Genomic DNA, 102,611 nt, shown 5'->3' on the forward strand with positions numbered 1-102,611 from the left:
CTTCCTAATAAATAAGTTCCATAGAGGGTCAAATTGACTGCTTTAGCTGATTGTCCAAGCCAAATAAATGTGACATCATTGGTCATCTAAATTTGTTCTTAAAAATCTGATTGGATAGTGAATTTGGGGGGAATGATTTCTTACTGTTATTAAGTGGGGGGCGGGGGGAAGTAACCATTCTAGCCCATTTCAAACACCCTTGGCCACCTGTCAAAAAACGGTAGGGAAAAATATGGAAACGTTGGGCCAGCATACTTTTCTAGGTAGGGTCAAATAGGAAATATTATAGGTTTTGAAGATTATATAGTCCTTGTCATATATGTAACACTACATTGTTGCACAAAAAAAGTCATTCAGGATACATATGAGCTTAGTTGTGTTCCAACAAAATTTTAATTCCAAAAATAGTGGGCTACATTTGACCCACAGGATATAGTGTATCAACTCCTGATATAAAGCATGTAAAATGTCAAGTATTCAATAAACATTGAACCCATTAGTCATGTTTGAGTGTAGTATGCAACAGTATATCCTATTGGATGAAAATTGTGATTTCCCTCCTAATGGTAACTGTTTTATCAGGTTTTTCACTGCTGCGACTGAAGACCTGACCAGATCAACTATATAGGAGGAAAAGTTTATTTGGGGGCTCAGGTTTTCTAAGGTCTCAATTCAGACAGTCAGCTCCATTCCTCCTGGCTTGAGGTGAAGCAGGACGTCATGGAAGAAGACAGTGGTGGAGGGAAGCATCTCAAATGATAATCAGAAAGTAGAGAGAGACTCCACTCACCAGATACAAAATATTTACCCCAAAGGCATACCCGAAATGACCCACCTCTTCCAACTACACTCTGCCTGCCTTCAGAAACCACTCAGTGAATTCAGTTAGGGGATTAATTCACTGGTTAAGGCTCATAACCCAATCATTTCTTCTCTAAACCTTCTTTCATTATCTCACACATGAGTGTTCGAGGGACACCTCACATCCAAACTATGACAAGCAACGAATATATAAAAATAACAAATTTGTTAAGATATTTGGTGAATTCAAATAATACTTAAGCAAAATTAAAAAGCAATTTAAATATGGTTTGGTAATGTGATAAATTTTCAAAAGATGGCTTCTGAACAACTCCAGTCATTCCTGTATATACATTTCCCCTTGCTTTGTAATTGCCAGTAGAATATGGTAAAAAGTGATTTTGGACCAATTACAGATGTAGGCATTAAGAGGCCTAGCAGGTTCTACTTTCTTCTCTTGGAAACCAGTTACTATGTAAGAAATCCAGTTAATATGGAGCAAAGCCAATCAGATTCCACCTGTTAACAGATACCCACCAGAATGACAAGTTTGTGAATCATAGATTTTCAGGGCACAACCCATATTCCTACCTGAATGAAGCAATATGAATGACCTTGTCCAACACCATAGTCTAAAGGGAAGCAAGGTGATACAACTTTCATTTTGAGAAGATAACCTAATACATCCCAGACCACTTAACCCTAGTAAATTCATTGAGCAGTGCCCTGGATTTTCATAAAGTTTATTTCTCATTATCTGAATTACATATACTCTTTCCAAAATGTTTTTGGTTTTCTGTTGTTGTTAACAAACTTAATAATTTAAAACAACCATTTTATTGTTCACGATTCTGTGTTTTCAAAATCCAAGCAGGGCTCAACTAGATTTTTTCCCTCTTAGTACTGATAACTGGGTCTCATCATCAAATTGCAACCAGATTGCAGCTGAGGCTGAAATATCAATGATGACTTTACTCATGTCTGATGGCTTGGTGGGATCAATCAGGAGTCAAGGACCACTCCTACCCTATCCATGTGAGTCTACATATGGCCAGCATGAGTTGCTTTTCATGGCAGCTGCATCCCAAAAGTGAATACCCCAAGCAGATGAAAAAGAAGCTGCAGATCTAATGATGATACAGAAGATTACATATTTTTGGTAGCTTGTTACTTTTTATTGCTGAGTATGAATATAATCTGTTTATCCTTCCTTTATCCTGTTGATAACACATTAGGTTTTTAGGTTGCTTGCAGGTTTTTTTTTTTTTTTTTTTTTGGTGTGTGTGTGTGTGTGTGTGTGTGTGTGCGCGCGTGCGCGCAAGTGCGTGCCGCATGTGCATGCACTTTGTTTTGATTTTTTTAATGAATTTTTTTCTTATCTTTTTTCCCTCTACTAGGGATTGGACCTAGGGGTGCCAGGCCACTAAGCTATATCCCCAGTCTTTATTTTTTTGAGACAGGGTCTTGCTAAGTTGCTGAGGGCCTAAGACTAATCTCAAACTTGTGATCTTCCTGCCCAACCTCCTGAATAACTGGCATTACAGGTGTGAGCCACTATACCTGACTGCAGTTTTTAGTTATTGTAAATAGGGCTACTATTCATAATTACATTCTTAGAAAATCATTTTATGAAGATAATAGTTTCAATTTTCTTATCTAGGAATGGAATTGCTCATCATGAAGTTAAACAAATATATTTAACTTTATAAGAAAATACAAAATCTATCTTCAAAGTTCTTGTACTAGTATTGTACACAAAGTATTTTCACACCATGTGTCTTCATACATGTACTTAGGGTAATGATGTCTATCTCATTCCACCATCATTCCTACCCTTACTCCCTCCTTCCCCCTCCCTCCCCTTTGTCCTATCAAAAGTTCCTCCATTCCTTCTATGCTCCCCCCATCATCATTATGAGTCAGCATCCTCATCTCAAAGGAAACATTTGGTCTTCGGTTTTGGGGGATTGGCCAACTTCACTTAGCATTATATTCTCCAACTCCATCCATTTACTTGCAAATGCCATGATTTTATTCTTTTTTAATGCTGAGTAATGTTCCGTTGTGTGTATATACCAAAGATTCCCTATCCATTCATCTACTGAAGGGCATTATCAGTTTTTAAGAGTCTCTGCTGAAAATAACCAGTAACCAACTAGAGATGCCCTAAGGAATACATGCTTTCATTGCCACACAGGGAGAAGTTTGGAGTTAGGCATGCCTGAGGTGGCTCAGCAGTCACCTGGGACATAGGCTCTTCCTACCTTTGAGTTCTCCTATCCTTCACTGTTTGCTTACTCTGTTATGAGAGTCTGCAATGCCCCACGCAAAAGCTCATGTGTTGAAAGCATGGTTTCCAGGGCAGCAAAGGCAGAGCTTATAGGAAATGATTGGATCATATGGGCTATAACCTCATCAATTATTAATCCATTAATAATTTGAACTGGACAACTGGGAGCTAAGTGTAGGCAGGGTAGAGTGTGGCTGAAGGAGGTAGATCACTGGAGGGATGACCTTAGGGATTATATCTATCCCTGGCCTCTTCCTCCTTTTCTGTCTGCTTCCCAGCTGTTTTGAACTGAGCAACTTTTCTCCTTCTTTTGCCATGATGTTTCTGCAATGGACTTGTCCAACCAAAAACTGATACTTTTTGAACTGTGACTCAAAATAAATCTTTCCTCATCTAAGTTGTTCTTGTCAGGTATTTTTGATCACAGTGACAAACAGGTGACTAATACCCTCCTTACCTTTTCCCTGACAGCCACAAAACCTCTTGGCTTCTTGCACCATTATAGGAAAGAAGGGTGGGGGTTTTCTGGGCTTTTCTTCTCAGGTACAAAATACTTTCCTATAAATGATCCCAACACCATCACCTCCTCATACCGAATGCTAGTGTGCTACTTCTTAGGTCCTGTTGTCTGAAGTCAGGTCATACATGCATGGCCCAACATCAGATATTTTCACCTTTGTTGTGGAAGACAGGTTCTTCCAGCAAATAAGAAAGAATGGAATGTCTGCTGGGTAGGCAACACCCAGTGCCTATTTAGGTGTCATACACACTGAAGAAAGGCCATAAATTAAAATGGATCAGTATTTATTAAACTCTTCATCTGACCTAAATATAGTTTAGGTCACTATGTGTACTGCTTAATTAGTACCAAATTTACAAGTATAGACACTGAGGCACAGAGATTTTAATCACTTATCTAAGGCCATTCATCAGGTAAGAGGCAGAGTTGGGATTTCAAACCAGGTAATCCATTTTCAAATCCAATCACTTAACCATTGAACCACTGCTTCTATACAGTTACTGCAATACAGGATTAGTAGGTGAATGCCAATAGAAGCTTATGTAATTGGAAACAGACATAGTAAAAATTTTAATATATTCTTAGGCTCTGGAATTTTAATATTTTGACTTCAGTCCCCTCTCTGATAAACACAATGTGTGACTCATTGCTATAATCTGTTATACTAACTCATCCAAGAGAAGCTAAGGCATGAATGTTATAGAATGACATTTAGGATAAATTATGACACTAAAATTTTTTTTTATTCTTAGCTGAAAAAGACAAAATGGTCCTTGTAATTTTACTTTAAAAAATGTGTTAGTTGCTCATGACTGTTGCTTTTAAAACACTCAATATTTTTATAATATGAATTTTGGATTTTAGCTAAAATGTTTCACCTACTGTGCCTTTTTTGGTTTTTAAACATTGTAATTTTAATAACCACCAATAGCATTAAAGAATTCATTTATTTTGATTTTTTCCTAGTTATATAACTTAAGAATCCCTACTCAAAAAACTTCCTGTTATTTTCTAATAGGGAAAAAATAAAAACAGCTATGTCATAAAAGAAATGTGCTAATAGTTTTCTTTCTTTTTTTTTTCATAAGTTGTTCCCTGTCCCTTTTGAGAAATAGAAAAAGAGAAGAAAGTACTCATATGGTATACACAAAAATAATTCCTGAATAATAAGAGAAAGATCAGAAACAGTCTCTCTAAACAGGACCTTAACTGGAATTTGCAAACAACCTGAAGCCCAAATTCCTGAAATAATCACAGTGGGAGTTTACTCAAGAAAACTGGGACCAAAGTGGGGTGTTTGAACTCTGTAGGATATGGGAAGAACTCTGGGACCTTGCCTATGCCCAGCTAACTAAAGGGAAAACAGCAAATTTAGAGACTCAAACTTACATATTACAAAACGAATAGTAGAGGAATGATTCAATTGTGAATTCAGAGGAAGAGAGAGGAGCTGGAGGGCTTTAAAGAACTCAGAGGGACTAAGCCAGAATAGTCTTCTAAAACTCTTTTTCAAGAGTTCTTCTTGGAGAGAACACTTAACAAATGTCTGTGGTAGGGTATCCCCTCTATTCCCCCTCCTGTCTGGTTTTTGATTAGTGTCCAGGATTCAGATGATAGTAGCACTGACCCTCTCTGAGGCCAAGTGGAGATTTTGTTGTTGTTTAGTTATTTGGTTTTGCTCTTCAAAGTAAGGAAAAGGGGGAAAGGGCAAGAAATAGAGATCCCTCAAGACAGAGGCCAAGGCAAATTGGAGTCCAAAGGAGTTCACATTAATGGAGAATTATTTTTTAAATGTTGATGTTTTCAGTAACTGTTAAATGTTATTTTTTTCTGTGACATAGATACCTCTTTATTCTCTACTATGAACTCCTCAATAAAGTCTGAATTGCTCATAAAAACATGCACATGTTTCTTTGGAAAACACAAAACACTACACTTCTGGCAATGTAGTGAAGCAGAGAGGCAACCGGTGTGGATGTAGGAAGCAGGAGTTTTGAGAAGTCAAATTTCCAGGTAGTTGCAGAAATCTAGGAGGTGGCTTGGTCTTGCCATGGAATCAACATCTATAACAGCTAATTATAACTGTGTCTCTGAGAAGCAGGAAGCCCCCAGCTGACAATACTAATAGATAAATTAATAATAATAACCATACCTACCATTTATGGAGCCTTTGTGAATGAAGCATGGAGAAGCACATCCTTATTTTGTGAGTTTAAATGTGGACTGCATTTTATGTCATTTGTCTATGACTATAGATCTCCAATTATTTTCATGTTATCATGTCTCATTGTATCTCTTCTGTTGTCAGCACTACATTAGGCACTTTGGGGCAAGCAAGGAAGATGACTTCATTCCTTCCCTTAATCTGCCTACAAGCCGAAGGGGTTTTTATTTCACCCACGTAACAAAAATATTCCATGGAGAGGAGAAAGAAATTCCTAGAAAGCTGGAGAAAGACAAAAAAAGACAAGGAGACTGGGATCAAAACTGTGATCTGAACTCTGTCCACCTCCACAGTGTCACTCACGTTCCAGCAGTAACCCCTACCCTGCCCAGCTTCTACCCTTGGCTTCCTCCTACCCATTTCATCCCAGCATCCAGAGTGGTCCTTACAAAGTAACATCTGAAAGTCAAATTGTCTCACTCCTCAAAACCACCATTGTTTCCCCATGAGCTGCAAGTCCCATGTGGTATCTGTGTTAGAGTCACCTGCAGGCCACAGCATCCTCCAGGACCAGGGACCTCCCCGCCTCCTCCCTCACTTTGCTCTTCCAGTGCTCACTGCACTCCAACACCAGCCAGCCTCAGGATTCCCTGCCGACCCTCTCTCTGCCTGCCTAGTTTTCTCTCAAAGTTGCATGATTCCTTTCCTCACTCTTTATTGTATCTACCACGCCTTCCTGGACCACCTGCTACAAAATAGCAAAGCCCAGGTTCCACCCTTTCATTGATTCCCCCAACTTGATTTATTCTCCACAATACTTTCCATAGATATTGTATTTGTTGGTTGTCTCCCCTCTCTAGAATGTAATTTCCATCAGGACAGGGCCATAGCATTAGTTGGTTTTGCTCACTCATACAGTGCTTAGAACAGTATCTGGCATCTGAGAGGAGCACAGTTTTGTTTTTAACAGCTTTCTTGTGATATTATTGACAACTTACTATTTTTGAGTAAGTGAATGAATGAATGAATGAATGAAAAGAGAGAGAAGTAAAAGTAAAGGGAGTCCCCTGACTAAGGCACATCACTACATCACTGAGAATTACTTAAGTGAGGCTACATGTTGGAGATTGTGGAGGAAGTATAAGAGGTAAGAAAAAGACAAATGTGCCCATTACAACAATCTTATCTTGGCTCACATTGAGGGAATGAGGCAAGAAGACAGACCTCCCATAAGCAAACAAGATAAGGTCCTTGGAGAAGAGAAAGAGGGAATGAGACTATGCCATCCTAGAAGGAGACATGGGGCCTGGCAAGTACACTGTCACTGCCCCTGACAGCTTCAACCACAACAGCTCTTCCTTGGCTACCCTAATCCTACCCCTATGATGGCCAACCACCAGACATACCCTTACCTGAAGCACTTCCTCTCCCAAACAGACATGACAAATCACAAGTTTGGACCTGTCCTCTTAATTATGCAAGTAAGGGGGTTAAATTTATGTACTTCCAATTGGCTTATTAAGCTGGGAGCTTGAAGAGCTTGATTGGTCCATGCTGGCACCCTACACCTCATCAATCACCTATGCTGGGACATCAGATATGCCTTTAAAAGCCCCTAGACAAATGCGCAACCTACTAGAAGAAAATGTAGGCCCAACACTCCAACATGTCACCTTAGGAGCTGACTTCCTCAATGAGACTCCTAAAGTGCAAGAAGTAAAATCAAAATCCAATAAATGGGATGACATCAAACTAAAAAATTTCTTCACAGTGAAGAAAACAATCAAGAGCATAAAGAGAGAGCCTACAGAATGGGAGAAAAATCTTTGCCACCCTCAGATAAGGCGTTAATTTCCAGGGTATACAAAGAACTCAAAAAGCTTAACACCAAAAACAAAACAAAAACAAAATCCAAACAAATAACCCAATCAATAAATGGGCAAAGGAACTAAACAGATACATTTCAAAAGAATAAATACAAATGGTCAACAAGTATATGAAAAAATGTTCAACATCTCTAGCAATCAGAGAAATGGAAATTAAAATTGCACTGAGATTTCACCTCACTCCAACTAGAATGGCAGTGATCAAGAATAAATGTTATCAACAATAAATGCTGGTGAGGATGTGGGGAAAACTGTACACTTATACATTGTTGGTGGGACTGCAAATTAGTGCAACCACTCTGGAAAGCCGTATGAGAGTCCTCAAAAAACCAGGAATGGAATCACCATTTGACCCAGTTATCCCACTCCTCAGTATATATCCAAAGGATTTTAAAAATCAGCATACTACAATGACACAGCCACATCAATATTTTTGGCAGCTCAATTCACATTAGCTAAGCTATAGAATCAACCTAGATGCCCATCAACAGATGAATGGATAAAGAATTGTGGTATATAAACACAATGGAATATACTCAGCCATAAAGAAGAATGACTTTATGGCATTCACTGGCAAATGGAGGAATGTGGAGACTACCATGCTAAATGAAATAAGCCAATCCCCCCAAATCAAAGATAAAATGTTCTCTCTGATATGTGGATACTAACCAGAACAAGGGGTGAGGAGGGGAAATGTAGATGTTTACTGGATTAAACAAAGATAAATGAAGGGAAAAGAGTAGAAATAGGAATAGGAAAGCCAATGGAATGAATCTGATGTCATTTTCCTGTGTACATATATGAATACACCACAGTAAATCTCAACATTGTGTACATCCACAAGACTTGGATCCTAGGGGCTGAGATTGTGGCTCAGCGGTGGAACGCTGTCCCGGGTTCGATCCTCAGCACCACACAAAAATAAAGGCATTGTGTTGTGTCCATCTACACCTAAAAAATAAATATTTTAAAAAAACAGACTAGGATCCTAATTAGAATAAGATACATCCAATGCTTGTATAAATATATCAAAATACATTCTACTGCATGTGTAACTAAAAAGAACAAATAAAAATGAAAACAACAACAACAAGACAACAGCTACCGGTTGGCACACCTCTCTTGGGACCCATCCCTCTTTGGGAGCCCTGTTTTCCTTCTATTACTCTAATAAATTCTGTTACTTTGCTCTCACTCTTAGGTGTATGGATTTCATTCTTCAAATTTTCGAACCCACTCATCTATGCTCAGTTTTACAACATCATGTTTAATAAGAAAGTAAGTGGATTCAAGTTGAGGCAGGACTTTAGTGATAGAGGACTGTTTTAATATTAAAGAGTTTTAAGAATCTAAAAACCTACATATCTGTGTTTAGTTTTTTTTTTTAACCTGGTACTTTGTATTTCTTTACAAAGAATAAATAATAGTGTCACCATAAATATGTATAATTAATGCAATGTTTTTATCTTGAGAAAACATTTTCTTCAGAAGTACTTTCCCATAGAAGATAAAAATCTGTTTAAAGACTGCATAGTCTTCCTTCTTTGAGTATAGGGTTGTAATTAGGACAATTGGCTTTGCAGATTCCCTGGGAACTCTTCTGATACAAAGACTACTCCAAGTGTCGCCCAAGGACCTTAGCCACATTAGTGCATTTCCAATATATAGTGCATATATTGGCTGCACAAGTTGAGGGTATGTTATTGATGTTTATCATAATAAGTCATTGATTCTTATGGGTGATCCTCACTGATTAAAGATATTATTGATTGAACTGAAATTAACAATTCCCTCTTAATTCATCTTTAGGTGATAGTCATAAAATAAAATGAGATTTCATCAACCATAAATTAATATACATTTATATTGGAAATTTATGGAAACAGTAAATATGCAGAGTATTGATCTTGCCTTGATCGACAGAGTCAGAATCTGCATTTGAACAGGTGATGATTCTTAAATATAATAACATTTGAAAATCATCACTCCAAATTGTGTTTGCTGTACTTTATAAGGGAGTTTCATGTGCATGGGTTCCGTTTGCTGAGGATTTTGTTTGGAGATTCATAGCCTCAGATTCCTGCACCCCAAGAACAGAAGAGGGAGCCCTAATATCCCAGTTGGCAGATCTTTCAACTGGTTGATTTCCTGCTCATGGGATTGGCTGGGTGAAATGAAGTATTAAGAACAGTAGAGGACAGAAAACAAAGTACCTGGTGGGGTTGGGGGCAGCAGAAGAGGTGGTAAAGCCCTGGGGTCTTGGAGAGGTACAGAGACCAGAGTCATAGCAGAAAGAAAACAGAAATGAGACTGGGAAAGACAGTCAAGATCTGGTGCTGTTTCTGTGTACTTGCTCTTGGAGTCTCCTTATTTTTCATCTTTTTAAAATTTCCCCTACATTTATGCTTTCTCTTTTTATCTTCTCTGAAAAATAATGATGGTTGTAGTGATAATATCCTACATTCATATGATGTTCTATTCTATGGATGTGTTTATAGGAGGCAAATTAATTTTCTGCCTGCTTTGCAAATGAGGAATATTTCATGCACTTTCTCCCCCTTTTTTATTGGGTTGACATATAATATCAGTTCTCATGTGCCATTCATTTTGGCAGATTTAGGTGTGTGGGTGCACAAATTAATCTACCAAGTTACTGCAATAGTGAATTAGGTGAGGAATGCAGGGGAAAATAATACCATTACGTATATTAAGCTCCTTATTTTAGAGATGATGAAAACAAGCCTCAAAAAAAGTGATGGGACCAGGGTCCTGTAGAAAATGAGTACAAGAAATATCTCCTGCCCTGAACACTACATGGTATACTATAGTGCTATGCACAGAATGAATTTTAAAGAATCCATGAGTTAGACCTTAGCCTCATATCCAAGATGGACCTCATTTAAATGGTCCTCAAAAAAGATAACTGCTTTTGCTTTTCTTTAAAATAATTTTCTGAGATAAAATACACAGATGTGCTTTGAAAACTGAAAAGCACAATCAAAAGCACAATCATTATTTCTAATAATGTCGGGAGCTTCCAAGATTTTATCCCTGGGAAGGTTTTCACAGGGTCCAAGTTCAGTGTTTTGTTCAGTTTGGGAATCCTTTCTCCTCAGGCCTCCAAGCAGTTATCTCTGGGAGCCACTAGGTTTACTGGCTCAATTCTGCGTTTATGTGTCATTGCATCTCACTTTTGTTCTCAATCCCCATGCATTGACATAGTGGTGACTCAAGAGACCAAATGGTCCCAAGCCTTCTGTGGTTATCTACTTCACTCCTTTGCTTTAAAATTGAGTATGAATTTGAAGAAAATGGGATATGAGATGGATGAAATCTGGGCAGACCCATCTGGGTCCTCAGCAGACTCTTATAAAATTCTGTTTAGATTTTAAGATTCTTACAACATGTTTCACTTCTATTTTGATTTATTTCATAAATATTGCATAAACTAAGGTGGGCCATACAGATACTCTCTTCTTCTAAATGGGATTCTTGAACCAAAATCCCAAGAGGAAGCAAAACTTTCTTTGACTCCTTAAGATGCCAAATCTCCTTACGTCTCTGACACCCATCTGATGCTTTATTCATTTTGCCTGTGGCTCTGTATCAGCAGACTCCATGAAGCCTTCCAAGACCAGGCTGAACTGTGTGTTCACACAATGCACAAAGATGTGCTTTCAATTCTTCAGTTACTGAAATTGAATAACGTTTTTTTTTCTTGAAAGTAGATTAAAGCAGAACAGATTCCTAGAGTTTATATAACATTGAAATAAACCCTTGAAAATTGTATTCACATTTTTTTCACTTAGGTATATTTTATTTCTCTTTTATCATATAAACATAGACTAGCAAATATTTTTTGCATGAAAGAATAAATTGTATGAGGAGAGAACACATGCTCAGGAATGACTTTTAATCATTTAGTCAAGTCAGTTTTCTCCAGCTTTTTAGTTTTGTCTCCTATAGGGTCAGCCCAGCAACAGGAGAGAGCAATAAGAAGAGATCTTCTGTCCTGGTTTTTGACCTGGTTGCTGACAGCAGAGTAGATTCCAAAGGGTGGGTCAGAACTGAGGTGATGGGAAAGACTTTCAGAAGTGAATGTAATTGTCAAGACGTGATCAGAAAATGAATCAGTGACTGGGAATTTTGCAAGGAACAGATGGCAAAAGTGGAGTTCAGTAAAGTGGCCAGACTAGATGGAGATTGGGTCCAGAACCAAGGAGTCAAAATGCAGGTAGACATGAGTGGAGGCCATGCCTACACTCTCAGCCCAGGTTAAGCAAAGTCCAGGTGTGCCTGTTCAGGCTTTAACCCAGGCAAAGTCAGACAAGATGCTCACTTTTGGTGGTCTTTATAAAGCTATATGCATTTTCCAGCCAATATCCCCCACACTCACACTCTGAAGGAACCATTTTAACTGTTGACAAAAAACAAGTTAAACAAGAGAAAGTGCTGAATGACTGTCTTCAATTGTCCCTTCCTCCAGTGAAATATTTAGGCAAGTGTGTATGGTGACAAGAAGCTCTTCCCTGATGGTGAGTGAAAAATATTCTTACAGTGTGTTTATGAGTATAATTTTTGAACATACTGCTTTACAACCGGGAATACTTTTGTGTTAAAAGACAAGAGATTGGCATAAGAACATAAACTGCCAAGGAAAGTTGAAATGAAGTGCTTGCTCTGCTCTGCATGAGTCACAGTTACAGGCACACCTTTAGAGTTTCCACACCATCCAGTGGGAAGAAAAACCCTTGCTGGGAATCAGCTTTGGAAGACAAGGCAGCTGAGCTGATCTTTGAGCTGCTGGGTGAGCAAGTTTGACAGCCACATGGTGACCAGAGACATTCCATTCTCCAACACACCCAGAGGGAACAGCAAGACCCAAGACAGTCAGGACAGCTTGAGCATTTTCACACTAATCCAGAAATCCTTTGTAATCTGGCTTTTATTTATTTCTGCTGACTCCATTCATTCATTCAAGAAATATTGAGAGTTGACCCAAGTAGATGCTGGGGAAGGAGTGCACAAAACAGACACGGCCCTTCTCTCATACTGCCTATAGCAGGGAGCTGACAACTGATTACACAATATAAATGTGACGTGGCCACAATGATGTACTTCAAAGGAGAGATGCCAGATGCTCTGAAAGTATGATAATAGGGAGATTTGACCTAATTAGGGGGCTCAAATTATCGTTATTAATTTGATATATTATTATTTTGTTATTGATTTGACCTTATTATTATTAAAATAAGAATGATAGCTAATATTCACATGTCACTTACTATATGCTAGATACCATTATAAGCAATTGAATATATTAACTAATACTGATCTCAATAAACCTATGAAGGAGATATTTTTATTTCTCCATTTTACAGAACCTGTTAAATCCCATCCTCATCTATAAAATGGAGATTGTATCTTCATAAAATGAGGATTAGAGACAACAAGCAAAGTACCTGCACTATAAATTATGGTTAAATTCTATCTGTATTATGCTTACCAGGTCAAAAGACAGGAGACTAAACCCTTCATTCAGAAGACTCCAATTTTTAGAAAAGGAAGAATGGCATTTATCTGAAGATGGGCAGGAGAGCAGGAAAGTGGCAGTGTGAAATCCACATTGACAGCAGTGGCAGATCCTCCCCATCTGCTATAGTTCCCTCCCCATCAACCTTCAGAGCGGGGATCACAGGAGAGAAGAGTGTACAGGGACCAAAGGTCTCAAGATTTGCTCACTGTGGACCCCTCATCTAGTGACTAAGCTTTTCCCTTGGTTTTAGATAGTTTTTCTATAGTTGTTGTTGTGTATAGTGTTTTCATACACAAAGAGAATAGAGAAAGAGGGTTCGCAGGATAACTGGGTAACTGCAAGAGAACATGATATCGTGAAAATAAGGGGATTGGGAGTCAGTTTTAGCACTTGGATAAAAGTCCCAACCTTGAACATGTTTTTAGATTTTCTGAAACTTAGTTTTGTCACCTATAAACTAGATGTAGTTAAAACTCATCACTCAGGAAGCGTTAGTAACTTCCCCCATTGGCTCATTGTTAGAATCTTTCTGAGACTCAGTGTCTTTATTTGAAAAAATGGGAATAAAAAATTGAACCTACATCAGGGAATTGACATTTAAATGGATCAAGGTGTAAACTCCAAAGCATTATATAATTATCAGGTATTATTAATCTGTCATAAAATATTTGTGAAACCTATATACTAAATCCTATAAATGGATATTAGAGAAATAGTTTGAGGCAGGAGAGAATCTCTGGGACAGAAATCCATTCTTCTCCCTGGTCCAGAGAGAAAAGGCAGCAAAGCCAGGTGAAAGGCCTTGTGGCACTCACAGCATCCAAGTTCCTGCCACTTGGCTTTCCTGGATGATATCTGACACCCTAACCCAGCCATCAGCTAAGAGCTTGCACAGACTGCCTGACCCAGGGCTCTAGGGACAGGACTGCAGGGTGGATTTCTAAATCCTCAAAATAAGTAAGCAAGGAAATCTTCACAAGAAACAAACAAACAAAAAAGACCTGAATGCACGGTGGAAATATTGTGCTGATTAATAGTGGAGTCTGTCAAGGACAAAGGAAAGAAAATCACTAGAGGTTTCTGTTTCTACTTTGAGTTGATTGATCAATCTGAATACACTGATTTCTGGCCCATCAATGCAGGCCACCTGCTTTAAAGCTTCTTTTATCTTATTCCCTCTTCCTTCTGAGAAGATATAAAACGAATAAGGGTTGGAAAGTTTCTTGTCCAAGTTCAATTCAGGAGGAAGCTCAGCCACAGAACAGGCAAGCGTGGCATTGCCTCAGAGAAAAAGAGCTTGTGGAGACAGGTCCCTGAGAGATCCAGCCCAAATTTTTCAAACAAGGAACCTCCTTCATGATACATCATACATCCTAAGACTTTCAAGTACAGGAAGAAAGGATCTGCTTCACCATTGACCACCTGATACAATGCACCCAGCAGGGCCCTTGTGAGTAAAGCGGTGAGATCTTTCTCTACGATATGACCCACAGGGACAAAGCAGGTTCTGTCGGCAGCCTGAAGTTTGTGACTTTTCTGGTTGCCCTAAGTCCAGTACTTCTACTCCTGGGGGCCAGAGTGCAGCTTCAAGACAACGGGTATGATGGAATACTTATTGCAATTAATCCTCAGGTACCTGAGAATCAGAACCTCATCACAAACATTAAGGTGAGTGGCAATTAACAAATCGATATCATGACCACATTAGATCAGAACTGTAGCCTTCTTTAAAGAACTAACAACCCTACCAGGTTTGTATTTGAGCCATAGAGAGGGCAAGATTATTTCTTCTCCTTCTCCTTCTCCTCCCCTTCCCCCTCCCCGCCTCCTCCTTCTTCTTCTTCACAACCAGAATGCCTTTATTTTATTTTTATGTGGTACTGAGGATCCCACCTAGTGCCTCACACATGCTAGGCAAGTGCTCTGCCACTGAGATACAGCCCCAATCTGAGAGGGCAACATTTCTTAAAGATAGCAGGCACACGCACGCACGCACGCGCACACACACACACACACACACAAATAATGATTAGGGCCAAGGCAGTGTGTTCTCCTACTTCTGTGTAGTCTCAGCTCACAGTGGTTTTTTTTGGTTACCGCAAAGTTTGTTTGCTTTTTCTACTTGACTGGTTTTGGGATAGCACCTTTAAAAAGTAACAACCCATTATGGCAAAAGAGACAGGATACTTGACTGATGAGTCAGCATGATCATTCTTATTAAAATCATCTTGTTGGGTACTATCCTGATGATGATAATTCTCAAATAGAAAGGGTGAGAGTGCGTACGGTGCAAGAGCAAAAAAATTCTCTCTTTTCACCTGAGTGTTGTAAAGCAATTGCCTATTTTCACTTGAATATGGCGAGGGAGGATCATTACTTAAAAGCCCTTTTTGGAATTGCTCGAGTGAAAATAATATCATCATAGGTGTGGTCTCAAACATGCCCACAGGTGTGGCATGAGAAGTTTTGTTCAGTAAAAGCTTAAAACCCTTTCAAAAAATTAGTAGAATCACAAGGACAAGTCCAGACCTGCACTCTGATCTCTTCAAGATAACCATTGAAATTTTTATTTTTTTTCTTTTGCTCCTATGCTTTCATGAACTCCTTCAGAAAGCCAAAATATAAAGGTGTTATGAGTGATAAAAATAAGTTTGTCTTTTGTTTTATTATAGGAAATGATAACTGAAGCTTCTTTTTACCTATTCAATGCTACAAAGAGAAGAGTATTTTTCAGAAATATACAGATTTTAATACCTGCCACATGGAACGCTAATAATTATAGCAAGGTAAAACAAGAATCATATGAAAAGGTAAGCATTCAGGATTTCACTAAATGAGCTTAACTCAATTTGAATGAAAAAAAGAAACAATACCAAAATAAACTGTGTTGTTGATGTTGTGCATTAATATTAATATTATTGGGCAGAGTTTTATTGACAAAATATATGAACTGTACCCCATAAATATTATGATCATTATGTGTCAATTAAAAATAAAAAATCTTTATTAAAAATATGAAAATAAAATAAGTGAGTATAAATCATGGAGTGGAAAAATAAGTAAAATGCCATTGCCCAAGTACGTTTTTAGAGCTTATTAAATAGCTTATAGGATCCTTGCTGAAATTTAAAAAAAGATATATATATATATATATATACACACACACACACATTTAATTGTAGATGGACACAATATCTTTATTTTATTCATTTATTTTTATGTGGAGCTGAGGGTCAAACCAGTGATTCACATGTGAGGGGCAAGTGCTCTACCGCTGAGCCACAACCCCAGCCCTTGCTGAAATTTTTGATTGAGGACCAATAGTCAGTTTTATCCTGAGGATGAGCAGTGAAGGGAGAAATTCCAAGGATGACTGTCTTTATTCACCATCTTGTCAGAGGCAGTAACACACAGGTACAGACAGGAACACAAGCCACCCACGCATATAAAAATATGACTGCCTTCTCATGCCATGGTGTATTAGCAGAATTTCACTTTAGCCCAAGGCCAAGATGCTGGTTTAGGGAAGTGAGGAAATATGAAGGCAGGACAGAAGTTTATGAATAAGGCAAAGAATGGCTACTGTTTTGGTTTTGATGTGAGACAAAATGCAAGAAGGTTTTTTTTTGGTCTGAGACAAAATGCAAGAAGGTTCAGAGGAGAATGACTGGGTTGTAAGAGTCTTAACCCAATCAGTGAATCCGTATTTGCCAAGTGGAGACTGCTCTTCATGTGAGCCACTTCCCTCTGCCACACTCTTCTGCCATGATGTTCTGCCTCACCTAGAGCCCCAAGGAATAGAGCGGGCCTTCTGTGGACTAAGGCCTCTGAAACCGTGAGCCCTCAAATAAACTTGTCCTCCTCTACGGTTGTTCTGGTTAGGTCTTTGAGTCACAGAAGTGAAAAAGCTTACTAAAACAGCTATCTGTTCTTTTCCAGCTAAAAATGAATTACCCTTGAAGATCTCTCATGAACTAGAGATCAGGGTGCTTTCCCACAGGGATGCCCAGCACATATTGGTGTGTACAGTATAAATAAAGGTTAAATCAGTTTGGTGAGTGACTATGAACAAGAGCCCATCACAGCTGCCAGGAGGGCCCAGAGCAGAGACACTGAGAAGAGCTTAACTCAGGGCATCAGTAATGGAGTAGGCTCGAGATTTGTTGCAGTCCAATCAGGATGGCAGAGACATATGGCACAGCTTCCCCTTTTCCTTATTTTTGTTATTTGGTATGAAATTTCTTAAGGTAATTTTAATTCTTAGCTCACATTTGAAGTTACTCTCAGAAACTGAATGGCATAGCAATGTAAATAGGTACCCTCGTGTCCTGAAGAAGTTAAAGAGGTTCTTACAAGCATTTGATTTCTGACCAGATGAAAGCATTTGATAATATTTCATGTGGGAACAGGGTAAGTAAGTAAGGGAACTGGGACAGACTGGGGAGAAAGTACCAAGAATTTACATGTAGTATTTATTTATCATGCAGCCTGAAATTGGTTGCTGTTATTACAGATTAGGAAACTAATTAGGAAGGTAAGCTGTCTGTCTCAAGTCAAACACCCAATAAATTAGAGCCACAATTTAAATGGGTGTTTGACTTCAAAACCTGTGCTGTTTGCATTAAGCTATGTAGTCTCTATGTGATTGATGGAGATTGCATTAAGCAATTTGGTCTTCAGTAGGACTGAGAAGTACTGGAGACACCCAGCATCAAAACCAGGTTGCCAAAGATAGAACCCCTGATCACCATGATGGGGAGAGAAACAAATAAGTAAAGCATATGTAACAATATGACTAAACAGAAAGACCAGCAAACAGAATAGAAATCGAATGCTATTCATATATCTTTTGGGTGCCATTTCCTTTAACTTCATCATGTCAATTAAGCAAGCACAGAGTGAATGATAATATGAACAGGACCTTGCTAGGCACTGTAAAGGACACAAAGACAAGCAAGGTAGCTCTTGTCTTTGTGAATCTACAGTATGGTGCAGGTAGGAATAAGGGGGCAAGAGAAAAGGTTAGGAAGAGTAGATAAGATCTGAATTACAATAGTCTATAAGGCCTAATGTAACCCCAAACAGCCTCTGAGTATCACCCATTCCATGCAAAGGAGTCTTTTTTTTTTGGTTTTGGTCAAAATTTCAGGCCTAAGAGTGAGGTGTTGTCCAAATGAGGACTATGCAATGGCACAACCTCGTTAGCAGTTTTGGTAGGTGTTGTTTTTCAAAGCTGTTGGCTTTTTAAAATATAAATGTTAATTATTGTAAAAGTGATTCATTACATCAGAAAAAAATGAACAAGGTGGAAAAATGGAAAATAAAAATGAAAATATCTTCTTCCTCTCCTCAGTGGCAAGTGCATACGTACATGCACATAAACACACACCCACGCATAGCATATGTAGTGATAATTATATATTTAGGGTCTTATTAGAACTATTATTGCAAAATAAACTTCTTTCTTCCCCTTTTTTAACTTGACAACATACTTAATTTCTAAGGGCAAGTTTGGGACAATATGTTATCTTTCTTTCTAAAACAAGAGAAACAAAGTGATATATAAATTGATGCTCTCTTGATGGTTATGTGAATAGGTATTTACTTTCAGACTTTGAATGCTGTGTTTTAGCAATTGTAATTGAAATGGTCAGGACTTAAGAAGAAATATAATTTCACTAGAATGACTGATTTCCTAATCAAATTGGTTATGGGAATGAAAGGACAAGGTGAAAAAGTACAGATCCTACTGCCTTTCCTAATAAAATAATCCACAAAAAGTTGTTTGTAAAAAGCTGTATCTCTTTACAGCACAGTTCTGAATGATATGTAAATGCTCTTAAAATCTCCTTAAATATTTTATTACATTTTATAGTGATATAATATCAGACTTTTTACAGTGTTGACTTTCAAGCATATTTTAATCCTCTAGATTAAATATCCCTACCATTCTCTAAATGGGAAGATCAAAAGGAGGTAATGAAGCTCCATGGAAATTTCCTAAGCTTTAAAATTAGAAGTTTTTGCAAGGGCCAAATGATTTAGTTGATATTTAATTGTGAATGCATTCTAAGTTCCATCTATAAAGCATTTCTTTTCTTCCTTTTTTATTTAATCTGCTCTTAAATCAGGGTATAATTACATACAGTAAAATGCACAAATCTAAGGTGTACAGTTAAGAGTGCTTTAACATACATTTATGCCAACAATATCACAGTCAAAATATAGAGTACCACAACACATTTCTTATAATTTAGGCAGATGTCATAGTGGCTGATTGGAATGGGGTACAAGGAGATGACCCATACACTCTGCAATACAGAGGATGTGGAAAAGAAGGAAGATACATTCATTTCACACCGAACTTCCTACTGAATGATGACTTAACAGCTGGCTATGGATCCCGAGGTAGGTGTGGCTAATCAGAAAATAACCACTGTACTTTAGTATTCACAAGATTTTGTGTTGGGTGCTCAAAAGGACTCAGAAAACCTGAAACCTATCAAGGACTTAGAGTTTGGGTGGGGCGATAGGTCACATGCCCATGCAAAGATGAGGAACTAAGAAAGCCAGGAAGAGTTAAGCACTAGGTTAGTGAAGTGCTCTCAGAATTTAATAAAGTTTGAGACCAAGGTAGTCCAAACAGGTCTCACAAAAGAGAAAGGCTTTAAAGTGTCATCTTTTGATTAATGAAGGAGAGGGAGAGAATAGCAGGAAGAGTGTGAATAAAGCTGTAGTTGTGAGGAACCTAGGCATGTTTGAGAGATGTATAGAAGGAGACCCCACGGATGGCACAGAGATTGGTATGGGAGAAAATACTGAAATGTACATGGAGCCAGGTGATGTGACAGCCCCAAATGTTCACATGAGCAACTCACCACTGAAGGTTCATAAGCACAGGAGCGACACAGTGTTTTCAGAAGATTAGTTGGGCTGTATGGATAACCTGACAAACTCAAATCAATGGGGGAGGACCTGGTTATCAAGAAAATAACTAGCAGATGTCCAGGTAAAAGGCCATAAGGCTTGAGGAAGAGTGAATGTGGTGAGAGGGGAAGGACAGGAGAGACAGTAACTAGAACACGAGGACTTCCTATGTGCCAGGTGCCCTGCTGTTTGCTTTTTAAATATTTTCTTATTTAATTCTAACAACTCCAAGTTATAAAAAAAATATTCCAGAATTTCAAAAGAGAAATAGAGGTCGGAACTGATACAGAGTGAAAAGCAAGAGGTATGTCCAGGAGGCAGTAAGGAACAAGGACAGCGCCAATTTCTTAGAAATAGAGGGACCAATTGAAAGGAGAAACCCGTAAGTGTGGATTTAGGCAAGATGATGGTGAGGAGTCCCAGCCAGTCCTGCTGGGAAGTTAGGCCTGTGGTCAAATGTGGATTGGAACTTGGGAGAGAAGTCAAGGTTACAGGCCACAGACTGGAGGACAGTGGGTGAGATTTGAGAAATTAGTGAGAACAGGTCAGTCAGTCAAGGGCTAAACTTCCAACCTTAACTTTTTGTTTGTAACTTACAGTAGTGCCTTTTAATGTTTTTTTTTTTGTTTGTTTTTACCCTATTCAAATTTAAATAGATTTTGTTATTCTCTGTATAGTTAGCAGGGAGTTAAATGACATATTCTAAAAAATATACTTTGTAAAACTTTATCAAAACTGTAAGGGTTTTACCCAGACCAGCCATGAGCAAACAGAACCAGGTGTCTTAAGTGTGGCCTGCCAAGCTTGGATCCTGTCCCGCCTTAAGGAGCAAGTCAGGTAGAGGGAAGGGCCCACCATAGAGACCAAGGCTCTGCACATCTAGATACAGAGATGCAACATAATACCTCTCAGAGGAGCGTGCCTTCTAGAGACAGACAAAGCACTGAAAACACAGTGTGTTACTGGCTTCCTATGAGTTATGCACAGTGTACAAAAGAAGAGATGAGATTAGAGAATCCAGCTTCAGCTCCCAGATAAAAATGCTGACCACAGTGACAAAGAAATGAACAGTCCTACATAGGTTTTTCTTAAAAAGGGAGACCTGACAGCTGAAGAAATCATGAAAATGAAAGCAGAAATAAAGGCTGTAAAAACAGATGAAGAACCAGCTCCAGCTGATGGTAGAATCAGGTATTGAAAACCAGTCAAGCATCCCTCAGATGAAAAAATATTCATGTTTAATAAAAATAAGTAAAAAGAAGACAAATGAAGACAGAGTAAATAAGCAGGACTCAATTTAAAAAAAACAACAACTCACAAAAGCAAATCAAAAACAACTCCTTTTTTTTTTTTGACAATGAAGAGGAAAATGAGTTAAATGTAAGCTTCTTTGAAAGCATATGAAGTATTTTTAACAGAATTTTTTCCTGTGTCTTTCAAAATGATATTTTTCCTGTCATACTACAAATTCATTATAGAAAATTTAGAAAATAGAGAAAAAATAATAAAATAAAATCTATGACTATCCATCAAGACTCCTCTGCCTGGAAATGCCAACTTTGTGAATATTAACATTTGACTACTTGCCATATGTGTACATATAAATTATATTTTTAAACAAGCAAAAAAATTTATAAATATTCTTTTCTTCCTCGGGCAACCACAAGATGCAGATTACCTCTGCACTGCTATGTATCTTTAGCACTCCCAAATTCCATGAGTAGGAACACACCTTCCCTAACTCTCAGCTGGGGCCATTTTCCTCCTTCCCTCTGTCTCCAGATCCAAAATTGCACAACATGCCACAATCTGAGCCAACTCAGCAAGTACTTTCTGAGTTCCCAGAACTTACAGTGATTCAAAAAATAAAAATGTGTGTTTTGGGAGTGGAGTTCACCTGGACAATTTCTGGGAGAAAGAAGTAAGTTCTGATCTGAAGGAAATGTGACTCAGAAAGGTAAAGTTATAAAGGATTTGATGCTGAAGATGGGGCTTCCATGAACTGAGTTGGAAATAAACACAAAAAATGGAAAATATGAATAAAATAAAAGAGAAAGGGACATTAAAGCTGCAAAGAGGATTGTGTTCTCTTGTTTTTTGTTCCCTACTTCCTCCCTGGCTCCTAGGTTTCAGTCATTGCTCTAGATAAGAGAATTACCTGCAAGGAAAAAAGCAGGCACTCTTGAATAGCACAGACTAGAGATTAGGAAGTTTGTTTGCTTGCCAGAATATACTTCTCCTCTTTCCCCAAACCCCAAATTTATAGGTCTCCATAAAGCTAAATAGAAACCTGTTAGATAGCTTCATTGAGAAAATGAGAGGATATGGGATTCACCATTAGCTTCTTGAAGATCTACAATAAGTAAATCACTGGTTTGCATTTACAGGACAAATATATTTCCATTCTGCCTTTTTTTATGATGGTTGGAGGTGGGGTAGGAAGAGATGGGAGGGGAGGGGAGGAGAGGACTTAGATAGAGGTATAGAATTGAGGGATATAACATATTCACTCATTAGTAAGGCCCATGGCTCAGATTTTTGGGAGCTCAAAGGTAAAAGTTCTGTCTTCCACAGGTAGAGTGTTTGTCCATGAATGGGCCCATCTCCGTTGGGGTGTGTTTGATGAATATAATAATGACAAACCTTTCTATATAAATGGACAAAATCAAATTAAAGTTACAAGGTTAGTACTTTTTCTCATGTTTAAAATTTATTATTTGACTCTAAAATTAATGAAATCTTCACTATGAAGAAATAATAAATGTTATTATTTCATTTTTATTTTATTCTGATTTTAACATTATGTGATATAAAAAATTAAAAATAAGAATAAAATTAAGTTTATACTGGCAACTAAAAATTAACAAGGAAGAGATCCTTCCATTTTTTGTTTTCAAATCTTTTTGCACTTTAATAAAAACAGGTAAATGTTTATGTGGTTCATATGTCAAAACAACATAAAAAGTTAAACTTTTAGCAGTCTCACTCCCAACACTATCTTCATTGTTTTTCCTCACATCCACTCTAAGTAACCATGTTGATTAGTTTCTTATTTCTTTTCAGTATTTCTTCAGGAAAATTCAAATAAATATGAGTCTATATTTTTTCCTCACCCCGTTTTAAATAATTTCATTGTGTGGATATACCATAATTTATTCAACCAGTTCCCTCCTGTTGGACACATAAATTATCTCTATTTTTGGTTATTCCCAATAACAATGCAGGTATTATCCATATGCCATTTCTCCTGCATGCAGGCTAATCTGTCTGTTGAATTCCTCTCAGAAATACTGGGTCTGAGGGTACCCTCAACTATGATGCTCACTGAATCCTCTCCTCCAAGTGGCAATGTTTTTCACTCCCATCAGCAAGACTTGAGGTTGTTTATTGAGGAAGGAATCCTTTGAAGTATCATCATTACATCCTCATTCTCTTCTTTCTCTGATGTCCAGTGGACCCAAACCCAAAGTAGCACTGCCACAGCTATTGCTCTTCATGCCCCTCTTTGAGTCTCCTAAAATTCCTCTAGGTTTCCTAGTAACTTTTGCTTTGACTCTAATTGGCTAAAACCTTTGATAATACAGAACACTTTCATCAAGACTCATGTTTTAAAATAAAGTGAAGTGCATTTCTAAATTGATGTGCTTTCTTAGTAGAGCAGTTTTAAAATGTTTATGTGTATCCGGCAAGCTCTAATCCTTGAAACAATTTATCATATAAGCTAGTCAAGAAGTAACATAAGTACTTCTACAAAAGAACCAATTCCCAGTTTTTTTTTTCATTTTCAGATGTTCATCTGACATCACAGGCATTTTTGTGTGTGAAAAAGGCCCTTGCCCCCAAGAAAACTGCATTATTAGTAAGCTTTTCAAAGAAGGATGTGTGTTTATCTACAACAGCACTCAAAATGCAACTGCATCAATAATGTTTATGCAAAGTTTATCTTCTGTAAGTATGTCCTTGAAATGACAAACTCCTATAAGCTTCCATCTCTTCCCAAGATAGTACTTAAAAACTGAGGCCTTGCAAAATGATCACCAAATAAAGATTTCTTTATAAATGTGATAATTTGCTTCCCAGGAAAGTAAGTTAACAAGGGGACCCTGGAGACCACAAAATAAATGCTTATATGGTGGTGCTCCTGTATGCTTTTTTTTTTTTTTGGTCCTAAGGATATTGAACCCAGGAGTGCTTTACCACTAAGCCACATCCATAGTCTTTTATTTTATGCCTTGAGACAAGGTCTTGCTAAGTTGCTTGGCAGTGGAATCAACCTTCGTGACCCGATGTACTATCCAACTTCACACAGATCTGAAAGTCAGTCTGGGGGTCATCTCTCCATGGGGCTGGGAACACTGTGGACACATAGCTTTGTGGAATTTTCTCTATATTTCTGTGGCTGACTAATGCCTCTTGTATTTAAACATTTCTTGCTTTCCTTTTAGTTAACTTTTTCCCCTCAGCTTGGTTCTAGTCAAGGTAAGGAGTCATTTGTAACTAAGATGATTTTTCATATTTCTTGTCTTATCCATTATGTTTTAAATTTATAGCTTTAATGTTGAAGCCAACATAATTTTAGGTATTTGCTCCCTATTCTTTGTGACTTTGTTGTATACTCTTTGTAATCCTTTGAAGGGCTTACTCAAAAATATCCGGTGAAAAATGTTCCACAATCTCCTAATCATAGTCATGAAATATAGGGAAAAGACCGAAATGAACAAAACAGATTCTGCTCCTGACACCCATCCTACTCAGCTTTCTCTTGTATAAATTAGAGATAGAACTACTAGGGTCTATAAAGTTCCTTTTAGCTCTAAGCTCCCATGGCTCTGTTAGCAGGAAGTATTTGTCTACTCATAGGAATATAACCACTGGGAATAGATGGTAAAATATTACTTTGCAATGCAAACCATACATTTAAGTGGGATTTTGACATTGGTTTATTACTAATAAATGAATTAAAACTATATTTCTTGGTAGAGTCCTTGACTAGCATGCACAAGGTCCAATCTCTAGCACCACCAAAAAAAAAATTCTAAAAGGGAGGTGTGTGTCAGGAAGTATATTTAAGGTTTTCCCCTTATCCTATTCTTACAGGATCAATATTTGCACAAGATCAATATATGCTGATTCACAAATAAAGGTGCAGTTGTCATTTAATATGATTCCAATGGATAGGCTGGTCAAGATAATATCTCCTAGGGTGTTTCCTTAACATAATATCATGCTAAAATAGGGAGGGAGATTGTTTTATTTTTCTAAGACTGAGCTATACATACTGTCTGCTCTCTGTTATCTAAGTGCAAATAAGCTTTAAGAGTACCCAGTACCACAAGGGTGCTAGTGTATCAAACAAAGGGTACCACAGTTGATTTGTAAGCTTGATGTCATTTTTTAAAGGAAGAAGTCTCTGACTGAGGTACTTCTGATTCCCTCTCCTTCAGCTTACCCTTTATTTCACCTGGAGTTGCTGGAAAATGAGAAGTGTGTTGGGTCTGGGAGGAGGTTTACTCTCTGATGGACTCTTCTTTTTCCAGGTAGTTGAATTCTGTAATGCAAGTACTCACAACCAAGAAGCTCCAAACCTACAGAACCAAATTTGCAGCCTCAGAAGTGCGTGGGATGTGATGGCAGACTCTGCTGACTTCAAAGGCAGCCTTCCCTGGAAGGGTTCTGAGCTTCCACCTCCTCCCACTTTCACTGTTACACAGGCCGGTGACAAGGTGGTCTGTTTAGTGCTGGATGTGTCCAGCAAGATGGCAGAGGTAACATTTTGAATTAAAATGTGGTAAAGCATCATTTTTTTTCTATTAGTCTTTAATCCTTTATATTTTCAGGGGTAAGGATCAGCATGGGGGAGTCTTAAGGTTTGGAACAGTCAAAGGCATTTTCTTGGGGATGAGAGGAATGAATTCAGAATGTGGGCCCCAGAAAGGAAGGATAAGACAAATATGATGCACAGATAGTTCCTAACCTGCATTTTTGCTACTAATTGTGACTTTTCCCACCAAGACCCTTTTCTAAAACTCTGACATGCAACAAATAGCATCTGTCTGGTCACATTCTACTCACTGGTGAACATCCCTGGTGGAAGTAGTTGACCAAACTTGCAGCAGGCACAAATACCTACTGTGTGTGTGTGTGTGTGTTTTCCATGCCAGTGTGTACAGAACTTCTAGTTCAGTCATCTGACAATCTAGTAGCTCCTTGAAACCCACTCTGGAAAACTCTCTCTCTCAGAGTGGTTCAAGGCATAGTTTCTGGAATTAGGCAGGTGTGTTTTAAGTCTTGGCTCTTCCACTTACTGTTTGTGTAATGAAGAATAAGATGACCTCTCTGAAGCAAAATTTTCTCATCTGTAAAACAGATAATAACACCTGCTTTCAGGAGAGTCAACTATTAAGTTTTTAGGAAACTTAAAATCCAGTTGTTACAAACAGCTATTATTAAAAATTGAACTATGGGGATAGGGGTGTAGCTCAGTGGTAGAGCACATGCTTAGCATGTGCTAACCTGAGTTCAGTCCCCAGCACCACACACACACACACACACACACACACACACACACACAGAGAGATTTAAACTATGTAAACTTATGATTAAATAAAATACATTGAAATAACTAAATGCTCAAAACTCATAATTTTCTAATTTTCTTCTACTATTTGTTATTTTTATCTATGGTCAGGATTGGCAAACTATTTCATGGGCCAAGTCTGACCCACCATGTATTTGTACATAGCTCACAAGTTAAGAGTAATTTTAGACTTAAATAGTTAAGAAAAAATCAAGAGAATAATGTTTTATGGCACCTAAAAGTTACATGAAATTCAAATATCAGTGTCCATAAGTTGAGTTTGGAACATAGCAATTCATTTGTTATATATTTCCTATGCCCCTTTATTGCTGCAATAGCAGATTGAAGTACTTGTAACAGAGAATTAATGGCCCACAAAGCCTAAATTATTTACTATCTGGCCCTTTACCAAAAAAAAAAAAAAAAAAAGAGTCTCTTGATCCCTTATCTTTCCATATGGGTTTGCTGCTTTGCTCCTAAACATCTTTTCTCCTTTCTGCATTCAGTGATATCACTTTGATAACCTGATATCAGCCAGGGTAGGAATATGTATTCCATAGAAATTGGTAACTGCTACAAGTCAGAGCTCATTTTTTTTAGCCAGAAAGCCAGTTATTAAATATTTACCAGCATGTCACCATCCATTTTAATAAGTTTTTGAGGGGGAACAAATGAGACAATAAATATAAAATTTTTGGCTCATAATCAATAACTGTTAGTGTCATTTTTATTATAGTACTTGTCAAGGAGAGAATTTCTCCTGTCTTTATTCCTAGGATCAACAGTCAGAGAATGTTTGCCTCTGAAGTATTAGGAAATCCACTTCAGCAATCAGCATCTGGATAATGTGGACATGCTGCCTGCCTTCAGTTGAACAGGGCATGATTTTCCCCAAATATGGTCTCTGTGTAATTTATATTGGCTCCCTGACCCTGTTGAGCAAGAATGAATGAAGAGGAAGGGAAAGATAATTGTATTTGAGAGAAGACCTAAAATAAGCAGAAAAGAAATGAGCCCAAAGTAACAAGCTCATTGAACATTCATTCATCAAGTACTCACACAGTGCTGGCCTGGGCGGTGGGCACAGAGATGTCAAGAATAGGGTATCTGCCTTAAAACATAATACAAAGAGATACATGACACACACATGTGAATAAACATGTGTGATAGGTCTCCACTGAGGTGTGAGTCACTGTGGAGTAGCGACCAGGTCTCATCTGGGGCTGTGGAAGGGGGTGCTAGAGAAGGGCTTCACTGACAAGGTGCACCTGGAGTTGAATCTTGCATGATGAGTGGCATCTGGCTAGGTTGGATGAGATGAGGGAAGAAAAGGGAGGGTATTCCTGGAAAGGAAAGTGTGCGTGCAGGGGCCAAGAGGTAACATTAGAAGGAAGGCATTGATGGGTCTGGTTATAACTAACATTGAACTGACATGACCTGTTCAAGGACATGGGGGTTGGGAAGAAGAATGGTAAGAGACAGTTCCAGGTTTCTGGCTTATTAGTTGGGAACAGAGGTCAAGATTAGGAATGAATTAACAGTATGTAGAGTTAGAGACATATATTGGGGCATTAAGATATGTGTGGGACTAAAATGTGTGAAAAGGGGTCTGGGTATTAGAGGAACTGTTTGGATTGAAGGAAAAGATCACCATCATCCCTGATGAAGTCGTCAATGAAGCTCAGCTTGCTGCTCCTTTCTCTTTCCTTCAAAACAAGTGACTGCTGTGAATCAATCAGTAGCATCACCTGTACAAACCTGGCCACTGATATCACTTTATACTGTCATAAGTATCTCAGTTGATCCTCACAGCAATTCTAATGTACTAATCAGAAAAGATACTATTAACCTCACAATATGGATGAAGTGTCCAGCCTAAGAGGGCCACCATAAAAGAGGGTAGCAACATAGAGGTAGACATCGGGTCCCTTGATTGTTACTCCTCTCCACCACAGGGTCTCTTTGCAATGTTGCCTCTTACCTGCACTGAATTTTAAAAGAAGTGGTTACAAATCTAGACTCAATTTGTTCTGAGATGTAGAGAAATAGTGAAGATATGTGTTCTTATTATAAAGAGCTAGCTTGTTCCAAACCATCCCTCCTTCCCCGAAAACGTGCATTTTGAACCTGCAATTAATAGAACAATATTCTAGTAGTATGTCACTCTTTAAAACTCAAAAAACTATAATGCAACATCTTTAAAGAATTAGTCGAGACATTTGCTAATTGAATTACTTGGTTCATACTTTTGTCTACAAATCAGACATTGTCATCTGTTTTTTTTTTTTTTTTTCCTTTTTGGGATGTAGGCTGACAGACTCCTCCGACTACAACAAGCAGCTGAATTTTACTTGATGCAGATTGTTGAAATTCATTCTTTTGTGGGCATTGTGAGTTTCGATGGTAAAGGAGAGATCCGAGCCCAGCTACATCAAATTAACAGTGATGATGACCGAAAGCTGCTGGTTTCGTATCTGCCTACCACTGTGTCAGCTGAAGCAGAAACCAGTATCTGCTCAGGGCTTAAAAAAGGATTTGAGGTACAGTAGAGTATCCTAAGCTCCATCACCATTATTATTCTTTCCTTCATTTTGTTTCTGAGGTTCTTTCTAATTAGGGGTAATCTATTACCATGTGGTTACTACAGCCTCAGCTATGGGAGAGCAATGATGGATTATCCGTAAAATCCCAGGACAATGTCTTGTTCATCTTGAAAAGTACTCAGCATGTAATGGTTGCTTGGTAAATGCTTATTGAAGGAAAGAACAAAGAAATGAATACCATGGCCAAGAATGAGAGACAATATCTGAGCACCTTTAAAACTGTTCCTATTTATTCTGAGTCTGTCCCAGCTGTAGCCAGAGTTACCCTTGGTTTTTCTAGTCAAAATGAGTAGGTTTCTGACATTCAGGAATGTCAGAGTCTTTCTAAAAGAGTATCTGAGCTGCAGCCATGTGTCAAGCATCTGGTAGCAAGCAAAACCTCAGGCTGCCTATAGCCAAGTTATGTCTCCACTTAGACTGTCCACTGATGTCTCATGATTAAAAAATACTTAGAGGCTGAGGGTAGAGCACATGCTTTGTATGTATGAAGTTCTGGATTTAATCCCCAGTGCCAAAACCACCACCACCAATTGATGCCTTGGTTTCATCCCCAAGAGACTGATTTCATTGTTCTGGGGGGGTGATCTGATCATTAAAAATTTTTAAATCTCTTTATGTAATTCTCATATGTAGCCATGGTTGAGAAACACTGCTCTAAGTGCTTGCTGGGTCTCAGAGGCAAGGTTCTCATTCAGTGACAAAGCCCATATCCTCTATGGTGGACACTGTTCTTAGCTATGGACACATCGTGGTGCTGGAACAGGAAAAGTGCCTGCCCACAAGCAACTTGGCAGTGGCACATGGGGTGACGAGTGCTGTGCCTGGGTGAGGTGAGGACTGAGTGGGGATGGCACAGAGTGTGAAGATTCATGGAAGACCTCCAAAAGGCATGTGTCCCACTGTTAAGGAATTTGAACTGAGAGTGAATTCTCCTGCTAAATAAGACAGTTTGAACTTTATTTCCTTTGAAATGACTGATATTCTATGTTCAGGTGGTTGAAAAACTGAATGGCAAAACCTATGGCTCTGTGATGATATTAGTGACTAGTGGAGGTGACGAGCACATTGGCAACTGCTTGCTCACAGTGCTCAGCAGTGGGTCAACCGTCCACTCCATTGTCCTGGGCTCCTCTGCGGTGGGAAACCTGGAGGAATTATCCCAAGTGACTGGTAATACATTTCTAAAAACTTATCTGTTAGAGTGTGTCTTTTAAACTCGAATTTTCAAAACATAATCATGAAACTCACATTATTTGGCTTAATTGAAAAAATAGAAAATGTTTTCTTAAAAGTACACAACAAACCATTGATAAAATTTTGTTGATTTTGTTTTTATATTTTCTTTAGAATGTCCAAATTAAAGGTGTCCAATAAAAATATATTTGCATAATTTCTTTGTTAAACCAGCCTAAGGATGTATAATCATGGAGCTAAAAAACATGTTCAAGACTAACTACACTAACATCCATAATAGGGATGTGTACAGTATTGTGAGTTACATATCCTTTTAATTCTGATGAAGCACTGATAAACTTATCTCATATTCCTTATATTTGATAAAAAATGAGTATTCTGATTTTACTATTGAAAATTAGGACTTATTGAATTATTTTTGAAAGTGATGTTTTCAGAACATAAATATAAATATATAGCAATATAGATAGCAATTAACCTAAGTTATCTAGTAATTGCCATGATCCCAAACTATTCAATAAGTTCTGACATCAAGGGAAGAATCCTAGATCTGGACAATAGAGATGTTAACAGAGCAGATAAAACTAACCCCTACAGCCACTTACTGTGAAGCTAGCTATACAAGATATCATACAGTATATCAAGCTCAGCTCCAGCCCCCCTGAAACTGATACTCCAATAAAAAGAAAGTTTGTTGGGAAAGGCCTACCTTTTTTGTTGTTGTTGTTTTATTTTATCCTATATAATTAATTTCCCAATTTCTATTTCAGGAGGTTTAAAGTTTTACGTTCCGGATAAATCAAACTCTAATAGCATGATTGATGCTTTCAGTAGAATTTCCTCTGGAACTGGAGACCTTTTTCAACAGAGTATTCAGGTCAGCATTTCTTTATGTGGGGGATGGAAAGGGAAACAGATGAATTGTACCAACTGTTCTATTCACTTCATTGGAGTATGTAACCATCTGTGTGTAGAAGGCTTTTACGGAGCTTCTTGGTGTTGCAAGAGCCAGGTGATGCCTGTACTTCTCTAGGAGCCATTTTCTGTAATTACTACTTCTGTTTTTCAAGGTCTGTGAGAAAGCTTACTTCTTTGTGACTCAAAATGCAAGTGGGGGTGGGAGAGTGGGTTGGTGTAAGGCCCAAAAGAAATATAGGAAACTGTATTTAGTTTCAGTTCCCTGATAACTTTCCACCGACCAGATGATATTTTACTTTTGCTTCTTTACTAATTAAGCCATTTTTAAAAGGATTAATATTTTCTAATTATTTTAAATATCCTGGACATAACTGAATAGTGTTTTGAACAGAATTTCATCTTCAGTTTCCTTCCAGATGGTGAGTGAATCTGCTAAGTTAATAACTTGATGTAAACAATGAACTCAGTACATTGTTAGGAAATATTTAACATGAAGGTGATATGTACACAGAAAAGGCAATAACCACCTTATTAGAAGTAAAAAAAAATGCCCAAGACATATTGTAATCAAATTCTCTAAGGTTAAAGATAAAGAGATGATTCATAAAATAGCAAGTGAAGAGAAACAAATAACACATAAGGTGCCCCAATTTGTCTGACAATAGACTTAGCAGAAACCTAATAGGTCAAAGAGTGGCATGAGATGTCACAATATTGAAGATAAAAACTTTAAACCCAAAGTCCTCTACCCAGCTTTAGAAATGAAGTTACAAAATAAAGATATTCCCAAGCAATAGCTGAAAGAGTATATGTCCACCAGACCTGTCATAGGAAATGCTAAATAGAGTTCTTCAAACTGGAAGATAGAGATGTTCGTGAGTAAGAGGAAAACATCAGAAGGTTGACTATACAGATGTATTTAGAATCCTCTAATATTGTAAACATGGAACACAAACCATTCCTATCTGTAGTATGAGGGCTAAAATATAAAATAACTTATAATAGGCACATTAATAAAATAAGAGATAGGCAATAGAGAAAGATGTAAAATTGAATATCAAAAATCCAAATTGTGGAAAGGAATGGAGTGAAAGTGCAGAGTTTCATTAGTCTGTTTTTTCTTACTTTTATGTTTATTTTCTTATCTTTATAACTGTGTTATTTTCTCTCATTTTAAAATAGCTTATTATTAAAAAATGTATTTCGTAAGCTTCATGGTAATTATAAAGCAAAAATCTGTAACAGACAAACCAAAGGTAATAAGCAAGGAATCAGAACACACTAGTAAACCACTTAACCTCAAAGGAAGACTATAAGGGAGGAAAAAAAAGAAAAGTAGTAAAAGTAGAAAACAAGTTACAAAATGTGGTAGTAAGACTTTACCTATTAATAATTACATTAAAAGGATTAAATTCTCCAATTAAAAGGCATAGAGTGATTAAATAGATTTTTTAAAAAAGACACAGCTATATGTTGCTCACAGAAAACTTATTTCACCTCTAAGGAAACACATAGACAGAATGAACAGACAGAATAAGATATCCCATGCAAACTGAATGCAAAAGAAAGTGAGACTATCTATACTCACATCACATCAAAGAGATCTTTAAATCAAAAGCAGTAAAAAATAGATAAGGAATATCATAAAAGGATCAACTCAGCAAGAGTAAGTAACAATCCTTACTGTGTTCACACCTAATATCAGAGCACCCAAATAAAAGCAAATATTAAAAGACCCCAAATGAGAGACAGATCCCAATACAAGACTAGTAGCGAATTTAAGACCATATGATCAATCCAGACAGAAGATCAACAAGGAAATAGCAGAGTTAAACTTCACCCTAGATCAAACAGGCCTAATAGACATCTGAAGGGCTTTCCACAGAACAATTGCAGAAGGCACATTCTTCGCAACAGCATATGCCACATTCAGGATATGATGGGCCACAGAACAAGTCTCAACAAATTTTTAAAAAAGTTTAATCACATTGAGTATATTTTCTAATTATAGTGCAATAAAATAGAAGTCAATATAAAGAAAAGCTTTGGAAATTATTCATATAGAAGGAAATTAAACAACTTACTCTGGGACAACCAATCGATCAAGTAAAAAAAAATCAAGAAATTTAAAAATTTCTTGAAACAAATGAAAATGGAAATATAATATACCAAAACCTATGTGATACAGCAAAAGCAATGCTAAGAAGGAAGCTTAAAGCAATAAATTTATATCAAGAAGCAGAAAGTTCTCAAATCAACCACCAATTAATGTATCTCAAGAAACTAGGAAAACAAGAACAAATCAAAACTCAAATTAGTAGAAGGAAAGAAATAATGTAATAAAGACCAGAGACAGGAAGGAGAGAAGGCCAGAAAGAGAAAAGAAATAAATAATAAAGATCATAGCAGAAATAAATGCAATGGAGACTAAAAAAAAATACAAAAGATTAAGGAAATAAAGAGCTGTTCTTCAAAAAGGAAAAGCAAAAGAGAAATAGCCTTAGCTAGACTAATAAAAATTGAGGGAAGACTTAAATAAATAAAATCAAAAATAAAAAGGGAGACATGGCAGCTGACACCAAACAAATACACAGATTCATCAGAGATTATTGTGAACAACTATCAACAGATCTGATAACCTAAGAGAAATGGACACTTTTCTAGACACATACCAAGATTAAATCACGATAGTAAATGACATAAGCCAGGCACAGAAAGATAAGTAGCACATGATCTCACTCATAGGTGGAATATAAAAAAGCTGATCTCATAGAAGATGAGGGTGGAATGGTGGTTACCAGAGGCCATAGAGAGTAGGGGAGAGGGAGACATGGGAAGAGGTTGATTGTTGGGTAGTAAATTTTCGTTAGGAGTAAGAGGTTCTGGTGTGCTAGTGCATAGCAGGGTAACTATAGACATTGACAGTGTATGGTATATTTCAAAGGACTAGAAGAAAGGATTTTGAGTGTTTTCACCCTAAAGAAATGATAAATTCAGAGATAAAATGTTTTACCTGAGTTAAAAATTACAGTGTATACTTATATCAACATATCACATGGTGCTCCATAAATAAGTGCAATTTTTATGTTTTTATCAGTTAAAATACATTTAAATTTAAAAAGATAAAGTAAAAATGTGAGTTATAAATGACATATATGTTATAGATAGATTAGACTATAATCGATTCTCTTGCCAATTCCCCATAATCTTTATACCCTGTTATTTCCTCTTTAACATGGTATAAAACCAACTGTCAAAAAACCATGAAAACCAAATTTAATATAAAATAGTCTTCATATGGTCTCAAATTAGTCTTAGCATTCCCAGCATTGGCTGCTGCTCCCTATTGTTTGCATATCATTAGTTCTCCTAGGGCAGAAGCCACCTCCAAAGTCCCTTCAGCAGCCCAGGGCCCAGTAGAGAGTACAGCATAGCCATTGGCAGCCCACAAACACTTGTTAAATTGATCCATGATACCTTTGCTGCCATTCGCTAATATGATTTTTCCAGGTTTGAGCTATTTTACAGTATTCTAATGTTTTTAATAAATGTAATTTAAAAATTATTTACAGACTTGTTTCTATTGCGAATACCCAGTGATTAGATGCAGAGGCTCTGGTGGTGCCAACCCACATGAGTTTTATCCTATTCCACGTTTTTGCTGTTGTGACATTGGGCAAATTACTTCTCATCTGTAAAAATGTGAACAGCATTGTCTCAGAAGGTTTCCATAAAGAACAGATGATACAATATACATGAAGTATTTAGCACAGTGCCAGGCACATATATGTACAGTACATGTTATACACATGTGAAAAACATGCACAGAAGCACACACTCATGTGCAGACAGTTTATTACAAGTGACAACATTTATAACAACATTTAGCCAATTGACTTTCAATTGAATCACATTATTTAATGCAGCATGTAAACCTAAATTTATTTCTTATTAAAATCTATAAAAGTACCTGGATATGTTATCTAAAAATTAAAACAATTTAAGTACATTCACAAACAAAAATTTTTAAAAGTTTGTTATTCTAATTGCTGATTTGAGGCCAATGTTCATTCTGATGAGAGATGATATGAGAACAACTAAATCATTCTTGATAAAGAATAATGATGGTTGGTTCCACGGTTTAGCTATTGTGAATTGTGCTGCTATAAACATTGATATGGCTGTGTCCCTGTAGTATGCTGTTTTTAAGTCCTTTGGATATAGGAGGAGGAGAGGAATAGCTAGATGCCCTTGAATAGATGAATGGATAAAAAAATGTAGTGTATATATATAATGGAATATTATTCAGCAATAAAAGAGAATAAAATCATGGCATTTGCAGGTAAATGGATGCAGTTAGAGAAAATAATGCTAAGTGAAGTTAGCCAATCCCAAAAATCCAAATGTCAAATGTTTTCCTTGATAAAAGGAGGCTGATTTATAGTGGGATAGGAAGTGGGAGCATGGGAGGAATAGACAAACTCTAGATAGGGCAGAGGAGTTGGAGGGAAAGGGAGGGGAATAGGGTTATTAATGATGGTGGAATGTGATGATCATTATTATCCAAAGTACATATATGAAGACACAAACTGGTGTGAATATACTTTGTATACAACCAGAGATATGAAAAATTGTGCTCTATATGTGTAATAAGAATTGTAATGCATTCTTCTGTCATATATATAAAAAAGAATAATGAAAGGATACTTGCATTAACAACAACAAAATATTTTAGCACCACTTATATAATATTTTGTTTTGGAAAAGCATTTTTATATGAAAATTTTATATGTCAAAATTAAATGTTTTTATTCTTGCAAATTTGTTTTTGTTTGTCAAAAAAGTCAAGAAAAAGGAGAAATTCTCATTTATACACTAGAAACTTTCATATATATATTCTTTTTAACAGCTTGAAAGCATGGGTGAAAATGTTAGCCCTTATCATCAATTGAAAAACACTGTGACTGTGGATAACAGGGTGGGCAATGACACTATCTTCCTAGTCATGTGGCAGACCAGTGGTCCCCCTGAGATTGTATTACTTGATCCTACTGGAAGAAAATACTACATGAATAATTTTATCATCAATGAGGCTTTTCGGACAGCCAGCCTTTTGATCCCGGGAACTGCCAAGGTAGGTGTTAAGGTATTATTTATAACAATACTCATTTATAACAACATTTAGCCAATTGAATCACATTATTAAATTTAGTGTGTAAATGAGATTTTATTTTGATATATCAAAACTTTAAATTTTATGAAAAATTTTTGTAGATGTTAAAAACTTAAGAGGAGCAACTAAAATATATTTAGAACTTCACATGAAAACTTCTAACTCGAACAGTGGAAATTAGTATTTCTACTAGTAGTACAAATAATTTTTTTCTAGTTTACATCCTTCTTTATGTAATCCATATGGACATACTTTTCTATATGCTTAGGAAAAATTCTCTACTTAAAACTTATAACATGAACAATGCAATACACATGCTTTTGAGTACCTGCTTGGTCTTGTAGGTGATTTACAATAAGATGCCATGAAAGGAGTAAGTAACAAGGCACTATCAGAGCATACAGAAGGGTGGGAAGGAGAAATGGTTTCTGGAAGTGAGGACTTTAAAATGGAAATATGGGGAATAAAGGGGCCACAAGGTAGGTGCAGTACTACGAACAGCAATGTTATTTTTCTCTGAGCCTCTCTATGTGCTGTACCTACCTTGTGTTCAATATAGATGAACTACAATAGCACATTGCCTGGGAATGTAGGTAAAGGAGGAAGTAGGGAATGAAGAGCCACATCAGCAAGAGCTTTGCAGAATAAAGGGGCTTAAATCCTGGTGGTGAAGGGGAACCACTGAAAGTTTTAAGCAGGGCAGTGGTTTGATTAGATCAGCTCTTGTACTGCCTGAACTCAGTGCCTTATCACACACTATCCCTGCCTCCATCGCTGTTGGCAATCTCTTAACTGGCCTTGACTCTAACTGGCATCCCTCCAATTCTTCACCTCCTTCAGAATGATCCTTCTGAAACGCAAATCTGATCAACCTTTCTTGACCTTCCTCTCAATTACTTTATGCTCTGATCCTATGGAACTTTTCTGCAGCTCATTGTATTCTTTTCACATCTGTGCACAAGGGCAAACACTATTCCTTTTTCTTGCTCCATTTGCCCAACCCCTTAGTCTGGATTAGGTGCCCTGTATCAAAACACCATAGAAATATTTTTGATGTGGAGATTCCTGACATTCATCTGTTACTAATGTTATGATTCCAAAACAAGAATAGATAGGTCATCTTAATGCTCAAATGAGGCTTCACTAGAAAATGGCAAAGCACATGAATTCCAACAAAGAAGACTGTGCAGGTGATGGCATCTAAACTCCCCACCCTTAAGATCTTAGATGTATGCTTTAAAATTGTTAATTTTTCCCCCTCACATTTTATGAAACAAAAACCCTTTGTTTGCAGCCTGGGCACTGGATATACACCCTGAACAATACACACCATTCTCCTCAGGCCCTGAAAGTGACAGTGGCCTCCCGTGCCTCCAGCTCCACTGTGCCCCCAGCCACTGTGGAAGCCTTTGTGGAAAGAGATAGCGCCTATTTTCCTCATCCCGTGATAATTTATGCAAATGTAAAAAGAGGGTTTTACCCCATTCTTAATGCCACGGTTACAGCGATGGTTGAGCCAGAGATTGGAGATCCTGTCCTGCTGAAACTTTCCGACGACGGAGCAGGTAATGAGGAATGTCGTGGTGCTCTACATGTTCATGAGACTTGCCACGTATGGTGAAGTTGCATTGACATAAGCCTACTTAAATTTCTTTAATTCAATTATTTTTATTTTTCCATCTCAAATTCTCATAGAATCACTGATACACTAAATAGCTGCAGGCTAATTTGAGAAAATAGTCTCTATGAGGCTCTTCAGAGTGACTGTATCTTGACTGTAAAAAGATGGGAGGAAGCCACTGAACTCCTTGGTCTTGGCTTCCACATGGCCAGTGACATCGGACACTCTTGCTTCATAAGGTCACTCATGAACAAAATCGTGCATCCTTACGATGTGCCCGTATTTCTCTCAGAGTGAACAGTTTTACTGGTTCACTGAAATAATTAGACAGGACAGCTAAAAAATAGCAAATGAAAACTCAAGAAGGGATATGCAGTGACAGTTAAGCCATATTTTCCCTTTGGACCCAGTTGTGAGAAAAAATTGGAAACTGAATTGTGACTCATGAGATGGCCCTAGACTATTCTTTGGCCAGGCGGCTGAGTTGACAAGAGGACACAGCACATCTTTGACAATGCCTTTGATGTGTGTGACTTGGTCCCAAAGAAGACCAGGCCAGCAGGTTAGTGGAATCAAAATAGAGATTTCCCCACCACTGGCAATACTAAGTAAAATAAGAAATGCTAATTCAAAGCTCTTATTCTGCATAAATGGAATTCAGAGCCCCATGTTATACAGTATGGATAGCAGAGCATCTGACCAGGCAGACAGCAGCACTTGGACTCTTTCTGACTGAATTTTTAAAACTATTTTGTTGTTCCTCATTTCTTGTTTCCCATTCTGTTCTTTTCCTAAACTAAATTCTCAGGATGATAATAGACCCTGAAGTCTATATTGGTAGTCCCAAATATTTAATGTGCTAATAAAATCACATACCTCTGCTCTGTTATTTTAAGTTGATGTTTTTCAAGATTCTTTGTTTTGGCAGCCCTTTTGTAGTGCAGCTAGCTTACCACAGCAATCATGTATGACATTTATGAACAAAGTTCATTCAGAGGACTGTACTTCAGTTTCATCTCAGGGGGATACTAAGAAGTTTTCTTGTTTGCCTGTTGGAATGGAGACAAATGAACATCTCATGTTCTGATTGCTTATGCAGGGCCCGAGCTTTCATTTTGTAGTGTACAGTCCAAATATGCACTGTACAGAATGTTTCTCCCTTGCTCCAGTCTGTGAACTGGCCTGGAGAATAGATCCTGTTCTCTTAGGGAAAATCACCTGATTCAATTCAATAGGCTTTTATATTTATTCCCTGAATCATTTCATTTGTTTGAAAAATGCTACTTAGACATTAAAGTGTAAATTTAGTCTGCATCCCAACACTCAACACACATGTGCATAGTTGTCTAATACTTTCTGTAATGGAAGAAGTATTTATCTGCAAAGTAAAATTAATGAAAAACAATAAAATTGTACTTACAAAATGATTTATAATTTAACAGTGTACTTTCTCATGCATACTCTCAGGTAACTATCACAGCAACCCTGTATGATAGGTTATCCCATTTTATAGAAATAAAAGTGAGATATTAAGCTTCAAAGCTACTAAGTGGCAGATCCACATCTTAAAGCCAACTTTCTAAACTCTCAAGCCAATGGTCTTTCCCCATTTCTTTCTGCCTCAGAGCTGGCAGTGCTGACTGCGTGATGGAGATATTTTTCTTTGAATTTCTCAACAATGTTAAACCATCTTATTAGTCATTAAATCACTAAATACTATACTCTTATTTATTTCTAATAGAAAAAAATTGTTAATAAATACTATACTCTTATTTATTTCCAATAGAAAAAAATTTGCTAAATCTACCTTGATAATAAGATGTTTAGCATTTATTTTACTTAAATATGCTTTGCTTTTCTCATGTTAAGGAGCCTACTTCTGCAGTAGGGAAGAGGAAGATTCTACTTTATCAATGGTATAGTGCTGGGACTCAGGGCTGGGAGTATGGTGTGAGAACTGAATTGACAACTGGGTAGGAGAAGCTGCTTGTCCAAAGAGGCCACCTGCACTTGAATGGTGAATGTGACTTGTACTTGGCCTAAGATGGTGGTCTACCTGCTATTCTGGGGTCTAGGTCTTCCTGCCATTCATAGACTTGGCTCTGAATTGAACTGCTCTCTGAGGATCAGTGCAAAAGGAAGGGAGTCTAGCACTGGCAAAGCTATCAGCACGTCCCCTGAATCATGGCACTGTGGACAGAACCAAAGCTGCCAAACTCCAGGTTATCAGTCCTCTTAGAATCTAGAATAATTCCATGTACTCTCTAATGAGGAAATTAAACAATTTCATATAATTTTATCAACAACCAAAGTTCTTCTGTTTTTGTTTTTGTTTTCTTCCCCCCAACAGAGATTCTTTTTTTTCTAAGATTTATTTCTTTTTTTTTAAATTTTTATTGTTGGTTGTTCAAAACATTACATAGTTCTTGACATATCATGTTTCACACTTTGATTCAAGTGGGATATGAACTCCCATTTTTACCCCGTATACAGATTGCAGAATCACATCGGTTACACATCCACTGATTTACATACTGCCATACTAGACATTCTTAATCAAACAGCTTCAGGTCATTCACAAACTCTTGAAAATTGTATGAAAATGTGTATATGTGAATACATATTTATTTCTTAGAGGCAGAATATATATTATTTCAAAAGAGTTTATGACCATAAATAAGCTTAAAAATACGCTTGGTTTCTAGGGAAAACTAGTATCATTTTCAATGATAGGAATGAAAGCTTTAAAGATGATTTTTAAGTGTTTTATTAAAACTGTAGTAGGTAAAACTCACTCACCTTTAGAAAATAATTTTTTCAGAGGCTAAGGAATAACAGGAAGAAATTATTGGACCATTAGTCTTTAGTTACCTCATAAAATAAAAAATAGCAATAATCATGATAACAGACACTAAAATGAAAAGAATAAGAGGAGAAATGTTATTTTAGTAGCATTAAATATTAGCAATCAACTATGATGACAAGTATTGACATTGAATCTTTGTCTATGCAGGTGCTGATGTTATAAAAAATGATGGAATATACTCGAGGTATTTTTTCTCCTTTGCTGTAAATGGTAGATATAGCTTGAAAGTGCATGTCAATCATTCTCCCAGCGTAAGCGCCATAGCCCACTCTGTCCCAGGAAGTCATGCTATGTACGTACCAGGTTACATAGCAAATGGTAAGAATGATTAGTACTGTTAATTTGAATAATTTCATTTCATGTACATATCTTTGATGAGTGGGTGTGTACTGGGTGGAGCAAAGAGGAAGGATGAGAAAGGAAAGAGTTGTGAAAGAGATGGAATTTCAAAATTCTTTATAATTATATCAATATAGTGTGTTGACTGTCTCCTCAATACTCAGTGAGTCATGGTAGTGGATATTCAGATAATAGGTCATTCCTATAGACCACTCCTATCTTTATTTTAGTAATCACTGACCTCTTTCTTGTGGCAATTTCACCAGAATTACTAAGAGATAAAGAGACATGGGAGTTCTAAGTTCTGGCTCCTATATTTCCCCTGGAGAGGATTAAAAAAGAGAAACAAGAAAAGTTTCTAGCAGCTGAAAGAAGGAAGCAAACAGACCAAATAATCTATACAGGAAATGAGTTTCTGAATAAGTACAAGCTCAGAGGTTACAGACAACAGAGTGATTCCTAAAGGGGTTCTGATTTTCTGCTGGATAAAAGTGTCAAATAAATAGAAGATGCATATTAAAAAAATTAACACCATTATTTTTAGTCCCTGATGGGTAGCAATAGTTAAAATGTAACAAATAAAAATATATGATGCTGTAGTCTCTCTAAAAACAATTTCAAAATCAATTTTATAAGTATTACTTATGTACTTCAACAGTTATAATTAATCATCTGGACCATTCCACTCTACGATTCTATAACATTTTTTTTAAAGAGACAGAGAGAGAGAGAATTTTTTTATTGGTTGTTCAAAACATTACAAAGCTCTTGACATATCATATTTCATACATTAGATTCAAGTGGGTTATGAACTCCCATTTTTACCCCAAATACAGATTGCAGAATCACATTGGTTACACATCCACAATTTTACACAATGCCCTATTAGTTAACTGTTGTATTCTGCTACCTTTCCTATCCCCTACTATCCCCCCTCCCCTCCCCTCCCATCTTCTCTCTCTACCCCATCTACTGTAATTCATTTCTCTCCTTGTTTTTTTTCCCATTCCCCTAACAACCTCTTATATGTAATTTTGTATAACAATGAGGGTCTCCTTCCATTTCCATGCAATTTCCCTTTTCTCTCCCTTTCCCTCCCACCTCATGTCCCTGTTTAATGTTAATCTTTTCCTCCTGCTCTTCCTCCCTGCTCTGTTCTTAGTTGCTCTCATTATATCAAAGAAGACATTTGGCATTTGTTTTTAGGGATTGGCTAGCTTCACTTAGCATAATCTGCTCTAATGCCATCCATTTCCCTGCAAACTCCATGATTTTGTCAGTTTTTAGTGCTGCGTAATACTCCATTGTGTATAAATGCCACATTTTTTTATCCATTCATCTATTGAAGGGCATCCACAGTCTAGCTATTGTGAGTTGTGCTGCTATGAACATCGATGTGGCAGTATCCCTGTAGTATGCTCTTTTAAGGTCTTCAGGGAATAGTCCGAGAAGGGCAATAGCTGGGTCAAATGGTGGTTCCATTCCCAGCTTTCCCAGGAATCTCCATACTGCTTTCCAAATTGGCCGCACCAATTTGCAGTCCCACCAGCAATGTACAAGAGTACCCTTTTCCCCATATCCTCACCAGCACTTGTTGTTGTTTGACTTCATAATGGCTGCCAATCTTACTGGAGTGAAATGGTATCTTAGGGTGGTTTTGATTTGCATTTCTGACTGCTAGAGATGGTGAGCATTTTTTCATGTACTTGTTGATTGATTGTATGTCCTCCTCTGAGAAGTGTCTGTTCAGGTCTTTGGCCCTTTTGTTGATTGGGTTATTTATTATCTTATTGTTTAATTTTTTGAGTTCTTTGTATACTCTGGATATTAGGGCTCTATCTGAAGTGTGAGAAGTAAAAATTTGTTCCCAGGATGTAGGCTCCCTATTTACTTCTCTTATTGTTTCTTTGCTGATAAAAAAACTTTTTAGTTTGAGAAAGTCCCATTTGTTGATTCTAGTTATTAACTCTTGTGCTATGGGCGTCCTGTTAAGGAATTTGGAGCCCGACCCAACCATATGTAGATCGGAGCCAACTTTTTCTTCTATCAGGTGCAGAGTCTCTGATTTGATATCAAGCTCTTTGATCCATTTTGAGTTAACTTTTGTGCATGGTGAGAGAAAGGGATTCAGTTTCATTTTGTTGCATATGAATTTCTGGTTTTCCCAGCACCATTTGTTGAAGATGCTATCCTTCCTCCATTGCATGCTTTTAGCTCCATTATCAAATATAAGAAAGTTGTAATTTTGTGGATTGGTCTCTGTGTCCTCTATTCTGTATCATTGGGTCCACCCGCCTGTTTTGGTACCAATACCATGCTGTTTTTGTTACTATTGCTCTGTAGTATAGTTCGAAATCTGGTATCGCTATACCGCCTGACTCACACTTCCTGCTTAGAATTGCTTTTGTTATTCTGGGTCTTTTGTTTTTCCATATGAATTCCATAATTGCTTTATCTATTTCTACAAGAAATGTCCTTGGGATTTTGATTGGCATTGCATTAAACCTATAGAGAACTTTGGGTAATATTGCCATTTTGATGATGTTAGTTCTTCCTATCCATGAACAGGGTATATTTTTCCATCTTCTAAGGTCTTCTTCTATTTCAAGAGAGAGAATTTTTTAATATTTATTTTTAGTTTTCGGTGGACACAACATCTTTATTTTATTTTATTTTTATGTGGTGCTGAGGATTGAACCCAGCTCCCCGCGCATGCCAGGCGAGTGCGCTACCACTTGAGCCACATCCCCAGCCCGATTCTATAACTTTTTTGTTCTGTATGTGCTTCTCATTAGAAACTAATCAAGGTGCTGCAATGGATTTGCATCTCTTTTTTTTTTTGGTGTATTCCCTCCTACATAATTCATTCTCACCTATACTTCAAATATTTTGGGTTATTTCAAAATCATTGTAAGTGAATTTGCAAGGTAACACAGTTTTCTTGCATAGGTATGATATCATATCTAGATATAATAGTTTGTTTCTAAATAGGTATTCCCTTTGTTAATTTATACATAATAGTTTTGAAGGCCTACTAGATGATTGATTGGCTTAGAAACTTGAGATACCAAATTGAAGAGATGATTCTTATCAAGGAGTTTTTAGGCAACTGACTGGTCTATGTATCTCTTTAAAACCCAGGAGTTTAAAGGATACAAATATCAGTATCTAGTGTACAGCGAGATTAGACGTGCTCAACTATGGCTTTCTGTGTACTTCATATATTCCTTAAGAATGCAAAAAAAAAGAAAACGGATTCCCTTGCCATGCCTATTTATGAATAGCATTCACTTTCTCAGCTCTTCTTGGGTGATGACCTTGAACACACACTTCTCTGGCAAATGGGAGCTGCTCTGTTTTCACACCATCAAAAGTCCAGACAGAGCAGCACCTGCCCCCTTCCTTTTCTCTTCCAAGGCCACTGTCTCTGCTGGATCCACTCTGGATTCCAGCCAAGGGCCTTGAGAACCTCTCTCTCACATGATCACTTGCTGCTATGCTCTCTGAGCAGTATTTGAGTATGTTTTATTACCTCCCATAAAAAATTAAGTTATACATCACCTCCCAGCTATTGTCCACTCCTCTACTCCCTGTCTTCCCATCCCTTGAAATTAATCAAAACCTGCTGACTGAACTTTCTCACCTCCTGTTCACTACTCTGCCTGCCACAATGTGGCTTCCACTCAAATCACTCCACTGGAATTGCTCTGACCCTATTTGCCCATGGCCACCCTGCTGCCAAGTCCAAAGGTCACATCTCAGTCTTCATCTTCCCTGATTATCAGCAGTGTCTGGTAGCAGACTGAGCTCTTCCTTGTTATTTCCTGGTTTCCATGATGCCATAGTCTCCTGGTTACCTCTTATCCTCTGGAATTTTTTGTCAGCCTCTTTTCCAGCTCCTCCTTTTCTAAAGGTGCTTAGTCTTGATTTTTTTTTTTTAATCTACTGTCTGGAGCCATAGTGCTAAACTGTGACTTTGAGCAAGTTGCCTAGCTTCTGAGAGTCTTAGTTTTATTATATATACATATATAAATAAATAAATAAATATATATATATATATATATATATATGTAAAAATGGGGGTGATAACTGTATTCTCCTTGTAGTTTTCCTAAGAAAATTAAACATTTGACATCCATAAAGTACTTAGCTTGGCACATAGTAGGTACTAAATATATACTACTTATCATTATATTTAAAATTATCATTAGGTAATCTCTTTAATCCATATGGCTTTAATAATATCTACATATCATATCCTCCAAATTCATAACTTGAAAATTAATAAATCTAACCAAACCCCTTTTTCGGCTTGAAATTCATAGATGACGGACTCTTTCATATTTTTACAAGAATTGTAAAACTTGTTTCTTAATTTTTGGTCTCTTTTTCCTGGGAGCTATTTTTTTAAACCATCATTGTCTCCTTCACTATTCCATATACAAATCTATCATCAACTTTTGTTGACTTTGTCTCCAAAATACATCTTGAACTGCCCTTTCTTGCCTCCTTTCACTGTTCTCGCCCTTCCCAAGCTGCCATCTCCTCTTATCTGAACTATAGATGGCTCTCTGAGTGGCCCCCTTGCTAGCTATACTTTACTTCAGTCTCTACAAAGCAGCCAGAGGCTAAAAGGTCCTGCATGAACTTCTCTCCTGACTCACCTCAGACTATTCTTTCCCCTCTTTTTATTTTGTTTTCTTTTATTGACTGATTGATTCAAGTGCTGAGGATGGAATCCAGGGATTCACATAATACTAAATAAGAACTCTACCACTGAACTGGACCCCAGCCCTTTTCCTTTCTTTAATTTAATTTTCCTACCTTGTAGAGCTCTTGCATATCTCAGAATTTTCACCCAAGCTCTTCCCTTTACCTAGGATTGATTTTTTTTAAACCTCTGCTCTTTCCAGGCCTGATCTCTCAACCTTTAGGAAAACTTTAAATGTCGCTTTCTTGATACTATTCTAAATTGTGGACTCAGAGCTCTGCCTTTTGCCTTCTTCACTCATCACAATTTGTAAATGTATGTGTGCTAATATGATTAACAAAACTGAAAATTCCACGCAGTATTCTTTTTTTGTCACTGATTACTGGCACAGCATCTGCCCTCAATAAATACTTAAGGAGTGAATAAATGAATGCATTAATGAATTATTGGATGCATAGACTCAGTTATTCTAAAGATGTGGTTGAAAAGGTTTTAAAAAGCCTCTTAATAACCTGTTAAGAACAAACTGTTCAGGAGATTTTTAATTTGTCTTTTTTGGTGATTCTTTTGTATCTTAGGTAATATTCAGATGAATGCTCCAAGAAAATCAGTGCGCAGAAGTGAGGAGGAGCCAAAGTGGGGCTTTAGCCGAGTTAGCTCAGGGGGCTCCTTTTCAGTGGTGGGAGTTCCAACTGGCCCCCATCCTGATGTGTTTCCACCTTGCAAAATTGTTGACTTGAAAGCTGTAAAAATGGAAGAGGAAGTGACCCTGTCTTGGACAGCACCTGGAGAAGACTTCGATCAGGGGCAGGGTACGTTTGCTGGTTTCATTATCTATTTTTCTACAGGATGGTATTTCTAATTACTGTGTCAAAGATTAGTTGGGTGAAAATAGCTTTAGGGTTTAGAGATTAAAAAGCTACAGAAAGTTGCCTTAGAAAGTCTGCTGCTCTAGAAGTGAAGAAGCAGCCCTGGTAGACTCACTGGCACTAATCACACAGAAATCTCCACTGGGGACGTAAACACACACATGAAGGTGGCCAATTCAGCAAAACTGTGTTCTGCACTACAGAGCACATGCTTCCCAAAACTGGAAGTAACTAGTTTTCTGAAAATTCTCCAATGAATATTTATTCATGTGTTTATAAGTCAGATTTAGGGGACCATTTCCTATGACTCATGCAAACCCTGATGCATTTTCCTCTCCCACTTCTGGCCATCATTTCTGTTACAGAAGTTAAAAGCAGTTCCCAGATTGGGGTCTTTCTTGCCCATGTTTGGATGTACCTTGATGGAGTCCCTTCCACTTTCCATTTCTAAGGCCAGGGCTAACTTCCAGGCCTCCCCCCACTATATCTTTTTCCTATTTTTTTTTTAATCTGACAGTCATAACACCATTTATTGAGAAATATTTGCCACCCCATAATTAATTAGAATTTCACCTTTATCATATGTTAAATTCCTAAATATATTTGACCTACTTTAGAATATAAGTTTATTCACATACTAGTGTCAGTGTTTGAGTTCTTGAGGCATTGGTGTAGTTCTTCTGCACCACTATCTTTCAAACTTTGTATGACCATTTTTATCATTTATTTTCCATATAAGCTTTACCATAAGCTTCACTAGTTAAAGCAAGAATCAGAGACACTGTTAATAAAATCACATAAAATTTCCATAACAGCTCAGGGAAAAATAACATCTTTATTATGTTACATCTTGCTTTCAAAAAAAAAAAAACACAAGTCCTCATGCCCAGGTTTTAGTGTGGGTTTTTATGTAATGTTTTAAAATTTTGCTCTTATTCTTAATTCTTTTTATGTTGATTCCTAGACATTTTGACTTTTCCATTGCTATTCTCATTAGTCATTTTTAATAAACTAGAAAACTTCTCAAAGTGACTTAACACCTCCATTTATTCTTTTAATTTCAGCTACAAGCTATGAAATAAGAATGAGTAACAACCTACAGAGTATTCAAGATGACTTTAACAATGCCATTTTAGTAAATATGTCAAAGCTAAAACCTCAGCAAGCTGGCACCAGGGAGATGTTTACATTCTTACCCCAACTTTTCTTAAGTGGACTTGAACCTGATGGAGAAACACAAGAAAGCCACAGAATTTATGTGGCTATGAGAGCAATGGATAAGAACTCCTTAAAGTCTGCTGTATCTAATGTTGCCCAGGTATCTCTGTTTATTTCTCCAAACTCTGCTCCTGTACTAGGAAGAGATTCTCTTATAATGAAAGGAGTTTTAATAGCAATAAGTTTAATAGGAATCATTTGCCTCATTATAGTTACAGCACATTATACTTTGAATAGGAAAAAGAGAGCAGACAAGAAAGAGAATGAAACAAAATTACTATGAACAAATACACAGAATACCTTCCTTTTTTGATAAAAGGCCCATGGCACTTGCATTTTGCAAATATATAACCTCAAAATAAAGTTAACATAAAACTGTATTAAAATGCATTGAGTTTTTGTATAATAGAGATATTGTTTTTACATAGTTATTACACATATTTTTGTAATAGTCATTTTGAGGGGTGAATTAGAAAATGCTTAGGCTTTAGTTATGGGAAAATAACATTAGTTATTTTTCAAGGTAGTGTCTTTAAAGGCAAAGGCAAGGGCAAAGTTGAATGAGAGTTAAGAAAAGATGGTTTTATTGAAGTGAAAAAAAATTTTCAAGTAGAGAAACAGGAGTTAGGCCTGGATTATGCAGTGTAACTGTCTGTATAAGGCACTTGTTTAGTTACTTTGATTAATCTTTCATTTTTCTTATCTGCGCAGAGCAGGTTGCTTGTTCATGACTGACAATCAATCTACATTTTATATATATGAAGCCACTATTATCAAGTTCTGTATCTCTTGCCATATGGTTAAAAACAATACAGATCAAATCCTACCACTAATGCTCAAAGAAATCTTTTTTCCACTGTAACTTTAAAAGGTGGTTTTTATCCTTATCTCTTCCTACTGGTTTTCTAACAAAGGTCTATTGAATTTATTGTTTATAAGTTTCTATTCCCATCAAAGCAGATTTCCAAGTTATTGCCTTGGGAACAATTGAATAAAAATGGCTATCCCTCTCATAGGATTTAAGTAAGGAATGAAAGACATTATTTTAATACATATATAGACCATACGTATACTTTTATTCTATTTCAACCTAAGAAGAGGTCAGGGGGAAGAGATTGACCTTTGGAAATGACTATCATATTCTATCCTGTGGCTAAATAAGAGTCTAGAATCCTTTCTCCATCTAGGGCAGGGAAAAAGTGCAGCACAGACCACAATGAAATAAAAATTACTTTTCATCTGACTTTACCTTCCTCTAGTTTTTAAAACAGTATTGACCAAAGAGCTTAAAATTTTATTGAATAAATATGAATAATAATGTAGAAGAGGTCTTGGTTTTATAACTAGGACCAATTAAGAATGAAAATTAGATCAGTTTGGGGTGGTAAGGAAGGAAATGTGGTGAGTTGGGACAGGAAGAGAACACCTCAGGAGAGACTCAGCAGGGATGGAGAAAAAGCAACCATCAAATCTCTCTGCCCAGGCAGCCCTGGCCTATTACCTTCTGAGTCTCATAGTGCCTAAGTCTTCAAGGAAGGAGCCTCAAGACTCTTGCAGTTCCTAGCTTTGGCAGTAAGCCCCTCCTCCCTCTATTGCTACTATACCCACGAGTATGGAATTTGCTTTTCTATGATTTTAAACAGGGCTAGTAAAATACACAGCCAGGTCTGTGGTGGGTTTCAAGTCCTCAGACATTTTTTTTTTATTTTACAGACAGAAAGGTAAAGAGTTAAAAAAGTTTTGTGCTGGTGAATGGCAGAGCTATACAAGGTAGAGCCAGTTTCCTGGACTTTTCCCTTGCTGTGCTTATTTAAGAAGGTATAGGAAAGATGCCAGGGTTAGGCCTTAAAATTCTTAACTATTTTAAGATCAATTAACAGGGAAGAGAACATTGCTTTAAAGTAACTTGGTTTGTCTGCTTTTCTTTTGAAAAAAGAAAAATGAACAAACATAACAGGATAGAAAGTGTGATTTCATGAAGTGGGTCAATGTAGAAAAATGCCGATTTAGAGATCCCAGCAATCAATAGGACAGAGTCATTGTAAAGGCCCTGTTGATCTTGAATAAATAATAATAATAATAATAATAATAATAATAATAATAATAAAATAGAGACAGAGAAGAATTGAGCCAAAGAGAATGAAGAACTGTGAACTGAAAGGGGAGACTGTAACAATACCATGCTTTCAGCAATGGACAAATCATCCAGGGAGAAAATCAGCAAAGAAACAACAAATTTAAACTTCTCCACAGCACATGGAACATCCTCAAGAACAAATCATATGTTAGTCCAAAAAGCAAGTCTTAACTAATTTGATAAGATTGAAAACATCAAGGATCTTTTTTGACCAAAATGGCAGAAAGCTAGAAATCAATAATAAAAGAAACTTCAGGAACCTTACAAATAGATGAAAACTAAACAATATTCTCTTAAATAGCCAACAAATATATGAAAAAAATTAAAAGGAAAATTTAAAAGTTTTTGAGACAAATGCAAATGTAAACATAACCTACTGAAACCCATGTAATATAGTAATATCAGCTCTAAGAAGAAATGAACTGCACTAAATGAATATCTAAAAAGAAGAAAGATCACAAATAAACCTCTGAATGTTGCACCTCAAGGAATTAGAAAAAACAAAAGCAACTCAACTCAAAAGGAAGGAAATTATAAAGTTCAGAGTAGAAACAAATGAAATAAAGCCTACAAAAACAAAAGATCAACAAAATGTAAGAGTTTTTGAAAAAAAATCAGCAAATCTTTAGCTGCACTAAGAAAAAAAATCAAAGATGTAAAAGAATACATGACAATAGTATATTAGTCCATTTTGTGCTACTAAGATGAAAGAGAATTCCTGATGCTTGGTAACTTTATTTTAAAAAATGAGGTTTATTTTGGCTGACAGTTCTGATCTAAGATTAAAGACTCACATCTTGTGACAGCCTTATTGCTGGCAGAGTCCCAAAGGAACACAGGGCATAATGTGGAAAGAAATAAGGATCAGGTGTATTTGTGTGTGTATTTCTGCTGGTCTCTCTTCCTCTTCTTATAAAGCCATCAGTATTCAATCATGAGGGCTCCATCCTGATGATCTTATCTAATTCTGTTAATCATTTCTGAAAGGCATCACCTTTAAAGACCATAATCAGATTAAGTGTCCACTTTCTTAACTCCTCACAATGGAGATAAATTTCAACACATGATCTCTTGTGAGACACAAACCACATCCAAACCACTTAAAATACACAGAATTTTTCTGATGCTACAGAAATACAAAGGATCATAGGAGAGTATTATGAACAAGTTGGATAATCCAGAAAAAAAGTCCCTGGGCATATACAACTTACCAAGATTGACCTATGAAGAAACAGGAAATCTGAACATAATATAATGAATAAGGAAAATAATAAGTAATTGAAACTCTCTTATCAAAGTTCAAAACCTGATGACTTCACTGCTGAATTTTACCCAAATACATCAAGAACTATTGACAATTCTTCTCAAACTGTTTCCAAAAATTAAAGAGAAAGGAATACCTCCAAACTCATTCTATGAGGTCAACATTTCCCTGATCCATAAACTAGACAAGAACACAAGAAAAAAAGAAAACTACAGATCAACATCTTTGATAAATATAGGTGGAAAATTCCTCAATAAAATATTAATAAACTGGCCAGTAGCACAGTAGCACATTCCTGTAAGCCCAGCAGCTTAGGAGGCTGAGACAGGAGGCTCACGAGTTCAGAGCCAGCCTCAGCAATAGTGGGGTGCTAAGCAACTCAGTGAAACCCTGTTCTAAATAAAATACAAAATAGGGCTGGGGATGTGACTCAGTAATTGAGTGCCCCTGAGTTCAATCCCTGGTACCAAAAAAAAAAAATTAATAAACTGAATTCAACAGCACATAGAAAAAGATAATTCGCCATGATCAATTAATATTCATCATAGGAATGCAAGTATGGCTCAACATACACAAATTGATAAATGTGATACATTACATTAACAGAATGAAGGACAAAAACATGATAATTCTGATAGATGCAGAAAAAGCGCTTGACAAAATTCAACATCACTTCATGATTAAAATATCTCTCAACAAATTAGACCTAGAAGGAATGTACTTTAACATAATAAAGGCCATATGTGATGATTCCACAGCTAATATCATGCTGAACAAATAAAAAGTAAAATCTTTTACTCTAATCTCTGGAAGAGAAGATGTGAGGGGAGGGGAGGGGGGATAGTAGGGGATAGGAAAGGTAGCAGAATACAACAGTTACTAATAGGGCATTATGTAAAATTGTGGATGTGTAACCGATGTGATTCTGCAATCTGCATTTGGGGTAAAAATTGGGAGTTCATGACCCACTTCAATCTAATGTATGAAATATGATATGTCAAGAGCTTTGTAATGTTGTGAACAACCAATAAAAAAATAAATAAACTGAAAAAAAAACAAAGAGGATATATATGAAGTTGGGTGGATGCCGCATTATGTGTTAAGATCTAAATACAGGAAATAGAGGCATAGGGAAGTCAGATGAGTAGTGGCTTTGTAAGGAAGGAGAGTGTAACTTCTGTATATCACAGGAAGTTGAAAAAGCATGGATCAGGCAAAAGTAGAGAAAATAAAACATGAAAGTTAGGGCCACAGATCACAGAGTACATGATGATAGAGAAGCACTCAAGGACACAGACACATATGCGTGGTGGTAAGGAGATATCTCACCCTCACGGATCAAATGAAATGGCTCTTCCATAAATCCCGTCTTCCCTTAGATTGGATAGCTCTTATCAGCAAGATGGTTCTTGGGATGGGTGGAGAGGGACCCAGATGGCAACCAATTTTATTTCCCTCTCCCTCCCATCTACAAGCTGCTGAATCTTATCATAGAATTATAGATATTTAAGTAAGATGCAATAAATAAAATCAATGTTAATTTAAAAAGCTTACTTATTTTTCTTTACTAATAGACATTTGGGCAATTCAATTTCTTGCTAATATAAAGTAAGCTTTATGGGATACTTTGTATTATAATCTTATAAACTTGTGTAAATTTGTCCCTTGTACAGTAATCTTATGCACCTCGTAGTCTATAGGGTAAATTTCTAGGAATGTTAAAGCTACACTCTTTTAATGTTTTTTTTTTTTCCTTTTCATATCAGGGATTGAAGCCAGGGGAATTAACCACTGAGCCACATCCCCAGTCCCCCCCACCTTTTTTTTAGAGAGAGAGAGAGAGAGAGAGAGAGAGAAAGAGAGAGAGAGAGAATTTTTTAATATTTATTTTTTAGTTTTTGATGGACACTACATCTTTATTTTTATGTGGTGCTGAGGATCGAACCCAGTGCCTCGCACATGCCAGTCGATCGCATTACCGCTTGAGCCACATCCCAAACCCCTTTTGTTTTTTATTTGGAGAGAGGGTCTCAGTAAGTTGCTTAGGGCCTCCCTAAAATGCTGAGGCTGACTTTGAACTTGCAATTCTCCTGAGCTGCTGGGATTATAGTCATGTGCCACTGCACCTGGTTCACACACTTAAATTTTGACAATATTGCCTTCCAAAGCACTTTTACCATTTTTTTTCCCATCAATAATGTACAAATGCTTTTTGCCTCATGACCTTATTAGTATTACTAAAAGGAGTAATGAAATGGGGGAAGATATTGAATCATATTGAAAATTGAGGCTCTGGATGGCAAAGAGCTTTACATGGACTGTTAAACATTCATGTCCTTAAATTGTACTTTGGATTCGTATTTGATGGCATCTGATGTAAAGTCCTAGCTTGCTCATCATGTAAACTTCTTTCTACCTCTCCCAAGCTAGGTACTGGGTAAGGGGGAGCAATGAATAGTGCCAACATTACTTTGTTTATTGAATTAATTCTATGTGCCAGACATTATACTAGCTGTGTTATATATATTTTGTTTCATATTTTTCAATATTCAAAAACTTTCAGTTTACCATAGTATCACAAAAATATATAGTGGAAGAGTATTTTTAGACATAGAAAAGACATAAGAATAATTATATAATAATCCTACATTTGTATGCACCAAATAATGTAGCATTAAATATACAAAGCAAAAGTTGACAAGAAGGAAAGAAAAATAGGCAAATCCATAATCATAATTTGGTATTTTAACATACCTCTCTCAGAAACTGAAAGGATGAGCAGACAAAAATTTGATGAAAATAGAGAATATTTTAATAATATGGTTGTCTACCTTGGCTAAATTGGCATATATCAAACACTATATACAATTGCAGAATATATTTCTCAAATGTGATGGAACAGTTTAACAAAATAGCTGAGGTAAAATAAAAGTCTCAACAAAATTTAAAGGATTTAAATCTTCAAGTATGTTTTCAATTACAGTAGAAATCAATTAGAAATCAATAATATATCAAGTAGAGAAATCCCAAGTGACTGAAAGTTAATCAGTATACTTCCCTATAACTCATATATTAAAGAGAAACTTAAAATGAATATTAGAAAATATTTAGATTAAAATATGACATCATTATGCATACCCATGTTTACAGCAGCACAATTCACAATAGGCAAACTATGGAACCAGCCTATGTGTCCATCATTGGAGGAATGGATAAAGAAAATGAGTACATAGAATATATATATATACATATACATATGTATATATAATGGAGTTTTATTCAGTCATAAATAAAAATAAAACTCTATCATTTGCAAGAAAATGAATGAAACTTGAGAACATTATGTTAAGCGAAATAAGCCAAATTCATATGTTCAAGGATCATGTGTTTTCTCTCATATGTAGAAACCATAGAGGAAAAAGGAAAAAAGTGGTGGGAGGGATTTCATAAAAATTGCAAGTATCTCAGTAGAGAAGAGGAAAGGGACCAGGGAGAGAAAGGAAGGGAGAAAAAGAGGAAATACTGGGGAAAGACATTGACCAAATTGTATAGTTATATTGTGTACATACATGAATATGCAATAAAGAATCTCACAATTATGTACAACTATAATGTACCAAGAAAAATTGCATATCAAAAATTATGTGATGAAGGTAAAGCAATAGTCAGAAGTAAATTTAGGAAGCTAAAAATAGTCTTATACAAACTGTTTCAATAAATAGATACAGAAGAAATGCTTCTCAGCTCATTATATGAGGGCAGAATATCCTCGTTATTAGTACTTGGCAATGACCTTATGCAAAAGGAAAAGTGCATGACAATCTCTCTCATGACATAAAAGCAAAAATCCTAAATAAAATACTAGCAAATCAAAATCAAGTAGAATTTATTCTAGGAATATAAGAATGGTTTAATATTGAAAAGACAATCAGTACAACTCTCCACATTTCTAGAATAAAGAAAAATTAAATGATTATCTCAACAGATATGGAAGAAGTATTTGCTAAAAATCAATACCCACTTTATGATTTTTTAAAAATACTCTTAGCAAAGTAATAATGGAAGGATACTTTCTTAATCTGAAATAGACATCTATGAAATATCTCTAGACACAAACATTCTTAATGGTGAAATACACAATACTTTTTCTCCCTGAAATTGGAAACAAGAAAAAAGATATTCTCTCTACCTATATTCAACATTGTACTGGAGGCCCTTGCTAATGCAAGAAGAGAAGGAAATAAATAAAAGACATAAGATTAGAGTCGGGCATGGTGGTGCACACCTGTAATCCTAACAGTTGAGGATGGCTGAGGCAGGAAGATGTCGAGTTCAAAGCCAGCCTCAGCAATGATGAGGCACTAAGCAACTCAATAAGACCCTGTCTCTAAATAAAATACAAAATAGGTCTGGGCATGTTGCTCAGTGGTTGAATGACCCTGAGTTCAATCCCTGGTACCAAAAAAAAAAAAAAAAAAGACATAAGATTGGAAAGAAGTAAGCATGTTTTATATGTTTTATGACTTTAGATGACATGATTATATGTGGATTATACAAAATCCACAAAAAAATCTACAAACTGCTAAAGATAAGTGAACTTGGCAAGATCTCTGAATTTAATGTCAATACATAAAAATGTATTGTTTCCATACACCGTCAATAAGCAATTAGGAAATTAAATTTCATAAAAATACCATTTACAACAGCTGTTCCCCTGCAAAAAAAAAAAAAAAAAATTCTAGAAATATATGTGATGAAACTGTATAATGCCTCTACCCTGAAAGGTATAAAACACAATTGAGGAAAAATAAAATAAAATTTAAAATGAAGAGAGATGATATAGATTGAAAGACTCAACATTATAAAGATGTTGATTCTCCCAAAACTGATATATAAATTTTGTGCAATCCTATCAAACCCACCGGATTTTTTTTTCTTGGTAGAATCAATAAGGTGGTTCTCAATTTTGTAGCAAAATGTACCTAAAATAGCCAAATAATCTTGAAAAGTATGCTACTGAGGTAAGCATTGTCACATGAACCAATGGAATGAGAAATAGAACAAGGACTTTAGAAGCCGACTTGTACACATATCAAAAGATGCTTAACAACATTAGTCAAAAGGGAAAATCCAAACAAAATCATAGAGCAATATGACTGTACTACCAAGAGAATGGATAAAGACTGAAGTAGCACCCCCTTTCTCCACAGAAAAGTCTTAACTGGGCTTCTCCAGAAATCTTCACCATGGTGGATTTTAGGACTAGCAGCAAAAGAGTCTCTGCAAAATAGTTCAATGCAGATAAACTTCCTGTTTTCATGTTGCCCTATCTTACTTGGCCACTGGCCAGGAAGATACCAGCACTCCAGGTGCTGGACACCCCCTTACTAGTTTTTCACAAACATATCCAGTACAGTAGTTTGTAGAAATGTGCAAACAAGGCCTCTGGCCTTGAGCTGGGCTTCACAGAGATGTCTACATTTTTAAGATAAGTTACCAATTGGGCTCCATGGTAACAGCTTGCAGGGGGAGGAAAGAAAGAAGAGAAGAAGCTCTCCCCTTCTCAGGTGTTGTCCTTGAAGGGTTAACTTGCACAAAATAGTGAGAGAAAAAGCTGCTTTTATGTGAACTTCTACAGACTGTGAACTTCTGAGCTCCTCCCCTTACATGCTGGGTATAAAACTCTGAAACTACCTGAACTGGGGTTTCAGGGGATTGATTGATTAAGCAAAAGCTATGCCCTCTGAACCTGGCTGCAGCCAAATAAAACTGTTTCCTGCTATCTTCGGTGCCTTGCCTCATTTGTTGCTACAACAAGACTAACAATACTATGCACTGGTAAAACTATGGAACAGCGGAACAACTTTGAAAAGTGTTTGAGGGATCCAAAAATTTGTTAAACAATGAAGGAGGGGTCCATGGTAATGGATACAGGGACTACTGCAATGGAGTATTTTGGTGGGGAAGAGAGATTGGACTTAACTCCCACTCCAATAAGAACTAGTGGGGGGTTGTAACCAAGGAGCAGGGTAAGGTCAGGGTATGGAAAATTGCTAGGAGAAAGTATCACGGATAACAAGTTTGCAGCTAAACTAGCTTGATAGTATTGCTGAAAGCTGGTCATGATGATAAGGTGTTGAGGGTGGTCAGATAACAAGCACAGGGATTTTTCCTAAACTGACTTAATTGGATTTTGCTCAAACTGGATTCCATAAGGTCACAGAGGAAAGAGCAAGCCAAACCTAATCAGAAAAGACTCAGGATCCTGAGAAAAGTGTTGGTCAAAGGAGAAAGTCTTTCTCACTAGATACATGGATACCCTGTGACCAGAAATTCTACTCTTGGCATATACCCAACTGAAGTCAATATTTACAACCATGGCAATTTTATTAATAGCCGCAGACTGGAAATAATCCACATGCTCATCAACAACAGATGGTGTCAATTGTGGTCTATTTTTACAATGGAGTACAATGGAAAAAGAAGACTTTACTGCCCTATGTAACAATATGGCTGAATTTCATTCAAAATTTATATTTTTATATAAAAATGTTATGTCATATAAAAATGTTATGTCATAAGAGCCAGACACAAAAGTTCATACTGTAAGTTCATATTTAAATAAAGTTCAAAAATTGGCAAAATTAATCTCTAATTAATTTTGAGAGAGTAGAGATCAGAGTAGTGATATAGATATCTCACTTGTCACTCGTGTGTGTGTGTGTGTGTGTGTGTGTGTGTGTGTCACCTGAGGAAACACAAAAGAGACTTAGGAGGCTGGATTTATTCTGGTTTTGGAGTAAGGCAGTCCCTCAGGGGGTTAACTCCACGTACTTCTGACTTGTGTTATTTGGCACATCTGCACTGGCTCTTCACAGGCTGGATTCCAGCTGCCATTTTGCAGTGCTTTTTCTGAAAAGTCTAGCACTAGACTTGGTCACCAGAGAGTGGAAGGGTACCACAGCCTGCACAGTGGCAGCCACACTTAATAAGGCCCTGTCCTTGGGACAGTGGTTTTAGCAGATAAACAGCAGCCAGGACCCTCCACTGAGAAAACAGTCAAGGCCCAGCCAACTGGAAGAATAAGCAAATCTGTGGAGGAATCTATATTGAGTCTGTTACACAATTACAGGTCTGTTACAATTCTAAGAGTGACTCCTATTAATGAATCTATTAGACTCATCTTATTAAATACCATCAGATTTTCTTGACCCCCCTCTGTCTATGAGACTATCAATCACTTGCTATCTACCTCAGTCATTCACTATCAACACCCTGTGGTTCCCAGTGGTCCCTGAGGCCACCTGGCACCCTGTGGAATCCTTTTTTTTTTTCAAAGTTTCATTTAATTGATATAACTTCTCACACACCGTAGGTCATGGGCTCTCTCTTTCTGTGCGAAAGGCCACAGCTCAAGGCCTGGTTTCTTTCTCCAGTCCCTTACAAAACACACAAGGGTGTTTATTTGAGAGTTACACCCAGAGCAGTAAGAGTGAGGGGAAGGGAAACGAGTCAGGGAAGATTGGGAGGTAATGAAAGGAAAAGCATCATTAAGTTGGCCTCTGTGCTCTGAGGGGGAGACCTAGCAGGCCATGTTTGGCCTTGGGCTCTGTTTGCTAGGGAACTCAGGTAAAGATACATAAAGTTGGGTGTCTGAGGTATTTTGTAACCTAAAATTTTCATTTGGTACGTATACCAAATGTCTTCATCTTTTTTTGTATAAAGACATATTTTGGATGATCTGGACAACCACTTTATAATTTAGTACTTCTCTGTTTCAATGCTACATTTTCAGTTGCTCAGATTTAGGTACAAAATTAATTTTTATGAACGAATGAACCAAAGAAAAGGGAAAGACAAGATGAAATTGGTGCTTATCACTCCATGAAGGCCAAATTAAGTTCAGATAAGGGATATTTCTGAGTAATTTGAATACACGAAAGTGGTGGTTAATTTGGGTTTTCATGGGAGGTTCAGCAAACTTAAAAGAATCTACAAAGTAGCTGACAGTTCAAAATTGATGTTTGGAGTGACATTTAATTTCAGCAAAGTAAATATCAATTTAAAATTTATTGATTGGTAGGAAATGTGGAATAGACAAAGCAGAGATCTTTGTCTAGTTGACCTTTTCAGTGGGAGGAAACCCTGAATTTTATAAGGAACAGGGAAGGAGTTCTCTTTGCAATGTGAGACACAGATTTTATCTTTTTCCCCCTTATATTTAATGATATCTATATTACTTGCTAATGTTTTTGATGGGAGTGGATTGACTTAGGGGAACATCAAGAGGGGCTGAGGTTATGTCAAGTTTGATGAGGATAAAAATAAAGACCACTGTGGATGCTTATTGAAAATGCAGAACAGCCAAGTCTCCCCTGGGTAGGTGAGGGTTGGGGGTAGCATTGGGTGGGTCAATGCCCCTGGCTGGGCAAACATTTGTAAGTCAACAAACCTTGAAATAGCCAGACTGCTTGTCAAGGATGAATGTTTTCCAGGGAATGGGTGTGGGCTCCCTCACCCTGACTTTAGCATCTGGCACACCGGAGGAAGGCAAGCCCAACACTCCTCCTAAACTGAAACATTTAAAAGTACACAACTTGATTCTAAGCAATATTTATTCTCCAATTGAAGACAGTGCAATGAAACAATTTTAGGTCAAGAGGTTAAACTTCTGTGATAATCCAACTTTGATAAGTTGAAAAATTGTGTCTATATTTTTACATATATATAGGGATAAAGCAAGACGTCTCCATAATCCACATTTCCCAAAGCAATGGGATCATTAAAGAGTTCTGCCTTCATCTTGATCCTGTACCTTCTAGAAGGGACCCTGAGCAAGTCCCTCATTCAGCTGAACAATAATGGCTATGAGGGCATTGTCATTGCAATTGACCCCAATGTGCCTGAAGATGAAGCACTCATTCAACAAATAAAGGTAAGTTCAGATGGCAATTATCTGGGGTTTTTTTTTGGTAATTACTAATTAATAGTCTTTATCTCAAGCATAACATTGTGATAGAAGCTGAGTTCTCTCACTTCAGCTGTGTGACACTGGCAAGTTAGATTTTTGTATGAGTTTCAGCTTCTTCTGTAAAATGGAAATAATAACACTTGGATATTAAGATACTTGTAAGGGATGATGTGGATGTAAGGCATGTAACTCAGAAACATTGTTGGCACTTAATAAATCATGTCTGTTTTTACTGACTGTGAGTTATTTCACTGAAAATTATTTCACTTTACACTAAGGGTTAGCTAGCTACATTTGGCAGATAATGTAATTGCACAGAGGGTAGTTCTCTTGACTGATTTACCCCTGGGACACAGCAGACTCTCTTTTTATTCTCCTAAATGTAACCCCCTTCCCTGTGATGCTAAATACAAGCCCAGGATGCAAGCTGTGAACAACTCTGACCTTTTCAGTGGGAGGAAACCCTGCATTTTATCAGCCTCAAAAAAAGGGGCCTCTCAGGGTTGCTGAAGGGCAACACCTTACCTTGTTACCTCCTGTATGGGAAAAGGGAAGAAAAAAAATGCTTCCCATTCTGGCAGAGGTGCCTAAATCGCTGACAAATGGAGGAATTAGTGATGATCTCATGCCACAATGAGCAAAAAATAAAAGGGAAATGCCTTATAAAAGACCATCCTGGAATCTGGCTGCAGCACATCCAGAGGCAGTGTTGTGTAATGAGTAAGAGTGCTAGCCTGCAAAATGAGAACAATAATAAGTATCTCCCTGATAGAATTCCATGAGGATCCAATATAAAAATGCATGCAAGTAAAGGCAAGCTGAGAGAAGGGTGTATAGGAACTCTACAATTCTTTGGATGTCTTCTGCAGTCTGAAATTATCTCAACAGCTTAAAAACATAACTTCAAAATGCATAGTGCCTGGTACATAATAAGCACTCGATAAAGGGGACATGTAGCCATAAGTTACCAATCCCCTTTTATCTCTCTACATGGAAAGTTAATAATGCAAGGGCCCAGGGGGCCCTCCCCTAAAGATTTCTTGCTCCAAGCAGAAGTAAACCCAGAAAAGTGAAGTTTGGAAAGGGAAGCATCTCTGCTTACCAGGAGTTTGTGGGTAGAGTATTGCAGCATCAGGGAATGGGGAACAGAAGAATGGAAGGTGGAGGGGGCTCGTCATAAAGCTTGCCTAGTTAACCCAAATACCATCACACTGTCTTTGGTAAAGGAAATTCATACATTTTGAAATTTCTCAATAATCAGAAAACTTGTGTGAGTTGTTGATTTCCTGTGAATTTGGAAATGGCATCAGCAAAAAATGAAGAAGACACTTGAAAAAAAATGAACAAGGAAAAGCGTAGGAGGAAAATGTGTCCAATGTGTTTCTCTCTCTGGCCAGATGGCGGGTCAGGAATGTGCCAGGAGAATGCAGATCTTTAAGGACAATGGTATCTGTTGGATTTGAGCTCTTAAGTACTTTTACCTCGCTATCTTTGGGGGAAATGTACTTGTAACTACAGTTATTAAATAGGCTTTCTAGAATGAATACTAAACGGGTTGGGTGCGAGATAAGATGGCTTTCACCACTTCCTCCTCTGTGACAAGAACACATAAAGAGTTACGTGTAAAGATATGCCCAAAGTCCCTGAGTCATTAATAAAAGTGAATTCCTCCTCATTTGATGATTCAGATCTGCAGAGTTGAGGGACGTCACTTGGGCTTTGCAGTTTTCCCGCTTACCCCTCAATCTCTGCTTTAATAACCTTTCTGAGGGTGCCCTTTTGAGGACAGCCTCTAGGTCAACTTCTCTTTCCTTTTCTTCCTTCGTTCCTTCTTTCCTTCCTTCCTCCTTCCTACACTAAAGATTGAACCTCACGCATGCGGTCTACCACTGAATTGCCCTCTCCTCAGTCCTGAAGTCAGTTTTAAATACTTGGCTCTGCAGGATGGTCCTCAAAGCTTTTCCTTCACCTACAAGACCGGTAGAGGGCGCTGCCGCGTTCCACCCACAGTACCTGAACTCCTGCCCATGTGCATTGGAGAAGCCCTGAGAATAAGTCTCACAGATGGGGCAGAGTCAGGGAGATGCGTGCACACACACACACGCGAGACAACCCCAAATGGGAGTTATTTTGGAATCTCTTCAATGCAGAGGAGCCCAGGCACCACCTGTCTTGGCACAACTGTGCCAGTTTGCCACTCACCATGACCATTTCATTCATTTAGTCATTTGTTCATTCATTCAACAAATATTTACAGAGCATCTACATCACATCATGTAGTGAGAATCCAGTTGTTCACTACCCGTGTCCTTAAGGCTTTTTGGTCCATCCTGTAAGCCATTAGCCACCAACCTTCTCTCAGTCCCAGAGTTAAATATCTATTTGGATATGAAGTCACCTTCTCAAAATTCTGAACAGATGCCAAAAGTTTCTGTTAAGACATGAAAAGCAAGAGCATTTTCACTGCTTGGTCTTCCTCTTGGGAGACTGAAAGTTAACATTTCAAAAGACAAAGTGTAATGTAATACTCTAATATAATATAATGCTCAGGAAGTTTTACATACATATCTCAAGGTTTTGGTGATTTTTTACTCCATTTAAAAATTTTTGTACAATAACATGATGTTAAGCTATCTTAGCATTTGTTAAAAGTTAGGATTTTTAAAAGAGGAAAATATAAATTGTTAAAAATCCTTTTTTTTTTTTAACAACTGGCAAGACAACCATTATTCTTGTACCTGTTCAGGGGTAAGAAGTTAGGTTTTAAACCTAACTTCACCCATGTCTTAGTCTCATTTCATGGATTCTGATTTCCTTCACATGTACTAGCTGCTTCTTCCAGGTCCCTTTTTCTGGCTCCTACTCTGCTCATGTCTAAATGATGGAGTTCCCTTCTTTCCTCTGTTTATACTCTCAGTCCTAGCTGACCCAATGCCTTCTTTCCACAGCAATTGCTTATAAAACTCTCTCTGCCTTGTCGTAATGCATCTTAGGGAGCCTGCAGAAGCATCTAATGCTGCAGTTCTTAATAATGTTACATGTAATTTGAAAATAAGTAACAATGCCATTGTCTTATATCTCTAGTATTATACCAAAATAAATACTACTATAAAGGTTAGTATTAAATTTAGTTTAACTTAGTATTAAATTCACAAATTATTACAAGACTGAGCAGATGTTGAGGTTATATTCACTTGAGTTTTTCTCTATATTATTTGCTGTGAGATCTTGAGAATTACACTCTCTAATTCTGTTACTCTCCCAAAGATTTATTGATCCTCAAGTGATCAAATGAAATGAAACCAGTAGATGACATTTAATAAACACTTATTTGTGCCAAGTACACACTGTTCCTAGTGCTTCACATGTTTGATTTCATTTGTTCCTCACACCAACCTTATCAGGTAGTTACTGTAAAATCTTCCATTTTATAAATGGGGAAACTAAGGCTCAGGATTAGGAAGTGCCCAGTGTCCCTTAAGAAGTGGTTGACTTGGAATGGAACCACCATTTGACCCAGTCATCCCACTCCTAGGTTTATATCCAAAGGACTTAAAATCAGCCTACTACAGTGACACAGCCACATCAAAGTTTATAGCAGCTCAGTTCACAATAGCTAAACTGTGGAACCAACCTAGATGCCCTTCAACAGATAAATGGATAAAGAAACTGTGGCATATACACAATGGAATATTACTCAGCCTTAAAGAAGACTGAAATTATGGCATTTGCTGATAAATGGATGGAGCTGGAGAATATCTTGCTAAATGAAATAAGCCAATCCCAAAGAACCAAAGGCCAAATGTTTTCTCTGATAAGCAGATGCTAATTTTCTCTGATATTCTAATTCACAGTGAGGGGAGGGCTTGGGAAGAATAGAGGTACTTTGGATTAGACAAAGGAGAATGAAAGGAGGGGAGGGGTATTGGGATAGGAAGGAGAATAAATCGGACATTATTACCCTATGTGCATATGATTAATAGGACTGGTATAATTCTATGTACAACCAGAAGAATGAGAATTTATACTCCATTTATGTATGAAGTATAAAAATGAATTCTACTGTTATGTATAACTAATTAGAACAAATAAAAATATGTGTGTGTGTGTGTGTGTGTGTGTGTGTATGAATTGGTTGATCCAGGGTTAGCATTTGCCTCTAGAGTCTCCACTATTCACCATTGTACCATGACATGTGGCAAATGCTCAAAAAGTTTAGATGCTATTATTGAAAGATATTTCACATTTCCTCTTTCCATTTAGTCTTTTAAAAGGTAAAATACAGATGTAAATTTGAATGATTGGTAATTTAGTCTATTTTCAGCTGTAATTATTGTGTATGTGTTCTTTCTTCCCAGGACATGGTGACTCAGGCATCTCCATACCTGTTTGAAGCTACGGGGAAACGATTCTATTTCAAAAATGTTGCTATTTTGATTCCTGAAAACTGGAAGACAAAACCTGATTATGTGAGACCAAAACTGGAAACCTACAATAATGTGAGATTGTCAAGTTCTTCTTTTGAAAGTCAATTTTCTTCTGTAATTTAGATATTTAAAAATCAAAATCCTCTAGAATCAAGTGGATTATTCCAAAATTCTCCAACATGATAAGGTCAATTTCTTTGCTGAAAGGCAGCCATAATCAAAACCTCTTTTGAAATTTCAGGCTGATGTTCTGATTGCTGAACCTAATCCTCCGGGTAATGATAAACCATATACTGAGATGACAGGAGGGTGTGGAGAAAAGGGTGAAAGGATTCATTTCACTCCTGACTTCTTAGCAGGAAAGAAGTTGACTCAGTATGGACCACAAGGTATGGGTACAGATAAAATATTCTACTATATTACTCGTAATCTAATCATTATATTTTAAAAGTGGATAAACAATAGCATTATCTTTGTGAGTAGCTCACATAAGCCAAATTACACTACTATAAACTGACAAAGCATGTTTTTCCATGCGAAACAGGAATTCAGAACAGTGCATTTCTCAGACATAATTTATTTTTTACTATGTGTAAATTTAATGTTACAATTTTTTAAATTATTATACTACCAGGTAATAGCTGTAAAATAGTTTAATATGTAGTATGAAGTTTCTGTAGATCCAAGACTCAACCTGAATTAAACCTTCTTCCTGCAATTCATATAGCAGCCACCAGATGGCACATATCAACAGTACTCTCAGACTTTTATGTTTTCAAATATAACTAGATCTTCTCAAAATGCAGGTTCTTAAAAAAAAAAAAATGCAGGTCCTGATTTAGTGCACACGCAGAGGGATTCAGTAACATGCATTTTTTAACAGGCTCCCAGTGATGCTGCTGCTGCTGGTCTGTGTGCCACAATGAGTAGCAAAAAAGAATAAATACCCTTACAGTTCAGCTCTCAAAAGATAAAGAAAAAGCCTAATTTTCTTTTACAAAAGAAACTTTTAATCATTTCTTTATGAGCTATATAGAGCAGTCTTTGGAGGAAATATTAAAATAAGCAACAAAGTATTTATAATGTATGCTTTCCAAGTATAATCAATTTGTGATTTACTAAATGACTAGTATTATATATATATTTTTTAACCTCAAGTCTCCAGAATCGGCTTGATTTCCTTTACTTAGACAAAGAAGAGAAAACAAACAAAAGACTTTGGTGTTTCCATGCCCCTCCCCCCAAATACACTAGAGCACTTGTCAGAAAAGTGTCAAATGTATGTCTTTGTTGTTCTCTGTGTGCCCAGATTTGGCAGAGAAAAAGTCATATTGCCTGTTCTCACAAACGGGATTCCAGTGTGGGAAAATAGCAAGATTATGGAAGAATGACAATATAACAAGTGCCATAATTAGAATAATAAAAGAACAATGGTCTAGTCTGAGTATGTCCAGGAAGGCTCCCAGGTGGACAGAAGCTTGATTTTTAAAGAAGAACAGGAGGTATCCTGGCAGAAATAAGGAGAGGGATTCCAAGAAGAGAAAAACCTATAAGGCAGAGATGAGCAAGAACATGAGGTAGCCTGGAATGTAAAAGTTCAAGAATTTAGCACAGAGAATTTTGAAAATGGGTAGGGAACAATAGGAAATAAACTCTGGAGAGGAGCAAGGCCTAAATCCTTAGGAAAAGACAGGAAAGCAGTTTAGATTTCATGAAGAGCCAACTGACATTTACTAGGTCCCTGGTTAACATCTGATGACCCAAAATAAGTATTTGTAGTTTACAAAAATGTACACTTGTCATATTTGACCATTCTCAGGAAACCAAGTCTCTAATATAAAAAAGAAAAAAATATCACAAAGCATAAAACATTAGAAGACTAACTTTTCTTCCAGTGCGAGAAGGTTATGCTACACTGCTTATTGTACTCAGGTGTTTGAAATATTTTCTTACAGGTAGGGTTTTTGTCCATGAGTGGGCTCATCTACAATGGGGAGTATTTGAAGAATACAATGATAACCAGAAATTCTACTTATCCAACGGAAAACCGCAAGCAGTAAGGTACTAAAATGCAAACATTTTCCCCTAACTTGATTAATTTAAAAGTATCAGTCTTGTTTTCTATCTCTAATTCATTCTTAGTGCATTCTTTTTCATCTTTTTGTGAAACTACCACTTTGTTTATTTCACAAGTTCTTCATTTAATCGAGTTCTCTATTTTGCAACTAGAAATCATTGGCTTTTACTTAAGTGTATCAACTATCATATGTCTACAGTCACCATGTGAAATGTCTCCATTTTCCTGTCAGTGACATAAGAACTAATGGAGCTCTTTAAGGCAGAAAGATGTCTCTGTGGACTTTTGTTAGTATGAATGGGCCTGGTAGGGACTGTGGAACTTAGCGAAAAGACAATCCAAATAGTAAAGCAAGGGCTGGGATGTGGCTCAGCAGTGAAGCACTTGCCTAGCATGTTTGAGGCCCTGGGTTCAATACCCAGCACTAAAACAATACAGAAATAAGACAAAAACACCTTACAGTTTGAACTAAACTCTATGTAGTATCAGTAGAAAACAAACTGAATCACATTTAGAAAGTATGCTTGGCTGCCATGGTTTTATGGGGAAGTTCTTCTATACAGTTTCCCTATATATAAACTGCTTTAGTACAAACATAAATGATAGGGAACATGCCAATTTAAAGAGCTGTAATAATTCAGATACTAAAACCTGACAGATGAGTTGGAAAAAATTGTGTACACCTTTGTAGAAAGGCAGAGGCAAAGATTTTAAGTGAAAGGATAATAAGATCCAAGAACTGGTGGAATTAAAGGAATAGGAAACACACTAAGGCTCAACAGGATGCTTCCAACAATTCAGCAATGTTGTGAAATTAGGGAAGTAACTAGTGTAGTACCTAAAGTAAAGCTAAAATATAAATGATTATTCCAATAGATTCTCATAAAGCTACTTGATAAAATTTCACACTTATTCTTGAGTTAAACAGTAATAAACTCTTTTTAAAGAGCAAAAGTTGGTACAATATCCCTTTCACTTCTGCTGCCAGTCCTAGTCAGATGATGGCTCTTTTAGGAGATGTACTCAGCTTTGGTTGGTTTACAGATTTTATTTATTTATTTATTTTGTGTGTGTTGGGGGGTGTGGTACTAGAGATTAAACCCAGGGCTTCATAATGTTCAGTGAACATGCTAACACTGAGCTAGATCCTCAGCACCTCATTCACAATCTTGATTTGATACAGTCATTTCCACCTGGAGCAGGTGGTGTGGTGTAAAGGCTCAGAACTCAGGCTTGATCCCCCCCACACACACACACACTTCTCCCGCATGAGCATTACTGTTCCCTACTTTTCTTTTTCATTACTACAGTCAAGCTCTATGGGCATGAGCTTTCTATTGTTTCCCTCATTCTTGGGAACCCTTCAGCCATAAATGAACACTAGGTACATTGCTGATTCCTAGAACCATGCGTGGTCTATCAGATTCCTTCAGCATATACCTTTGGCACTACACACACCACAGCCTGCGATGATCATACGTTGGTCTGACCTTTCAAATCCCAGCCAATAGGCACCATTCCAAACCTGATGTCTGCCTTTCCTGTTTCCCTTTGCTAAGCTTCTAGAAGGTTGGACACCATATCTTCCTTTGAGAGAAAGTCTGATTAGTATCTATTCCTTTATGAGATATTACAGAAATATCTACATATCAGCATGTTCTTCATTCCAAATGGCATACAAATGGCTATGTATGCTACATTAGTAAAGTGGACATGATTGGCATGTCCTCTTCAAAAGAAATTTCCATATATTAATAATACATATTGCTCCTTATCTTCCTAACTTTTAAATTATTTTTAAAGCCTAGGAAAAAACACAAAAATGACAATACTTTGCAGAACAGAAGATTACTTCCTTAACATGATACAGAACATCTATGAAAATCAACAATCTATAGTATATTTAATTGAGAAACACTTCCTAGGAATAGGATAAGGATGGCCATTATAATCATAGTTATCTAAATTTGTTTAGGAAGGTGTAGCCAAGGCAACAACATAAATCTGGGGAGGTACAAAAAAAGGGATACCAGAAAGAGAGAAAATTGCTTTTTCTGCAGGCGATATGTGGCCCACTTAGATAAATAATGGAATATATTTATATATTGTTATCGAAATATAATGAGTTCAAAAATATAATGGAAAAAATACTCCAGTCAGCATAGCAATTCAATAGGAAAAAATCTTAAGAAATCTGGAAGATATATTTGAAGAAAACTATAAAATCATTCTAAAGGATTTAAAAGAAAACCAAGATAAATTGACTTTTAATATATGAATTTCAACCAAAATTGATATATAGGTTTTATGAAACTCTCATCTAAAGACCATTCTTTATTACCTCACTTTAAAATCCTGTGGTCCATTCAATTAATATCATCTCTGAAAAAGAATCATAATAAAGGGGACTTTTACTTACCAAACTTGAAAGTATACTATAAAACTACACTAATTAAACAATGTGGACAGACAAGCATTTGTTTATATAATAATTAACTATTTAATATACTTTGAATTACCAATCTAGAAGGAAAGTTAGTATTTCTTAAAATGCCAGAAAAATATTAACTATGGAATAAAAATTAACAGAGACTCTTCCAATTGGATAGACTCATTAAGTATAAAATAATCATAATGCAAACCATAAGCCTATGAATAAACTGCAAATCTCTATGTAATGAAGGCCTTTCTGTGCATTTAAGAATTGGGAAAAGACATAACTAAAAGAACAATAAATACTAATTAATTTAAAATTTTGCTGTACACAAACCGAACATAAATTGGAACAAGTAAAAATAGAAAGAAGTTTGAAAAGAAATTTCAAAACATGTCTTTTGAAGCTTACTATTATAACACATTAAGAACTTTGGGAATTCAGTGAAACCTAACAGAAAAATTGGCAAAAGAGAAGAATATATAATTCACAAAAGAAGAAATAAAAATGGCTAATAAACATATAAAATGTTTATACTTACTAGCATCAAAGACATGAAAGTTGGACAAAGATGAGATTCATCTATTACCTAGTAAGTTACTATCACAGCATCGGAGAGCTCCCATGGATAGTTGTTAGAGGCAAAAATTGGAGCAACTTTCTGGCAAGTAATTTGAGAGATACTTATCAATTTTCTAAATTTTTTCTTGACCCAGCAATTTCATACTTAAAAATTCATTTAAGGAAATGATAGAACAAGTCATATCAATTTTAAAACATTCAAATTTTTGGATCTGACAATTCAACTCTGGAAGTCAATCATGTGGCAAACTTGGAAATATAGTCAAAAGTTTATGTGAAATTTTGTTTACTAATTCTTTCTTTTTAGTACTGACAAACTAGGGGATAAACAAAATTAAATAAATTAGCTTGAATTTATATTATAGTACCAAAAGATGATATTATTAAAATCACATTTTGAAAGAATATTAAAATTGTTATTAAAAGTTTAAATATGCTAGCATACTCAGGTTTCTGAAAGCATAAAACAACACTGTGTGTGCAATCTAATGCTAATACGCAGAGCAAAAAATACTTCCATATGTTAACAGTAGTTTATTTCTGATGGTGAGAACTTTTTTCTTTTATTCTTTATATTTGTGATTTTCCAAATATTCTGTAATATTCATGTATTGCTTATACTCAAAAACATAATTAAAAAGTAAGATCTAGGAGGAAAACATTCCATTCATAACACCAATCATCAAACATACAGTATAAAAAGTTTAAATATCCATGAATATACAAGAACCATGCAAAAACAATGTGGAAAAATGAGAAAAAATAAATTAACAAACAGGAAATTTCAGCAAGTCTTTTGGGGAAAACAAAGAGGGTTCCTGATTTTCTAGGAATGAGAATAGATGAAAAGGTACCTAAGTACTTTGATCCTTTCTAATACAGCATCCATAAACTACACTTAGCTTTTCACTGCATAAAAATAAAATCTTCTTTTTCTACTTTTTTAGTGGAAATAAATATTGATATTGTTTTGGGAGGCCCTCAGATTCTTTCTGAAAAACATAAATGACTGATGAAAATTGAATAATTTTGCTATGTAAGGGCATCTTTCTTGGATGATGAGAGCAAATCATAGACAAGGCGATTTGTCAGAAACTGAACACAGAGTATAATGCTTTGGAATATTTTATTTCCTAAACATCTAACTTCAACACATTTTCAGATGTTCAGCAGCTATTACTGGTACCCATGGAGTTCCAAAGTGCCAGGGAGGAAGTTGTATCACCAAACCTTGCAGAATCGACAAATTAACAGGATTGTATGAACAAAACTGTGAGTTCATACCCAAAACGCAACAGACTGAGAAGGCTTCCATAATGTTCCAACAAAGTATTGGTTCCGTAAGTACCTTATTTTCAATTTTTTCCCCACATTTATGAATTTAGAGATTTTTGCCCCCACCCCAAGCAGGTGCTCCAAGAAGATTAAGTGTAGGGAAAATTTTAGGGAAACCATCAGGTTTAGGGAAAAATCACCTGATTCTCTTTGGGACTAGCTGCGAAGACATATTCAGGGGTAAAATCACAGCGTCTCCCTCACTGCTTCCTGTGTCCATTCTTTCTTCTCCACCATCTCTCTCCTACTAGCTTTTATTTTAAGGATTTAGAATGACTTCAAGTGTCCTTAACGGCATACAAACACAAAAATTCTTAGTTATATAAGGCATTTACCTAGGGAGATTAGGCAGTTAATAGTAATATAAACAGTAATTATTTTTATTTCCATATTTTTATTGGTACAGTATAAACCAAAATATTGATAGGATTTATTGTTACCTATTCATACAAGCACACAATATAACAATATAATTTGGCCAATATTACTCCCCAGCATTTTCCTCCTCCTTCTCTCTCTCCCTCCCACACTTTGGCCTCTTTCCTCTACTAATATCCCTTTGATTTTTAGGAGGTCCACTCCCCATACCTTTATTTTCCGTTTTCCTCTCCAGCTTCCACATATGAGAGAAAACATATAAGTCTTAACCTTCTGAGTTTGACTTGATGTGTTTTCAGTACTCAAACTTACATTGAGCTTTTGTTATTTGTCAGACACTGAGCCAGAATTTTGAGAAAGTGAAATTTAATTAGACCTGTTTCTTCCTTAGATAAATGCGCTATAATGTTAAAGGGTACTTGCTGAGGTTTCTACATTGTCTTGTAAGGCCACAAAGGGTTAAGTGGAAATTCTCTAGGGAAGGACAGAAAATTAAAAAAACATTTAGAAACCTCTAGCTAAAAATAAAGGTACAATTTACAATGCAGAAGATTGAGAAGGAACTTCTTGACAAAGTACCACAAGCAAAGGCATAAGTCTGGCAAGTTTAGAAACTAATAGGCTATAGTGGGAAAAATTAGAGACCTAGAAGAACACATAGAATGAGGATGGAGAGTGAGGCAGCAATCTAAATCGCAGAGATTGCTATTTGCTATGTGAAGGAGTCCAGTTGATAGTTGTGTGAGCAACAGTGAATCTCAAAAGGGTATTATATACAAGGGTAAGAGGAAAGAGGCTGCTATGGGTAGACCAGTTGTAGGGAAAACAAATGGAAAAGACAGATAGGAGATAGCAGTAGTTTGAGGGAGGAACGGTAAGGGTTTGGATGTTAGAGATTCCACTGGAAAAGAAGATGAACTGGAGAGCGAAATGTATTATTCTTGGTTATCCTGTAGGGGGGAACAGATAAGAACACTCCCAGTTTCCTGATTTGAGTGATTGGGTGCATTGCTGGTGACATTAAGTTAGGAAACATATGAGGAATGGTAATAATGCTGGAGAAAAGTGATGAGGGAATTTATAAACACATGGAGTGTGAGGAGCCAGTGAGACATCCAAGGAGATTTTAGAGCTGGAATATTGGGTGTTGAAGGTTGGAATGCATGGTGCTGGTAAGTGAGGTGGTGCAAGCTTGGAGAGATAAGATGGCATCAGGAGATATACCAAACTTGAGGAGTAGAAAGGAAGACACTTAGAGCAGGTAAGTGTGTGCTGAGGAGCATTGAGGGTCCAATGAGGTGAAAGATATGGTTTGAAACAGGAACTCTGACTTACAGCTCTGATTCCTTAGCAGTGCTCTACAAGAAGTGGAGCCAAGGTTCCAGGTGAGCAGGGCAGGCTGGGGAGAAAGGCAGGGGATTTACATTATTAAACATCTTAACAAATACTTAACTATTGTCTACATCATTTTATTGACAATTTCAGGTGGTTGAATTCTGTACAGAAAAAAACCACAACTCAGAAGCTCCAAACTCGCAAAACCAAAAATGCAATCTCCGAAGCACATGGGAAGTGATCCGTGAGTCTGAGGACTTTAAGAAAACCACTCCTATGACAACACAGCCACCTAATCCCACTTTCTCACTGCTACAGATTGGAAAACGAATTGTGTGTTTAGTCCTTGATAAGTCTGGAAGCATGGCGGTATGGTCACCAAGTCTTGGTTTGGTTGCTAGTTATAGATAGGGGTACAACATGATCTAGACCACAACTGGGAACTGACTGGGATGAATACATTGCCAGGGTCAGAGCAATTACAATAGCAGCTCAGCCATCAGAAATGCCCACCTATACAGTGATCTGGCATTAACTGTCTCATTTTCTAAATTGTTTTCAGCTAATAAGCCAAGATCTGATAAATCATAACATAAGCGTAACTTTTTTTTTTGTTTGTTTCACTGACAATACATAGGTCTATCGGTCTATAAGTTCCTATATAGGACTTATCTAGAACTATTATTAAAGTATTGTACTTTAATGATTGTGTATTCTAGGTTTACTTTTGGAATTTTAGTCCTAAATTTATATCCAAAGATGCTGCTAAATGGAAAAAACTTCCAGTATGACATGCCTCAAGTTATCTCCTTGTCAGTTACTGTGCATTGAGCCAGTCACTTCCAGAAACCCTCTAGCCTGTTGTTGTTAGTCTTTTCCTCTAACCCCAACCTGACTGCTCTTCTTCTGTTTGTCCACTCAGAATGCTAACCGCCTTAACCGGATGAATCAAGCAGGGAACCTTTTCCTGCTGCACACCGTGGAACAGGGCTCCTGGGTTGGGATGGTGATGTTCGACAGTGTCGCCTATGTACAAAGTGAACTCAGACAGATTAACAGTGACGCCGACAGGGATGTTCTCACTAGAAGCTTACCCAGAGTACCTTCAGGAGGGACATCCATCTGCTCTGGGCTTCGATCGGCATTTACTGTGAGACATGTTCCCCTATAGCAGTTTGCCAATGTTTGCCATTTTTGTTCCTAAGAAATTTCCATACACACCGACTGTCTAATTGATTTAGACAACCAAGGACAAAGTAATAGTTCAAATGATGCAAAGAAAAAGGCCTCCAAAGCTATTATTAACTAATTCATTCATGCGTTTGTACTTTTCTGCAAGTATACCTCATTCAAAATATTCAAAGTGTGCATTCTACATGCCAAATATTTTCTTGGCTCTAAGAAAATATGAAGGCCAAACAGAGAGCATACCTCCTTACAATCTTATTGGGGAAGATGTATTAACCATATAGTAACATGAATGAATGTATACTCATAAACTGTAATTAGTGCTATGAAGGAAAGGGACATAAGGATCTTAAAGAGTTATCTTTTATTGGGAAAAAAAAAAGCTACCAAAATGTTGAAATTCCAAGGCAACTGAACTCTCCAAACTTTGGGAGACATGGGATGACCTTTTAAGAAAGAAAATAATTTGTTGAATCAGGAGGCCTTGGGAACCATAAGTACGATTGTATCGGGGTCATAGCTAAAGATCTTGTCTGACTATCTGACCACATCACCCCTCACTTACATAACAATGTATCCCCATTTTCAATGAAATTATGTAAAACTTCCTGAGAGTTTTCGTGATAAAACTCCAACCTCCCTTTCCAGGCTGAAGCACTGGGGACTTTCTTCCTGGTATCCCTTGTTTAAGCAAATTGAGTCAGCTCACTTCAAAGCATCTGGATGTTTGCCAGGCTGCCTCCTCAAGCACAGTACTTTCTCTTCCCTTCCTTGCCCATTGATCACATTCATTCTTCAAAGAATAGATACCACCTACTTCTTGACATCATTCCTGATCCTCTCAACTGTCTAGGAATCTCTCTTTCTGAATCCTATAGCTCTTAAAAAAAAACCCCAAACCTCTTCAGATTTCTAGGCTCTTCTGTCTTATAACTAATTATGTGTTTCAATCAAACAAAACTTCTTTAGGAATAAGAGTTATCATTTTACCTCTCAGGCTTCTGGCCCAATGTCAGAATGTTCTTGGTAAATAAATTGAGTTATTTGATGCCCTAACACCACCTGATGCTTAATTGTACTAAATATCCTATATTTATTGAGGGGCTATTTAGCTACATAAAACAAAGAACAGAAGGCTGAACAAGGTGGGCTGGCCTAAGGTCACACAACCTCACAGCACCTTAGTGGGTCTGCTTTCTGCCTGCTCATTGGGCACAACACACATATTTGATGCATTTTGGGCCTGTTTCAGCTCTCCAAGTAGCAGCAGAAATGTGTAGTTTCCAGCTTACATAGTTTGATGTGGACACTGGACTGAACCAATTTCTCAGTGTTGTCTGTCCCTCTGGTTCTTTTATTCCACTCTGAAGTACTTTCTTAAAAGTACTTTTAATCACAAATTTAGCAGCAAATTCCTCTTCCAGACCAGGCATATGGATACCATATGGTTCTGTTACCTCTGTCACTCAAGCAAAGGAGCAAGTGAGGTAGGAGCACTGACCAATGGAATCACTGTGAGCTGCACTGAACTCCTGCTATATGAAACCCTGGGGAGATGACTCATGCCAGATGGAGTGGTAGTGATGAGAAAATTTTCCATTTAGATGAGTGAGGGAGAGTGTGAGATCCAACTGGAGTCTAGAATGTTCCTCTTCCCCAGTGGAATCTGAACATGGGGTGGAGGAGCTTATGTGACTTCAGGGTAATAAGATGAAGGGTCTTGGGTTCTGCACTGTCCTCCAGATCTGTGCTGGTCCCCACAGCAGGACCCTGGTCAGGCCTGTCATGGGCTCCTTGCAGTGGTATCTGTATGGTTATAGGACTTTGCTTTGTTCTCTAGGCTGTGTCCTCCATCTAGCTCCAACCAGGTTGTGCATTCCTCAGCCACATGGCAGGACTACCTGTTCTCACCTGCTGACTCAAGTCTATTGCCTTCCATCTTCCCTGTGGGAGATGTGAGAACTTCTTTCTGTTTTCTAGGATACACAGCAATTATGAGGAGGGAGACAAGGAAATCCAAATTAGGCCATATTTTTTTTAGCTTCCCAGGCCCTGCCCTCTACCTGCTCCTTGGACACAACACACATATTTGATACATATTGGAGCTGTTCCAGCTCTTCAAATGGCAACAGAAATGTGTAGTTTGAACAGACCAAGGCCATGATGACAACTGGCAGGTTCTCTGCTCTGCCTCCCCCACATGGCACTGCCACAGTTCTGCTCTCTTCCCATGTTATCAGCTGCCTTCTTTGGTTGCTTCCTCAGAGTTCAAATAAGGAGTGGGCACAAGCCTCCTCTGCCCTTAACTTTCCTTCCAACCTACTTATAACACTTTCTCATTCTGAGATTTGTCCAGAGAGGGAGGTTGCCAAGCCTAAGCTTGATTGTTTGTTTCCTCTGATTCTGAGTCTCTCTCTCAACTCATTCTCATTTAGGGGAAGAGTGGATTCTTGCCTTTATATGTTTAAATGGATCACAAATTCTGTATGTAATTTTCCTCCCATCTTAGTCTTATTCAACCTTGGTATGAGTTTCTCTGTCTCTCTCTGTCTCTCTGTCTCTCTGTCTCTCTCTCTCTCTCTCTCTCTCTCTCTCTCTCTCTCTATATATATATATATATATATATATATATATATATATATATATATATATATATCTGAGTCTAGCAGGGATATTTGAAATATAGGTGTCATAGAAAAACTTGGAATTGGGGATTCATAGGAACAAAATGTTTTGCTTTAATAAGAAGGGCTACTAAAATTTTTAATTACTCCTATGATATGAGTAATGACCAATCAGAACCAATGCCAGCCATAAATAGCTGATATTGTTTGGTGAATATCATACAAGCTAAAAATCTTCCCTGTGTCCAATATCCCTAAATAGAACCCCCACTTATTAGGATGTTTTCTAAAGGTGTCTAGGATCTTCTGGAAGCCTGTCAAAGAGAGCCCTGGCAAAGAAAATAAGAAAAACCTTTGCTGTATCCCTAGCACCATCCACCCCTAGAACTGCCCTGCATCCCCCAGCACTCCTCTCTGTGAGTTGCTGCTCTAAAATTATACCATTGCAAAACAGATTCATGGATGATCCCAGATACTTTTGTTTATTTCCTCTGGAATTTCTCCTCTTGTTCCATAAAAGTGCAGTTTTCATAAACACCCTGGTCACCGGAAGTCTGCAAATGCATGCCCTGAAATATGTCTTTAGGTGATTAGGAAGAAATACTCCACAGATGGAACTGAAATCGTGCTGCTGACTGACGGGGAGGACAACACTATAAGCAGCTGCTTTGATGAGGTGAAGCAAAGTGGAGCCATCATCCATACAGTTGCCCTGGGGCCCTCTGCAGCTAAAGAACTAGAGGATCTGTCCAAAATGACAGGTGAGGGATGACCTGCTGAGGCCCACCAGACTGTGAGCTCCAGTGAACTGGGGAGTCAGGGGAAGGTGGGATGAGGTGAGATGGGGTAATCTTCTTGGCCAGCTAGCTGCTCTTCCTTCAGATGGCCATTAGAACTGACTCCACCCCGGTATTTTAGAGCCTTGGTTCTAGGATTAGAGAATTCTGGAGAAGATGGGACCAGCACAGCACCAAGTAAGGACTCAGGACTCTCTTCCCAGGCATCTTATAAGAATTAGTAGAAATCTACCAGTTGGCAAATTTCCACTTGGTAGCAGGCCAAGAGACCCAGGGGAGACAGGTGACAAGCTACTACATACTACCATGATACAAGTGCTATATTAACAAAAGGAAGTATGATAAAGGGGCTGGGGTTGTAGCTTACCTTGCACACGTGAGGCACTAGATTCAATCCTCAGTACCACATAAAAATAAATTAATTAATTAAACTTATTTTGTCCATCCACAACTAAAAATATTTTTTTTAAAAAAAAAGTATGATGAAGCACACAAATATAGAGTATTTAACTTTACCTGAGAAAGAAGGGCCAGAGAAAGAAGGGAAAACAGCAGGGGAAGGGCAAAGAGTCTGGTGAACAATAAAGGTTACTCTGAAAATGTAGCAGACAATGCAGTTTCTCCATGAAACATTAATGTATTGTATATCTAACTCCCATACGCAAACAGATGGTTCAAATAGACCCCATAAGTCCCTGGCTTCTTTAGCTGAGCAGGTGAGCACAATGTTTTTCTTCTTCTTTTACTTAGTGATAGTATTAGGGAAATAAATTATTAAACTAATCTTCCTTCTGGGGCAACTAAAATGTTGGACCATTCAAGCCTAATACTACCTGTCCTGAGCTGGGTTTCCTATGAGCAGAGCCTGAGACAGGGATTTGGGTGGATAGGATTTGTAGAGGAACAGCTCTCAGGGAAAACAAAGTGAGGAAACAAGACAAAGGGGCAAGTGGCTGAGCATGGATGCAGACTTATAACCTAGCTAAAGGCTGACCCCTGATGGGGCTCTGGATCAGGAACTGCATCACAGAGTTGGTCCCACCAGGAGGCCAGAGGGCTGCCTTTTGTATTGCTGTGTCCAACAGCCACTGGCTGTGAACTGTTAGGGCAGGACAGAGGGGAGAGTCTTTTTCTTTTCTAACTAGGATGACCTTTTTTGGTAAAGTGGTTCTCGGAAAAGGAGACAACCATAGCTGTTAGTAGTGAACACTCAGAACAACAGGAAGAGATGCATTCGCCTAGATAAGGAGATATGTGTGGGACATCAAAAGCATTTCCAATATATTTTCTTTAACTTTGGGTGTCATTTAAATAGTTTAAAAATAATTTCACATCAACTTATCATAGTTACATTTATCCTCAAGAGCCCAAGACTGACAGGTCTAGTATCTAATCTTATTTTTCTGTATAGCCTACTTTTCTGAAACTGCCCTTTGTCTACTGTTATGTATTGCTATTGCCACTTCTTTCCTGATTTTGATGAAAACTCTAAAGCTAAGTTTGTTCGAATTATTTATCAAATAAGATTCAGTCCGTCAACTTGGAATAAGGCTTAATCAATGCTCTCATGTGAAAGTAAAAATGCAGACAGTACGATGTTACTTAGGCCTCCCTTCATGGTTGAATTGCAGATAGTTGAGGTAGTCAGATGACAGAGATGTTGCTAAAGCTATTATTTTACTAGGGTTAAAAAATCAGTATCAACTTCTAAGTTAATCTGGGCATATATTTGATGTTGAACTATTTTTATTTTAATAATAATACAATGGAATATTTACTTTAGGTATTCTTCTTTCTGAACAACAGTTAAAATATTGTAAATACTTGTTTTCTGGAAAATAACTTATGATGGTGTGATTGTGTTTTAGGAGGTTTACAGATGTATGCTTCAGATGAAGGTCAGAACAACGGCCTCATGGACGCTTTCGGGACCCTTTCATCAGGAAACGGAGCTCCTTCTCAGCGCTCCATCCAGGTTGGAGTTCTTTCTTTTTTTGTTTTTTCATTTTTAGACATAATCGTAGCCAAGATGGAGACTTTAATATTTAAAATTTTTAAGTTCTACATTTCTCTATTTGTTAATTAAAATTAAATTAGAAGATTCAGCCTGGTATTAGATATTATTCCTAAAGTATAAAACTACTCATCTAAACAGGCAATTAGTGTTTAGTTGTTTGGAAACAAAACTAAGTGACTCCTTCATAGAAACCAGCAATATAAAATGTATGGGTCCAGAATTTTTTTAAAAAAATACATCTGCTAACAAACACACAGCAGTAAAATTGGCTGAGAATTTTCTTTAGAGTAGAATGTCTCAATTATGAATTTTCTGGGACAAGTGTCCAGGGGATTACTTGTTCTATTTTTCCACTACCTCAAATCCCTAATGTTGGCCAGGATTTTCATATAATGGAGAGAAAGCACTTTTCAGGGTGGAAAGCCTGTGCTGTCCATGCAGACACTGGAACCTCCACCCAGTCTGCCATTAACTGACCAGGGCCAAGAACTGCACCTCTCTAGGTATAGACTAGAAAACCTCCATGGGCCCATTTGTTTCTAAAATTTCAAGACCAAATTATCTTTTGAAAGTTCTTAAGAATATTTTTAAAAAGGTCAAGTATTTTAAAGTGCTCTTTTCTAGTAGATGTAGAAATTACATGAATCTTTAAACTAGAAAAAGTAAGTGATTAGCACACACCCTGGTGTGAATTATAACTTTTATAAATTTATAAAGTTTGGGTAAAGATAAAGAAATACTATAATATCAAAGCCTAAACTGACAGCTTTCAAAACAACAGGGTTTCAGGTCTGCTAATGTAGCATTTGTTCCATCCAGGAAGACAATAATTATATCTATCCAAGTTAACCTATGCCAGAGTTCAGAAAATTAAATGCAAGGGCTTGGTTTGGAAAAGAAAGCAATGAATCTTATAAAAGTAATTTACACCAATGAAAGGATAAGCTCACAGGCAGTTTCTATGAATTATTTTTGTATTTAAGAAACCTAACAGGGAAAGAGAAATGAATAGGACTGGTTTATCAACTTGTCATAAGAACGTATCTAAGAGCCCTTCACATCCAAGAAACTAGAAAACCTGGCCCCATGACCAGGCTACTCTTGTCTTCTAAGAGGTGTCCCCACAGGGAGATTAATACCTAGAAGACAATCCCCCACATCACATTTCCTCCAGAAGACTTGTAATCCTTTCCCACTTCAGTCCCCGAACTGAGGCCCCTCTGTTCTACTTCAAATTCACCTTGGCTTCACAGGCACTGCAATGATGCTTAACCTAGCAATCTATCCATGAATAAGAAATAAGTCACGGTCCTCTTAAGGATTTATAGACAGGAGTTAAATGTACTAGTAACTATGAAGTAGAGTACTACGATGTGATGAACATCAAAGGACTGATAGAAATGATCCAATGGGAGTGCACAGGAAGTTAAGGTGATTCACATCCAATAAATGAGATGGATGTCAGAGAGATCTTCACTGAGAGGGTGATATTTGAACTGAATTTGGAAGGATAGATAAGGATCACACAAGTGGAGAGGAATGCAAAGTCTTCAAAGGAAAGCAAAAGTCATAAAGTCAGGGATTTGGGAGGGAAATAGTCTTGTCTGGGTAGGGGAAATACAATTGTGGAAGCTAAGGCTAGCAAAGTAATTTAGAACTGGATTATTATAATCCTAAACAGCAAAAGGACTGAGGACTCAGGCATCACCAAAGACTTTTTAATGGGCACTTGGGAGTGTGGGCAGAGTGGAAAATTCCTGAGATCTGTGTTCCCCAGAAAGTAAAAGTTGTTTTTCTTAACAGCTGGAGAGTAAGGGATTAACCCTCCAGAACAATAATCAGTGGATGAATGGCACGGTAATAGTGGACAGCACAGTGGGAAAGGACACTTTCTTTCTTGTCACCTGGACAAAACAGCCTCCCCAAATCCTTCTTTGGGATCCCAGTGGAAAGTTAAAAGGTGGCTTTGTAGTGGATGCAGCTCTCAGAATGGCCTCCCTCCAAATCCCAGGCACCGCCAAGGTATGGAGTCAGCTTTATTCCCTCTCGAAATTTGACAAGATAAAACAAAGCTATTACTGAATAACTGCAGCTTTTTAATGTTTGTGGTTGCCAAAAGGACAGTCAGTATTGAATCAAGAAAACAATGAAAAATTTCTATCCAGTGAAAATCACTTAGTCTGCTAGCAGGTCAAGGAAAAGGAAGTTGGTGATGTTTGGCCAGATGCTGAATGGAGAACATTCAAATTATACAGCAGTCCAGATGCAAAGTGATTGTTGGAGCTTTGAAATCATGACAACTTTCTTCTACCTCAGAAACTCATCTCTTGAAAAACCAAGGCAATGATAAATGAGGACACAGCTTTCAGCCCTCATTTTCCCCAAACAGGATTTTCTTGACAAGAGGAACCATGTAATAAGTTCAGACACACTGCAGGTTGTCTTGGCTGACAATATCTAAGGTGCCCACATCTTCTCAGACATGCTTGTGACACGCTTGTATCAGAAAGGCTTTTCCTATAGGTAACACTCAAGCCAAGTCTTTGTCACCCATGTTGCTCACTGAAAATGTCTGCATCTGTTTTTGTCAGGTTGGGACTTGGAGATACAGTCTGCAAGCAAGCTCACAAACTCTGACTCTGACTGTCACCTCCCGTGCATCAAGTGCTACGGTCCCTCCAATTACAGTGATAACCAAAATGAACCAGGACACAGGCAAATTCCCCAACCCCATGAGAGTTTTTGCAAAAGTTCATCAAGGAACCTTACCAATTCTTAGGGCCAATGTCACAGCCCTGATTGAATCAGCAAATGGGAAAACAGTTACCTTGGAATTACTGGACAATGGAGCAGGTAACCACCCCAAAGTTGGAAAATATATCTTTTTATTTTCAAGAAACAACCAGGGAATTACAGGAGGCATGGTCTGGTAAGAACTGTTAGAAGCAGAGAGCCCAGCACTGGGGGTCTGTTTGAAAGAATTCCTTGCCTCCCCATAATTCCCCTATTCTAAAATGTTGGAAAACATAAAGAAGCGCCTACTTTTAGCTTCTGCAAAGCCAAAGTGCTCAATAGACTCAGAGACTCTAGAGAGTTGTCAGACCCCCAAACTAAGGAAAGGAGATAAATTAATAGCTATTTTATGTTTCTTTCTTTCTGTTTGTCTACCTGTCTCCCTCCCTGCCCACACACACAAAGGCATATATACAAGTATATACAAATACACAAATGAAGATATATCAATAGATATATCTTCACTTCACCACACACATTTTAGATATTATTATCATCCTTACAATACAGGTGAAGATAAAGATACTTCCACATTTAGAAATCAGCAGAGATGGATTTCAGGTCATTCTCTGTGATTCCTATAACCATGCAAGTTGTACGTTAGCTTGTCCCTAGAGAAGGGAGAGATATTCTGTATTTCTTTTTTGAAGAAACATGTCTGCTTACTATGATGAAACTATACTTATTAGAATGAATTCTGCAAATGAATTTCCCACCTAAATCTACCTTGGGGAGAAGTCATGAGTTTTATTAAGTAATTATTTCACACTTTTTACTCACACATGATTTACAGCAATTCAGTTTGGTTCAGCAGCAATTCAATTTGGTTTAACACATACTGAGTAACTAGCTTGTGCTATGTTGAGTGTAACAGAGACACATGATACAATGTATGATTTCAAAAAGAAAGAACAATTCAGGGACAGAGGTGTACATAACAAAACCATACAAACACATGTGCACACAGGTACACATGTGAACATCAAACATGTACAGTGGTAAAAGCAGTAGGCCTCATCCTTCATATACAAATCTTAAGTTCTCTTGGAGATAATGCTGAATTTCCCTCTGCTTTGAAAAATTTTAACCCACACGTGAACTGAAAATATACAAATGCTCACCTTTAGGATATTCATTAATTCCTCTGTTTCCCTGTCAAGGGGCTGATGCTACTAAGAATGATGGTATCTACTCAAGGTACTTTACAAATTATGATGCAAATGGAAGATATAGTGTAAAAATATGGGTCCTGGGAGGAATTACTGCAGCCAAACAGAGGGCAATTCCTCATCAGAATGGAGCCAAGTACATACCTGGCTGGATTGAGAATGGTAGGTAATCTGTAGTAGCACATCTCACTTGGGTAAAAGGCTTGGGGTCAAGAGGAAATCATTAAACCTGTGAAGCAGAATAATGCCAGATTAACTCAGGGTTTCTCAGTTTTGGCTTGATTGACATCCTGGGCCAGATAATCCTTTGTTGGGCATTGTCTTGTGCATTGTGTGGTGTTTAGCAGCATCCTTGGCCTCCACCCACTAGGTGTCAGTAAAATCAGGACAATCATCATTGTTCTCCAAGGGGACAAAATAGCCTCAGGTTGAAAACCACTAGATGTAACACTGCTTTTGATTGCTTTGGTTCAAATTTCAGTCCTGTGCCAAATAAAGTATAAATTTTCTCTGTGCTTCACTTTTCTCTGTTGTAAACAGATAGTAATGGTAACTGCATCAGATAATGGTAATGAGGAATAAATAAGGAAATAAACCTAATGTGCTATTGCTAGTAAATAGTTAAGTGTTTGTGTTTTATTATTTTTCAAGATAAATTTTTAAAAACATTTCCTAAGAAAGCCCTTTTGTTTGACATTAGTGTTCCCATAAAATTTAAAAAAAAGAAGTATAGTTCAGGGCTTGTTGTGTACATCAGTATCACAACCATAAGCCCATATTTCTCCTCCTACCCACTGCTCATATCAGGAGCAGGGAGAAGAGTAGATAAATCTGACACTGGGCAGCACACTGGGAAAATCATATCCTTGAAACAGTCCCACACCACTATGGGTTACACACACTTGCCCCAAATAAGAGTCGGGATGGGGACCAAGACGGAGTCTAATGGCTTTTAGGACTTGCTTTCCACCCATGTCCACTGAGCTCTGGGCAGGCCTTTTCCTGACACCTATATGGAGGAAGGAGAACAGCTTCTCCAAGAAGCTTCCATGCCTCTTTTATTAGGTGTGTGCATAGTGAAGGGGGTCCTAGGATATGTGATATTCTTTTGGCAAAGTGATTTTATAGGGAAAATATGCTTTGAAAGATACCATTGCTTCCAAGGTTCTTTCATAGATTTCTACCTATATTATTCATGTTTTCCCTTCTTTTTGAGTTAGGGGAAGAAGACAAGAGGAGATGGGTTTAGTGGCTATTTCTAGACTTATCATAGTATTTTACTCACATCAATATATTTCATTCTCCTGAGTATTCCTTTCACAGATGGGGAAACAGAGGTTAGAGAGGTTATGGCTCAAATAAGTAACAGTGATAATGCCTGTTGTGGCACTGGGAAGCAATCTTCTTCTCTCTATCCCTTAATAAGACTCAATACCAAGAACAAGTCTCTATTGGTGAATCAAATACTTATTTGAATCTGCCAAAGGATCTAAATTGTCTTTTCTCAAGACTCAGTAATGGGTATGAAGATAAATCTGTTTTTATAGGTAAAATTTTTGAGGACTAAAGAAGTGGAGTTTGAGAGAAAGTAAATTCTGAGTAATAGCATGTTAAAATGTAGGAATGTTTGTATTGAAAAGAGAGTTTGAGAACCCCTTTGACTGAGCAGATGGGTAGTTTTTAATCCCAGGGTTACTTTTATACAATAAAAAGAATGTGAAAGAAATTGGGATTGTTAAAGAATAAGGTTGCCAGGCATTCATTGAGAAAATTAAGAGCCTTTCAAAGCATAAAATGTGGAATTCCTAATATAAAACATTTCATGAAATACTATATTAAATAAGAAAGATAAAATACAGATATGGAGAAAGTAAAAGAAAATGCCTAGAACCTAGGCAATTCTTAAAGGCCTGGATGATCCATTACCATATAAAGGGGAAAGATTATGAAGCTCATAGTATTGCCTAGGTAAAAGAGATGTCCTAAAGTAGTTAGTTTTAAGACAGAGTTATTTAAACTGACCTTGTGCTAGGGTAAGATCAGGATGGACAGAAAATTGGAAAAAAGAGACAGTTTAAGGACTAATGTTATTAAAATAAATGCTAAAAGATTACTGCAGTACATATCCAGGAAATATCTGTGAGATAAAGAAATGTGATTCTCTCTTTGCTTTGTTCTCTCTTATGCATCCTAATTTGGAGTCTTGTGACCACACACTGAAAGTGAATATTGTGTATGAGAGGAAAGAAGGGTAAAGGAAGAGCAGGAAGAGGGTAATCCTGTAAGCAAGGAGAGGGAGTGATGTTGCTTCCCATAATTTGAGTAATTTTTTAAATACAGGTCAAATAAAATGGAATATACCACAAGCTGAAATTAGTGACAATACTTCTCAAGAGGAGCAAGTGTGTTTCAGCAGAACATCTTCAGGAGGTTCATTTGTGGTTTCCAATGTCCCAAGTGGTTCCATTCCTGACCTCTTCCCACCTTGTCAAGTCACTGACCTGAAGGCAGAAATCCAAGAGGGCAGTCTCATTAACCTGACTTGGACGGCTCCTGGGGGTGATTACGATCAGGGACAAGGTAAGCTGAACATGAGGTGGACCCTGAAAAGGACTTGACCAGACAAGCTGAGGTACAGAAGGAGGGGATGAAGGCAAGTGTATTGGGATGCAGAAGGGGGCAGCAGAAGATTGGGGGATTTCGAATGTCCTCTGAAATGAAAGGTAAAGATTTTCAACAAGTGGTTTAAATTTTTGAAAAGCTGAGTTTAGTCATTACTCAGTCATTTAATAATGATATTAAATCTAAAAAGAAGTGGTGCTTTTATCAATAAATAGGAGTATGTTTTAATTCATTTTCAGGAAGTTTGCCAGCTAAAAAAAGATATGCAATTGTGTAACTTCTAGCAGAGTTGCCAAGTTTCTGTTGTATTTTGAAGGATGCAAAAAATGCCCACACCAAATTATCTAAACATAAAAGTTTCAGCCAAGAAAGGCAAACTTTGTATTGTTTTGTTTTTTTTCCCCTCTGAAAACTTGCCAAACTATCTCTTAAGAAACCCCATTTTCAGTAGTGATTCCTGGAGAAGGACTAGGATTAGAGCATAAATATCTATGGAGTAGAACTGTCCTTTGGAAGAAATCTCAAGTCCTACCCAACTTTGCCTCTCAAAGTGTGAGCTGTGGATTGTAGCATGGGCATCACAGGGACACTTGTTAGAAATATAGAGTCTCAAGTTCTGTCCCAGACTTAATGAACCAGAATCTGCATTTTAAGATCCCTCGGTGATTTATATGCACATTGACATCTGAGAAGCATTGGTATCAAAAACCCCACTATAAATGCTAAAACAATAAGCAATAATTAAACAGCTGCTTCTCTCAGCCAAGCCTTAGGCCTAGAAAGGCTCACCAAGGTTTAAAGCCATGACCAATCCAATTTTATATTTATTACTTTGTCAAGATATACAAACAAGAATGTAAAAGGGATATTAACCCTGGTAAATATAGACCATTGGTCTATATTTATTCATGGAACTTTTGGGGATGGTGATAGAATTTCTAGATCTGAGAATTACAAGTCACATCCTCTTTCTCTTTTTCTTTTTAGCTCACAAGTATATCATTCGAATAAGTTCAAGTATTCTTGACCTCAGAGACAATTTCAGTGTTTCAGTTCAAGTGAACACTACTCATCTCATTCCAAAGGAGGCCAACTCAGAAGAAGTCTTTGTCTTCAAACTGGAAAATAACACTTTTGAAAATGGCACGGATCTCTTCATTGCTATTCAGGCCGTTGATGAGGCTAATCTTAAATCTGAAATATCCAACATTGCACGAGTATCTTTGTTTATTCCTCCTCAACCTGAAGATACTTCTACTCCTTATCCTAGTATTACTACCAATAGTACCATTTGTGGCTTTCACATTTTAAAAATTATGTGGAAGTGGATAGGGGAATTGCAAATGTCCTTAGCCTTGAATTGAGTTTTCATGAGATATGTAAAATAAATCAACCATTCTTTTGATCAGAAAAAAAAATTCTAAAATGTACTTTAGACTTCCTATAGGGGGCAATGTAATAAAATGTTAAACACTGGGTATATATGTATAAAAACTATCCATCTGAGTTTAAAAGTTTAATCATTGACCAGTCTTTTAAAAATTATTTTGAATATAAGAAGTGATGCTTGTCTCAACAAATGAAAGTATGTTTTAATTCATTTTCAAGGAATGTAATTGCAGTTAATCTAATAGAGTGGTTGAAAGTGTTTCTTTTGAAGGTGCCCAAATACCCAAGCCAAAGTATCTAAATATAAAAGTCTTGACTTGTTATTTAGGAGCCTTGGACTAGCATCACCAGGAATGTGATTTCTGTTTGCAAGATTTGGGCAAGGATGATGCACTTAAGGAAGGGATTGTACTGTGATAAGAAATAACAGCATGATGAAGCTTCCACAGGCACAGAAATGTATGCTGTATGCACAAAATTACAAATCAGTGGTGCCTAAAGCCACAGTAGAGGGACATGAGGTGAGAAAGACAGATTAAGTCCAGATATGAAGAGAAAGTGATTGAGAAGTAAACATTTATTGTGTACCTTGAATCAGGTGCTCTATTAAGGCCTGTGTATACATTCACTATTTAATGTAACTCAGTTCATTCAGAGAATGTTCATGGGCTGACAACCACATTCCAGGTCTATGCACGGTCCTAAGGATACAAGATAAATAAAAGTTGGTCTTCTCCCCAAAAGCAATAAAGAGCTTTTGAGATTGATTTCTGAAATCAGGAGGCAGACATGATCAGAATTGTGCTTGAAAAGGGAGCTTTGAGACCTCATGAAGAGCTCTTCTCCTACCAAGAGCTGTGAGAGAAGCTAGAGGCCTGAAAGGCAAAGGAGGAGAAATCAATGCAAATACAGATCTAGCAGTATGGCAGTCCAAGGGCCAAGGTTTTTCACAAGAGAAAAAGAGTCTGAAGTTCTGTGTACATTAGCATAATAATTTGAAGATGTAGAAGGCTGTCTTTATGATTGAAAACAAACTATCTATGCTATTGCTTCTGCATAGAGGCAACATTAATTAATTAATTAACCTTCCTTATATCAAAACAGGCTTTGAGGAACCTTAGAGATATACACAATAGACACACAAAAAAACTTTAAATGGAATGAAATAAATATATAATAAAAACTGAAGAAAGAATCAGTATATCTAATGCAGTGGAGGGATACTTCAGCATTACAGAATTAATTCTGCAATATAATAACATTTGGTGAAATGGAGGTGTCATCTTTCTTCTTTTTATCTCTTTTATTTCTTCTTTATATCTCTTCTTGCTTTACACTGATGACCAAACATCATGAAAGTGGAGCACTATGTCCTCAGTGGATATCATGTGTATACTAGACATTGAAATTGTGGCTTGGGGCTGGAGTTGTGGCTCAGCGGTAGAGTGCTCGCCTAGCATGTGTGAGACCCTGGGTTCAATCCTCAGCACCATATAAAAGTAAATTAATAAAAAATAGGTATTGTGTCCAACTACAACAAAAAATTTAAAAATATTTTAAAAAGAAATTGTGGCTTCTTACAATGTATGCTTTATAATGTCGACTCTTAATGCACTGTTAATTGCTTGCTTATTTTTGTGTCTCTGGCTATAAACCCCTCTCAAGCAGAAAACAAACCTAGCTTGTTTTTCCATTGTATCCTTGGCATCAACACAGAGCTTGGGGTAGAGTGGGGGTGCTTAAAATATTTGTCAAATGGATAATTGAATGCCTGAAGCCACAACCAATATGCTTAATGTGAATGTAGATGTTTTCAAGGCAGATGTAAAGAGTGGGTAAATAGATACAAAAGATGAGTCAAGGAATGACTTGAAGTGATGCATTAAGACAGATATGAAAAACTGTGCTCTATATGTGTAATAAGAATTGTAATACATTCTGCTGTCGTGTATTTTAAGAAAATCAATAAAAAAAGAGAAAAAAAGACAGATATGGATTATATAGAGAACTGGGAAAAAGAGATAATTCACCTGAGAATAATCTGGGGATATCAACACCAGCAAAAGACTGAGGAAGAGAGAGAGAGAGGGAGAGAGGGAGAGAGGGAGAGAGGGAGAGAGGGAGAGAGAGAGAGAGAGAGAGAGAGAGAGAGAGAGAGAGAAGAAGAAGAAGGAGGAGGAGGAGGAGGAGGAGGAGGAGGAGGAGGAGGAGGAGGAGGAGAGAGATTGATTCAATAGATCTCACTTGCCCCCAAATAATTCTACATAGTTTCCAACTTTTGAGGAAATACGAAAATCTTTCCAAATAAATTAGTTTTTTAAGCATGTATGTTAGAATGATTCATTAAAACTAAGAAAGAGTAGACAAAACACCAAAACAGACCTCAAGAAGGCTCATAGCAAAATTTCACATAATTGATAAAATAGAATAGTCCTGGCAAGAACTAAATAATGAGGAGAGAAAAGTCTTCACATTAGAAATCCTAAGCAATGAATAATTATTGTAACTGAGTAAAATCTATTTAACCCAATTGCTGGAATACAATTGCCAAAGAGAAAACATGTTAAATGATCTTCCTATCTTAATTGTCACTTGCTATAAATCCTTTTCCTAAACTTCCAAAGCAATTACAAATCCATAAGGGACAGAGGATTATAAAATATGATGAGCTGTAGATTGGATAGCACAATTCAAACTGCAGAGGGCACACCAAGTCCATGGAGGATTCAGGCAGGCATGGGAAGCCACTGAGCCTACAGGGAGGTTGTGGCAATGGCAAAGGTGGAGGTAGGATCCAGACAACCAGTCTATTTGTAGAGCAAAGCCTTAGTATCTGAGGGTTAGAAAGCAAAAATACTACCACTGCCACCATTCGCCCCACTGACTAGGCAGGCGGAGGAAGAGTTGAGCAGGATTTCAAGGTCTTGGCCAAGAAGAGAATGGTGTGTTATTATTGTCACTGTTATGTGTTATTTTATCTGATAATTATAATAGTCACAATTACTGGGTGTTTACTAAGTTCCAGGCACTAAGTGCTTCACATCCAGGTCCTCCTCTAATATTTGAGGGTCATAGAGCAGAGAACCAGATACCATGTGTCTAAATATACAACCATTAAAATCAGGCCAACAGGTGGTTAAAGTGTGTATCTCCTATCTTCACAAGTGCACCTTCATAAAGACCTGAAAGATCAAGTTCAAATTTAAATTTCCCAGAAACTTCTCAGTGTCATATTGGAACACAACAGCTCAGGAAGATTGGCCGGAACGTATCCCCTCTTATTCATAGTTTCTCCACTTCAAAGTGAAAATCTCAAAGTGCCTCCTGCACATGAATGTGGCTTCCTTCAGTCCACACACCTAACCAACAGCTGCCCTTTGGCCATCTTTCTAGTCCAATGGTATGCACACCTTAGAGATTATCTGCCCCAGGGAGAACTGACCTTAGTGCCAAAGTCAGTTCTGGTCCATGCAGACTGTGGAAGGAGGATGGTAACAGTTACCTGTCAGGGAATTTTAGTTCAGGTATGAAAAATACATTCTAGAAATTGGAGAGCACTCCAGATGGACATAACTCCCTGGCTATGTGCACCCCATAGAAAGAGGACAAGACCAGCAAGATACTTTGGAAGACCCTGTGCAAAGTGAAAATTCATGATCTTTTGTTCAAAGAGCACGTCAAAAAGCTACCATAATATAAAACTTTTTACTTTCTTCCACAGTGCGTCTCAGCTTGTCATGGTATTTTTGTCATTCAATGTTTTTCAAAGTAAAGAAAAAATATAATTTTAAAGAATTCATATGAATTTCACCATTCATCTTTATGTTATGTGTTATGGTTTGGATGAGAGGTGTCCTCCAAAAGCTCAATGCAAGAAGGTTCAGAAGAGAAATGATCAGATTATGAGAGTCTTAACCCACCCAGTGAATTGATCCTTTGATGGGATTAACTGAGTGGTAACTCAGTGGCTGGAGGAGGTAGGACATTGGTGTCGTGCCTTTGGGGTATATATTTTGTACTGGCAAGTAGAAACTCTCTCTCTCTCTCTCTCTGCTCTATGATCATTATGTGAGCTGCTTCCCTCTGCCACACTCTTCTGCCATGATGTTCTGCCTCACCTAGAGCCCTGAGGAATGGAGCCAGCTATCTCTGAACTAAGACCTCTGAAACCATGAGCCCTCAAATAAACATTTCCTCCTCTATAATTGTTCTGCTCAGGTCTTTGAGTCGCAACAACAAAAAAGCTGACTAAAACATTATGTAACAACAGTTTAAAATGCAGATGTAAGAACACTTAAATTGTTGAATACACAACGTGTGTTTTGTAGCTAATACATTCATGTGTACTTTGTTTTGCAAGAACAATGAAAACACAGCACAAAACTGCCTCAAGTATCTTCATTTCACTTTTATGTTTATATTCTAACAATGCTCTCTACCTTTGGTTTACTGGTGGTGAGGAAGGGCTGACAGGAAAGGGAAAAATGGGTTGTTCTATCTTTCTCCTTCCGTCTATGTCTTCATTTTTTAAAGTAGTTGGCTGACAGGGGACGGGGGCGGTGGGTAACACAAATAAGAAAAGATAGAGAGAACTCCTCAGTCATTTATGTTTCTTAGAATGCCACTGCATACTTCCTGTGCTTTAAGGAAGTTCTGTTTTGAGCTGGAAGCATGGCTTCTCTGGCTGGCAGGGAGCCTGCTTTCCCCGTCCAGGACTGATATGCTTGCCTGTACTCACTCCAGGTCTCTCTGAACTCCCATGCATTGTGGGCTCACCTGAATTCTGTGCACATGCAGCATCTGAGCCTACATACAAATGACACAACAAGGAACCGCAAACACGTAAATATGTAGCTCTACTTATGCCATAAGACTTCCCTTATAAACTGAAAGTTCAGCAATTAAGTTATTAAAAATTTCCAGACAACTACAGCAAAACATTAAAACAAGCATAGGACCCTTCTGAGTACAGGGTGATTCATGAGTGCCCAGTTCTGATGACCAGGTAGCCAGACCTGGGAGAATCATAGCCAGCAAAGGGTCAGAGCAGGGCCCTCTAGGAAGAAGTATCCTATCAAAGTCTGTGGGCAACTAAGACTTCAAGTTGAATAATCTGCCTGCAATCTCATTTGGTTGCAAATTGAATAGTCTTGATTGAATACTGCTCTGCAGACCAACCTCTTTAATCAGTTTATTATACTACCTCTCTGGAAACAAAAGCCTGATTGCATGACCTGGGCTAACACTGCACATTCCTCAAATTTTCAGGTGTTCTATTCCTCATAGCCAAGAAGCATTTTCAAGTTAATTCATTGGCAGGCCAGCTCCAGAAACATAGTTACAATTATAATAATGGTGTTCATAAGACATTAGTTTGATTATCATACTTAAAGTAATAAGAATATTCATTGTTATTTAGTAACAATAATAGCTTAGTATTTACTGAACATTTACTATGTGCCAGGCACTACTCTAAAAGCTTCTGCTAGAGTATCTCATTTCTCTTCACAGAAACATTATGATGATAGCAATATTATCAAGTATATTTAATGAATCAGGAGATTGAGGCAAATAGTGGTTCAACAAATTGAGGAAGCTATTTAGTGACAAAGTCAGCATGTTGAACCCAGGCAGTTCTGCAACTCTGAACCATTCCTATACATGGATCCATCTCTGTGTAAATGAGGCCCATTTGCAGGCAGATAAAATGAAAGTCACTGATGCAGACAAGGTCATCAATAGCTTTCTAGAGGAAAGCAGAGGAACTTTAGTAACATTTTAGTGTTTCTGACATAACTAAATAAAATCACATATTAACCAATTTTTCTTGCATTTTACTCTTCAGAAAGTAATTTTTAAATACCTTCACTATAGATCTAATTTCTTATCATTTAGCCTAAGTTCCATGTGCAGGAATCCTTCATTTGCAGAAAAAAATTTTACATTTAATGTTTCCATATGCAAGAAACATTTTATGAAGTTCCATATGAGGAAACACTTTATATTTCTCCGGATGTCCCTTGTACCTTTCTTATCTACTTAAGATAAAAACCACAAACCAGGAAATAAAGGGAAAACCCCACTGACTCACAGAAGGGACTGTTTCAACACAGCTATTAACTTCAGTACTGTGTGTCAATCAAATCTGCTAACAACATGCATGGTTGATTACCTACCTTGTTTGTTTTGCTTTGTTTGTATGCTGGGTACTGTGTCAATGCAATTTGTTAATTTAGCATAACATAGTTTTCTAGTTTGTTTGTTTTGTTGCTCTGTTTTGTTTCTAGAGTGGATCAAAACTATGTGGAAACCCATGCATCAAATATGACTACCTAGTTGTGAATCAGTGGCCCTGAATAATAAGCAACCACAAAGGTAACCAAGAATAACAAACAGAAGATCCTATGGACTAGCAGTGATGTTGGTTCATTTGCTTTCTTCATCTGAGAGTAAGAATATCTTCTAGTCCTAATTTCTGTATGCTATGAACAATCTCAATGTTTAACAACTACAACAAAGTCATGTTACCCAATTAATTTATGTTTACTTTTCTAACTAACAGAGGTAGCTTTAGTGTAAATGCTAGTTAGTGTGCTGAGGGACATGCTCTCACATGGACTATAAATGAACACTGTCTTTCTAAAAAGCAATTTATAATGTTAGCAGTCATAAAACACTTACCCTTTCACATATAGTTTATGTCGAGATACATATCACAAAGAAATAACCAAATTGCTAATGAATATGTTCATAACATTATTTGGAAGATGCCAAATTGAAAATTCTCTCAATATTTGACTATAATCATACATTTTGATGTGTTTGTGTGATGAAATTCTACTCAATCATTTAAATGGGATTTATTAAATAATTTACTGACATAAAATGCTTTAAAATAAATATCCACTCACTAGTTATATAACATTAGGCAAGTTAACTTATTTCTCTGAGCTTGGCATAGAGGAAGCACTAAGTCAACATTCATCATCTCATCACTTCTTTCATCATCTATCTCATCATTCTCATTCTGAAACAGTCTTTGGTGGATTCCTTTTAATATAATGTCCAATTTTTAAATGTTTGAATATATAGTTTAGTCTTGATGGTTTAAGGAAAAGAGTGTGTGTGTGTGTGTGTGTGTGTGTGTGCGTGTGCGCGCGAATGCATGTGTACATATAAAATATAGGTAATTAAAATTTCTTTCTTTAAACTTTACAATGTTTTCCAATTTTTTTTTACAAAAAAGTATTATTTATTATCAGAACTTTTAAAAAAATATTTATTTTTTAGTTGTAGTTGGACACAACACCTTTATTTATTTATTTTTATTGGTGCTGAGGATCGAACCCAGGGCCTAGCACATGCTAGGTGAGCGCTGTACCACTAAGCCACAACCCCAGCCCAGAACAAATATTTTTACATAAAACAAAGAAAGAACCTACATAGTACAAAGGCCAAAACATGTTGAGAAACAGAAAATTCAAATTCTAGTTCTGATATCTTCTTTTAGAAAGATAGCCATAAAGACAGTTTCCAGACTAAATGACTTATCTGGAAAGTTCAGTGACATTGTTTATTCCTTATTAATTCCAGACAATGAGGCTACCACACATTCATTTAAATGGTAACAAGGAGTAACAGATAGGCTGAAAGCAGTTCTCTGCCAACAGCAGACTGATGTTTGACAACCAGCGTGCTTTTTGCCTAGGACAGTCTCAGACTTCAGAAAATCAGTTGCTGAATTGTTCCAGAATTTGGTCTAGATTGAAAAAGTTGCAGCAAAACTGACTTGATATTGGTTCCTGGATAATCTGAAGTCTAGGTTGATCCTGAGTTCTTTCAAGGATTTACTTCTAAACCAGAAACAATTTAGCTGCTGTCCAGTAAATCTTTGGAGCAAAAAAGAGGGCACCTGGTTACTTAGTTCAAATGGGTAGTTATTACTTGGAAACAGTCCAAGCGTGTTTTCAGAAAATGAAAGGGAAATGTTTCAGCAAAGACGCCCAACAGTTAGCTATGTTCCTTTAAATTACTAGAGAAAATTACAGGTCATATAATAATTCAGCCAAGCTCAATGGCATTACGTTGCAATATGGAACCTCTGTTTATCATTTCGAACTTTCCATGAAGTTTCCTGTAAGTCATGGATTCAATGGCACTCAAATGAGAAGAAGAGAATCAGTTGGGACTCACCTGGCAGGCCAACTTCCTTTTCAGGGTATTGGCAATTTCTTTCTGAAGTGACACAAAGTATTTGGTAGTTATGATCTTTAGAAAGGTCAGGAAAAACTGGAGAAGACAGATGCATAATCTCTCCTTTATCACAGTGTAGAAGTCTCCAGAGAAACTCTCAATTCGTTTTTCTTTGTATATAGATAAATACTCTGAGAATTCTTCTGTATTTAAAACTGATTAGCCTAACTAACTCTATCTTCCTCCATAAAAAATATGTTAAATAAAGTTACATTGAAGAAATTATTCTCAAATCAGGAGACCTGGCATCTTGACAAATCCTTATCATTGTGGGTTTGAAGGTTTAAGAACCTAATGAGATTTTAATCTGAATCCCGAAAGTGATTTCAGATACTTTAATTTCTTACCCTTCCTCTGTCTTAAAAATTCACCTAAAAAGATTACATTAACCAAAAAGTAGCACTACAAGGAAAAAATATATACTTTAATTCATTAATTATAAGTGGTATAAACAACTCTATGTAAAAAGTCAATGTTCCTTTGTAACTGTCCTTTAATTCTTCGGAGTCTGTCATCAATCTCTGTTTTTGACTAGTAGCAAAGACACAATCTGATTTTTTTTAAGTTCCCATATTCAAGAATATAAACAGAGTGACTGATTCTTGGAAATATTTCTTTCATTCAACCAAAGAACAAATTCCTTCCTGTCAATAAGAATTTTCTAGACTTTACCTGGAATGCACTGGAAGAGAAGATTGGTAAATATAAGAAACCTGTTACTAACTCGATACACAAGCAAATTATTCCCTTGTTCTTCCCATGAAAAGCTTCCACATCAATGGGTACAGCCCTTCGTACAGAGGAACCCGAGTCTCACATTTGCTGACTTGTTGACATTGGTCATTCTTATACAAGCCCAGAGGTGTATTGATACTGCCATGGGGCCTCCAGGTAGATTTCACAATCAATGTCCAACTGTGTAATCAACATCATCTGGGGAAAACATAGTGAGTGTGGGGCCTGAGGAAGAAGCAACTCATTGGTATAGAAATGAGGATTTCTAGGAGTCAGATGAGAGTGTGAGATAAAAGTAGGTGAATGGGTCATGAAAGCGACAGAGGAAGTTGAAATGTCTGTTTCTTTGCATATGTGACTATCCCAGAGAAAATTAGTGACTATTTCTCTGCATAATTTCCTACAAGAAAACATTCCAAAACATTCTAGAATAGTTTGTTTTAAACACTTAAAAGGAACTTGCAACCATTTCCTTGCAATACTTCCTGATACAACCTAAAACCAGTCCTACAGCTTTGTATGAAATAATGAACAGCTGCTTCTTGGACTTTTATGTGCACACAAATCACCTGGGGGAACCAGTTAAAATACACATTCTAGATCCAGGGCCCCAAGATTATTCATTTTGAATGAGCCTCAGATAATTCTGAGGACCTTATCTAAGGAGCAAAGTTTGAAATCAACCCCATATTCATATCTGTGGCAATCTGACTCATCGCTCCATTCTTCAGTTGATTAACCTAGGGTAGGCACCTGAGGCAAGCAGATAAGAGTCTTATCCTAGTGACAGTTGATTCAGTGTGAGTATCTGACTCTGAACAGGCTTATCAGTGTTCTTCTCCAGGAATTTCTGAACAAGAACCAGGGAAGAAGATCAATGTCTCTCTGACAGCAAAGCAGTGTGGTGTGAAGTTCAGGTCTAGTCTCTCTATGCTCTTTCCATTGAAAGGGGAACCCCCAGGGTAAGGCCAATAGACCAAGAGATGGGCAGAGAGACCTGGCTGTATTCATTCCCAGATTTTCCTAGTTCTCACTGAACTTGAGCTTAACAGGCAGGCTTGCCTTTGCAATACCATGTGAGACATGCCCAATACCCTTTATAGATGCATATACTTACTTGAGTTGGTTTTCTTGAATGTACAATCAAGAGTGCTGCCTAAATACAATATTCACCCAATGTAATTAACATTTCAGAAAATAACTTCATTCCTTCTTGGAGCTAAATAAACTATGCACAGAATATTTCCTAAATTTTTGTTTCTTATCTCTTGGTCAGCATTTAGCAGTGTCTAGTGCCAAGGACATGATATTTGTTGACAAGTTTATCCATCAAATATAATTTGTACTATATGGCAGGCACCATGCTGAAGGCTGGTTTCGCTTGGTACCTGCTCTTCCAGTGGCTTACAGTTTAGTAAGAGAGACTGACTAACAAGCAAAGTAATCTCACCTTATGTGATATATCACTGGAGCCCAAAGGAGAAAGCATTGTGGAGGACGTGACATCTCATCTAAGTCTTGAAGGATACACAGAAAGAGAAGAAAGATATTTTAGTCAGAAAGAGCCAAGAAGGCATTAAAAGTGAAAGCTAGAATTTAGAAAAGTGTAAATATTTTGTCTCCAAGCATGAAGAGAAGGCAGGAAGTTCAAGGGTAAGGAGACAATAGGGAAATAGCCAAGATACAAATCAAGACAATTTGAATAATATGTGATGTATACAATGTGTAATGATAGCCAAAAGCAGCAACAAGACAAGATTATGTTTGAAAGATTGTGCTGCAGACTATATCGAGAGAAATCAAAATAGAGACAAAGTTCTGTTAAGACAGAGGACAATCTTTAAGCTAGTGAGCTACTGTGCAAAGTTAAAACAAGGCAAAATAAATTTTCTCAGGGTCAACTAATTTTTGTCATTTTATTTCTTGTTACCAACATCCCACCTCTCTAACAATTTGTTTTACACATATATAATTTTGTAATTGCTGTAACATTATTATTTTAAATGCATTTATGAGCAATATATTACTGCATCTTTTTAAAATCTTAGAGTCTCTATCTTACTAAATGTGACTTGAACCCATTCAATGAAATATTTCTGCCATCTTATTTCACATTTTCTATTTATTGAATTACAGCTGGGCATAGGGATATACATCTTTAATCCCAACAACCTGGGAGGCTGAGGCAGGAAGATCTCAAGTCCAAGACCAGCCTCAGCAACTTAAACCCTTTCTCAAAATAAAAAGAGCTGGGGATGTGGCTCAGTGGTAAAGCTCCATAGGTTAAATCTTCAATACCAACACAAAACAAAACAACAACAACAAAATAAAGAACAACCCCCTCCCACACACAATTATGTGGATTTCCTTTCTGTTTCTTCTATTTCCTTTCTTTCCTAATTTCCATTGAACAGATTGAATTTTACTCTGATGGTTTGAAAATCACACAATGTGATTTTATCCTTCTGGTGACTTCCTCAACTTGTGACATAATCTTATATTTATTATTCACTTATTTATTTTTGTTAAAACAGAATTCTAAAGCTCATCAATAGCCAATTTTCTCTTATCCTCTTATTTCCAATAAAAATGCTTTAATAGTCTCTTATCTCTCTCTGGACTGTACTACCAATCTGCCTCATGTTGGTAGTTTTTAGAGTTTTAACAATTTATTTAAAAATTTATTGTCATATTTGTTCATTGATTATTTAGACAAAAAAATTACTGTTATTTACTGACATTTAAATTTTTATCACATCTTATTGATCCTTCTTAGATTTATTTTGTTGCTTTCTAGAGAATTTCCTCCAAGAGTGTTTTTTCATAGTGATTCAAGGGCTGGGGATTGAACCCAGAGCCTCAGGCCTACTGAGCACACACTCTACCACTGGCCTGCAATGCAGGTCCCAAAATGCTTTTAGCATGTGTGTTAGGTCATATGAGGCTAAAATATCTGACTTATTTTTACTTAACCCTAATATTTAAGTGATAATTAAAGATGCTAGATCTCACTGTTTCTTCTTTCAACACTTCAAAAGTACTATTCCATTGCCTCTTGCAGCAAGGGTTGCTGCTGAGAAGTCCAGGCTGGACGTGAAGTTGGTCATCATCAGCTTACAAAGGACAATGGAAGCATGAGCCAGAGTGAGATAAGCAACTGCAACAAGAGAGGGAGGCAAGCAGGGAGCCAAGAATCAATTCTTGAGCAAAGCTGACCTTTAAGGAGGTGGTCAAGAGGGGGCATTGTGAACTGGACTGAAAAAATATAGCCAGAGATTTAAAAAGGTAAAAAGGAGGAAGCTGTGTATATGAGCAATCTGGAAGAAGGGTGCTAGCAGCTTAAAAGAAATAGAGGTGAGTGGAATTCTGATTCATCCAAGAAGTCTAACTGCAAGAATTAATTAATTAATTAAGAATTTTTAAAAATTTTGTATAGGGGTGAATATTATCAGATAACCAATAATTGATAAGAATTAGTGAATGTGATCCTGATAAATTAATAGAACTTAAGAACTGAAAAGGAATTTGGGATCATCTAGTCTAATACTTTCTTTTGCTACATCATACTATAGAAGCCCAGTGAGGTGGCAAAGTTAGACCCAGAATTCAGCTCTCCAGATTCCTAACCTAGTGGTCCCTCTTTTTTTTCTCTAGTGATACCCCGTGAATTCTACATAATAAATAAATCAGTAAGCACTTGCTAAAAATTCTTAACTATAAAAGAGGGTAAACTATAAGGCATTACTGATACTTCCAAGCAACAGTGGGATATAAGCATACTGAGGATATAAGACATGTGTACCATATAAAGAATGATAGTAGGTAATTTCAGGTTACATTCTTTCTGGAGGAGACATGTATCCCACATCTAGATCTCTGTTACCTTGGAAACCATCCTTCTTTCATGGTCCCCTCATTCTGGTCATCGTTGATTGCTTCAGGGATTGGCATCTGATCCAAATGAGCCAATCTTGTTATCTCCCTCCCACCCAGTTGACTGTTAAAAGAAACTTTAAATAATAAAATTCAGTTCCTGTTATTGTCTCTGTTTATTGCCATATGGACAAGGTCAACCTTTATAAGAAGAATGAAAACGCCTGAAAGAAGTAGAAACAAAGGAAGGAGAAAGAATATTATGCCTGATTTGCATTGTTTCTGAAATTAGCTGCATCTTAATCTGACCTTTCCCTGCTTCCCAACAAGTGAACACGCTTTTTACTTTCCTTTTGATTCACTGAGTCAATAATTTCTACTCAATTTCTTGAATCAATTTTAATTTCTTTTTGTTTTAACCTAGAGGATTGATAAGTTAATGTGTGACTAGTGCAAATGAACAGGCCTGATAAAAGCACTCCAGTAATTTAGAAGAGAAAGATTTCTGTGAACTAGGAGATTAAGGAAGATTTTATAGCCTTTCTTGGGGCGGGACAAAGACCAAGTCAGAATTTGGAGAGACAGGTAAGCAAACATCATGATAAAATGGAGAGACATTTAGACTTGGAAAGTGAATGAACACTTTTACAGTTTGGATAGGAAGTGTTCCCTAAAGACTCATGTGTTATAGGCTTGGTCCCCAACGCAGCAATGTTCAGAGGTGGAGCTTTGGGAAAGTGATTGGATCAGGAAGGTTCTAACCTCACCAATGGATTAATCCATTGACAGCTGAATGGATTCTGGGAGGCAATGGAAACTCTAAGATGTGAGACTTGGATGAAGGAAGTATGTCACTGGGAATGTTATACTGCTGGCTTTGAAGACAGAGGAAGAAGCAATAAGCCGAGGCATTCAGTTTGTCTTTAGAAATTAGAAGAGGCAAGGAAATGATTTCTCCCCTGGATCCTCCAAACCAGTCCCAAGGACACTTTAGGACAATGAAACGCATTTCTGACTTCCAGAATCATAAGATGATAAATTTGCATGATTCTAAGTTACAAAGTTATAATAAAAAGTTATGACAAAAAGAGGAGACAATACAGCGGGACAAGAGTGACAATGTTATAAGACATCTCTCTCTGAATCATGTTTAATTCTGGTTGTGAATGTGCAGACTTTGAGACCTGAGTCAAGATGCCATACATGTCCATTGCCAAGAATTTTACCTATCCAACTTTCAACACAGAGCCTGACTCATCGAAGGAGCTCAATAAACATTTTTTTATAATCATACATATATACCACATTCTAGCCTAATTAATCCAGATCTCTGTTTCTGGAAACCTTTCCCCAAAATTACACACACACACATATTTATTTACATGCTTACTTATTTTGTAAATGCATGTGTGTGCTCATTTGTATAATTGGATAGATAGATAGATAGATAAGGTCTCTTCTACCTAGATGTTCCTTTGATGTCTCAGACTCAGCTCATTTAAAACTGAATCACCAAATATGTTTCTTCCTCCATCTTCTTACTGCTCTTCTTACTTTATTCCTTGAATGGGTAGGGCTAGGGATTCCCAACATTCTATCTCCCTAGGCAAACTATCAAGCTGAGAATCTGCATTTCTAACAAACCAACAGGTGAGGCTAAGGGATCTGGCCCATAGGCCGTCATCTTTTAATAGCATGATGTACACAATAAGAAGGTCTAGCCAATTATATCCAAGTTGACATCTTATGGAGATTTGGTCAAACTCTTGCTTTTCTAATGAAAGAACAAACATTGTTGGGGTCACCACATTCCTGTGGAATAGCATAGATACGGGGCCTGTGGCTGCAGCAGCCATCTTTTGATTGTGAGTAAAAGCCACCAATCCAAGGTTGATGGAGAAGAAATTTGGAAAGAAACTGTGTCTTTAGTGCAATCATTTTGCCACTGCACCAGCCCTGAACTACCGTGTATGGATAATAAACCAATATTTGAGTAAG

General features: G+C 37.1%; 2 protein-coding genes and 1 pseudogene across 2 annotated transcripts; all 3 read left to right on the forward strand.

The window, feature by feature from the left end:
• The first annotated feature begins 14,679 nt into the window (after window positions 1–14,679).
• Clca2 (chloride channel accessory 2) lies at window positions 14,680–48,496 on the forward strand. The gene is made up of 14 exons (XM_026406174.2): window positions 14,680–14,865; window positions 15,870–16,007; window positions 19,455–19,605; window positions 22,699–22,807; window positions 23,913–24,072; window positions 25,662–25,889; window positions 29,011–29,241; window positions 30,297–30,474; window positions 31,269–31,375; window positions 36,326–36,550; window positions 37,884–38,154; window positions 41,224–41,394; window positions 46,705–46,938; window positions 48,060–48,496. Exons 1-14 carry the CDS (start codon window positions 14,680–14,682, stop codon window positions 48,494–48,496), a joined length of 2,826 nt encoding a protein of 941 aa, XP_026261959.2.
• Window positions 20,886–21,528, forward strand: LOC113194861 (uncharacterized protein KIAA1143 homolog; annotated as a pseudogene).
• An 11,891-nt stretch (window positions 48,497–60,387) lies between the features above and the next one.
• On the forward strand, window positions 60,388–87,727 carry Clca1 (chloride channel accessory 1). The gene is made up of 14 exons (XM_026406169.2): window positions 60,388–60,549; window positions 64,944–65,084; window positions 65,254–65,401; window positions 66,968–67,073; window positions 71,268–71,445; window positions 73,304–73,522; window positions 74,076–74,303; window positions 77,552–77,726; window positions 79,631–79,737; window positions 81,583–81,801; window positions 82,371–82,632; window positions 83,733–83,903; window positions 86,082–86,321; window positions 87,351–87,727. The coding sequence occupies exons 1-14, from the start codon at window positions 60,388–60,390 to the stop codon at window positions 87,725–87,727; spliced, it is 2,733 nt and encodes a 910-aa protein (XP_026261954.2).
• The last annotated feature ends 14,884 nt before the right edge of the window (window positions 87,728–102,611 follow it).

The sequence above is a fragment of the Urocitellus parryii genome, chromosome 11, assembly GCF_045843805.1.
Source record: "Urocitellus parryii isolate mUroPar1 chromosome 11, mUroPar1.hap1, whole genome shotgun sequence".
NCBI classification, from domain to species: Eukaryota; Metazoa; Chordata; class Mammalia; order Rodentia; family Sciuridae; genus Urocitellus; species Urocitellus parryii.

What these genes read in the sequence shown, in the direction of transcription:
- Clca1 (XM_026406169.2), top strand. Translation starts at nt 60,388, where the DNA reads ATGGGATCATTAAAGAGTTCTGCCTTCATCTTGATCCTGTACCTTCTA. An exon ending in GACTCAGTATGGACCACAAG is followed by an intron (nt 65,402 to 66,967) that starts GTATGGGTACAG and finishes ATTTTCTTACAG; the next exon opens with GTAGGGTTTTTGTCCATGAG. An exon ending in GGCTTCGATCGGCATTTACT is followed by an intron (nt 74,304 to 77,551) that starts GTGAGACATGTT and finishes ATATGTCTTTAG; the next exon opens with GTGATTAGGAAGAAATACTC.
- Clca2 (XM_026406174.2), top strand. Translation starts at nt 14,680, where the DNA reads ATGACCCACAGGGACAAAGCAGGTTCTGTCGGCAGCCTGAAGTTTGTG. An exon ending in AATCAAATTAAAGTTACAAG is followed by an intron (nt 22,808 to 23,912) that starts GTTAGTACTTTT and finishes TTTCATTTTCAG; the next exon opens with ATGTTCATCTGACATCACAG. An exon ending in TTTTTCAACAGAGTATTCAG is followed by an intron (nt 31,376 to 36,325) that starts GTCAGCATTTCT and finishes TCTTTTTAACAG; the next exon opens with CTTGAAAGCATGGGTGAAAA.